This window comes from Prionailurus bengalensis, chromosome C1 (assembly GCF_016509475.1).
Source record: "Prionailurus bengalensis isolate Pbe53 chromosome C1, Fcat_Pben_1.1_paternal_pri, whole genome shotgun sequence".
NCBI lineage: Eukaryota > Metazoa > Chordata > Mammalia > Carnivora > Felidae > Prionailurus > Prionailurus bengalensis.
This window is the reverse complement of record NC_057345.1, coordinates 13396603-13537684: the sequence shown is the minus strand read 5'-3', so window position 1 is coordinate 13537684 and position 141082 is coordinate 13396603. Positions and strand designations below refer to the sequence as shown.

At 56.0% G+C, this 141082-nt stretch overlaps 1 protein-coding gene across 2 annotated transcripts; it reads right to left on the bottom strand.

Moving 5' to 3' along the window:
• Positions 1-30080: 30080 nt before the first annotated feature.
• On the bottom strand, positions 30081-130443 carry PAX7 (paired box 7). Of its 2 annotated transcripts, none has more exons than XM_043573890.1 (9): positions 130244-130443; positions 127372-127607; positions 126657-126786; positions 125607-125741; positions 78230-78429; positions 71850-72015; positions 70072-70268; positions 41952-42198; positions 30081-34069 (listed from the first exon to the last, which is right to left on the bottom strand). In XM_043573890.1, exons 1-9 carry the CDS (start codon positions 130326-130328, stop codon positions 33954-33956), a joined length of 1512 nt encoding a protein of 503 aa, XP_043429825.1. In that variant the 5' UTR covers positions 130329-130443; the 3' UTR covers positions 30081-33953. The 2 variants fall into 2 exon arrangements, with proteins under 2 accessions (XP_043429825.1, XP_043429826.1); XM_043573891.1 differs by having other exon boundaries at positions 125607-125735.
• Between the last annotated feature and the right edge of the window lie 10639 nt (positions 130444-141082).

Sequence of the window (141082 nt, the reverse complement as noted above, 5' to 3'; positions counted from 1 at the left end):
GCTGAGTGTCAGCGCCTCCGTGCCAGCCCCGCCCCCTGAGGCGCCAGCACCCTTGGCCTAGAACTCACCACCTCTGGCTTTGCAATCTGCACTGCGTGCTTTGGGGGAAGAGGCGTGATCCAGGGAAAGTGCACCCTTGAGGGAACAAAAAGGCCCTGATCCCAGCCCCCGCTCGGCCGCTTATTAGCTCTGCGACCTTCTGCGACTCAGTTTCCTCGTTTGTAAAAAGGGCGTAATAATGCTGTTTTTTCCTGTGCTCAAAACCGTGCCGGACTCCGGAAAGTTCTCAGGAAGCATCAAGCTGGAAGTCTAATAAGGCTGATGGCATTCCCTTCTCCTCACGCCGTTGTCGGTCCTGTAGTCCATTCCCTCTGGGCCCTGCCAATACCGTCCTTGCTGCCTGCCTCGCTGCGTGTGCCCTTTTGTCTCTCTAGCCTGTTTGATGAGAGCCGCCCCGATGTTTCCTCTGATGGCACATCTCTGATCGTGTCAATGCTATCCCCAGGGACCTTCAATAGCTCCCTACTGCCTCCAAGACAAAGACCGAACCACTTGCCCTGGCATTCGAAGCCCTTCACAAACAGTCCTCAACCTCCCTGTGCGGTCTGGTTGGTACGTGGCCCTCCCCGCAAACCCTCTGCTCCCCTGCAGGCCCCCACGCCCACACGAGGGTGGGCCTGCCTGCTGGGTTTGCCCTTGCTTCTCCCCTGCCTGGAGTGCCTTCTCGACCTTTCTCAGCCTCACTTGTCTTCGTGTGAGTTTTGTCTCCTCCAGGAAGCGGGCCCTTTGTCTTCCCTCTCTGAGCCTCTGTTTCCTCATCTGTTTAGTGGACATTCACCGTGCCGGCTTTGTGGAGCCTCCAGGAGAAAAGAATGTTCTCCGAGCACTTACGGGGGTCACCGTGGGATCTCTGCTCTCGGCCCGGCCCTCCCCCAATGCCCCGGCACACAGCAGGGTCTGCCAAACAGCAGCCTGAGCAGCAGTGACGCCCCCGTGCTGAGAACCCCCACCCATGCCCTGCACAACCCCACCGGCCTCGCTGTTGAATTTGGCACTCGGCCCTCACCTGGGCTGCCGTGACCGGCCTGGAATTTCAAGCTGAATTTGATTTGACCTGTTCCGCGGGGCTGGCCCCTAAACCAAACCATATTCCCGCCGAGCCCTCGGTGCCCAGTATCCCCCTGAGACGAGGGGACGGAGCCTGGCCGGGCCACCGCCTGGGGCCACCTTCGCCAACCCTTGGCCAGCGCTGCCTCCTGAACTAATTCCCTAATCCCGCCTCCTGCCTGGCCCCCGGCGGCTCAGGAAGGGTTCTCAGGACTGCTCTGATCCCACCTTCCTGCTGAGCGGGGACCTGCAGCCCCTCGGCCCCTCACCCCCCCACGCCAGGGCCCTGCTGAGGCTCTGAAACTCATTTAGGCCCTGTGCTGGGCTGCCTCGGCACCCCCCGCCCCCAGACCCCCAGCTAGGCCGTGTAACAGGATCCAGATGTTCCCTCCCTTGTCCCCAGGCGCCCTGGGATAATCCGTGACAGTTGGGGGGCCAGAGGGAGCAACAGAGCTGCAGGCACTGTTGGGGTAGAGGACGGGGAAGGGGCACGAGGCCCGGCGTCCAGGGTCAGTGGAGGGACGCCCGAACACGCTCCGGGGCGGGCTTCCCTGTCCGGGCAGCTCCACCCTCCCCCAGAGAGTCTCCCCAGGTGAGGGTGGAAGTTCCCGGGCTTGCTGGCTGTGTGACCTTGGGTGGACTGCGGGCCTCTCTGTGCTCATCTTCCTCCCCCCGTTGAATCAGCTATAACCCCCTGGCATTTGCTCCAAGACCACATAGGTAAAGGGCCGATTTGGCACAGGAGCCCAGCACATAGTAGGAGTTCACCAAAGAGTCTTGGATGAGTCATCCCATCCCCTGGACCGACAAAATGGAGATAGGAGTGCCTGTCTTTCAGGGTTTCAGGGAGAAGGGGCACATAGTAGGAGTTCAGCTCCTGGCAGGTGCTTTTCTCCTGCCTTCCAGCATCTCTGCCTGCACTTATGTGGCCAAAGGAGGGGTGATGAGCCTCCCGGAGCGTGCTTCGGAAGGCCTGGACCGGCTCGGGGAGCCCCTCAGCCCCTGGGGAACTCAGGACAGACACCGGGTGCACATCTAGGCCAGTCCCTTCTGCTGCTGGGCACTAGGTTTCTGTCTGAAACGTAAATCTCTTCCAACCCGAAACACAGTGGATGCTCAATAAATACCTGCTAAATGATACTCGGAGCGCCACCCCCCCTCCCGCCACTGTCTTCTTCCTTCCTTCCTCCCTTCCACGCTCTCTGGCCTCCTCCTTCCCCTTGCTCCTCCCCTGGTGCTCCTCCCCCTGCCCCAGATGGCGGAGGGCCCCTTGGGCTGACTCCTTCTCTCGCAGGCACCCCCTTCAGTGCCGACACTCAGCAGAGGAGGGCTTGAGGACCAGGTGATGGCCGGAGGGAGGCTCCAAAAGAGCCGCCTGGCCTCCTGGGGGCCCTGCAGGTGTCGCTGGGGACACAGTGGAAGATGGTGAGCCTTGGTGTGGTGGGGGTCTCAAAAAGTCACCCAGCCTCTCTGCGTCTTAAATTCCTCCCTGGAAATAGGCTGAGTAGCTACCAAGTGCTGCAAGCTTCACGGGGCATCAGGCTCCGGGTTAAGGTCTTTACTACAGCTTTCCTGCCTTAACCCCATCAGGGAATCTCAAAGCGGTCCCCAGGCGGCAGCTTGTTAGAAATGCAAATTATCCTGCTCCATCCGGGCCCTGCTGAAGCCGAAACTCTGGGGTCTGGGTCCAGGGTCTGTGTGGCCAGCCCTCCTGGTGATGTTGGGAACTCGAGCGTGAGAACCACAGATCCTCATCCTCTTGACCCCAGGCTGCCGGAGACGGGCCCTGAGTGGGTCCCTTCCCCTCCCCCACGGGCCCCAGGGAGCTCCCCTCACCCCCCCCCCCCCCCCGCTTCCCAGTGTCCCTTTCCCTGGTCTAGAAACAGCAGCTTTCTGCCAAACACCTGTGATGACTGCCTGTCCCCTAGCACGTCACCGGGCCACGTGGACCCCAGTCCCTGTGACGTGTCAGGTGCCAGCCCTGCTCCTTTGTAAGTGGAGGAGCGCCTGGCAGCCATCCAGGACACTGTCCCGTGCCACCCTCTACTTAGTGACCGGGCGAAATGAGGTGATTTCAAGCACTGATAGCCTGGGTTCGAGTCCTGAGTCTTCTACTTCCTGGCTGTGTGCCCTCAGATACGTTTCTTAACCTCTCTGTGCCTGTTTCTCATCTTTAGCACAGAGATAATAATTCTGTTCTGCACACAAATACTCCGATCTGTCCTCCAAGTCTTCAGTCTCGGGCTGCTCAAATGCCCGGTTGGACGTCTGCCTCCTCTCCGAGGGTGCCAGTTCCCTGAAAGCAGGGTCTGACTCTTTACCTCCGTATCTTGGGTCTGGCTTTTGGTGGGTGCTTAATAAATGTTCACAGAGTTGAAATGAGGAGTGGATTATAAAAAAACAAAGGAATTAAAGTGACAGGGGCTGACAAAGATCTAGATACAGTGAGTAAAGCTTCGAAATGGCAGGAAAAAATACACACGGTATGGTCCCAGGTACTCACCTCCCGTAAACTGCATCTCTGTGTACATGTTGAACACATGGAAAGGAGTCTGGACGTGTAAATGGCAAAGTGCTAGCAGGCATGGTCTTGGGTGGGGAGACTAATTTCAGTGGTAGCTGAGGACAGCCCTGTCACCTCGTTGAATTCTTACAAAGAGAATGAATTGAAGCATTAGCTGTGTGTTAAAAACAAATAAAATTGTTCTCGTCCTCCTGTTAAAGGTTTGATGTGGAACCCTTTCCTCACTGCTCCAGACTCACATAGAAAGTGTGTGTCCACCACAGGGCCTTTGCACTGACTGTTCTCCATGTCCGAGTGCACAGAATTCCCCAGCTTCTAGGTGGCTGCTTCCTCCGCACCGTTCAGGTTTCTACGTCAAGATAGCCTCCCGGAGGCATCTAACTTCAGCGCCATCACCCCGTGGCAGAGCCTCACTCCTGCTTAGCCCAACTGCCTTATTATTTTCAGTCTTTCTTTGTTCAGTTGCTTGCTCTGTCTCCCCTTCCCAGAGTGAGAGCACTCTGAGGTCAGGAACCGTGGCCATGTGGTTCCCTGCTGCACCCCAGTGCCCAACACAGCTCCGGGATCAGTAAGTGCTCATGTAATATTTGTTGGATGAATAAATTCCTATTTAACTGCCTTTTTTCTTGTTCTTTTTTGGCCCAGTGTTCCTGAGCTTCTCTCTCTCTCTTTCTCTCTTTAGCTTCTCTAGTTTAAATCTTAAAAAAAAAAATTGTTTAATGTTTATTTCTTGAGAGAGAGAGAGCATGAGCAGGGGAGAAACAGAGAGAGAGAGGAAGACACAGAATCGGAAGCAGGCTCCAGGCTCTGAGCCGTCAGCACAGAGCCTGACGCGGGGCTCGAACTCCCAGACCGTGAGATCATGACCTGAGCCCAAGTCGGATGTTCAACCGACCGAGCCCCCCGGGGCTCTCCTGTAGTTTAGATCTTAGCCATCAAATACACCCCTGCCCTTGGAACCCTGTAGCTCTCCCTAACCCAGGCTCCCTTAAAAGAATTGTCTGATGGTGCATAAGAGCTTCTCAGACAACGACAGACAAGAAAGGCAAGTCAAACCCTGTGAAACCCAAAAGCTACTCAGGAGAGGTGGCTCGGAGCTCGGAGCTCCTGGCTGGGGATGGCCGCCTGCCTGCCCATGCTTTCAAGAGCAGTGTGTTCTTTGTTTTCCCTTACATTTCAAAAGATGCAAAGTTTTGTTTATTTAACATCATAATCCATGTGATTCAGAATTCAAAGGACAAAGGCGGCTCTCTCTGCCCCGCTCTCCAGACGTAACCAATGTAACCGGCTTCTCACACAGTCTGCAAAGGTTTTTCATGCCTGTACAAGCAAATGCACGGTGTATATCTTTTCCTCTTTAATACACAAATGTGGTCCACCATGCCCACAGTTCTGCACTTTATTACTATTTGTGTCACCTCCCTGGATATGTTGGAGATCTTTCCATGCTTTCTTTCCGTGCTTTCTTCCGTGGAGTGCCTAGTGAGCTGTCCTTGGTGGTGGTGAAGGTCAGAGAAACCCAGGCTTGGATCCCCGGTTCCGCACTGGCCCCCGAGGGAGCCACTTAACCAGAAGAACCTCAGAGTGCACGCCTCCAAAGGGGGACAGTCCCAGCCCCTGCCTCGTGAGCTGTCGCCAGGGTTAAATAACGTGACGCATATTGGAGTCTCAGCTCTTTACATATGAGGCGCTCGATAAATGGTGGCCGCCATGGCGAGTATTATAAATGATAAAAATAGGCATTATCGCTCAGTCCCTATGGCTCAGCCAGGTAAGGGTTGTGGGAGGCTATGATGCTAAATGTCCTGTTGACACTGGACCCTCTGTTTAAAATTAGCAGTAGTGATGGCTCGTCAATGGTGGGCTTGGCACGTTTGTGCGGAGAGGGGTAGGGGAGGCGGGGGTCGCCGAATGAGCCCATGCACCCTCCCTGCGCACCGTGGGGACAGACGCAGGGAGAGCTTTCCTCTGCTGTGTGAGTCACTAGCTCTTAGTCACTGGACGCACTCAGGCTCGAAGCTTTGGGGATTTTGTTAAATTCCTCGCTTCCCTTTCCTTTCTCTGGCCTGGGGCCATTTCCGCTTTCCTTGGACAGCCGTCATTAATAGCGGTGACGGCCAGCCCAGGCCATTTTCCGACTCGTCTTCCTGCTCACGCTTATTCCTTGTCTGCCTCTACTGCCTGTGTTGGTTGGTTTTATGAATGGCTACTTATCGCAGTAATAGAGGGTCCTCTTGGAGCGTTAAAGGAGAGTCGGGACAACGCCCTTCTCAGTGGTGGGCCCTTGAACGTTCACCCTGCCCCTTCCCGTCTACCTTCTGGGAATGCTAACGCGCTTGAGATGATATCACAAAGTCAGTTTTCCGTCCTAAGTTATTTGGGCCATCACTGGAGTATCAGCCTTCCCCTAGGTAGTGAAAGATGTTGTAAATGTCCATTCAAACGGCTGCAAAGCAGCTTATAGAGTGGAGATAACATATTCTCCTTAACCATCCCTCTGTCGTTGGACTTTGACTTGTTCTCATTTTATCTCACTCTCTGGGCATCCTCGTGGAGAGAGCTCTGCCCCCATCAGAGGCTTTTCCCCTGAGGCTTGGATTCCCCGGACTAGAGAGCCTTGACCAACAACTATGAAGATGTTTAAGGATCTCTATCCCCGCCACCTGCCCCCATCACCTCCACTCAGCTTTGTTTTAATATGTGGCTTAGCAAATCTCCCCCTTCTGACAGCGTTCTGACACAATTTCATTAAATAAAAAAATTTTTTTAACATTTATTCAGTCCTGAGAGAGAGAGACAGAGCATGAGCAGGGGAGGGGCGGAGAGAGAGAGGGAGACACAGAGTCCGAAGCAGGCTCCAAGCTCTGAGCCGTCAGCACAGAGTCTGACGTGGGGCTCGAACTCACAAACCGTGAGATCGTGACCCGAGCCGAAGTCGGCTGCTCAACCAACTGTGCCACCCAAGCGCCCCTGACACAAATTTCACATTCCCCCTCCCCACCCCCCAAAGCATCTCTGAGGTTCCTGAAACCAAGGATATCAGGACCTGAAACGAGCGACTTTCCAAGGCATCCAGGGTGGCCCTGCGAGGCTGTTGAAACGGCACCATGGAGCCCAGAGAACCCTGCCACGTGCCACAGACCTGCTCTCAGCCGTTCCCATCCATCACTCTGTCCTTGTCGCTTTGTAGCTCTGGGACCTTTCAGAATATCTTAGGTGCTCTGAGCATCGGTGAGCTTTAAAAATAGGGCTAACCCTGCACTCATCTGAATGTTGGCTGATGGTTTCCGAAGCCTGGGACAGTAGACTATCCATTCACTCCCTCGTTTACAATAAGCATTTAATTAACGCAGTGTCCGGCTCTGGGTCCGATTCTTCCCTCTCTGTGGTTCCATCCATACTCACTTGTGCAACAGAGCGAAGAGCTGGGGCCAGACAGTCATGGGCTAGAGCCCTGCCTCTCTCAGTCACGAGCAGTGGGAACTGGGCACGTCACTTGGGGATGTCAGCGCATCTATCCGAGCCTCTGTTTTCTCTTCTGTAGTTTAGGAACACGAACAGCAGCCCATAAGGTGCTTTGTGAAGCTTGAACCACATGGTGCACGTAGAATACTTAGTAAGCACTCAGCAAATGTTAGCTGTAATAATAATTCCATTACCTACAATGTCTTTATTTTTTTTTAATTGTTTTTAATCTTTATTTATTTTTAAGAGTGAGAGAGTCACAGTGCAAGCAGGGGAGGGGCAGAGAGAGAGGGAGACACAGAATCGGAAGCAGGCTCCAGGTTCCGAGCTGTCAGCACAGACCCCCCCGACACGGGGCTCCAACCCACGAACCACGAGATCATGACCTGAGCCTGAGTTGGATGCTTAACCGACTGAGCCCCGCAGGCGCCCCACATTACATACGACTTCTAAGGGGATCATTTTGCCCCCACTACCAGGATGACCAAATGCGTTCATTGCATTAAGTTGCAACGGCTGTGAAGGTAGGGGACAGGCTGATCTGCGTGCCTGCAGGAAGTTTCACGGGGCCCACTTGCGCTCCCAGGGGCAAGGAGGCCACCGGGGTCTGAGCACCTTTCTGCCCATGACTCAGAACCAGACACCGGGAACAGGTGAACTGAACACTCGTGGTCCTCGAATGTTGGAGCAAGGCAGTGCCCAAGCGTTAGAATAATGTCATAATCAAGAGTGATGATGTCATACCATTACGATGTTCAAACGATTTGGTGTTGGAATGTGTGGCTATTATAATAATAGAATGTGATGCCAGAAGAACTTTGGCTTTGGGAGGGCAATTAAAGAGGATGTGGTCTTGTGCTGAATCGGCAGGCGTGCAAGGCCACAGGAACAAAAACGTAGTAGAACATTCCTGGGGGTTGGCGATGGTGGTTTTCGATAGAATTCGAAGAGGGAAGATTCAGAGCCGAGCTGGCACCATTTTTATATTATGTGTTTTATAATTGTAAATCTATAAATATGTTACAGATACGTAAATAGGTATATATTATGTAATTATGGTTTTTATAGGGTAGCATGCACTTGGGAGCAGAATGTAAATTTAGGACGCATTTTGGAGAGAAGACGACGAAAGTCTGACGGTTTCAACGAATGTTGGTTTGGGGTGGGCCATTTGGGGTCATTTGCCCACCCCGAGAGCCCCTGGGCATCGGCCCTCACAGGCCCCTTTCTTCTTCCTTGGGAGCCTCGTGGAAACATGTGCAGACTGCTGATTTCAGATAAGTCCCTTCATTCTATAGGTGAAGATGCTCAGGCCGGGGACAGCAAGTGATCTAACCAAGCCACATGGGGGGGCGTTACGGAACCATGAGTGGGATCAGACCTCCTGACTATGCCTTCTCCATCCCCTCTCCCACTAGAATTCATCAGTGAGTTCTGTTTGGGAGTAAAGCTAATTGTGTGCACATCATACTCAACCCATTAGCCATTGACACGCCTTTGGTTCCAAGGTTCTAGCTTATTTATGTCTTTTCGCTGAGAAAATAAATAGTTGGGGGCAACCGAGTGGCTCAGTCGGTTGAGCATCTGACTTCAGCTCAGGCCATGATCTCACGGTTCCTGAGTTCAAGCCCCGACTCAGGCTCCCTGCTGTTAGCACGGAGCCCCCTTTGGATCCTCTGTCGCCCCCCTCTCTCTGTTCCTCCCTTGCCCACTCTCTCCCCAAAATAAATAAACATTAAAAAAGAAAAGAAAAGAAATACTTAGGAAAAGGTGGTCCTCTGGTCTGCCTTGGACACTTAGTGCAGTTTTTAAGGGCCAAGAAGCTTGGGTTCAAATCCCAGCTGTGTGATCTTGGGCCAATGGCATAACTTCTCTGTGACTGGGTTCTTCCATTTGTTAAGTGGGGTTGATAGTAACCTCATAATATTGTGGAGATCACATGAGATAAAGACCCTTAGCACAATGCCTGTAACTGAGTAGGTGCTGATCAACATGATGTTTACAAGAGTACTTACTCTGTAGCAATAAACTCTCTTTCCTGCCTCCACTCTCTCCCTGGTTCCTCACACACGAATCTTTCAATACCCTGGGATCTACGCCAGGCACAAAACTTGACTCACCCCCAAGTACCAACAATTTTCTTTTTTCCTTCCTTTTTTTTTTTTAATGTTTATTCATTTATTTTTGAGAAAGACGGTGGGGCGGGGAAAGAAACCCAAGCAGACTCCATACTGTCAGCACAGAGCCTGATGTGGGCTCAAACTCACAAACTTTGAGATCAGGACCTGAGCCAAAATCACGAGCCAGGCACTGGGGCACCTGGGTGGCTCAGTCAGTTAAGCGTCCGACTTTGGCTCAGGGGCTGATCTCACGGTTTGTGGGTTCGAGACCCACATCGGGGTCTGTGCTGATGGCTCAGAGCCTGGAGCCTGCTTTGGATTCTGTGTCTCCTTCTCTCTCTGCCCCTCCGCCAACTTGTGTTCTGTCTCTCAAAAATAAATGTAAAAAAAAATTTTTTTAATAATTAAAAAAAAAAAAAGTCAGACGCTTAACCAACTGAGCCACCCAGGCTCCCCGCAACGATTTCCTAAGTGGTAGACATTTTGGAGCTTGGATTTTCTTGATGAACTAGAAAGATTTTTTTTTTTAATATCTCAAAATCCCTTAGCAAGTTGGAGTCACAGCACAAGAGGGGGAAGTTAATAGCTGCTGAAGGCCTGCCCTGTGCTCTCAAAGTTAATTCTCACGGCTTCCATGCAGAAGCATCCTTATTTCCATCTTACAGATGAGAAATGAAGGCAGAGTCCAATCAGATTGGCCAAGGTCAGAGAGCAAAAAGGGTGGAGACGAGATTCTGCAACACCAAATGGTTGATCTTAAAACCCATTCTCTTTCCACCAATGCATCCTGTTTCGCTTTCTGAGCTGAAGAATGACCCAGTCTTCATCTGGCCCTGGGGTCAGGAAGGGGGTGGGAGGGTAGCGCGTAAGGTAGGAGTGGTTCAAGTCCACAAAGGCCCGTGAAGCACCTTCCGCTGGGTCTGGAATTGCTATGATGATGCCCTGCGTTGGTCTGGAATATCTGGTCACTTCCTCTGTAGGATGTTGAGTTTCTCCCTGGTGAGGGAGGTCCTCCGCACAAGGCAGCAGCAAGATGGGACTGAGCCAAAGCAGGTGGCAATGCTTCGACACAAAAGCCCACAGGCAAAGTATAAAGCAAGGGGCTCTGCACTCTGCTTCTTATCATATATTTTCTCCTTAGGCTTGGGAACATCTCAAAAAGAGAGTTGGGAGGGTGATCCTGCCGAACGGAAGAGGGACCCCTCAGCTAACCCAGGCCAGGCTGAGGGAGAGAAGTGGGACCACACAACAGAGTGGAACCAAGTCCCAAGTTGGCAGTTGGGGACGGCGTGGGGTAGGGGCCGGGAGAGGTGAAACCCGCCCAGGAAGCTCAGAATCAAGACCAAGAACCAAGAGGGAGGTCAAAGCTGCTTTTAGGTGGTCTGGATGTAGATTTAATGGCTCAAGAGGTCCACCCAAAGCTCAGAGCAAAGGGACGGGTCTTTCATGATGGCAGGCTTACAGACACAGGGAAGAGACGGATTAGTCTAGGAATGACCTTCATCAAAAAGTCACCCAGCTCGGGCAGAGGGCAGAGACCCCCACCCCGGGAGCTGAGACCCACTGGCCGCCTCCCCGGTCCACTCCTGCCGAACCTCAAAGTTTCTTATCCAGCCCACGGGGCCGGAGCGGGCCCCAGGCAACGCCTGCTCATCCTTCCATCTCCAGCCATAAAGAGACAACAGAATGGAAAAATAATTAAAAAATAAGAGTGGAGGTGGGGGGGGGGGCGCGTGTTGGTAGGGGGAGAGCTGGGGGCTGGGGAAGCGATTTCCAGAGAAGAGACGGGTGGAGGGTTGGAGTGGCTGCCGTTGAGATAACCAACAGATGTGATTCTTCAGATAAGCGTAGCAATTTAGATAAATCTCGGGCTTTGGAGCTGGTCGCCTGCGTCCCTCTCCTCCGTCTGCCTTTTTTCAATTTTATCTCTGAGCCAAGGGAGGGGGTGGGGGAGGGCAGGGAGCTCCTAGGGGTGAGGAGATGGGAGGAGGGGAGGGCAGGGAGGGGGGCCAACTTCATCTTCGGAGACTTTGGCTTTTCTTTTTAATGTGTTTTTCCCAGAAGGTGGGAAATGCCAACACACACTCGGAGACCTAGAAGGCGGCCTATGTTTTTTAAAAAGCGGCGGACAAAAATCAAAATATTTGAAAATGTATTTCATGGTAATTATGTCATATTTCATGGGCTGGTGCCACTGCTGAAAGAGAGGCTGAATGCCTTAATTTGTATAGAAATTGTAATCATTTGTTCATTTCAAGGTGAAAATTGCATTTTTTAATTTAAATTGTATCCTGCATGATAGTCTATTATCTAGTAAAATTGTCTCCATGTCTGAATGCCTTATATGCAGCTGCAATGCTTGTTACAAATCCACTTATATTCATAAAAGCAGGTGGACATCTCAGGAAATGGAAGCCGTTGTGTGTGCGTGCGTGTGCGTGCGTGTGGATGCGGGGACCCCTCTTACTCCCGCCTGCCGCCCCCCGCCTCTGACTCTCATGTCAGCGTTCCAGACGTACTTAACAAATGATAATTAGTTGGAGGAAATGAGGAAGCTGTACAGTGTGGAAGAGGAAGCCCCGGACTGGGTCCTGGGTCCTGGGTCCGGGGTCCGGGGTCCGGGGTCCGGGGTCCTGCGTCCTGGGTCCTGGGCCTGGGGTCCTGGGTCCGGGGTCCTAGGTCCGGGGTCCAGGGTCTTGGGTCCTGGGTCCTGGGCCTGGGGTCCTGGGCCTGGGGTCCTGGGTCCGGGGTCCTGCGTCCTGGGTCCTGGGCCTGGGGTCCTGGGTCCGGGGTCCTGGGTCCGGGGTCCAGGGTCTTGGGTCCTGGGTCCTGGGCCTGGGGTCCTGGGCCTGGGTCCGGGGTCCGGGGTCTTGGGTCCTGGGTCCTGGGCCTGGGGTCCTGGGTCCGGGGTCCTGGGTCCTGGGTCCAGGGTCCTGGGTCCTGGGTCCTGGGCCTGGGGTCCTGGGCCTGGGGTCCTGGGTCCGGGGTCCGGGGTCCGGGGTCCAGGGTCCTGGGTCCTGGGTCCTGGGCCCAGGGTCCTGGGTCAAGGGTCCTGGGTCCTGGGTCCTGGGCCTGGGGTCCTGGGTCCTGGGTCCTGGGTCTGGGGTCCTGGGTCCGGGGTCCGGGGTTCTGGGTCCTGGGTCCGGGGTCCAAGGTCCTGGGTCCTGGGTCCTGGGTCCTGGGCCTGGGGTCCTGGGTCCGGGGTCCTTGGTCCTGGGTCCTGGGTCCGGGGTCTGGGTCCCCGGCAGGACGTCCCTCCCCCTTGCTGGGTGTCCTTCCGCGGACAGCTCGCCGCCTCCATCCCTACTGCTCGACTCTGAATCCTGGTTCTGCCCCTGCCTAGCTGTGGGACCTTACACAGATCTCTAAACTGCTCTGGGACTTGATTTCTTCATCTTTAAAATGGGGTAACGACCCAATCCACTTCTGGTTATCGTCAGCAAGCCACGGCCGGCGGGCCAAATCCACCTGCCACTGTCTAAACAGTCTGCCGGCTGAGAGTGGCTTTTACGTTTTTTAATGGTTGAAAAATATAAATCAAAAGAAATTGTATGAGGGGCACCTGGGCGGCTCCGTCGGTTAAGCGGCCGACTTCGGCTCAGGTCGTGACCTCGCGGTTTGTGGGTCCGAGCCCCGCGTCGGGCTCTGTGCTGACAGCTCGGAGCCTGGATCCTGTTTCGGATTCTGTGACTCCCTCTCTCTGACCCTCCCCCGTTCATGCTCTGTCTCTCTCTGTCTCTCAAAAAATGAATACACGTTAAAGAAAAAAGAAATTATATGAAATCACATGAAATTCAAATTTCAGTGTTGATAAATAAAGTTTTAGTGGAACAGACAAGCTCGTGTCTGTATACGTGTCTGCTCTCACACCACATCAGAGCTGAGTAGTTGTGACAGAGACCCTATGGCCCGCAAAGCAAAAAATATGTCTTTATAGACAAAGTTTGCCCATTCTCGAAATAACATAAGCGCTTAGCCCAGTGTCTGGCATATGCCATAGACCTTCATCCTCTTTAGCAGTCACTGCAGGCGGGGGCACTTCAGGACGTTGGAGCATCCAGGAGGAAAGCATCCAAGGAGGGTTTCTGCGGCAACAGCTTATACCTGTTATGTGCTGGTCACAGATACAGAGTTTCTCCTTGCGGCAAAAACTAGAAATGGTGACCTTGCTTTCGCAGAGGAATTTCATCCAGAGTTTTCTCAACACTTCGATGACTTCTTAAAATTTTTATTTTTTTAATGTTTATTTATTTTTGAGAGAGAGAGACAGAGCGTGAGCAGGGGAGGGGCAGAGAGAAGGGGAGACACAGAATCCGAAGCAGGCTCCAGGCTCTGAGCTGTCAGCACAGAGCCCGACGTGGGGCTTGAACTCACAGACTGCGAGATCGTGACCTGAGCCGAGTCACTTAACCGACTGAGCCACCCAGGTGCCCCTCTATGGCTTTTCTTAAACCCTGGGGTGTCAGAAGGGGCTCTGGACCAACAGTTAGATACTCTAGCCATCCACCTACTCTCGGGCTTAGTTTCTTCCCTGTAAAATGGGTCCCTTGCAGCGAAAGGGCCAGCTCCAAGTGACTCACGCCAGAGGTAAAGGTCTAGAATGTTCTTGGCTTATGGCAGCTGCCTGGATGATTCGTTTCTTCCTCTCCTTTCACTGGGGTAGGTTCCACAGTCCCTGCAGGACCCTGTTCAGGAGCCCTGACTACACATCTTTTAGTCTGTCCGTCCATCCATCCATCCATCCATCTCTCTCGCTCTCAAAGGAAAAAGGAAATCTGCATTTAAACACAAGCTGGGTGTCATTTGGTGAGTGACTTCATCTCTGAGCCTCATTTCCCCAGTCAGAAAGTAGTTGCCCTCTCCGTCACAGGGTTATGGGGGAGTGTTCAGAGAGGGTGTCAGTCAAAATGCCTCGGAAGCTGTAGAGAGCCATGCAGTTGTTATTTAAGGATTTACCTTCCCCAGGAATCAGGTCGGGGACGACTTGCCCAAGGCCACACTGGAGAAGAAGGAACCCAGTTGAGTTGAAGGCCAGTGCTTGGTGTTACAGATCGTTTATGTCCCGCCCAGCCCCCCCAGTTCTTATGTTGAAGCCCTAACCCCACTGTGATAGTATTTGGAGATGGAGACTTTGGGAGGTAATCGGGGTTAGATGGGGTTGTTAAGGGTGGGTCCCTCGTGATGGGATTAGTGCCCTTATAAGAAGTGAAAAGACAGCCGAGTCCTCTGGCTCTCTCCATGCACACACTCCAGGGAAAGGCCACGTGAGCACAGAGCAGGAAATAGCCATCATCTGCAAGCCAGGCCAAGGTGTTTGCACTAGAACCCCAGCGTGCTGGCATCCCGATCTCGGCCTTCCAGCTTCCAGGACTGGGAGACAGAATCATTTATGCTTTAAGGTAAAATCTGTTACAGAGCCCAAGCCGACTAAGATGCCCAGGTTCTTAGCCACCAGTCTATTCCTTCCCTGGATGTATTTTACGAAGGGAAGAGAATGCCAGCCTCGTGGTAACCCGGAGGAATCTGGGGTAGGAGAGAGTCAGGAATGAGGCTCAGTTTCCCCACTGGTTGTCAATACCAGTTGTGCGACAGAATCAACCAGGGAGCTAAAATAATAGACAATAAACATGCCTGATGCCCTTCTCAGAGATTCTCCTCTACGGGTCTGGGAGGGGCCTGGACCTCAGTGTGTTTAGTCCCATGAGCCTGAGACCATCCCAGCCCTACCTGTGAGCCCAAGGGTAGCGGACAGAAAGGGTTCACATGGCGTGTCCACCCCTGCCTCAACCCCAGCCAGAATTCCTGCAGGGCTCCCAATGTTCTACATCAGCTCCGGAGAGAGTCTGAGAACATGGGGCTCATTCAGCCAGAATGGATCCTGGGGCTGGGGAGCTGGAACCCCCGGGGCCCCGAGTTTACAGGTCTTCCCTAGGAGCATTTGCACTGTTCCAGAACAGTCTGCAGGTGGGGAGTTTCCTGGCAACCTTCCAGGCACGGTTCAGCCTTCATAGTGACATTTACCACTTCCTGCGGACCTACTATGTTCTAGACGCTTGCCTCCGTCCCCTCACTGTCCCACCAGCACCACCCCCCCAGTCGCTCCCTCTTCCTGGCTTCCAGTGCTTGCCCAAGGCCACACTGGAGAAGAAGGAACCCAGTTGAGCTGAAGGCCAGTGCTTGTTCCTTCCTGACTTCTGGTGCCATGCTCCCTGCTTTCCTCTCGTCCCCTCCACTCCTTTGCATGTTCCTTCACTGGGTTCCCTTTAAACTCTGAAGCCTGGAGTGCCCGCGTGGCCCAGTCCTGGCTTGCTTTTTTTCTTCCGTCTCTACCTCACTCGCTCCCTAAGTGGTCCTCTCCTCCACGCTCCTCGGTCTCCAGGCGGTGCAGTCTCCACACGGGGCTCCGAGGCAGTTCTCAGCTCCCACATGGCTGAACACACCTGCAGAACCCCTGCCCTGCCCTTGACTGGCTCCCCCCCAGCCTCCCCATCTCCTACCCCAAATGAATGACTGATTGGCTGCCTGAATGAGAAAACGGATGAATGAATATCCTGAGAAGAACCTGGGCCGAGCACTGAGAGGCATGAACACAAGCCACGGGTTCCTTCTGGAACTTTGGACAGTTCCCCCTGTCCTCTCTGGGCCTCACTCTCAATATTTGTTGCAATAAATTCTCCTGCGAAGTGGGGTCTGTTACACCCATTTCATAGATGGAAAAGAGGGGTCTTGGAGGGGTTCAGTCCCACGCCACGGTCACCCGCTGGTAACTGACAGGGGTAGGATTGGAACATGGGTCCCTGTGGTTCCAAAGCCCACATGCCTCCCGCTGTGCTTCTGCTCTGATTGCGTCCATCCCCCTCCGCAGACTCCTCCCCTTGTCTCCAGGTTGGGGCCAGAGCCACGTCCTGCTGTTGCTGGCCCTGCATTCTGCCTGGGCAGGGGAGCCCCTCACTCGGCACAACCGTGCATCCCCCAGGACCTGGCCACTCCCAGGCCTGCTGCACAGGTGTGGAGAGGACACTTCATAAACCATGTCCAGCTGTCTTCCGGAAAGACCAGCTCAACTGCAACTCTGGTGAAGGTGAAGAAAGTTCTGCTAACTTGGCGAGTCTGGACGCAGTGGAGGCTGGCCGAGGCCTCTGTGCAACGGAGCTGAGCCCTCCTGATTATTTTCCAACCCAGAGTCTCTCGACCTCGGCACTGTTGACATTTCAGGTCAGATACCTCTTCGTCAAGGGCGGCCCTGTGCACTGTAGGAGTTTAGCAGCATCCCTGGCCCCTACTCACTAGGTGCCCGGAGCCAGCCACTCATCCATTTGTGACAACCACAGCGATCGCCAGCCTGCCACACCTCCTGGGGCACCAAACCACCCCTGGAAGGGAAACACTGCTCTAATCTTAGACGTAGCCTGACCCCTCTCTGTGCCGGCTTACAGGATAGTACCTGTTATCCTGGCTGGTACTTTGCCACGCGGCAGGCGTCTCACGCTCAGTGACTCATATCGAGCCCCTGCTCAGTGCCAGGCGTGAAATACCAACACAGACGAACTCACTTACCCCTCACAGCAGCCCTCTGGGGTAACTGTTATTATGATCCCATTTTACAGATGAAGAGCTGTAGGCACAGAGACACTGGCCGAGTCACCGACCGAGCTCTGATCCTGTAGACGGCGGGGGCCCACATCCACATTCTCGCTCCATCCTGGCGCCCTGGCGACTCACGGTGTTTCTGTCGCTCAAATTCCAGAGGAGAAAACCTCAGGTCGTGTGGCTGCGCCCCACAAGCTCACCTGGCGCCCCGCAGCCATGGCATTTGGCTGAGTCGGAGCTTGGCCCCCAGCCTTATGGTAAAGCCCACTGTCTTCCCACGGCTCCTGGCTGCCTTCTAGACTCCTAAACATGCTTCCAGCATGACAGGCACTTGGAGATCGTTCATTTATTCAACAGATACTTATTTTTTCCTTTTTTAAAAAAGCTTATTTATTTATTTCGGGAGAGGGAGAAAGAGAGCATGAGCATGACGGAGGGAGGGGCAGAGAGAGTGGGAGAGAGAGAATCCCAAGAAGGCTCTCTGCCGTCCACACAGAGCCCAACACAGGGCTTGAACCCACGAACCGTGAGATCGTGACCTGAGCTGAAATCAAGAGTCGGACACTCACTGGGCTGAGCCAGCCAGACGCCCCTCAACATGTATTGACATTGACTCCACACCAGGCCTAAGAATGTGGGTTCTTCCTTATCCTTTAGAGACACGTGCTGAAATTGCTAAGGATGAAATGATGTGGATCTGGAATTTTCTCCAAAGTAGCCCAGGATGTGCTGGGGAGGTTGCCGAGGGTATGGATGGAATGAGCTGGGCGGGGAGCTGATGATTACTGCAGTGGGGGATGGCCGTGTCTTGTGATCTGCTCTCATGGACTTTTCCATCATATAATGCCTTTAGCAGTGTGGACGCTGATTCCCTCTTTGGGTTCAAATCCCAGTCTCACTACCTATGGGATAATCTTGGGTAATTCTTTTTGCCTCTCTAGACCTCGGTTTCCTCACCTGTGAAGTGAGGGGACAATAATTTGGGGCTTGCAGGGCCTTGGTGAGGATTTTAAATGAGGTAACACAGGGGTGCCCGGGTAGCTTAGTTGGTTAAGCATCTGACTCTTGATTTCGGCTCAGGTCATGATCTCACGGTTCATGGGATCGAGCCCTGAGTTGGGCTCCATGCTGACAGCATGGAACCTGCTTAGGGTTCTCTCTCTCCCTCTCTCTCTTCCCCTCCCCAGATCACGCTCTAAATAAATAAACATTAAAAAAAAACCCAAACCCACTAGGTAACACAGAGCCTGCCTGCCAGCTTCTGCCCTGAGCAGACACCTGGTCAATAGCAGGGATCCCTGGGAGCCCCCCACTCACTGTCTTCAAGGGGACAGTGGAGAGCCAGTCCCATCACAGAGCTCATCCTAGTGGTGTCCTTGTCCCTCCGCCAGCCTGGGTCACCAGGGAAGCCCCAAGCTCTGTGATGGCCCTGCAAGGACCGTACCCCCAGAGTTACCCAGAGAGTGAGGCAAAGACAAAGCTCCTAATCCCCTTGAAGAACCCTGACTCTGTGTAAGTCAGTCTCCTTTGGTCCCAGCACGAGGAAGCCTCATCTGGAATTCTTGGTGGCCCAGGTGTCACCCTCGCATCCATCCAGGCCTCTGCCCTTGCTTCCTCTGTCCTCCCTGGGGGCTGGCCTCCTTCCCTTGACAGCTCCCTGGGCTGCCTGGATTATCCCTGTGTTCCCAGACTCTCTGGAGTTGGCGCGGAGCACCGGGATTCCTCCAGGAATTCTGGCTGGGGCTGGGGCACGGGCAGGCACACCACGTGAATTGCTCCCCTTGGGGCCCGTCTGCCTCCTGTGGCCGGGCCATGCTTGTGGTGCTGCTGCCTGGGAAACGAGGCCCTCACCCAGCAAGTATTCCATGAATTGCCTTACGTTTCCCAGAAGGCCTTGCACTAGTAAGTTGGAGCCCTGTGGCCAATTCCGTGCGAGAAAATGACAGTGCAACCTCTGTTTTTTTAAGTGACTTTTTAAAAAAGTGTTTATTTATTTATTTTGAGAGATGTGGGGAGAGGCAGAGAGGAGCGAGAGAATCCAGAGCAGGCTCTTGCTGTCAGCGTGGAGTCGATGTGGGGCTCGAACCCACCAACTGTGAGATCGTGACCTGAGCCGAAATCAAGAGTCGGACGCTTAACCGACTGAACCACTCAGGCGCCCCTATTTTTTAATTAAAAAAAACCTTTTTATTTATTTAAAAAAGCTTATTTATTTATTTGTGAGAGATAGAGAGAGAGAGAGCAAGGGAGGGGACAAGAGAGAGGAGAGAGAGAATCCCAAGCAGGCTCCTCACTGTCAGCGCAGAGCCTGATGTGGGGCTCGATCTCACGAAATCCGAGATTATGACCTGAGCCGAAAACAAGAGTGGGATGCTTAACCAATGGAGTCACCCAGGTGCCCCGGAAATGACCGTGTGACTTCTGAGCCCAGGCAGCTAAGACCAGTGTGCCCCAGTCACCCTTCTCTTCCCCAGCCATGCATTCCAAATCGTGTAGGAGCACAAAGGAGAAACCAAACCTTTACTGTGCCAGCCCACCGAGATTCGGGGTTTGTCTCTGCAGTGGAGCCAAACCTCACCTAACACAACAGAGCCTTTAACAGGGTCAGTGTCAGGGGCACCTGGGTGGTTCAGTCTGTTGAGCGTCCAACTTCAGCTCAGGTCACGATCTCACAGTTCGTGGTTTGAAGCCCAACATCCGGTTCTGTGCTGACAGCTCAGAGGCTGGAGCCTGATTCCGATTCTGTGTCTTCCTCTCTCTCTCTGCCCTTCCCCCTGCTTGCAACCTGCCTCTCTCTCTCTCTCTCTCTCTTTCAAAAATAAATAAACATTAAAAAAACTTAAAGGGGTCAGCCCCACATCCAGAGGGTGTGGAGACTAAAAGTGAGCCACGTGGACAACCGGACATGTCTCCCCAATAAAATCTGTGCACACCGAGGTTCAGATGAGCTTTTCTGGCTAGCGATATTCTGTGTGCATTTGCACACCTCGTTGCCAACAGGAGTTATCGCTGGCTTTGACTCCACAGGGCCAGGAGCTCTGTGTTTGGAGCCTCCCAGGATTCTGCCATACATGTTTTCCCAGGGTGGATTTCCTTCTGCATCCCTGTGCTGCCCTAAACCATTGCCCTGGGTATGACAGCTTTCAGTGAGCTCTGTGAGTCCTTCTAGCAAGGTAGCAAACCTGAGGGTGGTTTTGGGGACCGCCAAACCCTGAAAGAAAGGAGTGTCAGAAGTGAGGGTGGTCTTGGGGACCGCCCCTCCCCCCTCCGACGTCACACTGCCTTTGCCTTCTTCTGTCGTCAAAGAACTCTACCCGAATGTGGCACCAGGTGAATGGACCTGTGTACCCCGGAGATGTGATTCATGGGCCAGTCTGTATTCTGGGGACACAATCACAGGTGAGGAAAGTGGTGATGGGGGTCATCCCTCGGGAGCACAGTGTCATCCAACAGGGCCTGATGCCCTCACCGATGTCCCGCCCGTTATGGGAGTGGAGACAGAGGCGACATCTGATGGAATGGTACATACCGCACAGAGGTGATGCTCAAATATAGTCGCATGGAGGAAGTTCAGCTCCACCTGAACACGAGAAGGAGCAGAAGCAAATCTACAGCACCAAGATTTTTATGGAAATTCGTCACGCGCACAAAGGTATTTTTCAGGAATCTGAGGATGTACATTCAACATGGAGGATGCTAATAGATAAAGATGATACACAAAGTAAGACAATGACAATTGCATCTTATTAGAGGTTACAGAGCTGCGGGAGGGCATCAGAGATTATAACGTTACTCGCAGAACTGGGCCCCCCTTGTCTTGTCTCTTGGGAGGCCTTTGCCTCGTGCTGTCCCCTTTTCTGGCCTTCACTTGGAGCCACTTTACCTGCCAGCATTGATTTTGATGAACTTCCTTTTGTTTCTTGTGCCTCATGTCTCCCACCTGCCTTCAGTACCCCACAAGCCCAGGCGGATGGGCAGATAGATCTTGACGCCTCCTTCCCGAGAGCCCAGGAGTCTCAGCCCTCATTGCAGCTTAGAATCACTTGGGATGCTTAAAAGATCACCCACACCCCCTGCGCCATGATGCTGGTTCAGTCGGCTTGGGTGGGGTCTGGTGTTGGCCCTTTAAGTGGCCCCGGATTGCGCCCATGGATGGGAACCATTGGGGCGGATGTCCCTCGTGCAAGCTTCCCCTCTGTCCGAGCCTGCTCACGTGCCACTGACATCATCCGCCTGACTCTCCCAGACTCAGCTCTTTCTAAAATACCTCGAACAGGACTTGGCACAGCCTGGCCTCTCAGGAGAATGTTTCTTTGAGATGAAGTGGTTTCAAACTGTTCAAACAGATGAGTCACACACGTCTTATTCCGTTCAGCCTGGTGCTGCAATCATAGGATGTTTTTCAGCTGCTTCCCAGTTCAGCCCCTAATTCCTACCTGGATCCTAGAACTCTCACTTACAGAGGAAATCATGGTCTTCTTTTTTTTATTTTTGAAGTTTTAAACAGCTGGGATCACCCCTTCCCAGTGGGCTCAGCTGCTTTATCTGGAGCCCATGGGTTTGAGGCAGGAAGCCCAGCAAGTAAGGACAGGCTCTGGGGTCATTTGGGCCTGGGCTTGGTGCTGATCTACTACTCCCCTGGCGTGAGATCCAGAGCAGGATACCAACTGCTCGTCATAAAATGGGCTGACTTGAGAGTGGAGAGAGATTTTATATGCATAATGCTTAGTGCATTGCCTAGCACCCATAAGATGTATCATTAATAGAAAACTATTCTTAGCATTTGCTTTGGGTGATGTTAGACACCTCTAAGCATTAAGGCCACCTGCAGAACCAGGGGCCCAAGAAGTCACAGAAGCTTGGGGCCAGTAGGCAGAGAGTTTATGGGTAACTCCAAGAGCCAGTGGTCATATGGAGCCCATTTACCTGCCGGTGGGACAGATCCAAAACCTTGTCCTTCTGGCCACAGGATCAGGGGAAAAGGTTCCTGTGAGCCAGAGAGTGTCGGAAATCTCTGGGGTTTTAAAAATTGCTTTTTTAACCTCTGCCCTGCCCCCTGAGACCAACCACTATGGTGGAGCTACACTGAGATGATGGCACTGGTGGTCACCGGGCATCTAGGAACCAGAGAAAAAACCTGTCCATATGGATAGAAGAAGGGGCCCCATGCTTTGAAGAGTGTGGAAGAAGTTCCACAGTTGTTTTTTTAAAATATTTATTTCCTATGTCTTCTCCCTGAAGGCAGGTCCAGTCACATGCAGCTGTGACAGTCTGGGAACCTAAACACTAATAGAACCTTGTCTTTCTGGCCAGAAGGACCAGAAGCAGGGGCCCCTGGGAGGCAGGGGATATAGGGGAAATCTCCAAGAGGAAAGAGAGGGAGAAGAGGAATCCCTAATTCTTTCTTTGAATGGACACAAGTACTTATCTTCAGCCTGCGAGGCACAGAACACACATTAAAACACAGAATAAGACGTAGCAAAGGTTTTGAGGGCTGAAAGATACTCGAAACCACTGTCCGAGTCCCAGACCAACACTTAAGTGGCAGATGAGTGCCACAGACCCAAACACCAGAGCAAAGTCTTTGAAAACTGGACTGAAGTTGAAATTCTTGTTCCTGAAGGCAAGTCAGACCTCGAGATCTGAACTCAAATGGGTTGATTGTCTGCTAAATTTAAACAACAGCAAAATAAACAAAACCCCCATTCTCCAAAGGATTTTAACAGGATCCAGAGTCTAACAACATGATGTTTTAAAAGCCCCAAATTATTTGGTGTATCGAGAACCAGCAAACTCAAACAATTCTCAAGGGAAAAAGCAATCAATAGATGCTAACCCTGAAATGACCCCTGTATTGGAATTACTAAAGATTTTAATGTGGCTTTTAGAACTACACTCCATGAGGTAGGTTGAACAGTCTTGAAATAAATGGAATTATAGACATTCACGACAGTGAAATAGAAACTACAAAAAAGAACTAAATAAACATTTTATAAGTGAAGCATACAATATCAGAAAAATTATAAAAATCATGGGTGTGTTTAATAGCAAGATGGGGATAACAGAGAAAATAGTCACTGAATTTGAGAACAGAGCAATAAAAATTATTCAATTTGAAGAACAGAGAAAAAAAGATTGAAAAAACATGAACAGAGCTTCAGACACTGTGGGACAATAATAAAAGAGCTAACATTTCTATCATTGAAATCCCTGAATAAGGGGAGTAAGAGATAGATACAGGAAAAAAAAATTAAATAAAAAATTATGGCTGAAGATGTCCCAAATGTAAGTGAAAAAAACCATAAATGAACAGATTCAAGAGGTCAGTGAGTCCCAAAGAGGATAAGCTCAAAGAAAACTATGCCTAAACGTAATCTAATCAAACTTCTGCAAATAAAAGATAAAGAAAAGGCTTTAAAGCAGTCAGATAGAAACTACATGTACACAAAAGAGAGCAACAGTTCAAGTAACTGTGGACGTTTCATCAGCAACCTTTGGGGCCAGAAGACACTGGAACGTCTCTTGTGGAAGAAAATAAACCATAGACTCAGAATTCCATACCTAGCAAAAAAAAAAAAATCCTTTGGAAGGCTAAGAGAATTCTCAACCAGCAGACATCTCTAAAAGAAAGGGCAAAAGAAGTTCTGGCTGAAGGTATCAGCTCTGAACTGATACCAGAGGCAACCTTGGAACTTCAGGAATAGAGAAAAGGCAACAGAAGTGAGAGATATCTGGGAAAATATAATAGACGATTTTTCTCCCCTTAAGTTCTTTAAAATATATGATTGTTCAAAGGAAAAAATATAATATTATTTGGGAGTGTTCAATGTATGTACATGTATACATATGTCAGCTATAATATCAAGGGTTTTAAGCCTTCTATATTTTATTTGAAACTGTAAAATATTAACTTAAGTAGAATGGTAGGTATATAATAATCTCTAGACCAATCACAGAAAAACAATATAAAAATATATGCCAAAAGGCCACAGATAAACTAAAATGAAATAGATTAAAACAATCCAAAAGAAGGCAACAAGAAAGAAAAGAGAAATTTAAAAAGGAGGTTACAAGGAAATAATGATAGAGTAGACCTAAATCCAATTACATCAATCATTATATTAAATGTAAAAGGTCTAAACATAGATCTTAAGGACAGAGATTGTCAGACTCTCACAATGCCATCTATAAGAAACATGATTCGGCATCTATATAATCATACTCTGAAAATTCTCCAGGATGGTTATTGCCCAGTTATTTTCCATTTAATATTTATCAAAAGTTCTGTTGGGAAAAAAGTCATGTGAAGTGTGATTTTTTTTGATAGGCTTACTCTTCCTCTTTAGATATTCCAAAAATGATCCTTGGATCAAGTGCAGTCATCAGGGAACCCAGTATCTAGATCATATCCTGTTCTTATCTCTCCCCACCTCCCACCAGGGTTATTTTTACTGAATTAATAACAACCTGTATTGAAGAACTTTATAAGAATTATCCCTTGCAGCACACCTTTATATATTTCAGGAGTTTATTCTTGAGTTTGTATATATTACATCATATTCAGGAAGACACCAGGGAGAACCATCCTTTAGCAAGTTTCTTATTTTCTCATTGACATAAGTACTCAGTAACTCATTGGTTTTCTTATTTTCCATTGGCTGCTAGGAAACTCCAGGCATCTCTCTATAATGTTAATAAGGATTCTTACAACAAAAGACCTGGGGCACCTAGGTGGCTATGTCAGTTAAGTGTCCAACTCTTGATTTAGGCTTTGGTCATGATCTCATGATTCATGGGATTGAGCCCTGCATAGGGCTTTGTGCTGATAGCATGGAGCCTGCTTGAGATTCTCTCTCTCCCTCTCTCTCTTCACCTCCCTCTCTTTCTCTCAAAACAAATAAACTTAAAAAAAAAAAATAAAAAAATAGCTCCCACTCCCCCAAATTATTCCCTGCTTAAAAAAATCCAATAGTCACATAAGTTTGTGAAACAGGGCTAAAGAAAGTGACATTGGTTTCTTTATTATGTGATCTCATGCAATCTTCACAATTGCCTTGGAGGTTGGTACTATCATTATGCCAGTTTTATAGATGATGAGAAAACTGGGTCCTCAGAGACTACTTGCCCAAGGTTAGCTAGTAGTGGTGTTAGGATTGTAACATAGGCTGTTTGACTTCAATATGCTCTCTTAAAACCATAGACAAGTCATGTGTATAAATTACCTGGCACCAAGGACATGTGCATCCATATGACATGGGCAGCTAATGGGCTGGCCTTAATGGCTAGCTTCACAAGAAGATGGAGTTCTGTAGGGTCAGGTAGGTGTGATCCAGCTCAAAGAATCAAGGAATCCAGCTACCCATACCACAATGCTTACCTAAGCCCATCTGCCTGGGAGTGGTCCTGTTCATGTCAATTTTACTGAAAGCTCCTCCTGTAACCCACAAACCTCACAGTGGTACCTGCTCTTCACCCTGACTTCTGGTTCCCACTTTCCTCTCTTAGAAGCCTACTCTCTATGGATCAATTTGACAGGGCTAGGGAAGGGGGTTTCATGGACTTCAAATATACCATGGAGGTAAATGCTTATTGGTCAGCTGTGGACTGATGGGCATGGAGGGAGGTAGAACCAGATGGAGGTTTGTTTGTTTGTTTTTTGCTAAATTTCCTGAGTAATGTATCCTAATTCTTAAACTCCCCTGTAACAGACATCCAAAATGTTTCCATGCTTCAAGGTGGGTGGAATGGACTTCCTTATACCTTGATCTTGGGCTTGACCATGAGACTTGCCTTGGCCAATCTGATGTTAGTGGATCTGACAAGAGAAGAAACTTGAAATGGGGCTTGAAATGGAAAATGCCCTTTGAACACTGGTGATCTGGTGATCTGTACTCATGGTCCTGTAGCTGCCTTCTTCATAGACTCCCCCCCCCCCCCCCGCCGGAATAAATATCATCAGACCTAGAGACTGAAGTCTTCTTGCCCATCTGTATTAGTTTTCTATTGCTGCATAACCATTTACTACAAACTTGGTGGCTTAACACAACCCCCCTCCCTTTATTATCTCACAGTTTCTGGAGGTCAAGAGTCTGGACACAGCATAACTGAGCCTTCTGCTCAGGATTTCATCAGGCTGAAATCAAGGTGTCAGCAAGGGCTGTGATCTCATCAGAAGGCTCAACTGTGGAAGAATCTATTCCCAAACCCATTTAGAGTGTTGGTAGAATTCAGTTCCTTGGGTAGGACTGAAGTCTCCACTTTTTTGCTGGCTGTTGCATAGATTACTCTCAGCTCCTGAAGGGTGCCCTAATCTCCTAGCAATAGCCTTCTCATGACATAGCAGCTGACTTCTTAAAAACCACAGGAGAACCTCACTCCAGTCTGCTGTGATGGAGCCTTGTGTAATGTAATGTAATCACAAGAGTGACTGTATTCCCACCTTTGCCAGACAGTGTAACCATGTTGAGGTTGTGACCATCCCACCATATTCACAGACCCCTCCCACACTCAAGAACATGTATACCAGGTGGCCTGGTATACCAGGTATACATCTTGGTGGCCATCCTACAGGTGGTCTGCCTACCATACTTTAACCCAAGCCTAGATTAGCCAAACCAGAGAAACCATGGGTGACCTACAAACCTGGTTAAGTGAGAATTCATATTTGTTGTAAGCCAGAGCTTTGATGTGGCTTATTATGCAGCATTACTCTGGCAACAACTGACTGATACACTTCAAAACGCATTGTCCTCCTAGTTCACGCAATGTCCTATCTGCACTTAGGGAGCAGCCTGCTATGATGGACAGGACACTGGGACGAGTCATGGGTTTGAATCTCTACTCCTCCACCTTGTGGTTAGAGGCCTGGAACCAGCTGCCTCACTTCTCTGGGTCCATTTCCTCATGTGTATACTAGGGCCCGCAATGCTTACCATATGCAAATGTTGGGAGTGTTAACTAAAACAATGGATGAGAATCACCCGGCACACAGTAGGAAGCATACATGTTAGGGTCTATTCTCTCTAAAGCTCATATTTCTATCCAACATGTCCTTGTCTTCCAAGAATGAATGTGGTACGAATTCTGGGAGGGGTCACTGCAGTGCTGATATCTGTGGATTATCTGATGGTATCTCCTCATCAGATGATGGCAGTGACCTACAGGGCTCTCTGCCCCTGAACCAGACTGTGGAAGACAGCCATCGGCATCCACCCTCAGACAAGGCCCCTCCTCCACGTCTCCGACACTCCAATATTGGAATGTGACACGGAAGTCTTCTTTTTAAAAAAAATTTTTTTAACGTTTATTTATCTTTGAGACAGAGACAGACAGAGCATGAACGGGGGAGGGGCAGAGAGAGAAGGAGACACAGAATCGGAAGCAGGCTCCAGGCTCTGGGCCATCAGCCCAGAGCCCGACGCGGGGCTCGAACTCACGGACCGCGAGATCGTGACCTGAGCTGAAGGCGGCCGCTTAACCGACTGAGCCACCCAGGCGCCCAAGGAAGTCTTCTTTTGAAGAGCTCAGTCCCTATCAGTAACTAGCCGTGTGAGAGCGGGCAAGTGACTCTAACTTTCTGACTCTTGGCTTCCTTTCTTATATATTAATGGTGAAATTCCCACCTCACAATGTTGTTATGTGCATAAGACAAAAAGTGCACGCATGGGCACATTGCAGGAGCCTCGTAGTGTTGCCTTTCCCTCAGAGAAGAGGCCATCTTTGTGGTTCTTTTAGTGTCACTCTCTGCCCAGCCCCACCTCCAGGGCCCACCACGGCAGGAAGCATAGAGCAGGTCCTTAAAGAGATGCTTGCTTTCACATCAGTTTTTCTCACTTGGTCCTCATGAAATTCCCTTGCATAGGTGGGTGTGGCAGCCCCAAGTGCTGTTCCCGATAGCCCAGCCTCCCATCTCCCAGGCACAAGATGGATTATGTTTCCTTTGAAGGTCAGTGTGGCCATATGAATTGCTTTGGCCAATGGAACCTGAGCAGAAATGTCCCACACCAGCCACTTCAGGTGGATGCTTTAAGAACCAGTGTACAATTTACATCTCTCTTTCCTTCTGGTACCAGTGGCCAGCAGTGCTCGAGATGATGCCCATTCTCTATCAAGATGACCGTGATGGGCCACAGTCACAAATATGAGCAAGAAAAAAATTAAACCTTTCGTGTTTTAAGCCAGGAGATTTGAAGTTGTTGGTTATTGTTTTCCAGCCTGATATAATGGGACAGACTTTATTCTCATTTGAAGGATTGGGGGAAGTGGCTTTTCTACAGTCACACAGAGGGTACCTGGGACCAAATACAAGGCTTGACATGAGGGAGAATTTTCTTTCCAGGGGAGAGAGCAGAGGTGCCTGGAGCCCTGAATGTACTCTCCCTGGTGCCTCTGAGAAGTGAGTCCCTGATCCTTGCAACAGGTATTTATATCATTAGAGCCAGGAGAATGAATTCTCTGCTCAGAGCAAGTCAGTGGCAATCTGGGGAAGGGAAGAAGTGGGGTTCTAGAAACTGTGCTCTCAGGAGGAACAGGTATTCATAGACTCCACAACAGATGAAATTATACAGAAGCCTCATCTCTCTGTCCTGTGTGTCCCTCCCCATCTCAGGGCTCCTGTGTCTTCTCTCTTTCCTTCACTAGTAAATTTTACTCCAGGAAAGATTGTGAAACTTATTCATATAAGATGTGCATGGGCAATGAGACCAGAAACAGAGGCTACTATGTTACAAAGCATTACGGTGGCAAAAGCTGACTGATACACTCTTCCATCCAATAGCCATTCTTCCTTTTTCCTTTAGACAGAAACCTGGTTTTATTCTGGGCAGTAGTGTGCCTGGGCAGAAGATTAAATTTCTCAGCTTTCCTTGGTCTGTAAACAAAGATTGTTGGAAGGGACTCTTAGGAAAGCTCCCTTAGAGGAGGTCAGAGAGCTCTCTGAGGGCCCCCAAGGGCAGATCTGTGTCTGGGAGCAGCTTGGCATCACTCAGCACCCAGCACTGAGTGTTGCTTTCCCAGCACTGGTAGCAGACAGCTCTGAGCCATCGGGGTACTCTCTGGGCCACCTTCCAGAACAGCTATTGGCTCCGTTTATTGTTAGGGTAACCTAGAAGATTCTTAGGGATTATCTAGGCTGCTTTTTAAAGAATATATAGAAATAGGGTCTGAGAAGGGAAGAAAATTATCTCAGGACCCACATAGAGTCACATGCAAAGCTAAGAGCAGAACTTGACCAGTTCTTGATTCTCCCCCATATCTTCCTGACTTACTGAACACTAAACGGGAGAGGGAAGATCTAATCTCCTGTAGTCCTAACCTGGAACACTTGGCTGGGTTAGATGGGCTCAGGTCCATAAAACACCTTACTGATCCTCCATATACAATATCTCTCAGCAACCCCTTCATCTCGCCCCCCTCCTGTTCAGATCATCCCAGTAAACCCATACACTGGAATGACACAGGTAACCCAATTTAGAGCCAGGGGAACATATGTGGAGTAGAAGCTGCTGTTCCTTGCCCAGATCCCTTTCACTGAGCCAGTGCACCTGTACCCTAACGGACGTGTTGTCGTTGCTATGGGTGCACCTTTCTCTGGAGAACTGCCCCCAGCCCACAGGATGCACTTGGGCCAGAGTTGCTTGGGTACATTAGCCTTTACCCACATATCCACATACCCACATTCCCTAGGAACAGCCAGCAGGCAATGAATGACTGACAGTTTAGCACAAGAGGCCAGTCCTCTAGTCTCAAGGTGAGACTAGCTCTGTGCTATTCATGCTCGAGAGTCCCCGGCACTATCAGGTTGAAACTAGACTCCAGTTAAAAGCTCCTTCTGCTTAGGTCCCTCCCTGTCCTGTGTTGCTTCCTTCACTCGTTTATGCATTTCTCTTGAGGGCCCCCCCTCCATAAATCCACCTGCCCATGAATCCCCATATCAGGTTCTGCTCCTTAAGGAAACATGGAAGCTTCTGAGCTCTCTCCTACCTTCCAAATTCTATGTCCTAGGAAAGGGACACTGAGGGCTCTAAGCGTAGCAGCAGGAAGTCTGTCCTGGTGAACAGAACTGAAATTTCATCGGAGAGATGCTTAAACAACAGCATTCCATTGGTCAAATACTGATTAAGCATCCGGTACCTGTCTAACAGCTGCTTGGCACTGAGGGGCCCGGCGGTCCTATTCTGACCCTCTAAATTAGGTCAAAGAGCTTCTCAGCCACCCCTCGGTCCCTTTTAGGGCAGCTGCCTAATGATAGTCAATTAAGGACACAGAACCTTGGAAATGCTTTAATTTCTTTTAATGTATAACAGTTACGCCTGAGTTACAGAGGAAGCGCTCACAAGCAGGTAGTTAAAGCAAATGCCAGTTTCTCTTTCTAATCTACTACTCCATATAGCTGAATAAATTATGGTGCGATTACATTTAAACACACACCCTTGCACCCACAAGCCCACTCACACGCCCCACTCACACTCTCAAGCACACACACTCACTTCCACATGGAGGAATATGGCTGTGAGTCAAACACGAAAGCAACCGAGTTGCAATTACTAGGAAGAAGGAATGATCTAGAGTGCTATGTGGACACGTCCCAGGTGGGGGATTGGCCGTGTTAGAGCTGACAGAAAGAGTCCCCAGTACACAGCTGCCTCTGAGCATTTCAAGATGGCGGCCGGAGTACCCCCATTTTGGTCTCGGTGCGGTGCCTTTGCAGGAGAGAGCGGACAACCCCAAAAAGCATGTAGTAGTGAAGGGAACATCGGGAGCTGGGCGAGAACATCAACCTGAGAGAGGCCCCAGAGAATGTCTTTTTCGGGCAATCATGGAATTTCACCAAGTTCCAGGATCCAAATCTCAGCATGCTTCAAAAGCTCCATCTGAAACAACGTTGGATCTCCGTGGAGTCTGGGCCAAGTCTCGGACCTGCTCTGCTCTCAAGCCACAGTCAGACTGGAAATCTGATCTTCTCATTTGTCTTCTGGGCAAACCCCCCTCGTCATCCTTCTTTCCTTTCCTTCTGTCTCACTCCTCTATCTCTCTTCTTCATGTTCTTCTGGCAAAAGAACGGCAAAGGTAAATCAAGTAAAAAATAAGAGTGTGAAGCATAGCTTGGTTCTTACACGTCACTTCTTTCTTTTTTCATAGCAAGAGAGAAACAGCAAATGAAAAAAACAAAGCAATAAAAATTGAAAGAACCCAACAGAGACTGGAATGTATAATTTGAAACACACAATATGCAGATATATCCCTACAGATGGTCTCTGGCCACTAGCACGACACACACTGTGGGGGTTTTCTTTCCTTTTTTAGTATATATATATATATATTTATTTATATAAAAGTCGACTTCCTATAAACGAACAGCACATCACCACATTTCCAACTAATGTACAATGAGTTCAGAAGAGGGACCTCCCCCCCACCCCCCCGTAGGTAGGACCAACAGCTACTTGTGGTAAGTTGGAGGAAACATCTCTTATTTTGCTATGGATTCTATTTACAGGAATGGATGGGGATTGCTTCTGGGCTGACCTGGCCACGGGGATTCAGGCCTTCTTTCCTAGGCTGTGGTCAACCCTCAAGAGTTTGAAGCCTTGTACCTCTTGTCCCACATCATCTGTCCGGTGAGGTTGTGAGCTGCCAGCCCAAGATGGAGTTTTATGGACTGAGTTGGCTAGACACATTAATACACAGGATTTTAGGGAAATTTTGCCAGGTGGGGGTGGGGCTCCAGGGAGAATAAGTCCCATTTTCTACCAAGATGGTGGCTTGGGAGAACTCCAGAGAAATTGGACATAAAGAGAAATCACTTGGTTTATTCCCATTTCATCACGGGGGCCGGGCGGGGGGGGGGGGGGGGAGATTTGAGATTGGTCCTAGCATGGGAATGTCACCTCCTGGGAGTGAGGCTGGGTGGTTTTGATGTCACCTGCCTGAGAGCTCTGCTCCTGGCTATGTAAGGGGATTCAAGATGATTTCTGAGCCAGGCCTCCAGGGGGGAGGACTGACCATTCAAGGAATGTGGATGAAGACTGTGGTTGATCTTAAGAGCTGCTTCCTGGCTGTGATGGTTACAAACACGGGGACTGGGTCACCAAGGGACAACACAGTCTTCCTTTCTGTCCAGAGTTTGAAGAACCAAAAGTCTCCCGCAGTAGATGCCCCAGTTGAAAACTGGGCTGACCTCCACGGGCCACACATGTCCAGGTATCTGCTGCTACCAAAGAGTCTGTTTGTCTCCGTGTATCCATAGGTTCCTCTAAACCAGAGATACGAGCCACCCTGGCCGTGGTCCAGGACAGGCTTGATGTTACCAAGTCTGAAGACGAGAAAACAGGTGAGCATTTGTCACAGAAGCGGCATCCACGCAGGAAAGTGTCCTAGCATCTTGCCAGCCCAGTTCCCCAGGAGGGAGGTACTCGGGTTGACTGAATCCCAAAGCAGCAGCCCTTCCCTCCGGGAACGTCTTGTTGGCTGAGAGCAAGTGGCATGGGTTGAGCAAAGAGGTGGCCTCATGTGCCCAGCTGTCACAAGTGCCTCTAACCTAGCAGCACTTGATAAAGGTGATCCAAGTATAGATGATAACAATGGTGACGGTGGAGACGAATATAATTTTGATAAATAGGTGAAGGTAGTAAAAAGTTCCAAGGGAGGCAAAGTGAGGGGCTCGAACCATTCCCCAAAGATTTCAACTTTTAAAGAGAAGGGATATGAAGAAGCCACCGGCGTGGCCAAGGAAGGCGCCTTTCCCCTAGTCTCTGGAACCTTGGGCATCCCCCACCTGTCTAGGAGCGGTGGCCTGAACGCTGGCCACATCTGCCCCCACTTAGCTGTGCTGGATGAGTAGACAGGGCCCTCTCAACCTAGAGTGGATCAACACTGAAAGGTGCCACTGTCAGTGGGACAATGACATGCCCCCTCCACTGCCCCCCCCCGCCCCCCGCCCCCAAATGTCAAGGGGAGTCTGTGGTTTTGCCTGTGGACAAGCAGTCCCTGCTGGTCCCATAACCCTCCTCCAGAGCTCCAAGGGAAGCCCTCTGCTCCCCAGCAGCTTAAGGGGCAGATGAAGGTGCCCTTACCAGAGGGCCAGGCATGGAGGGGACAGGCTCAGGTCTCCAAGGGAGGCTTTGTGAGAAATTGCAGCTCCGGGGGTTGTGGGCTTGAAGGCACAGCACTAAAGCCTCTGGCAACAAAGGGCTGCTGCCCACAAGCACAGGAACCCCAGCTAAGCAACGCCCTTCTGAGACTGCCCTCTGCCCTCTGCCTCTCGATACATGACTTGCTCCCTTCCCCCTCCTGCCTGATTCAGAGAATGGGAAACTGAAGAGCCCATGGGCTCCCTAGGCCCCGCATGGGTGAGCAAGGCTGGAACCCGGACTTCAGTCTAGGAGCCTGCTGCCTCGGGGTGCCTGGGTTGGGTCTTTGGCTGCTGGCCGCCCACTGCTGATGAGCCCCTCTCCCCGGGTAAGCCTCTGCCTGGTCCTTCTGGAGCCCCCACCTTGGCTAGATTCCCACCCCCTACACCCAGCAGAGGTGTGTGGGGAGGATCCTGGAGTCCTCAGAATTCCTGGGTGATTCCCCTGGGAAGACGCCAGGACTAGGGTCCCCTCTCTGCTGGCGTCCCAGCATCCAGAGGAGGAATGGGCTGTGGTTCGGGCCCTGGGCCAGAGATCCACCTGGGAGGAGAGGGCTGGCTCCCAGCACTTCCAGCTGGGAGGGACCCTGTGAGCTCCACCCCCACCTCTGGCCGGGGTACTCACTGGAGTCGGGTCCAAAGGGCTCCAGTACCTCATCCCAGATACCATCCTCCTTTGGGTGCCCAGGTTGCTCTATTCGGGGTGAGCTTCCACCTCTGTGCCTGAGATAGCACAGAGGCCACGACAGGATTTGACTGGGGGAATGGCTGCAGGCTGACAGAAACCCTCCTGGAGAGAGAGTGGAGGGGCAGACTCCAAGGGGGTTGCTCTGGGTTCCTAAACACAGGTGAACGGTAGACTGGCTGCACATCTCCAGAGGGCTGGCTATGAGAAGGGAATGGGCTCCTTTCCTGGCCTCCTGAGACCCCAGGGTAATGAAAGGGCTGAGGCTGGGAGGCTCAGGGATCAGTAAGGATTGGGCTGGGACTTGGTCTGGGGCAAGTCGCCCCAGGGTCCCTAGTAGGCCTGGCCAGTTTCCACAGGCAGGAGTCCCAGCACAGCAGAATGTTCCCCAAGCTTCATGCGACGCTGTGTGGAGAGGCTCACGTTTTTGGCCAGGTAATCAACAGCAGCTGGAAAAAAAAAGAGAAGCTCCTAGAAATTAAGGTCCTTTTGCCTATTCTTCCATCTGCCCCATATCCATCATCCATCCATCCATCCACACTTCTGTCCATCTATCCACCTGTTCTTCCATCCATTCATCCATCCATCCATCCATCCAACCATCCATCCATCCATCCATCCATCCACACTTCTGTCCATCTATCCATCTGTTCTTCCATCCATCCATCCATCCATCCATCCATCCATCCTTCCATCCATCCACCCATCCACCCTTCTGTCCATCTGTCCACCTGTTCTTCCATCCATCCTTCCATCCATCCATCCATCCATCCATCCATCCATCCATCCACCTTTCTGTCCATCTATCCACCTGTTCTTCCATCCATCCATCATCCATCCATCCATCCAACCATCCATCCATCTGTCCACCCTTCTCTCCATCTATACACCTGTTCATCCAACCATCCATCCATCCATCCATCCATCCTTCTGTCCATCTATCCACCTGTTCTTCCATCCATCCATCCATCCATCCATCCAACCATCCATCTATCCATCCATCCTTCTATCCATCCATCCATCCATCCATCCATCCATCCATCCATCCATCTCTTCATGAAGCTCATTCTCTTACCTCCTCTGTAACCATTAAGCAAATATTTACTTAACACTTTTATTTGCCCAGCTCTCTCATAGGTTCTGTAGGAAAGTACAAAAGACTCCACATCGTTGAGAGAAGAATTAGTTCCCTTTCCAATACACCTGTACATATGCCTGCTATGGGGGATGTCCGGTGAATCCCATGGAGCCTGGGTAGTAATGAGGAAAAGATCCTTCTTTTTTCTCTGGAGCCTGAGCCCAGCTCATGGGTGAGACACAGCAACATCCCTTACATCCCTTACTCAAAGTTGAGCCAAGAGATCCATGCAGAACAAGGAGCCAAGACCTTGATATGCTGGGAGCTGAGACCTTTAGCCTTGAAGTTCTAGCCATCCAGAGGGATGAGAGTCAGAGGGGGTGTGCTTGTGTGTGTGAACAGCGGAAACAACAATCTCTGCATAGTAACAGGCACTAACATGAATGTTCACCCATGAACAATGCTCACGCATGTACATGTGGACAGATGTGGATGAGCTGTATGTACCTGTGTGAGTAGAGCAGGGGGAATGCCCACGCATGCCCAGGTAACCGTGTCCAGGTGAGTTGCACCTAAGCCAGGTACGCATGTCGGTGTACGTGTGTGCGCACGCGTGACTGCTAGGTCTGTGTGTGCACGCGTTCTGTCTCGACTCTGCTGTGTCCGCCTGAGGCTACAGCAGAGATCAGCTCTGACCAAATGATGTGACTGGCATGGGACCAAGGCCTCTTGAGGCACAGAGATGCTACCTCCCAACCTGGAATCCATGGCCAAGGCCAAGGCGAGAGGAAATATAGCGACTACTGCCCTGGACTCACGAGGCCTGACCCGATACTCTCCTTGTCACCTGCCCGCTGAGGGGCCCTATAGCGCTCCACATGCCTCCCCAAAGTCGAGGGTGCCTGCCTACGGCAGGTGGGTAGAGCCAGGTGTGGGCACAGCCAGAGACAAGGCCCAGGGAGGTGAGTTAGGAAGTATCAATAATTGAGACCATATTCTTTAGGGGTTCAAATCGTGCACCTGCCAACTTTTAGTGTGTGATCTGGGGCATACCAACCATCTCACCTATACAAGCCTCAGTTTCCTTGTCTGTAAACATGGGGATAACGACAGCGCCTAGGTGGAAGAATTGTGGGGAGAAAGTGAGAAAATGCATATAAAGAGGTTAGCACTGTGCCTGGTACATGGTGAGCTCAGAGGCCTTGGGCTCTCACAGGACTGGGATTTAGGGAGCAGGTGTGACCTTTGATAGAGGCAAGAAGGAAAGGAACAGTGAATGGGGCAATCTGGAGTCCCAACTGTCTCCGGTGCATGTGGCTTTGGGCAAATCGTGGGGAGAGCAGATCCCAGCCTCCTCGAGGGCTGTTATGAAGATCAAATGAGATGATGTGCTTTGAGATGCTGGGCACAGAAGGCTCAGGGACTGTACTGATTCCTAAAGGATATGCAAATGTCCTGGGGTTTCTGGAGTGTCTGGGCTCTGTGTTCCTTAGCTTCCAGGCTCTAGGGCCTGAACTGAGGCCCTGGGTGCTGTCCCTGACGTCACTCAGCCTCCAGGCTCCCAGCTGCTAACACAGAAGGGGTGGTGGCCTGTCTTACCCCTCACTCCACGGTGGGGGCGAGGGGCAGGTGGAAGAAACTTCAATCTCTGGATCTCTGGCCTCAGGGGCAGCCTGCAACTCAGGCATCTCGTCTCTGCTCCTTGGAGCAGGTCTTATCTGGGCCCCAGGGCCTGACCTTGAGGAAGCTAGTCTGTAGAGCCACAGCAGGAAGAGGAGGAGGAGCTACAGGAAGAGAGGGAGGAGCTATCCACAGACCGCTCTCATTCTCCGCCCACCGTGCTCTATGCCCCTCACGCATGCGCGATCTCGCTTAATGCTCACCACTGCCAGGCTGCTAGTTCCGCTGTCCCATTTTACAGGTGGTGGAGCCAAGGCCCTGCCCTAAGAGACTGTGTAACTGGGAAGGTCACGTGGCCCTCAGGCTGTGGACCCAGGCGGTCTGTTGCCAGCTCCGAACCGCCCCCACGCGCTTCGCCCGCAGCGTCCTGGGTGTGTGCGCTTTAGAGGGTACGGAGCACTCGACACCCCAAATCCTGCGTGGGCCCCCGTTTCGACTCCAGGAAGTGTGGGTGGCTTCCCAGGGCACGCGGCCGAGTCAGGCGACCTCTCCTGACTCACCGAACGCCTCTGCCTGTTCCCCCTTATTCCACCTGACGTCACACTCTGTGCCAGCCTGTGCGGCTGTCCCCGGGGGGTGGGGTGGGAAGGCCCGGCTCTGGAGAACAGTCAGAACAACAATGCTCGATCCCTCACATACGGAACGCTTACCACGGGGCGAAGCGGACACGGTGTCCTTTAATTTCTCACCAACCCCATGGTTTAGGCACAGCTGTTCCCACTTTACAAAGGTGGAGACTGAGGCACAGAAAGATTGCTGACTCACGGTCAGGCACTGCATGTGAGACGGAGGAACCCGAATTTGTCCTGCTTGTGCCTCTGGTCACTCTGTGTCCTCCCTTTTCGCCTCTCCTGGCTGCCAGCCAGGGTTCAGCCCACAGGACTTTCCCCAGGCCCCGCCAAGGTGGGCGATTTGACCCCAAGAAGGCCAACTTTACTAATGACCAGCCAACTTCAAGGGCACCCTCCGTGCACAGAGCCCGCCTCTCCCTGGGGTCGAGCCTGGGGCCGGCGAGGGCAGGGCTGTGACATTTCTCATTACAGCCTCTGTCAGCGGCCCTCCCTGTCCCTCTGTCTCTCCGCGTCCCCTCTCCTCTGCCTTGTGCCCGCGCCTGGGCTCTGAACGTCTCAAATTAGATTAATCGGGAGTTGGCAGGAGATGCCAACCAGTAAACAAATCTCAGCCGTCAGCGCCTCGTCAGCCCGCGGCCCCAGAGGAGGACCCTTCTAGACACAAATTCTTATTAGACTTGTCAGATCTATTAAAATTCTTTTCACACTTCTGCGTTCTATCAGCCCCATCATTAGTACGGCCCTGGCCTCTGGGAACACCAGGGCCATATTAATCTGCCGTGTGCCCTGTCCCTGCCCCCTGCCCCCACCCCCTCCAGGGACAGGAGAGACAGACAGATGGACAGATAATGGCTGGGAACGAGAAAAAGTGTCGAGGTGTCCCTGGGAAGACAAGAGGCCCAGAGAGAGGAGTGGACTCTCTGGCTGAAGAGTTTAGCCACGTGCACCCTCCACGCACACCTACACCTGCAAGGGAGGCTCTCTGAGGTCAGGGCCGTAGGTGTGGCGGTGTTCGCATCGATGCCGGATCTCAGGCAAATACCCTCTCTGGGATCCATTTCCTCGCCTGTCTGCACGCCATACAAAGCAGCCGTGAGTGCCAGGCCCCATAGTAGATGCTCACTAAAGGGTTATCTATCCTTCCTTTACACGCGTCTATTTTGCGTAATTATACCTCAAAGCCAGGTACATATAAAGTCATGAGCGTGAATCGACACAAAGGTGGGTCGAGGGCTGTGTCACTACTGATAACACAAGTTGGCGGTTTGGCCAAAAGAGAACCGGGTTGGAAGTTCAGGGGACCTGGAGTTCGCCATTCACCTACTGTGTGACCTTGGGAAAGCCCTTGGCTCTCGCGTCTATAGCCTGAGGACACATAACACCTACTCTGGGTAGGGTTTTGAACACGGCAGGAAATGAATACCAGTGCCTGGTGGGCTAAACTCCTGCGTGGGACAGATGTGAGCAGGTGACAGGTGGACCTGGGCATACACAGGGGCTGTTTGGGACGTGCACACTCTTGCACGTGGACTGGGAGCCCCGCCATAGGCGTATTCAGTCACCCGTAAACACGGGGCAGGTGGTCAGTGGGAACACGACGGGTCCCTGTCCCTGGCTGCCCCAGAATGTCAAAGGTGAGGAAGACAGCACAATGGAAAAACGTTGGGGGTCTAATCCCTGGACTCCCATTTCCCAGATAGCAAAACTGAGGCAGGGTGACTTGGTGGCAGACTTAGTGATGTTGGGGCCAACACTCCCCCAGGCCCCTCCCAACCCAGACCTGGAATCTTGGTGGGGTGGGGTGGGGTCTGCCCTGGGATTCCCTCTGGGTAGGGCTGGAAAATACGGCTCGGGAGGATCCGGGGTTGGCAGGGGAGGGGGGCAGGGGCTGGAGCTAGATGGGGCGAGTGGGGAGGGTGGAGGGGAGGGGAAATCGCCCTGGCCGGCCTCTTCCCTTCTCGCCTCCTGGGCCCTTTCCCTTTTGATCCCCCCTCCCTGGTGGCCCCCATGCTGACTCTGGGGTTAATTTTATTTCCGACTTGGGCAGGCCCCCTGCAGCAGGGCACAGGGCTCTGGGGGTGACTAACGCCTGCCCCAGGCCGGGGCTGCTGCCTCCGCGGAGCGGCTCTAAACTCTTTATCAAGAGCATGTGTGTCCGCTCTGCCTGGGAACGTGGGGCCAGGGCCGGGGCTCGCCTCGGGCCCCTCTGGAAACACTCGCACGCATGTGTGCGCGCCCTGCTCTCCGCCGTCCCTGCACACGGGTTCCACCCCCTCGCACTTCCTCCTCGTGCACGCAAACCCACACGGGCGCAGCTGCACACGCAGGCCACACGTGTACCCGCCCGGATGCACAGGGACACACAGCCACACCTGCGTGCACACCTTAGCGTGCACACACCCGTGTTTACACACTGCACACACAGTGTACATGTCCGTGCTCCAAATATATACACACCCACGGACACACTCAAGCCTCCGTGCACATCTGGGTGCACACGCGTTGCCCGCACGGATAACCACACACCCCTGCACACTCTCGCACACGTCTATTCACGTGCGTACCTGTTTGGTACACATGCCATGAAGTGACACAGCATCACATGTGCAAATACACAGACAGACACATGGACGCTCGGTCACACGGACGCACCTGAATGTGCACTGAAACCCATGTGTGCGTCTTACGGACACACATACCCACATGACCAAATGTGTGCACCTGTGCACTCACACACAAACTCACATGCACACCGTGTGGACGCAATATGCTCATTGAAAGTCAGATATGTGAGGGTCGCCTGGTGGCTCGGTCGGTTAAGCGTCCGACTTCGGCTCAGGTCACGATCTCGTGGTCCATGAGTTCGAGCCCCGCTTCAGGCCCTATGCCGACAGCTCAGAGCCTGGAGCCTGCTTCGGATTCTGTGTCTCCCTCTCTCTCTCCCCCTCCCCTGCTTGCGCTCTGTCTCTCTCTTGCTCTCAAAAATACATAAACATTGGGACGCCTGGGTGGCTCAGTTGGTTAAGCATCCGACTTCAGCTCAGGTCATGATCTCACAGTTCGTGGGTTTGAGCCCCACGTCGGGCTGACAGCTCAGAGCTGACAGCTCAGAGCCTGGAGCCTGCTTCGGATTCTGGGTCTCTCTCTCCGTCCCTCCTCTGCTCACTCTCTCTCTCTCTCTCAAAATAAATAAATAAACATTTTAAAAAATCCATTAATTTGGGGCGCCTGGATGGCTCAGTCGGTTAAGCGGCCGGCTTCGGCTCAGGTCATGGTCTCGTGGTCCGAGAGTTCAAGCTCCGCATCGGGCTCTGTACTGACAGCTCAGAACCTGGAGCCTGTTTCAGATTCTGTGTCTCCCTCTCTCTGACCCTCCCCTGCTCACACTCTGTCTCTCTCTGTCTCAAAAATAAATAAATGTTAAAAAAAATTTTTTTTTAAAGAAAAATAAACGTTAAAAAATTTGTATTTAAAAAGCAGGGGGGCGCCTGGGTGCTCAGTCAGTTAAGCGCCTGCTTCTGCTCAGGTCATGATCTCATGGTTCATGAGTTTGAGCCCTGCATGGGGCTCTGTGCTGACAGCTCAGAGCCTGGAGCCTGTTTCAGATTCTGTGTCTCCCTCTCTCTCTGACCCTCCCCCATTCATGCTCTGTCTCTCTCTGTCTCCAAAATAAATAAACGTTAAAAAAAAATTAAAAATAAATTCAGATATGCGAACAGGCACGTATACATACACTCACACATTCACACACACAAACGCACATCTACACGCAAAAAGAGGCGTGCACGAACACACGTATGCTGAAATACACGATACACACACGCACACATCACACGTATCTATGAGGCGTGTTTTCACGCTCACACGCATACATACATGCACATACACGTATCGAACACACACGTGCATGGGGCAGGGGCCATGAACACAGCCAGGAGGTGGAGACGGGCACAGCTGGCCCTCATTTAGCTGTGGAGGCCAAGGCCGTGTGGGGAGGAAGCAGAGGTCAGTGAGGCCGGGCGGGGGTGCCCTCGGGCTGGGACCTCAGCCTCTCACCACACGCCCTTCTGATTAGTTTAACACCAGCAGGTGAGGCCTTGGCCAGGAGGGGGCAGGAGGGGAGCCCGGTGACCTCGGCCAGGCCTGCCTTCTGCAGCCTTCGGTCCGAGGGTCTGGTGCCCACCGCCTCCGGGCAAGATGCCGGCGGGGTGGGGGGACGGTGGCTGGGGCGGGCATGTGAGACCAGCTCTGAGTGGGGGGCAGTCAGGGCTGAGGACGGGGTGGGGGGTACAGGAGAGAGATCAAAATACAGCTGTCCCCCCTACCCAGGGGGCAGAAAGGGGCAGGGTCTCTAGCATCACACCAGCCTCATGTGGCCATCGAGCCCCTGAAATGTGGCCACAGGCAACTGAGGGACCGAATTTACATCGTAATTTAATTTGATCTGCAATGCGATTTAGCTTCGTGGTTGGGAAACTTTATCTGCTTCTCCATTGTGATTTTATGAAATTTAAAGACAGACCAAACAGTTTTCCAATGAAAACTTGGTGTCTGAATTCACATGGGCTGGATTTCAAAGACGCAGCGTGAAGAAAAAGAACGTGAAACATCCCATTCATAACTTTGTACGGCTTATGTGGCAAAATGATCGTCACTTCAGATGTGCTGGGTCAAACAAAATATGCCGGGAAGAAGACCTGTGCTCGTTTCTTCTGGCGTTTTAATCTGCGGCTACTGGGAAATTTGAAACGCCACGTGTGGCTCATATTAACGTTTCTACGGGGCGACACTGCTCGAAGGCCACGAAAGTCGCATGAGCGCAGGGGCCTGGCTCAGCATCACCTGAGGCCAACGGTCCATCCCGTCCGGACCTCAATTTCCTCGCCTGTGGAATGGGCGCCCCCACCCCAACTCCACCTTGCAGCGCTCTGCAAATAAACAGAACGTCCTCGGAGCGGGGCAGGGAGGGGGAAGAGGAGGTCTAGGGCGCCGGGCACTCACTCTGGCCGTACTGGCCGTACTGGTAGCCAGCCACGGGGTCCACGCTGTAGCCGGTGGTGCTGTAGGTGGGCGGGCAGTAGGACTGGGAGGTGGGCAGGCTGTCTCCCGGCTTGACAGAGTCGGCCCGCTGGCTGCAGCTGGCCGAGATGGAGGTGGCCGAGTCCAGACCGCCATGCAGCGGGGAGATGGAGAAGTCGGCCTGCGGCTGCGGTGGCACGGCGCTGGGGTTGCTCAGAATGCTCATCACCTGCAGGGGAGAGACCATCAGTGCGGCCCGAGCAGCAGGCGTGGCGGGGGGCAGGGGGGGGGCTCGGAGGACGGACCCCGCAGACGCGTGTGTCTGGGGGGGGGGGGCGGGGGTGGGGACGATGCCAGGCGGGCCCCAGACAGGCCTTTGCTCTCTTAAGATCCCCGCAAGGCACCGAGATCTTCAGTTTACTCGGCCTGCTTGCCCTTGTGGGTAAGACGGTTAGTGGTTTCTCCTGGTCAGGTGCTGACCTATGGGATCTCCCCTGGCTGAGAGCTCCAGGCAGCTGGGCAGGGCTTCGTTTGCCTCTGGGATATCCCCATGGCCTGGCTCTAAGGGACACCTTGTGCCTGTCCGATGAATGAATGAATGAATGAATGAATGAATGAATGAACGAACGAACAAACGAACTAACTAGCTATGTCTCTCCCATCCAACGGGGGCGTCCCTCGGACGGGAAACTGCGCGTCCCATCAGATGGGGATGCCCCCATCTTCTGACACAAAGGTTAGAGAAGGACTCTGGGTCTGTCCGGCTTCCCCATGGTAGGCCTGCTATGCTCTTGACTTGGAGACCCTCGGAGATCCTACAACACCAACACCCACGGCCAATGCTTCCAGATAGCGTCACAGGCAACCTTCTTTGACTCTGGTAGCTCTCAGCTGTCTGTGACCATCCCCTCTTCCCTGCTTGGCCCATACAGCAAACGGGAAGTCACCATCGGTGCTGGCAACCCAGACAGGCAGGGGTGAGGCTCATCTCTGTAAACTCAGCTTAAAGAACTTGGTGCTGGCTCCCTGGTGTGTCCACTTACTCATTCAACAAACATGCATGGATGGTGACTGCGGCCCCAGGATTTCAGAGGAGGAAGAGCCACGGTCCCTGTCCTCGGCAGGAGGGTGTCTGGGGCTGGTGGGGGGAGGCAGCTGAGAGCACAGCATCTCTGCTATGACGTGGTGAGGGGCATGACAGAGGCAGCTCTCAGGGGGCTCTGGGAGCCCAGGGGAGGGGACTCAGCCAGTGTGGTAGTCCAGGAAAGCTTCTGGGGGAGGTGACAGTGGCTGTCTGGCTCTCCAGGAGAGAGAGTGGGGAAAGGCAATGCAGACAGCTGGGTGGGGGCACGGGGCCACGGGTGTCCCACTCAGTCCAGGGAGACGATGGCAAGACAGGTCCTTGTGAGCTGACCTGCAGGGCCCAGGCCCCTGGTGGTGACACCCCTTATAGGAATGAGGCCGCCGGGCCAGGAGGGGAGCCTTGCTGGTGGAGGGTGGCAGGGGGCATAAGGTGGGGTCTGTGTGCAGAGGGCTTTGCACCCGCCCAGCACTCCAGAATCAGGACCCCGGCTCCCCTAAGCCTCGTCTTCCCTTTCTCCTTCTTTTCCTTCCTCCTGGCATGAACTCAGGTGACCCTCCCAATCCAGAGCCCTGCAGAGATGTGTGAGGTGAGCTATGAGGCCCCCTCCCCAGACGAAGTAACCGAGGTCTTCAAAAGCCTGTGGCTTCTTCAGACCTCACGGCAACTCTTTGGAGAGCAGCTCGGAGTCCAGAGGCCAGAACCCACCTGCCCGACAGGGTCAGGACTGACCGTCAAGGATGAGTGTGGGCGTCTGACCTCTTCAGAGGTAGGTCCTCACCCCAGGGGCTGGCAGCCTCTGGCGGGGGCGAGTGGGGCTGGGGTCCCAGGGGCTGGGGCATGAGCACAGCCTCTCCGTGACCCTTCCCTCCATGCTCCCAACACAATCCCCTCACCCTGGGCTCACTCTCCTCAGTCTTTTCGCTGCCCACCCCCTGAGCCCGAGTCAAGGGCACTGGGCCTCGGGGGCTGGTCTTGGCCTTCTCCGCAGCCGGCAGGGCTCAGATGGGACTTAATGGTTCATCAGCCCCATCGAACCGGCGAACGCACGGGGACGGGAGCGGGAGAGTCTAGGCGGGTGCCCGTGGAATCTCCCAAACTCACCCTCTTTCAGGGGAGGGTCCACATAGGGTACAGGGGTGATGGCAAGAGGGACCCCGTGAAGGGGGGGGGGGTGTGAGGAGCGCTGACACCATTGGACTGTGTTTGTTGCTTTCTGACTGTGGAGACAGGTTCTCCCGGGCCGAGGAGTTTGTGGATCGCAGGGCATCTGGCACTCGCCAGGGAATTAGGAGACCCGATTCTCTTCCAGGCTGCCTGTCAGGTTCCCACTCGAGACCTTACTTTCCATCTAAGAAAATTAGGAAACTCGCCACCCATCCCATCGCCCCCCCTATAAACATCAGCCTCGCTATCCCTTCCAAGGAGGCCTGGACTCCGAGAATAGACTCAGGGGCTCAGGGAAAACACACAGGCCTGGTTTCCCTTCCTTCGGGAGGATAATTGTAGGGGGTGGGGAGACTCTCGGGAGGGTTTGTCAGCTCTGGTGAGACCCCGGTTTAATCCTCCCTCCCCTCCCGCACACCACCAAGATGCCAAGCTCACAAGAGACAATGGACGGGGGGAGGGGAGGAATGGGGGAGGGGAGGGAAAGGGGGAGGGGTTAGGAAGAGGACGGGCGTGTTTTGGGATGGGCTGGGAGCCACGCACCCAGACAGTACTCGTCCTGCAAGACAGAGACCGGCAGAGAACTACCACGAGTCTGACCACAGCACTCAAGAATTATCAGTGGCTCCCCATTACCTCCCAGATAAACAGGACAAAGTCTTCTTGTGATCAGACCGCTGCCTGCCTGTCCCAGCTTCTCCCCCTCTTCCTGCCTGACACGTCATATCCCCGATACACCAAATAATCCGGTGTCTCCCAAAGACATCCGCCATTCATTCATTTATTCACTCAGCAAACATCATAGAGTGCTACCATGTGCCAGGCCGCAAAGAGGGCTGGGCTGTGAGCTCTTTGAGGACAGGATAGAACCATGGCTCATCTACCTTTGCAGCCCCAGCACCTACATTGTGCCTGCTACATACTAGAAAAACCCTGTTGAATTCATGGATATCACCTAACAAATACTTAGTGAGCACCTAAGTGCTCACCTTAGTGAGCCAGACACTGAGCTGGGCCCCGAGCATCAGCGACTCAATGCCCTCCTGGGGCCACCAGTCTAATGAAGGAGACAAACAATAAATTATATAAATTCCTGATACTGAGAAGTGCTACAGAGGAAAAATAAAGGGCGGATGTGGAATAGGCAGGCAAGACCTCCCCAAAGAGGTGATATCCAGCAAGACCTAAAAGGGCCAGCCATGGGAGGGTATAGCAGAAGAGCCTTCCGGGCAGACCAGTCAGCAAGTGCAAAGGCCCTGAGGTGGGAACACACCCAGCAGGTTTAAGAAAGGGCAAGGAGGTCAATGCTGAGTGAAATCCCGAGAGTCGCAAGCCCTCCTGGGGCCTCTGTCAGAAAGGGCTTGCGTGGTGCCCAGTGGCTTGGGAGGCCTTGGACCCTGGGCCATTAACAGACAGCTCAGAATCAGCTCAGGCCCAGGGAGATTTTCCTGTAATGGGATTTGTTCAATGGGATTTGCCCTGGAACATCAAATCAAATCCACATCTGGGATAGGTGTGAATAGGGAGGTGCTTACTCTCTCCCAGAGTCCCTGGCGGCCTCTCTCCATTTCATCTAACCCCCTGACTCTAGGCATGGCAGTTTCCAAGCTATTATCTCCCCTATTTTGCGGATGGGGAAACTGAGGCACAGAGAGGCGAAATCACAGAGATCACACAGCCAGTAAGTGGCAGCGCTGTGATTTGAACCCGGGTCTCCCTGCCCTCTAGCTGTGTTCCTTCCCGACAGGCTGTGCTGGAGACCGTGGGGGAGGAGAGGCCCTTGGCGACCCTGAGGAGCAGGTCCTGTGGACCCAAGTGGCCCTCCATGCCCCCCAGTTGGCCCGGGGACCCCTGGGAGCAGAAGCAGGAAGCGTTTGCCCAGGGTTAGGGGCCCAGCTGAGAGGTCTGGGGCCTGCAAACTTTTGAACTTGAGGAAGTCCCAGTCTGATGCGGTAATCCACCCCCCTCAAGAATGCTAAGGCCTCTCCCCCGGTGGGTTTTACTTTTTTCCCGGTGACCTTGCTTTCGCTAATGTATTACTTCTTGGTACGTTACCGTTACTAACTCAAAATCAATACCGACCTCCACATCTGTAAGGTTTTATCTGAAGGCAAAGCTCCGGGCTGTCCGTCAGGCTGAGTGACAGCCATCCCTTCCTCTGCCCCCACCCGCCGTGGCCCCCGCCCGCCCCCAGCCCCTTCCTCTCCCTCAGCTCTAAATCAGTCCCAGCCTCCACCAGACTAAATCAATAAGGGGCAGCCTCAGCCCCCTTCCGCCCGCTGGGGAGAGGCTGGCTCGCCGGTTTGGGGGTGGGGGCTGCGGGAGCCCCGCGCCAGCCCTCCTTCCACATCCTCCGCTCGCCACCCCCCACCCCCCTCCCCACCCCCCCGGGATGCGGTGGCGCGCTCCGGTCCTTTAAAAGAAGGGGATGGGAAAAATGTAATTAATTCCCTCCGCTCCTGAGCTGGCCCCAGGGCCTGGGACCGAGGAGGCAGAGCGGTGGGATCTGCACCCTCTGTGATAACCGAGTGCGCTTCGGGAGCGAGGCTGCAATTAGAAAGGGGATCGCCATCACTCGGGCTCCGTGGCAGGGTGCGGGGTGGGCGGAGGGGGCCGCGGAGGGACACACGGGAGGGGGGGGGCGGGGATCAAGCCTGGAGAGGTCAAGGCAGTGGGACCCGGAGATGAGACTGGGGCTGGAAGGAGGCCAAGGACCACCTGGACCCGTGGGCGGGTCAGGGAGCCCCACCCTGGCACTGACAGAGGGGACCCCGAGCCCCCGGAGGGAGAGCCGTTTCACACACACACACACACACACACACACACACACACACACACACACCCCACTCAGCCATCAGGGCTCCCAGGGGCTTCCCTGCAGCACCGGGGACCAGAATATCTGCACTAACATTCATGCTCAGCCCAGGGTGAGCTGTGAACCCTGGACAGTTTCTTTAGCCTTCTATGTCTCAGTTTTCTCATCTGTATAATGGGACCGGCAATAACTGTAGCTACCGATAGGGTCCCTTTAAGAATTAAATGGGTCCGTGCATGCTGAATGCTTAAGACAGTGCCAGGCACACGTCTGTTCTCCACGCACGCTAGCTGCCCCTCCCCTTCCACCTGGATCAGAAGGGACTGAGCTTGAAAGCCACCCTTGAGGGCGGACTCAGGGAGCTCCTCCCTGTGTCTTTTTCACCCCCTCTTCCCCATGGGGCCTGGCACGCAGTGGGCGCTTTCTGAGTGGGGAATCTCTGCTCCCCCCGCCCCCGCCCCACAGAAGCTGGGGCCTGCACCCTGACAAGGGAGCCAGGTGTGAGTCAGCGGGCCAAGGCACACCTTCACGAGGACACCCCACCTGAGTCCAGGGAGGCGAGGCGGCCCCCAAAGCCTCTGTCTGGATCACCCAATAGCTTCTGGGACACTTGCCCCCACGCCCGCTTACACGGAAGCGCAGGTAAATACATACAAACCCGGGAGACTGCCACGTGTTCACAGGTGGGGAAACTGAGGCCCAAAGGGGGCAGTGACTTCCACTCCAGGAGAGTGGCACCACAAACTGATGGGAGTATAGCCCATCCCTGGGCTTACGGCCGCTCCCGCCTGCCCTCAGCCGTGGGTTTGGCTCCAAAAGGACCGGCTGGTGGGGCCCACTGAACGCTTTTATCTCCGACGTCAGCCCTGGTCCCCCGTCTCACTAATTCATTCTCCTGACTTCCAGAAGAGGTGAGGGGGGCACGTTTGGGGGGAGGGCTGCCGATTGCCCACTGTCAGGAGAGAAGGCAAGGGTATGGAACACAATGCTTGAACTTTGTGACATCTGTCTCTGGGGACTGAGGGACTACCGGGGGCAGCCCCGCTCATGACTTGCCCTGGTCCCTAAGGGTCTGGGGCCTGGAGTCCCTCACTGGGTCCAGATGGAGCTCCTGGGGGCATGCCCGGCTGAGGGTCAAGGCTGCTCCACTGGGGTCTGTCTGCTCAGCTCTGTGTCTCCGCCTTGGTCGCCCACTGGAATCAGCGGGGGAGTCTCGTGAAATGCTGGTCCCAGGATCTCACACCCCCGCAGGCTCCCAGGAGTCGGTCTGAGGCTCTGGGCATCAGGAGGGTTTAAAGCCCGCTCCCCCGGTGATTCTAACGTGCAGCCAAGTCGGCAAACCGCGGCGCCCAAGTCGCCACGCGTAATAACGGGCGCCAATCCGCACCCACGCGGATGGACACGTGGGCACGCACGCAAAACACGCTGACGCGCGTGCTGACTGCACGCGGCGTGATGCAGACAGGCCAACGCGAACACGCACAGAATGATACGCACGGGAAAGTGCACATACGCACGCGGCCAGGCCGCGCGCCGTCACACGCTTCGCGGATGCACACGCAGGCAGACACGCTTACACGGTCACGGACACCGCAGTCTCACAACCCCACGGTCGCCGGCTCCCGACGGATACGCAGACACACTTCACGCCAACACCCCCTCCCCACCCCCCGCCCGTCCCACTGCCTGTCCCCCAGCTGCACACTGGGATTACTGCAAGCGAGAAATCACCCACCCAGGCAGCCGAGCACCCCCCGCTCCCCCTCTCTCCTGCTCGCGTCTTGCTAAGAGGATCGGGGCCCCCTCCCCTCTCCCTGCCCCCTGTGGACAGCGGTAATGGGCTTCGGGTGCTGACTTTGAGGTTCCAAACAAGATTTCCTGCACGTCTCCCTGTCCCTGCCCCCCACCCCCCACCCCCTCCTTCGCCATCCATCTCTCCGCTCACGGGCGTCGCCCTCCCTCCGCCATCCGCATCTCAACCAGGAGAGCCGGTGCTCAGCCTGGCCGGCAAGGTCCCCTCCCTCCTCCGCCTCCCCCACCCCCACCCCAGCCCCTCTCAGATCCTTTTCTAAGCCCGGCTACTGCCATTCTCTTGCCCAGCACAGCCCCTGACAGTTTCCACAGCATTTCCCTTCAAGCCTCACACCTCTTCTACGGAGCAGTCACCCCACTTTCCAGATGAGGCACAGGCTTAGGGGCTCACCCAGAGTCACCTGGCGAATGAGTGGCAATCCTCTACCCCCGACTCCTAGTCCGGTGCGCTTGTGCTGCCCCTGACTGTGGTCTTCGTGTACCATATACGGCCCTGGGTCATGCTCAGGTTGATGTGTGCGTGCGTGCGTAATGTGTGGCTGCAGGTGGGAGGACCACACGTGGGAATGCTGCATGTGTGTGCACGTTCGTGAGTCTGCATGCACATGCCAGTGTGGCTTATGTGTGGGTACGTGTCCCGTCTGCCCCTCTAGCTGACCTCCCCAAGGGCACACCCTGGGGCCAGGGGGCCATCTGGTCACTGACTGCTCTCTCTGACCGGAGGGGGATTTGCCATCCCCAGACTCCTTCGGATTTTCTCTCCCTTCCACGTCCAACACAGCAGACCTCAAAAGACTCAGGGGGGCAGGCTCTGTCTGGTTGGGGAGGAAGGCAGGCAGGATAATTTCTGCAGAGAACGGCTTCAGCCTAGATGGGGAAGAAGACTCGGGAAGGCTAAGCCGGGATGAGGCCTTGGGCTCGGGCCTCACGCAGAGGACGCTTTCAGCCTTTCTGTGGCCCTGCCTTCTGCCCTGGGCACAGCCTGACCCTGACCCTGGATTTGGCCAGGAGCTGCTGGGGGCTGACTTGCTGTCCTATTCCCAGTGCCTGGCACATAGTAGGTGTCCAACAAATATTAGTTGAGTGAATGAATGAATGAATGAATGAATGAATGAATTTATCTGTTATTCCCAGCACAGGGCCTGGCATAGGGGAGGGTGAATGAAAAGAATAAACAGAGGGGTCTTGTGGCATACTCACACCAGCCCCTCAACTCAACAGAGCCCCCTCCCCACCCCAGGGGTCCTTGGAGGCCTAGCTAAAGACGGCCCCGGGGGAGTGGGGGAGCTGGACAGAATGACTCCCCACTGGTTGTCTAAGAAGTCAAAGATATTCTCTCTCTCTCACAAACGCACACACCCATTTCCAGTGTTTGCTCCGTGAGATGCCAGGCTCCAAAATCCGGAAACATCTAGAAATATCTGGAAGCACCGGAGGGGGGCTGGCCTTGGCGTCCCCTCCCTGGGTGGTTCCCGGGTTCGATGGTGCCCATGCCAGGACAAGGCCCAGGACTCCCGGCCCCCAGCAGGGGCTGGGGCTAGAGGGGTGCGGTGGGATTCAGGGACCATCTCTGATGGCGCGATAATGGCGGAGGGGGATTAGAGCGAGCGCTCTGAGCGGCGGCCGGGTTGGAGAAGGAAGGGGCCGATCGCCGGGAAAGATATGACTATTTAAAGATAATGATTGCATAAATTTAATTAGCACACTTTCACGCGGCAAATGGCCGTTTTGTAATTAATGTATCTGGCATGAAAGATCCCATCTCCTCCCCCTCCCCTCCCGCTCCCCCTCCTCTGCGGCCCTAATGAAAGACAGAGAGCAAGTGACAGAAACAGTTTGTCAGTGGCTCCAGGTGTCAGGGGCCTAATTGGCTGAGCTGAGGGGAGGGAAGGGGTGGGAGGGCGGAGAGGGGGGCGGAGGGGGGCCTCCTGGACTTTGGGCCCAGGTTGGGAGAACAGGAGGGTGGGGAGGCCTAGGCTCTCAGCCTCCCTGGCGTGGGGGGTGCTCCCCCTCGGTAATTGCCGGAGACGAGGACGCAGAATGGCAGTGACAGGGAGTGAGTGGGGGCAGGGAGGCCTCGTTAGTACCTGGGCAGACAAGCTGGCTCATATCACAATGCGTTAAGGGCTCGCAGCCATGATAGCTCAGGCCCGCTTCCCCTCTCTAAGAAGCAGAGTCCCTCAAGCAGACAGAATGCGTGAATGAATGAATGAATGGGCCTCGGTTTCCTTTCCTAGGAAATGGCCCTCGGTTATGGAGAGTCTCAAAAGGAAAAGTGATCAAAGGTGTCATTATTAAGCACCTACTGTGCATGCCAAGGACCTACTGTGGGCAGGCAGCACTGCCCTTCACGCCTTAGAACGGCGGTCCGAGGGGCGGGTGCTTTAGTCTTCCCAAGATCGGAACGCATGTTACCGTCATCCGTGACGCCTGGCTGCGGCTGCGGCTGCGGCCAGATAGCATCAAAGGCGGGCAGCAATGGTGACAGAGCCGTGGCTGGTGCTTTTGTTGACCTCTTCCGGTAAGGTCAAGGGTGGGCCAGCATCAAACCGTCTTAGATTCGAGGAAATAGGGGTATTGGCTGTTCCACGTTACAGGTCGGGAAACTGAGGCTCGGGGAAGCTAAGTGATTCGCCCCAGTCTACACAGTAAGTGGGGGGCTGGGATCTGAACTCAGAAGGTCTAATCCCAGAGACGATTCTCCCTCCAGCATTTAGCTAAGGGACCCACTGCAGGGCCAGCTCAGCACCTTTCCTGCCCCCAGGATGCCATGCCCTGCCATCCCGGGTAAGACGGTTGACTGACTCCAGAGAGGAAAGCCTCTTTGTTAGGTGGGGACAGCTGTCCTGCAAAGGACAGCGGTGTCCTGCGAAGTCAGAGCGGCCTGGTTTTCCCGTAGGATAATCAGGTAGCAGAAGCGAGAAGGTGGACAACGGCGATGTCCAACCTTTGCGCCCCGGCCGCCTTGGGGCGTGTGCACACCCGCCTCTCCGACGGTGCCCGTCCACCGTCTTCACCGGCTGCCCTCTGCCGGCCCCTGCCCCGGCCCCTGCCCGGTTTTCTCCGAGGGAGGCGGGGCAGGGGGGCCCGGAGCCAGCCTAGGCCCGGTGGAGCAGGGCCCAGCCAGCCCTCTCCTGGACCAAATTCAATTTCAAAGCTTAATGAGTTTGCACGGGAGCCGGGTGAGCTCGCTGACGCTACTCCTTGCCGGCTGGGTGGTTCCCGGCCGGGCCACCGAGCGCTCAGCGGCCCGAGCAGGGAGAGCCCTGGGCTCCATCGAGAGCGGCGGGGGCACCGAGCGAGTGAAAAATGTCAGAGCAAATTGGTCTTGACAGCGTTAATATCTGCACCTCATAGCAATAATTACATGTAAATAAATAGCAAAATCACACTCAGCTGGAGGCAGCTTGGGGAGGACGGACGCTGCTAAGGACCAGCTGGGGACCCAAATGCTTCGCTCCATCCTTTTCTTTCCTTCTGAGAGTCTCTGCTCCCCCCTCGCCCTCCACCAGATTCTTCTTGCTGCACAGGACAGGGACCTCGAGCTTCCGGCCACTCATAGTCAACACGGGAGGGAAGACGAAAACATTTGGGTACCCCTCCCACCCCGCTCTCATCCAGCTGTGAGGCAACAGCTGGAACGAGCATCCGCCCGCCTCTGTCTCCTCCCTCCCTGAGCATAATATTCCACCTGCGGGTCTTACAGAGACCCACACCTCGGCCCTGCCCTCCATCCTGGGCACCCTCCCGGCTGCCTCCTGGCCTTGACCTCCGTCCGCACGGCCACCCCCTGATCCAGGTAGCTGGGCCAGCATCCTCTCAGTCGCCCAGGCCCCGGGCAGCCCGGTCATCTTCACCCCCCCCCCCCCCCCCCGCGATGGGTCCCAACACCCACAGTGCCGTGCAACATCACGTGCTGGCGCAGAGTCGCCGGCCGAACGTGGCGCAACTCCCCGGGGAGCCAACCTGACACGGTGCTCCTCGATTGTGTCCCCGTGAGCGACACATACGGCCGCACCGTGCCCAAGAATACAAAATGTGCGTGCGTGTTTGTGGGGAAAAGTTTGAGAGGCCCAGTGTGCAACCAGAGTCCCCTCTGGCTACATGTTCGGGGGCGCGTGGGTTTGCTTTTGTTTTTTGTCTGCAAGAGCGAGGACCATGTCCTGCCCACGTCTGGATTCACAGGACTTAGGCAAAAGGCCTCTGGGGGTGTTTGAGGGAGGAAGAGAGGAAAAGGCAGCGGAAGGCTAGAAGGAGAGAGGAGGAAGGAAGGGGAAGGTGTAGGGAAGGAGGAGGCAGGGAGAAGGCAGCTGCTGTCCAGGCAGGCGATAGGCTTCAGATGGGCCCAGGTGTCCTGAAGGGGCTGGATTGAATCCAAGGCTCCGTTCATTCCCCTCTCCCCAGAGGGACCCAGGGGCCCTGTCTTCCGGGGACCCAGCCTCCCTCCCACTTCCTGTCTGCACGGTGCAGAGTTCCCACGACTCGGGGCTCTGCTGCCCCAGGAGGAGTGTGGAGGGCCCTCCAGCTACTTCGCTGCCCGGCCTGCCTTGCCTGCACAGGGCAGGGAACGCAGACTCCATTCTTCGCGAAACAAATATCTTCTCCAGAGCAGCCCCCGCGTCCCACACCGTCTTATTTAGTTCACCGACTAATCCACTTATCGAGGATAAAGCGCCCGTGAATCCCCATTTGATAAAGGCAGTCACAAAATTAGCAAAAATGTGCCCACGGCTCCCGCGTACCAAACAAACAAGAGGCTGGGGACGGCTGCGGAGAGATGTTGTCTCTCTCTAGTCCCCGGGGCCCCCGAGAGATTCGGGAAGAGATTCGGGAGCTCTCTCGCTGGCGCTGAGGGCTGGGAAGGCGATGCCGGGGGTTATTCGGGGAAGGGGGTTGGGCCAGGTGGGGAAAGGAGCCGGAAAGGAGTCCCTGCCTCATCCCACACGGCACGCACCCCTACGCCAGCCCGGGTCCCTGGCTCCCGTCACGACCCAGCTCCACGACCCTGTGCCTGCGACACCTCCACACGTTCATCCACCACATTCATCATCCTTCAGCGCTGGCTCCGTGCCAGGCAGCGTTCCAAGCAAACTCGCTTGCTGCTCGTGACAACCCTGTGAACTAGCCACCACTGTCATCCACGGGTTATAGGAACAGAGAGGTCGAGTCACTTGCTGAAGATCACACAGCTGGTAGTCACTGCCCCCAACTGGAGGGTTATTATCGACAACTCTCCCGTTCAACCCTGGCCGATTCGAACTCCACCTGCGTCTGCAACCACGGTCCCCAACCCTGACAGCAGTCCCCCAGCCCCCTGCTCTACCCGCCACTGCTCGCGGCCCCTCCTCTGCCACCGCACAGAGCCTTCAGGCTGCCGAAGCCTGTCCGCCCCCTCCACAATCTCACGACTGTCAAGTTCACACCTTCCGGTGCTCCTGTCAGAGCCAAAGTTATTCTCCTGTGCCCCACCTCCACCATTAGGGGCTGTGGTATCAGGGCTGGGGGGCGTCCTCCTCGCAGAGCCCAGAGGTCTCCCTATTTTACCCCAGAGGGCTCCGGGCACCTGGCTGACACCTTGTCCTGATCATGGCGGCAGGGCTGTTAATGCCACCACACGGATGGGAAAACACAGACTGGAATAAAAACTCAGCCAGAAGTCAACCGGCTCATCCGGAGGGTGGTTCTGAGGAAGAGGGAGGGACCAGGAGGGGATTCTGGAAGGCTCGGTCCCTGGGCTGCCCACGCGGCCACCAGCTTGGCTTGGGAAGGAGGGGCTGGTCTCAGGCCTCGGGGGTGGGGACATTAATCACGGGGAGCACCTGTCAGGGTGGCCTCTGGAACTAAAGGGAAACACTTGTCAGAAGGGCAGCACTTCTCACCCCGGGCTCCCGGGTCTCTGAGACTAACCACTGCCCCTCCAGGAGGCCATGGCTGGGAGCAGGGCATCTGGGGTTCAGGCCCGGGCAGCCCCCTTGGCTGGGGTGAAGGCCCTCCCCAGACACCTGGACCGTAGGTGGGAGGAAGGAGCAGGGAGCAGCAGAGGGAAGGAACCAAGGGCAGGAGCCGGGGCAGGGGTGGGACTGGGATTCACGGCCGGCCGCAGAGCCCCTGCCCTCTCCAGCTTCGGGGCCGCCCTCCTGTCTCAGCCCCCTGTCCCGCCTCATTTCTAGAAGTTCGTGTCCCTGAGTCCCCAGCACGCCTTGATCCCTGCTGGCCTCCTGTGTTTGCCCTTTGTCTTCCCCTTCCTGTCCCCATCCCTGCCTGTGCACCCCCGTCTCTGTCTCTTGTTCTTTCCTTCTCTCTCTTCCTGTTTCTATCCCTCCGAGTGCTTCGCCCCCCCCCAGACTCTCCTTATCTCCCCCTGTCTCTCTCCCTCTCTCCCCCTGCCCCTGCTGCTTCCTCTCCCTGACCTTCTCTCCGCCAGCATCTTAACACCCTGTTTCTCTCTACGGTCTGTCCGTCTGTCCGGGCACTTCCCCGCCTTTCTGCCCATCACCCCTGCATACCTCCAGCAGGAGGCGCCTCTGGAATCACTCTGGACCTTCTCGCACCAGAGCTGAGCCCGCCAGGCCGGGTGCCAGGCTCACTCCCTGGTCCAGCTGGGGGTCACCATAGCATGGGACCGCAGGACCAGGGTAACCCTCAGCCTACCTCCCCTGCTCCCCCTCTGGGCCTTCCCCCTCCAAGGCCCCTTCCGTTCTCCGCCCTCTGCCTTCAAGGGTGGTCCAGCGAGTCACTGCAGGGAGCTTCTGGGGCATCTGAAAACTGGGCGGTCAGAAAGAACCCCTCACCCAGTGCTTCTCAGACTCTCCCGAACACGCGAATCCCCTGGGAACTTCAAGTGCAGACCAGACCCGGAGCCGCCAGGGTCCAGGCCAGCCTCTGTCTGATCTGGCAGCCCAGCACGGAGGAGAGGTGAATCTCTGCCAGCGGGCAGACCTGGGTTTTGGATTCCGACGCTGTCCCTTGCCGCTGACCTTGAGCTTTGCCTCGCTGAGTCTGCAAAATGGACGATTCTAGGCCCTCAGGACGTGGCGACGATCAGATCACGAACGGGGCAGAAGTGCCTCATGGACCCCCACGTTCTAAACAAGTCAAGGAGGTCACTGCCATTATTATGGACAGTATCGGTGCTCAAGGAACAACTCTGCTCCTTTTCCTTTACTCCCCAGCTGGGACAGCTGCTTCCTCCTCAGGGGGGCAACATGGAATCAGCTGGGGTTGAGGTCAGCACCCAGGGGGGGCTCGGGGAAGAACATGGGGAGCTGGGGGGTGGGGGGGCGCATTCTCTGTGGTGGGGGAAGGAAGGCAGGCCCCGTGGGAGGCTCAGGAACTTCTACCCTGGGCATCACCTCCCAGTTTCAGGCTGGGTGTGCCCTTTGTGTAAGACACCTGACAGGGCCCTCACAGGACCTTAATCCTGCGACTTCCGAAGGTCAGACCCACTGTCTGGAGCGAAGGTTGAGGGTCCGGTCGGTCGCTTGCTTGCTGAGCCCTCATGCTCTCTGCAGGCGGGGAGAGGGGAGGCAAGAGACCAGCAGGGTGCCAGGGACAGGGGCAGGGGTGGGGCTTCCTCATACATTCCATCCGGGGCCCCCTCTTCTGCTGGATGCTTGCCAAGATTCCCCGGGGCTTTGCTGGCAAAGCGGGGACTGCCCACACCACTGCGGGCAGAGGCGGAGATGAAGGTAAAGGCCGCTGCCATACCCACTCGTGCCCTCGGCAAAGCCCTGCTAATCCCGGAGTCCTTCTCGGCGGTGGAAAGCATGCAGGGCCATTGTGGGTGTCTTTCTTAGCAAAAGGAGGCAATGGGTTAAATGAACTATTCCTAGGATGAACTACTGCTGGCTTGGACGTTGCTGGAAAAGGGATCTCAGTTCAATTCAAACAGACCCTCCTCTGAGGCCTCCCCTGAGGTCACTTCCTAAAGAAAGCGGAGGTCAAGGTGCTCATGCGAGGCTGACAAGGTGAAAGCTTGCTAATCCAGCGCTTTGATAATCCCAGGTCGCCTCACACGGGCGTCTTCCTTAAAACATGGATTCTCCTGGTCCCGGTGCAGACCTAGAGCACCGGCCAGTCAGGGTGGAGCCTGGGATTTAGATCTTTAACAGGCATTCCAGATCCTTCTGATGCACAGGTTTGGGAGCCACAGTCTCTCCTGAAGCCTCCACACTGCAAAGAACCCACTCTCCAACAGTCCTGACAAAACCAGATTCTGCTTGCACCGCCCCCCCCCCCCAGAAACAGGATGCTCCGTGCTTTACAAGGCCACCCCTTCCCTGTACAGCCGGCCTGGACGTGGACAGCCCTTCCCCTTCACGTCCTGAGCTGAATTCTGCCGCCTCCCCGTGACTGCCACACCCTGCCTCCAATGGGACCACCTTGGCGGTCTCTGTGCCCCCGACAGACAGCTCTGAGGTTTCTGGGGGGGATTGCGAAGGTCTCCTTTTGACCTTACTTTACAATATCTGACCTCCCGAACCCCCAAATCACAGTATTGCTTGCCAAGGGAGATGGTTACCACGTACAGCGGGACTTCCCAGTGGTCCGTCCAGCCCAGCCTGGCCAGCCCCGGGGAAGGTGTTTCCTTCCTCATTGGAGGATTCTGGGGGGGTCACGGGTACCCCCCTGCCCCCATCCCTCCCCTCGTCTGGGATATCGCCTCTTCTCTGGAGGCTTTTGGCTCCTGGTTTGCTTGCTTGTCTCTAACGGAACTAACTGGAAGGAAGGTCCTCGAAGGCAGGTGCACGGGGCTGGGCAGAGAATGAATGTTCACCGTGTCCAACTGTGCCCACGGCAGTTTACTGGCTCCCTACTGTGTGCTAGGCTTTGCGGCGGAGTCATGGGCCACTAGGGTAACCTAGCCCTTGCTTTAGGGGGAGACAGCGGTATCCAGAAAGTTAGAATTCAGAGCCCCAACTGCTACCCTGGGAGGCAGTGTGCCCACCCAGACTGGACAGTTGGTCTGGGAAGGCTTCTCGGAGGAAGCGGCCTCTGAGCTGACACCAGAGAGATGAATGGGGCTTGGCTAAGTGAAGAGAGGGAGGACGCCAATGTTTCAGGCTCAGGGATGGGCATGTGCGTTGGTGGAGGGGGAGGGAATGAAGGGGAGTGGGGGTGGAGCCCTGACACTGCCCCGGAAGTGAGTTCCTGCCGGCTTCCCAGATGGCTCGCCCTGGTCCCATCCGCCCCGCCACCAGGCCACCACCTTGCTGCATCGGCGGGCCGGCTGGGCCCGGCAGGGCGGGCAGGGCGGGCAGCGTGTTCCGGGGGCCGCCGGGCTCGCGCTGCTCCCCGATCCCGGGCCCGGGCAGCAGGAATTAAGCAGGCCGCCGAGCCCGAGCGCGTCCTTATCTCGGGGAGACAGTTGTTGGGAATCACTTTGACTGAGTGGTTTTGTCTCCCCGCATTTTCCACTGTCAGGCGGCCTCGGGCCATGGATCAAAGGCGCGCGGAGGAGCGCAGGGAGGGGCGGGAGTGGGGATCCGGTCCCCTCCCCCCCACGCCACCCCCGCCCCCGCCCCGCCCCAGCTCTCCCCCCCCCCCCAGAACCGCGCCCAGCCCCCGCCCTGAGAGTGGGCAGATTGCGAGGGGAGGGGGGAGGGCGGAGGGGGGCGGGGGGCTGGAGAAATCGGGAAATGAGAGAAGGAGTGGAGAAGAATATGAGAGATTAGGGGAAAGAGAGTGGGGAGGAGGGCTGGGTTTGCGGAGAGAAGGAGGGAGGGCAGAAAGGGGTCTGAGAGCAGGCTGGGTGCAAATGGGGTGAGGGACAAGGGGCGGGGAGAACTGGGGCACTTGGAGGGGAGGGCGTGGGTTAAGGAGAGAAGCGGGAAGCAGAGGAGGGTGCGGGGAAGAAATCACAGCTGGGACCCAGAGAAAGTTCTGGGCTGAGGGACAGGACATGGAGGCAAGACAGGCTGGAGGAGAAGGAAGGTGGGGGGCATGCCTGGCTGGGCTGGGCGGTGCCAGAGAGTCTGTCCTCCCTCTGAAGAAAGTGCTGGCCTTCATCACTCTGGAGGAAACAGGTGCCGGGTGGAAGTGACTGCCCAAGGCCACACGGGAGTGGGGGAGGCCCTAAGGCCTGACCTTCCAGAACAACGGCCCTGGAGACACTGGCTGAGATCTCAGATGCTCCCTGAAGCCCCAGGGGAGGAAGGTCCTCTGCCTGTTTCCTCCACATCAGCTGTTATCCTGCAGTGGCACTCCCTGGGGTGGCTCAGAACACCTGTCCCCACTCCCAAAGGTGTTGGAGAAATGTTCACAGCTGGGGAGAGGGCCAGGAGAGAGGAGGGGCTGGAGAGAGGACAGCCCTGGGGCTGAGGCTGGGGCAGGGCAGACACCTAGACCAGGAGGCGGGAAGGAGCAGGGGACCTCAGGGACCCTGGGGAAAATTAATTCTGCAACAGGAGGTCTGGGGCCTGGCCCTGCCCCCAACTCACGTGTGGCCTTGGAGCCCCTGTCTGCAAACAGCTCCCCTGAAGTGTGCCGGAGGCCAACATGCCTCGCGTATCTCAACATGCTTGTTCCTCGGCTTACTCTAGGAGACGGAACCTATTGCTAGCCCCACTTTACGGAGGGGTAAACTGAGGCAGAGAAGAACCTCTCTGGAATCGCACAGGCAGGACGTGACAGTACTGGTGATTGGAACCAGGCGCAGGGACCCCAGAGCCCACGTCTTGGTACCCCTTGCTCTGTTGCCCCTGAGGGCACTGGGAGTAGCCGAGATCAGAGTCACGTGTGGGGCCCCCCACATCCTACCAGCAAGCGGGCCACAGACCATTCTCGCGACAGATGCTGGGTGAGAGCATGGGCTCTGGGAGCAGGCAGGCTGTTCAAGTCCAGGGCCGGCCACTTGTTAGCGATTTATCTCAGGCCAATTATGTACACTGCTGGGTTCCTCTGTCCCCCCATTTGCGAGACAGATATAATTGAGGTCCTCCCCTTCCAAAGGGGATCGTGTGAAGATTAAATGAGATCATCCATGTGATGGGCTTAGCACAGCGTCTGGCCTGTGATAAGTGCTCAAAAAAAAGAGAACGTTATTCTTGGGTAATATCTGCCTAGTAATACAAGTACTTTTAACACACTGATACGATGTGATAAACGCACAGGGAAAGCACAACTAACCCAGCACGAGGGGGTGAGCGAAGGCTTCCCGGAAGGCGGCCAAGTCCTAAGGAGTAAGCAGGAGTGGTTTTGAGATGGGGACAGGGTGGCGGACACGGAGTCCCAGCCGAGAGAGCGGCAGGCACAACACCTTGGAGGCAGGGAAGAGCGTGACTCTTTGGGGTCCCTCAAAGTCACCCTCCCTCTCCTACCCGGGGTGCCACCGGCCTCCCAGGTCCTGTGGCTGGCCATCCCGGCGGCCTCCCTCCCGCTGGGGACCCCAGGGACCAGCCTGTGCCGCTCCGAGTCTGCCCGCCGTATTAATTGCTAATCTCCCTCATTTTCTTCCCCTCTATCTGCCGGGACTGTCTCATTCCAAGCCCCCGTACTAATCAGAAAGAAGGACAAATCCGCTATTTGCATTCTTTCCCACCAAACCAGGCAGCTCTGGAAGGCTAAACCCCTGGCCTGCTGGGAAGCCCAGAAGGCCCAGGCTGGGGCCCACGAGCCTGAGGAGGGGGGGGGGGCAGGCTGGAGAGGAGGGCCAGTCCCTGCCCACAGATCTAGAGGCTGTGACTCATGTGCTTGTACAAAGAACCCACAGAAATCTCAGACTCTGAGCAGGAAGGTGCCTTACGAACAGACTGATTCATCTCTTTCATTGCACAGACAGGGAAACTGAGGCCCAGGGGGAGGCATGTACCAAGGTGACACAGAGGGTGAGACGCGGGGCGGAGAGGGAGCTCAGATGTCCTGCCTTTCCAATCGGTGACCAGGCATGGCCTGGGCTAAGCCAGACCTCCAGTCCCAAAAAGGAAATGGCCAGAGACAGGACATCACTCATTCCATTTCTAATCAGGGCAAGGAGAAACAGAGACCGGAAGACTGTCACTTATTAAGCGCTTGCTATATGCCCAGCCTGGTACCACGTGTTTCACATGAACAAAGTCTCATTATTTGTCATAATTCTGCACGACGAGTAGTATCGGCCCCGTCTTCCAGCTGAGGAAACTGAGGCTCAGAGAGCTCATGTGACTGGCCTGTGACCACACAGCAAGTAAGGAGAGAACCCAGTATCCGAACTCCCGTCCGTATGATCATTCCACGTGTCCCTGATGTATCTGCGTTAGACACCGTTTTAGTATTCGCTTGATGATTGGCTGCTGTCCTGTCTGCACCAACCTCCTAGCCCTTCCCTGATCGTCCCCTGAGCAAACCCCACCTCCCCGCTGAGACTCCTCCAGGGAGCCTTCCGTGACCATCCCCTTCCTTCCCCAGACCCCTCTGCACTTCCTATCCTCGCCGACCGGAAATCCCACTAAATTGTCCACGACAGTTTTGGTGGGGAGGCGGCCCCTGAAATATGCGAGGTTAGAGACGGACAGTCAGGTACATGTCTTTTTCGAGTCTCCCTAGACGCTGTGTGAATAAGGGGAGTTAGGTAAATGGAGGGCATTGTAGGTAATGACATTCAAATACAGACTGAACGATCGGCTGCCTCCAACACCTGTTGGGAACAGAGCGTAGCTGCAGACGCAGGGGGCTCACCACCCGTGGCTGATGGCCTACTGCATGCCAGACGCCGGGTTCCGTGTGGTACCCACATGAGTCATCAGGCACTGGGTACTGCCTGTGGTCCCACTGAGGAGCGCGGGGGTGCATGGAGCATCCGGGCCCCCCTCCCCACCTTACCCTGCCCCGTGGGAAGCTCCCGCCCACACCTCTCCAAGGTGTGCCGTCCAGATCCCTGCACACGATTTGGTGGTGGGCAAAAAAAAGTCCCAGAGCGGCCCACCTCTTGTCCAGACTCAGGGATGTGGACTTAAGATGCTATCTTCCCAGAATCCTACCTAGTCCTCTAAGAAAGGAGAACGGGTCAGGGTCACCCTCCTACTTCTCTCTCTCGAAGATTAAAAAAAGAGCCTAAAGTCACCCAGAAGCAATAAACCGCACCCCCTCCCCCCCTCCCCCCCCCGCCCCAGTTCCTGTACACAGGCATGACCTGCCTCTCTCAACAGCAGTCTGGAAAGTTCCTGATCCCAGCCTTGCCTTCCCACACGCCCGGCCCAGCCCGGGCCCCTCCACCCAGGAAAAGGGGGTGAGAAAGGCAGAGAAATAAACAAGGGTCTGTGTTCACCGGAGGCGGGGCTCTGTCCAGGCCTCTCCCTGTGGGCTGGAGCTGAGCCCTTGACTGACGGGAGCAGGTGGTTTTGTTTGGAGCTTCCAGGGGGGAAATAGCTCAGCTTTTCGCACTGAGGTAGGTTCACTGTGGACAAAGGCAAAGCTGGATGTGAGGCCGATCTTGGCAGCGTGCGTCCCTCCGGGGGATGGCGGGGCTCGCAGATGCCCGGGGCCCCGTGGCCGATTCTCTGAGCCTGGTAGCTCGTCCCTGCCCCAGGGCTGGGCTGGCCAGGAGTCAGGGGGAGAGGGCACTTGGGGCGTGGGGTTGCCTGATGGACTGAGAAGACAGTACCCGCGGCCCCCCGCCTGGTACGCCAGACGGAGGCGGGCAGACGTGGCTTGTGGCAGAGGGTCTCTGGGAGCTGGGCTGTGCTGGGTATGGAGGAAGCCAGCCGGGGAGGCCAGATGCTGCCACATGGCCTTTGGCTTCGGGGCCGAGAAAATCTGGCCACAGACTGTGGCCCTTCCCACCAGCTGACCCCTGACCCCCCCCCCCCCCATCATCGTTGGTCACGGAGAGAAATGGGTACGTGGGTGGGTGGGGTGACTCAGCTCTTCCCTAACCCTGGGGAAAACCACTCAGGATCAGAGCCGTGTCCTTCCAACCTGAGCCAGTCACTTGTTCTGTCCTTGCTCATCCTTTCCCAAGGCCCGAGCGGAGCGGGGAGAGCATCCTGTGTGTTCAGCAGAAAAGGGTGCTTCCCGCACCCAGCATTCTTTTCCCCCCAGGACTGGGCTCAGGGGAACACACACACCATGTGGTCCTGGACTGGAGCCCAACTCAGGCATTTTCCAACCAGTGGAAGGGAGGGTAGGCGAGAGGGGAGGGGGGGGAAGGGGGTAAGGCTGAGCAGGAGGCCAGGGCGCGGATGCAGGGCAGAGGGAGGCGGAGAAGTAAAGAATGGATTAGAATTTATTAAGCACCTATTATGTGCCAGGCACTTGCCTCGAATTCTCGCTTTATCCTCACAGCGCCCCCGGAGAAGCAGAGATTATCGCTTCCCGTTTTCAGATGAGAAAAAAACGAAGCCCAGAGAGGTTAAGCAAGCTGCCCCAGGGCCACACAGCAGCTCGGTAAATGGCAGAACCAGAACTCCAGCCCAGAGCTGTTTCTCTAGCCCCTGAGCTTCCTCCTACTCGGGGGTGGGGTGGGGTGCGGGGGCTTGTGGCAGAGACCCCTGGGAGAGCGAAAGCCTGGAGGAGATCCTGAGAAGGCAAAGGGAAGGAAGCCGGAGGCAGAAGAGGCGCCCAGAAAGGAGAAGAAGGAAGGGCTGGGCGGGGCACAGAGGCGCGCGCTCACTCGGCTGGGGGCTGGGGTTAAAGCCCCCGTGTTCCTACAACCCACTAAGCCGGAGAAATGAATTCTGATCCCTCCAAAACCCAACCTTGGAAAATGTGCGAGAGAAGGGTCTCCTTTCAGGGGAGCAAGAAATCCTCCGCACTCCTCCCGATGCCCCGGTAATGCCAGGATGTCCCCAATCTGCTTTGAGGAATGGAGAGATTAAGAATAATAAAAAAATTGCAATAAAATACGTGTGAAGGAGGGGGTAATTGTGGACAAACGCAGCATTCAAATTCATTTTTCAGGTCTTTTACACACCATTTCAATCTTATTTTCTGCTTGTTAATGAGATCTTGTTGCCTGGGCTAGGCAAAACCTTCCAATATCAGGACGTAATTGCACATAATTTTCTCTCCTACCAGTGATTTGCATCAGTTTTTAAAAAATTCTGGGCTATTTAACACCCCACCATCCCCCTCCCCGTCTTCCTGCCTACAAATCTCCCACTCCCTCCTCCTTCCTCGTCCCTGGTCCAGCAAGACTCATTTTAAATGCTTATTATAAACGCAGTGTCGCCAATAAAGAGAAAAAAAAAACACAAGGAGGAAGTGAGAGGAGAAAGCAGCACACGGAGTTTCCAGGGCTCATCGCACGAGGGGCACCGTGAGGCATGGCTCGTGGGTCAGGCAGATCGGTGTCAGTGTCCCATCTCGGCCGCTCGGCTGCTCTGTGGCCTTCAGCAAGTCACTTAACCTCTCTGAGCCTTTCTGCGGCACTTGAATGACTTCACAGAGCCCACGCGCTTCGCTTCCGTGGGATCTGGCCCTCGGCAGGGATTCAGCGGATGGAGTGCCTTTCCTTGCTGGGTTGGGTCCCCTGAGGCCCTCAAGTGATGCCAGGAGCGAAGTCTGCTGTGGCAAATCACTCAGGAGACCCCTTTTCATCAAGAAATTAAATAAAAGCCTTGAGATTTATTCCTGCCGGTTTTAGGAAGAAGGGGACGCTTCGCATTGGATGATTTGGACCCTGAGCCTGACTATGCCCCGTGGCTGCAGACTTCAGCTTCACCAGATGGACCGCAGGACGGACCTTGGGGGGTGGGGCTGGGGTGGGAGCGGGGGGCAGCCAGAGACCACAGAATAGCACAGAGGGCTCTGGAGGCAGACCGTTCCAATCCCAGCTCTGTCACTTTCCAGAACCTATCGCAGAGCCTGGCACGTGGCAGGCACACGGATGGATGGAGAGGTAGTTGACCCTGGACAAGTCAGTTTCCTCATCTGTGAAGTGAAGGTCACAAGATAATGGCCAGGGTTCGGTGAGTGAAAGCAGCCGAAGCATTTGGCCCCGTCCGTGCCGGCCCTCCGGAAGCATCCACCCCACCTTGGCCGTCACAGGTAATTCTTAACGGGCCAAAGAGGGAAAGGAGAAGAGAACATCAAGGAGCCCAAAAGGACAAAAAGGCTTGTTTCACTGTGACTGCGGCCGTGTGATGAACCGCACACTCAGAGAGTATTTTTCGTTAGTTCAGTTGGGGGAAATCGTAAATATGTAAATCCCTTTTACAGGTTCCTTCCGGTGAAGCTCCAGCGAGGAGCAAAGGACACAATGAATGTGGGACATTATGAAGGAGAAAATGAGCCACTGTGGCAAAAAAGAAACACCCCCTTCCTGTGAAGCAGTGGCAGGAGCCGTCTGCTGGGGGTCTGGGGCTCTGGGGGCCGGCCCTGCTGCTAAGCTAACTACGGTTTGGGGCAATTTTCTCCCCTGTCTGGGCTTTCCAGAAGTTTCCACTTCCAGCTCTGCTAGAATCTGCACTGAAGAAGTTTGGAGGAGAAGGAAGCTCAGGCCCAGGGCGCCCCACCCCCACCCCAGGGACACGCCCACAAGGGCCCTAAAGAAGCTGCCAGCACCAGACGCCCTGCCCGGAGCCTTTGGCCAGACGGGACCGTGTTCCTGATTCTTCGCTCAGGACTTCAGACTGCTCAGCGGGCATGAGTGACTTTCTGAGCCTGTCTCCCCTCACACCGGGAGGCCCCCGGGACAGCGCTGGCTTCTGCCATCACACCAGGGCATCTAAGGACGGGGGTTTTCCTCTTGTGTCTGACTGTGGGCTCCTCAGGATGGGCGAAGTCCTTCCTCCGCCAGACCAGGAGCCTCTCAAGGCAGTGGCTGCGTCTCCCCCATCAGACCGGGGAATTCTTAAGGGCAGGCATCCTAAGGGACCTACATATAGGTGTCCCCTTTATCTCCCCACCCACTACCCCTGCCTCCCAGCGTGCCCTGTGTGCGATTCCTAGCCACGGCGGGCATCAGATTACTCACTTTAATTCATAACCACGAAAGGTTCCTCTTGTCCTAAGCTGTCCTGAGTTGTTTTCTAAGAGCTGTGTCCAAGGACCTCAGCCTGGGCTAAAGGGGCGAGAGCGGGCTGGGCGGGAGGGTCTGCAACAAGTCCCCAACAAGCCATCAGGGACGAGATCGCACGGGCAGTACACTGACCCTTGAAGAGCACAGGTTTGAACGGCGTGGGTCCAGTTATGCATGGAGGTTTTCAATAAATATAGCACAGCACTGCAAATGTATTTTCTCTTCCGTAGGCTTTTCTTCATAACGTTTCCTTTCCTCTAGCTTGCTTTATTGTAAGGACGCAGCGTCAAAGAAACAGAACGTATAGAATAAGCAGTTAATGGACTGCGTATGTTCTCAGTAAGGCTTTGGATCAACAGGAAGTAGGCTGTTAGTAACATTTTAGGGGGAGTCAAAACTTATATGTGAGTTTTCAATCGTGGGGTGGGGGGGCTCGGCACCCCTAATCCTCACGTGGTCGAAGGGTCAAACTGTATTTGTTTTCCTGGTACCTCTTCAGGGGGACCCCGTGCACAAAGCCGGGGGTATCTTACCGAGTGCTGAGCCCCTGATCTTGTAAAGCTGAGCTTTGCACATGGCTGAGGGGCTGGGCTCATTATTGTCTGAACCTCTCAGGAGGCCTCTGCCCATGTGACTCAACTCTGCCCACTGGCCCCTAACCTGAGGTCCTGGCCTCAGTTTTCTCATCCGTGACATGGGCTGAATGAGCTTTCCCCTCTGCGGAGCTAAAGGGGACAGGATTTTTTTTTTTTACTGCCAGCCAATCTCCAAAAAAAAAAAAAAAGAGAGAGGGAGAGAGAGAGGGCATCTCTGAGGCAGAGGGCAGTGTTAGTTATGTTCTCAGGCTCTAGAGATCAGGGCTGAAGCCTGGCTTTGCTACCCAGTATTTACCACGTAAGAAACTCCCAGGACAGAGCCTGAGTCACAGGGGCTGGCAAGTTAAGCTGTCCTTGTCAACAGCGTATCAGATACACCGCATGGCCTGCCGTTCTATGATGTATTGTCTGCCTGTCCTGTGACACTGTCACCTCCGCAAGGGCAGGGGTCTTCCTCCTTGACGCTCACTGATTCATCCGCAGTGCCTAGAATGGTGCCTGGCACGTAGTAGGCCCGCTGTAAGTATCTGTTAGCCTGAGAGCCAGGGTTCAGCATAGATGGATTTCCCAGGGGATTTCGCCCAGGCAGTCCCTCCGTGGAGTCTCTGAGCCTTGACAAGCCCCCCTTCCCGGGATGGCTCGGAGACCAGGACCCGGGTCAGGCCCCGGGGGGGGGGGGGCACTTCTCCAGCCAGCAGCAAACTGACCAGTGCAATGAGCAGGTGCTCCGCAGAGCCCCAACTTCACCCCCACCCCCACAACATAATAATCGCCTTGGGCTTTTGTGAGAACAAAGGCCAAGGCTACTGGGGGGGGGGGGGGCGTGGTAAGGACCTGCAGTCTCGGGTGAGGGGTGATGTCCCCAGCCCAGACAGACCCCATCCCATCCCTCTCACCCAGGGGAGCTCCGGAGAACCTCCCTGCCGGTGGGGAGGCAGGGCGTGGGAAGCGGGTCTGTCCTGGTGGGGAGTGTACCCCTCCCACCCCTCCCAAGACCACGGAGGTGTGTGGCTGGCCTGCCCAGAGGGCAGAGGGAGCGTACGGGGAGTCACAAATACCAGAAGCTTTGGTACAGACCCAGACACCCCCCCTCGCTGTCCCCCTTCCGCAGGACGTGTTCGAAGCTTAACCCCGGCAGTTCACACGGACAGAAGCGCACCCGGACTGCCCTCCCGCCCACCCTGCGCACGGCCCCCTCTCCCCTGCCAGCAGCTGTTCACCTCCTGGTCCCCTCTGCCCCTGTCAGACCCTCCATCTGTCTTCACACCTTTGGTGGGAACCTCTGGGCAAGTCTCCGGAGTCAGCCCAATCCATCACGTCCTGACAGCCTCTCCGCCTGAGGAGTGGAGGAAAGCCTCCCGAGGGTCTCTGGGAGGAGAGGGGAGCGTCCAGCTCGGGCAGGGAGAAGGGTGGGCTACTGGCTGCTTACAGTAATGGCTGGGTTTTTTTTCTCGTCTTCGCTCCCTCCCCGAGGCTGGTCTCTGGGCCTAAACAGTGCATGAAACATCCTTGCTCTGTATCCCTCTCATCGCTGAATCGTGCTCCAGAAGCCAAGCGCCCCCTATTTGCTCGTCTCTCCTCTGCCCTGTGACAAAACTGCCACTTTGGGGAGAAACTTCAGCCCCGTGGGCCGCAAGGAGCAGTGGTCAGCCCCGGACTCTAGGCCCTGGCCCGGCCAACGCCTCCCGGGCCCTGTTGAGATGAATCGAGAAGACTGGCCTGCATAATCTCAACATCCCTCTTCAGATTTCCAAGTGAGGCTCCTCCAGCCTGTTTCATACCTCGAGGCCAGGCCTGGACCACATCCTCAGACGTGGACACCTCGGGTCTCTGCAGCCACGGCCGCCCAGCCAGCTCTGGGATCCTGTCTGCCTCTTGACTCTGGAAGGTCAGCTCAGCCACTTTGTCCTCCACACTAATGGCATGGAAGTCATGGCCTTGAGCGCCAAAGAGGCCAACGAGGTTCCACCGGGAAAGCATTCTGGTCTGCAGGCTGCATCACCCCGGTCCCTAATGTGGGCCCCAAGAGGACCTCGGGCATCACTGTTAGGAGCTCTGGGTTCAGCGGCTTGCTCAACTCTGCCCCGGCCTGGGGAAGAGGCCCCAGACAGAGGCTTAGCACCATCCCCATTTCACAGATGGGAAAATCGAGGCACAGAGAGGGGAAGGGACCTTACCCATAAGTAAATGAGGAGACTAAAATGCAGTTAGCTCTCCACCACACTCACTAACGGAGGCACACAGCGACGGACCCAAAACCATGCAGAAAATTAAAACCTCGGGAAGGTTTTAGACCAGGGGTTGGCAATTTTTTTTTTTTTCCCTATAAGGGCCACGTAGCAAATATTTTTCACTTTGTGGGCCACATGATCTGTTTTGAAAGTTCTCAGCTCTGGCCTTACAGCCCCAAAGCAGCCAGAAATCTGTAAAGGAGCGGGCGTGGCTATGTTCCAATAAAGCTTTATTGACAACAGCAGGAAGCTAGATGGATGTGGCCTGGGGGCTGTAGTGGACCTTCCCTTTGGCCCCCCTTTTTCTTCAAGTAACAGGGTTCTCATACTGATTATATTGTTCTGGCAATTGTGGGGGGCGGGGGGTTGACACGAGGACGAATGTTTATTCGGCCCCTATGTTGTGCCAGGCTCTGTGCTAAGGTTTCGGCCAGTTAGCAAGCTCAGCACAAACAACACCCTTCTTAGGAGGTTAGCAACACCCGGTTTAATCACTTTTTAGTTCAACGTGGGCTAAAGTGAGGCTCAGAGATGCTAACTTCCCCGACGCCCTGAACCGCGGAGCTGGGGTTTAACCCTCTTCCAGCCTTCACCCTTCCTACCGAACCAGAGCCGTTCAGGAAAGCTTGCACCACACTCAGAAGGTGGGAGGCAGGGCAAAACCAGCCTTGGATTTCCGCCTTTCCTCCGTGGATATTTGAGAACCCGCTGTGGCTACAGAAGGGAACCCATCAGCTCCTCAAAGCCACCAGGACGGCCAGCATCCCCGCGTCCTGCTCCCCAAACCACCAGCCACCACCAACAGCCTCAGCGATGCCTTCTGCACTGGATCGCAGGGTGGCCCCAACGACTTCCAACAGTCCGGGCAATGAGTGACGCAGCCAGCAACCAATCACACACGAGGGAACGAGCTCCAAGACCCAATGGGAGCAGGGCCCCCAGTCTAGAACCCCAGCGGCGTTTCTCTCTACCAACAGGAGGCGGTCCTGCCTCTCATTCGGTGGTCACGCCTGGGGAAAGGCAAGAGATGGGTGGAGCACAGGATGGAATCCGGGAAGGACTCCTGGTTCGAGAACCAAGCCCCAAAACCACAGTCAGCATCCCACAGGAAACGGTACAAGGCTTCTGCCAACACGCTGCCTGAAAATGCCTGACTTTCGTGAACCGAACAGCCATGAGGTGGGCGGGGGGCCGGACTCACAAGCTCTGGGGGGGGCTGTCGGGCCAGGAACAGCTTTTTGTTTCTGGTGGCCAGGAGCAGGGAAACCCATTCTCCGTACCTGCCCGCAGGGTCACCCGGGCCTGCGGCTCGGAGATAAAAGCCCAGGCAAAGGATCCCGGGTTCCTGACCAGCAAGGGTGGCAGGGGCGTCCCTGCTTCCCACTTTAACACTCTCTCTCTCTCCCTCTGGAGGTGCCCCGGAGCCCGCGGCTTCCCAGGGACCAGACTGGTGAGGCCACCTACCTGGGGAGACAGGCCGTTGCTGACGGGGTTCATGTGGTTGGAGGACGCCGCCGGGTTCATGAAGCTGTCCGAGTAGCTGCAGAAACTGTGGCGGGCTCCGTAGGCAGAACCGGTGTCGGCGGCCGCGGCGGCCAGCCCCCCCTGGTGCATGGTGGACGGCGGGAGGGGCTGGGGCCGGTGCACGGTGCTGCCCCCGTCTGCGGAGAGACCCAGGAGAGGGCCTGAGCCAGTGGCCCCGGCCCAGATGGCGGGCGTCCCAGGGCAGGGAAAGAACCGTCCGCGTGGAAGGCGAGCCACGAGCCTCTTCCTCCTCGTCGCCATCCAGCGGACGGAGGGGACCTCCCCTCGCTACTCAGGATGGGACCAGCTGGCTTCTGGACAGGACGCCGGGGACTAGCCAAGGCTCGACTGACAGCTAACCGACGTTCCAGACAACCTCCAGGCATCTGCACCGGCCACACTGCACAGTGTTTGGCACACAGTCGGTGCTCAGTCAAAGTCTTCTGGACTGAAAGTCAGACCTCACTGGGGACTCTCTTAATCTACCCAGGCCTGTCCCGACAGCATTTTGGGGGCACCGACCACCGGCCAGGTGCTTCTGCAAATACTGTCTAAGGGTGGGAAGCGGGCACAGGATTCCCATTTTACAGATGAGGAAACCGAGGCTCGGAGGGGCCGGGCACTCGTGCAAGGTGAAAAGGCCACTGAGTGATGGGGCCAGGGTCCGAGCTGCCATTTCTCTTCCTGGCTGCTGGGCTGCTGTTCTGCTCTGTCAGGGCCCCTCCACGCGGCCTTCCGGGGGATGAGAACATCATCGTCAATTTCTCATCAAGAATTACAGGGAGGGGAGAAAAAAAATCATAGGGAGGATCCCCTGCCTCTCTCCTCAGTTTCTAGAACTCCAGCCTGTCGGCCCTTTAAGAGGGAGCCCCAGGGGGGGCATGAGTCAGATGTCAGGTAGTGGGGCTCCCAACATGCGCCCCGGGGCGGGCGGGGGTGGGGAGAGAGAGGAGGGGGAGGACAGGATGGAGGGAGGGGTCCAGGGAGGGGTAGTAGCCTTGTCTGTCACTTCTGCGTTTTTTAAATTTTTTTTTTTCAACGTTTATTTATTTTTGGGACAGAGAGAGACAGAGCATGAATAGGGGAGGGGCAGAGAGAGAGGGAGACACAGAATCGGAAACAGGCTCCAGGCTCTGAGCCATCAGCCCAGAGCCTAACGCAGGGCTCGAACTCCCGGACCGCGAGATCGTGACCTGGCTGAAGTCGGACGCCTAACCGACTGCGCCACCCAGGCGCCCCATTTCTGCGTTTTAATAAGACCGCAGCGGATGCGTGTGACTTCACAGTTTGAGAAGCTCCGTTCTAAACGTGTGCGGGAAGGCTACCTGTTAACCCTCACCTGGAGTTCAAAGGCAGGAACTCACTGTTCCCGTGGTAATCGTCTGTCCACGTGCAAACAGACAAATGGCCATTAAAAAGAAAATGGCCCTTGGGGGCGGCTGGGTGGCTCGGTCGGCTGAGCATCCGACTTCGGCTCAGGTCACGATCTCACGGTCCGTGAGTTCGAGCCCCGCGTCGGGCTCTGTGCTGACAGCTCGGGGAGCCCGCTTCAGATCCTGCGTCCTCCTCCCTCCCTGTCCCTCCCCTGCTAGTGCTTGTTCTCCACGATAAATAAACGTTAAAGAAATAAATAGCCCTTATCGTTCCTTCTAAGTTAAGGAAGGGAGGAATGGGGGGCAGGGCGCGGCTGAGGTGCCAGGACAATCTCGTGCGCTCACCTTGGGAGATGGTAGTGGTGGGGTAGGTGGAGTCCGGCAGCTGGTAGGGGGGCAGCGTGGGCATGCCGGTGGGCGGGAAGCCCCCTGGCAGAAGGTGGTTGAACGCTGCCAGCTGGTTGGCTCCTGCCTGCTTCCGCCAACGGGCGCGGCGATTACTGAACCAGACCTGGGCGGGTGGAGAGCAGAGAGCGGGGATCCCTCAGCCTGGCTCCTGGCGGAGAGCTGAGGCACGGCTACCACTGGTCCCCGAGCCGTCACCCTGTGTCCAGCCCGCGTCCAATCCCCGCCTTCCCGCGGCCGGGGACGGAGTGCAGCGCACTTGCGTGGGTGTGAGCCCATCGTGGCCTCACCACCACCCAGCGAAGGGATTATTATGGGATTATTATTGTTCTCCCCATTTTATGGATGAGCAAACTGAGGGGCAGAGGTAGTGAGTGACCTGTCCACGTAACGGGGCGGGTCGGGGACACAGCCACGTCTGGGCGACTCCGTGCAACGTTCTCTCCACCGCAGCCGCTCGGGGGGCGACCGTCCTTGTCTTAACACATGCTCCCTCCCACCCTCTGCGCCAGGCACTTCCCCCCCCCCCCCCCCCCGTGCTGGTGCTTCACGTCGGCCCAGTAGACCCAGGAGACGTGTACTCCTATTCCCATTTCACAGAAGGGGAAACTGAGGCTCACAGAGGTCAAAGAACTTGCCCGAGGCCACACAGCTATAGCTGAAAGGAATCTGAGGTTCAAACTTCAATCAGTCTGACTTTCTAGAAGTCACTTGTCTGGATTTTGCAACGAGCTCTGGTCCAGAAAAGGAGGAAAAGGCTTACGGGAAAGCATATGGGCTTTGCATATGCCGTTCCCTCTAAGCCAGACACTCTTCCCGCAGCCAACTCCTGCATCTACATGGAATATTTGTTGAATGAATGAATGAAGGAATGAACGGATGAACGAGAGAACAAGGAAATACAGAGCCTGCTCTGGTGTATCTTTGCCAGGGCCGATGCGACAAAGCTCAGATGGGAGCCCCTCCTGGTGGGGTCCCCTCCAGCCTTCAGCAGCACAGGATCACTTAAGACCCTCCCCCCACCCGTCCAGCCTCGGCTGAGTGGAGGGGTGCTTCTGTGCCCCTGGTGTCTTTTGTCTTCCAGATCCTTCTGGAGGAGAGAAGCCGCGTTTAGCTTTCTGAGCTGGAGGAACAGCGCAGCCGGCTCTGACTCGTTTAGGGTGCACAGAGCAAGGAGTCGAGGCAGTCCGGTCAGGAGCGACAACCGGCTCTGGAATGAAACTGCGGCCCCCGCTTCTCCCCACTCCCCAGGGCACAGAGGGCTTCCCCAGGGGCGTCCTGACCGAGGGGCTTCTGAACTGGCGCAGAATGGGCGGTGTTTCCTCGCTCCCCCGCTTCTGGGAGAGGGTGTGGGGCACATTTTGGTTCCCACTCAACGTTTCCTCCTTCTACAGGGGAGGGACATCCCAGATGGCAGTGACACAGACATTCAGGAACCCTGAGCCCCTCCACTCCTCCTCCGGGCCTTCTGGGCGTGTGGAGGACAAGGTCCGGGCTTGGTGCTAACTTATCCTCGGTGCCTCACTGACACCCGTGCTGAGCCTCCTCTTGAACACACAGAAAAGCGCATCCACAGCTGATGTTTTCCAGCAAGTCCCCCATCAATGTTGTTTCGTCTTCCCTGATGTGTGTTTCCAGCTGCCTGCCTTATGTGACAGTGAGAGACACTTTTATTTTCAAATATATTGATTTGGGGGCGCCGGGGTGGCTCAGTCAGTTAAGCGTCCGACTTCCGCTCAGGTCATGATCTCGCGGTTCGTGGGTTCGAGCCCTGCGTCGGGCTCTATGCTGACGGCTCAGAGCCTGGAGCCTGCTTTGGATTCTGTGTCTCTCTCTTCCGCTCACACTGTCTGTCCCTCTCTCTCAAAAATAAATAATCATTTGAAAAAATAACATACATTGATTTTATTTTAAAAGCACATAGTGGGGTGCCTGGGTGGCTCAGTCAGTTAAGCGTCCGACTTCCGCTCAGGTCATGATCTTGCGGTTCGTGGGTTCGAGCCCCGCATCGGGCTCTGGGCTGACGGCTCAGGGCCTGGAGCCTGCTTCCGATTCTGTGTCTCCCTCCCCTCAGCTCCTCTCCTGCTCACATTCTGTCTCTCTCTCAAAAATAAATAAAGATGAAAAAAAATAAAATAAATAAAATAAAAACAAATAGCGATATGGATGATACATATATGTACCAAAAACCTTGAAGTCAGATGGAGAATGACGCAGGCGTGGGACACGCCATTCCCGACTGGCACACCATAGCTGCCTGTGGGTCATCCTTCCCTCGGATAAAGAATACCAAAGAGAGCTGGAAAAGTTCTTCCCCTTCTGTCCTTCCCTATCCTTTCCTTCTCTTTCCCTCCTTCCTTACTTCCCTCCTTCTCATCACGAACCTTTACTGGGACTGTGCTCTATGCCAAGCGAGATGTGAAGGATAGAGAGATGGACCGGACCGTCCTAGCCCTCAAGCTGCCCTGTGCCCCGGGCACACAACAGACAAGGCAGAGAACCACTGCCTCCCGGGACGTCAAGTGACTGACTTAACACAGGCCAAGCGCTTAGAACAACATCTACAACTATCATTTTGGTGGCCGAGCTCTTAGCTGGCATCCAGTGTAAGCTGCCCATTCACAGAGGGGGGCCTGGAGGCTCCAGGAGGGACAGGAGTAAGCCCCATCACCCCCTCCGCCCTCCCCCCCCACACACACACAGACACACCCCTGCACCAGAACCCCTGATCAGGGCTGAGTTCTTTGAAAGCAGACGCTGAGTTTTATTATCCACTTTTGATCCTTCCCACAACACCCAGCACTGGGAACACGATGCCATAGGAAGCAGCTGTTTACGGGGCTGAACATTCCATCTGGTCCTTCTGTCCACGGAGCACAGAAGAAAAGAACATGACGGGCAGAGTTGGGTTCAAGTCCCGGCACTGCTGATTAACTGTCTTTAGGGAATTTCTTCCCTCAGGTTTTCTCAGCTGAAAATGGAGAGACTGACCATACCTGCCTCCTAACGTCACGGGGAGGATGACAGTGACCATGTACGTGGAACACTGAGCATCGTGCCCCGCAAATGAGAAGTGTCCGATAAGCGTTATCTACTGTGAGGGAAAGGTCCAGTCCAAGTTGTTAATTAATGATGAGTCCCTCCAGTGTTTCTCAAATGGGATTCCTCTCAGGGAGGCTTCTGCTTCTGGGGGAAACACACAGGCTCAGAGACCTTGGTACTTGGGACACAGCGGATCTGTCCACCTCCGAGAAAGACGGATACAAGGTCGGGCTTGGCCCCTCGCTATTCAGGAGTGAAGGCTCCTCCAGAGAAAGGTTACTGGTCCCCAGGCACGCGTCCTCCTGCCTGATGCCCCCTTTCCCACCCTTCCTGGTGGCTTTCCGCCAGCTGAGACACGGTGTCTCCCCCGGACACTAGGGAAGCCAAGTATCACCCTGCAGGCTTCAGAAGCAGGGCTGGAGCAGAGCCAGAGGGAGGCAACGCGTTTGAGTTACTGGAACCCCGCCTGACACGTTTACCTGTGTCCTTGTTCATGCAAGCGTCAGCTCCGTGACAGCGGTTTCTGTCTGCTGACTCCCCGGGGCCCACAACAGCGTCGGCACAGAGTAGGTGCTCAATAAATGAGTGCCAGCTGAACGAACTGGGGGTTTCCAGGGTGGCCAGGATTGGAAAGAGCAGGTGGAGTTTTACTAAGAATGTACCCTACTTCTGGAGCTCCTGTGTGCCAGGCACCTCCAAATGCGGAGCGTGTGGTTTTTTACAGGTAAGCTTTTATGCTTAGAACAAGGTAGACTCTTCCTGTCACCTCCACTTTGCAGATAAGGAAACTGAGGCTGCAGGTGTAAGTGCTGGGGCTGAGATTCACACCTCAGCGTCTGGCTCTGAGCCCACTCGGGACCCCTTCACCATCTCCCCGGGCCACTGACACGAGACGTCTCAGGACTGCGGAATCCCAGAATCACAGACTTTTAGAATCCGACACCCGAGACCTCAGATCCATAGAGTCTCAGCGGTGCTCGGGAGGCTTGGAGGTCTCTGCCCTACCGTCCACAGCAGGAACCCTAGCAGAAACTAGGGTTTCTGGTTGATGGCACACTGTATTTTGCCTTACACACTTCCAGGAACGGGGATCTCATCACCTCACAAGGCAGCTCTGGTTGTCAATAAACAAAATTCCTAGGGGCGCCTGGGTGGCTCAGTCGGTCAAGGGTCCGACTTCGGCTCAAGTCACGACCTCACGGTTCATGAGTTCAAGCCCCGTGTGCTGACAGCTCGGAGCCTGGAGCCTGCTTCAGAATCTGTGTCTCCCTCTGTCTCTGCTCCTCCCGTTTGCACCCTGTCTCTCTCGCTCTCTCTCAAAAATTAACAAAACATCAAAAGAAAATGAAAAAAAAAATAAGTGAGGATCCTAGAACTGTAAGGAGCCGCAGTGACCATTTCGTTCCATTCCTTTATTTATAGATGAGAAACTGAGTCTCAAGAAAGGAAACAGAGCTATTGAAGGTGATACAGAGACCAAGGGAAACCTAGGCCTGCGGTTCCCAGTCCCTGCAGACCTTTATGTAGGCCTGGGGACGTTCCCCGACTGGCCCCGGTCCCACCCTCCGGGGCCTCTTAGAGCAGCCCCGTCCTCCAAATCGCTTCTCCGGGCCAAATGTTCTATCATCCTGGTCTTGATGTCTTTGGTCAGCTTTGGTCATTTGTTAAAAACCCAACGTATAATCCATCCCTCCTCTGCTGGGATCACGCTAAGTTCTCAGGCCAAGGTTGGGCACACTCACTGCCCTGGAGAAGCCCACAGGATGTTACGGGAGTCAGCATGTGCAGGAGGCTGCCTGGGCCCCCACACTGTGGGTCTGCCCGGCCTCTGGCTGCTCCCCCTGTTCCCAGCCCCCCTCCTTCCTTGGACCTTGAGTGACACCTGTTTCTGGGTCCCCTGGGCCAATAAAAGCACTGCCCTGACAGCCAGGAAATTTTACAAGGAGCGGTCAGGCTTCAAGGTGATGGGAAGCAGCCGCGGCCGCCAGACGTGGGAATGAGAAAGCACCCAGGAATGTGCCCAGGAGAACAGCTGCAGGACAATCAGAGCGGGGGGAGGGAGGCCCGGAGCCCAGGCCAGGCTCAGATATCACCCTGGAGAGGAGGGGAGAGAATGAGACAAGCTGGCTGCTGCCGCCTGCCCCCTTCCCCTCGGGGTCTCCCTCAAAGGCAGCCAAGGACCCCCCGCTCCAACAGTGGGGGTGGGGAGGGCGGAGGGAGGGACACCGGTTCCCAGAGCGTTTAAGTGCCACTTGCTCCTAGATCTTGCCCCACGGCTTTCAGGTCCCCGCCTCTGAGGCAGCTTCTTCCTTCCGCATGGAAAGACCTTGGCTTTGGTACCTGCCAGGCCCGAGTTCCGGCCCAGCTCAGCCCCAGCCGAGCTCTGTCGCTTCTCTAGGCCTGCTGCTTCTGCACCTGCGGCCTGCCTGGAGGTGACCTGCCTGACAAGGTGGCCTGACGTTCCGCCGGGTCATGCGTGAGGAGGGCTGGGGCAAGGTGGGCGCCTAGCAAAGCCGGGTTCCCCGCTGGAAGTGCCCAGTGAGCAGTCTGGGGTGGCCCCTCCCGCAGACCCGCCTCCCCCGTTTATGGGGAAGGCAGGCCGGGAACGCATTCCCCCAGGAGCTAGCCATCATGACCCTCTCTCACTTCCTCCCTGACCCGGGGAGAGGAGGCCATTCCCTCCCCCGCTGGGGCCAAGTGGCAGGTGAGGGCCTGTGAGCCCAGGCAGGTGCTGCTTTCACCGCCCTCCCTTCCCCCAGCCCCGCCGATGAGGACCCACCCCCTTGAGGGTGTGGATGGGGGCGTCCGAGGTCTGCCCATCCTTCCTCTGATGCTTCCAACCCACCAGGAACAAGCCTGCCCGGTGTGCTCACATGCTTCCTGTGACGGGAAACTCGTTACCTGTCCTAAGAAGCCGGGCCCTTCAGAAAATTTCCTCCTAATCACTTCCTCCCCTCATCGGAGATTTGGAGACTTTTGTGCTTCCTGAGCCCTGTCCTCTGGCTCATCTCGGAAGGGATGACTGCTCTCCAGCAGGACCTCACTGCAGCTCCTGGCTGCCCAGGGCTGCCCACCGCTGGCCCAGCCGGTCAACCGACGCTTGCTGCCCGCTTAGTCTGCATCAAGTGCCAGGGGCATTCCTCGTCTACAAGGTCCCCGGACCCCCTGCTGCAGAACCCCCTGGGGGCCCCCTAAACCCTGGGACCCCGGCCACACCTCCAACCCTCTCCGTTCCCGCCTCTTCGATTTGCCCGCCAACACCCGAGGCGCCGCCTCACCTGGACACGCGCCTCCGTCAGCTTGGTCCTCTGCGCCAGCTCCTCGCGGGTGTAGATGTCCGGGTAGTGGGTCCTCTCGAAGGCCTTCTCCAGCTCTTCTAGCTGCTCGGCCGTGAATGTGGTCCGACTTCGACGCTGCTTGCGCTTCAGAGGGAGGTCGGGTTCCGACTCCACGTCGGAGCCCTCGTCCAGCCGGTTCCCTGCAGGCAGGCGAGAGGGAGGGAGAGGGTGAGGGCCTAGTGAGACGGAGTAGAGCCACATGCCTGCCTTCCGACCCCTGCCGCGTGGACAGCCGGACCCCTCCTGAGTACAAGGGCAAGTATGTTCCCCGCAGCGCTGCTCATCACGGTGAAGGGGGGGAAGCAACCTCCGTGCCCAACCCGAGGGGATTGGTTAAATACTTCCTGGCACAACGAAATTTTTTTTTTTTTTTAAATCCCCTATCGTTGGGTATTTAGGTTAGTTCCACTGACAGAGAAGGATGTCTATGACCAAAGACTCAGGGTATGCTGAAATTCCTAGAACGATACTCTCCAAAATGGGAGAAGTTGGCTGCGCGTTAGTGATACCTCCATACACCTGACTCTAAGAAAAAGGCGAGGCACCAACCGGCACGCAAAGACGGATCCCGCTTCCGGAAAAAGCACGCATGACACATTCCGGAACACCGTGCTCAAAAGATTAACAAACGTTAACCCTCAGGGTGACAGAGCTTTTGTTTGTTTGTTTGTTTTCTTTACACTTGTTTATAGTTAGTATTTTTAAAATGATGACCATTTAGGGGCGCCCGGGTGGCTCCGTCGGTGGAGCGTCCGACTTCGGCTCAGGTCATGATCTCACAGCTCGTGAGTTCGAGCCCCTCGTCGGGCTCTGGGCTGACGGCTCGGAGTCTGGAGCCTGCTTCGGATTCTGTGGCTCCCTCTCTCTGCCCCTAACCCATTCGCATGCTGCCTCTGTCTCTCTCAAAAATAAATAAAATATAAATAAATAAGTAAATAAATAAATAAACAAAATAAAATAAAATAATGACCATTTAAGCAGCAATGCTATTGTTTTCAAGGAAAATACTGCAAAATGAAAGGAGGAGGGCCAGGAGAAAGGGAGGGAGGGAGACAGAGCAAATGCACATGCGCAGGGCTGGCAGTCAGGCAGCTTAGATTCCCTACCTGGTTCTGCCCCTAGACGCCCAGAACCGTGACCCTAAGAAGGCTACCTTCCCTCCTTGGGCCTCAGTTTCCCCCATTTATTACATGAAGCGTTTGGACTAGGTGACTTCTGTACCCAGGCCCTTCCTGGGTTGCTTCAGGATCTCTGAGTAACCCTCCAGGCTGGAAGAGACCTTACCTGGTGACCTTGGTCGTGACCATGGCCCCTACCTGAGAGTCCCCACTGATTTCCACCCAGGAGCCTGGGGATGGAGAAAAGCCTTTGCTTCCTGTGCAGACAGAGCCCAGGAGTCTGCGGCCAGCTTACTTCTCATCCCTGGACGGGGCTATCAGGCCAGCAATCTGCCTACCCCAGGCCCAGGCTAGAGAGGTTGCAGGAAGGGCTTGGTCGAGCTCCTTGGCCTCAGAGCTGAAGACACCCCGGGGACTGAATTGGCTTCCCGACTCCTGTGCCTCTTACCCATCTTGGTCCAGCAGAGGGAATGCCAGCAAGGAGTGGCCTGGCCGGGGCTCTGGAGCTGCACCCTCCGTGGACCCTGGGGGACTATGGGGAGCACAGAGGAGGGCCAGGAGAAGAGGAGACCAAGGAAGGGAGAGGGAAAGAGGAAGCAGGCGGTCAGTGGTGACCTTCCTCCCGCTCCTGCTTTCTCTCTCTTTCTTCTTTTGTCTTCAGTTCTCCCTCCCCCTCGCCTAGCATCCCATTTTGGGAATTTCTGGAAGCACTTCATGTTTCGTCATCCACTCGGTCACCGGAGCGATAGTGCTGTGCCTGGGCTGGGGACACTGTGCTCACGGCGTTCAGCCGGAGTCAAGCAGGAAGAGCCTCAGAGATCATGTGAGTCCACTGCAGATGGGGGAAACTGAGTCACCGAGAAGCAGCGTGACCTGCCCAGAGTCTCTCAGGAAAGGGGCACACCGGCCTCCCGCTCTCCTGTTGCCCGCCCCCACGCCGTCCTTGCTCAACTGCTTTAAATGTCTGTTATCCGAATAGGGGTAGGCCTCGCCCACAAGGGACACCCTCCTTCTTCCCCCAAACACCGCATATGGCCTCTGAGATGTTAGGTGAGGGGACAGGCATCCCAGGCCGCGGGAAGAGCATGTACAAAAGCCTGGCACGGCAAAGTGCACGATGGGCAACGTTGTCATGGGGCTCCATCCACAGCTGGGACGTCATCCGGTCTTGAGCAATGCTCCTCTGCCCCAGGTCCCCTCCCCTCCATCCTGCTCTCTTGGCCATTGGGCAGTCGTCTGTGCTTTTGATTGGTCACTGCCAGGTTGCCTTTGATCGTGACGCCACAGGACAAGGGAACCAGTGGCAGGGAAGCCCTCCCGTCATTACTCATCCCTAAAGGCAGAGACCTGGGGTCAGATCTAACCCCCTCCTCTCTCCTTTCCCAGCTGCCCAGCTTCCCGTCACTGAGAGGAGGCTGGGGGGGCACGGTAGGCATCCTGGGGCACCTTCCTCAGCACAGCTGGGGCTCAGAGCCAAATACACCCAGTCCCAGGGATTCAATCCCAAAATGCACTGCATAACCCAGAGGGGCACGGGGAAGGGGGCCACGTGGGCAGAGTGGATGTGAAGCACGTTCATTAGACACAGGCTGGATTTGGGGTGGGGGTGGGGGGGCAGCCTCCTGGCCAGCAGCAGCTCCCGCCCTCTCCCCCCACACAGCTGTGAGATGGAAAGGTCCCGAAGGGGGTGGGACAGAGCCAGTACAGGTGTGGGGAGAGCCCCAAGACAGAGGGATATGGCGACGGGCCTTCTCTCTGGGTTCCTGGTTTCTGCTCAGGGACGTGGGGAGTCCAATCCCGAGCAGGGAAGAAACAGCCCAACCTCCCAATCTTCTGGGGGAAAAACAGCCTCTGTCTTAGGAAGCTCCCAATCTGATGGAGGAGGTACCATCCCTATTCTGGGAATTTCCCAGTCTACTGAAGGAAACCCTGCTTCCGTAGGAACTGGGGCCAGGACAGGCACAGAACACAAGACAGCGACAGGACTTGAAAGAGCCTCAGAGCCCGCTGAGAACAGAATGAATGAGGGACAGGAAGGGTGACAGGAGCCATCTGGTTTGTCAAAGCTTAAGGGTGGGCAGGACTGAGGTCCGCTCAGGACAGAGGCCAGCCTAGGCGAGGTGGATGGACGTGGGTAGAGAGTCACCGGGGAGCATCTTCCACGGCTTCTCCTTCAGCCTCTGCCTCTCCTTCCAAGCTTGCCAGCTCCCACGGCGGATGACTCCGGAAGCCTCAGCAAGGCCAGTGAGGCGCCCCCCCCCCCCACCAAGCCCCCCACTGTCAGCCCTGCCCACGTGCTCAGGCCCACCCTGTCACTCCACGAGGTTCCCTGGCCAGCTCTTGGCACCCTTAAATGGCCAAGCCGGGGCCGTCTCAGACATCCATGCCTTTGACTTTGACCGTGAGCTTCCTCCACCTGGAACACCACACCCCCTTCCACTGGGCTCGCTCCTGCTTACCCAGCACAACGCAATTCATGGGTAGCCTCCCCCCGCTCCCTGAGCATGTCCAGGCCAGTCTGCACGCCCACCCTCGGGCTCTCAAAGCTCATCGGGGGACACCCAACCTGCCTGTCTATGGGTCTCTCGGTCCGACTGGACTGGGAGATCCCTGCATGGAGCAGAGCCTACGCCTGGGACACAGCAGGTGCTCAATAAGGGCGTCTTAGACGAACAGGGCCTGGCAGTACACTGGCCCCCGACACATGGCAGCGGTCACCACCCTCCGTGTGTGTGCCACACCCTACGGTTTCCAAGCTCTGTCACTGTCCCCACTCCAGACTCTCCCAATAACCGTGGAGGGCCCAGCAGGCAGTATCAGCCCCATTTTCAGATGGTCAGTGGAGCCCAGGGGCAGGGAGGCTGCGAAGAAAACCCAGGACTCGGGACTCACAGCCTAGCGAGAGCCAGCTTTGCAACAGAGAACTCCCAGGCGATGGAGAATTCCATTTCTGAGCGCGAAAGCCAACGCGGCTTGCTCTCTACCCTCACCCCCAAACATTCCCTGCTGTCCCTTCTGCCAGAGGAAAAGACGGGAAATGAGATGGTCACGATTGCTACACCTACCGACTTTCTCAGGAGGCAGGAGGGGAGCTGACCGTCTGCAGGTCCCTGTCATCTAGATTCGAGGAAGCCAGCAGTGGCCTTGAGGTCGGGGGTCCTTCTCTCAGCTCCCCCCGGCCCCCTCCCCCGACCCAGAGACGCCCCCCCCCCCACTGCCTCCAAACTCAGCCTTTATTACAGTTTTAACATAGGCCCGGCTCGAGCTGCGGCAGAGAAACGAATCACATAATAGTTGATATGCGTTTTAATCAAGTAATTCGGGCAGAGCCGAGAGCTGGCGAGTGTGGGCCCGGCGTCCCTGAATACCAAACAGGCCTGGGCGCAGGTCTCGGAAAATGGAAAAGTCATTTACAGCTCAGCTGGGGGCCCGGCGAGCCAGGGCCATGGTGGGAGCCCTCCCGGCCCCTCCGCAGAACTGCTCAGCTGTAACCAGCGTGCCGTGCGGTGCGTGAGGCTGGGAACGTCTGCGGGAGCCCGGCCGCACACAAGGGCCGGGCAACCCGGCTGGGCCGAGGGGCAGGGCTCGCTCGGACCCCGCGTGAAAGCTCCCCGGAAGTGAGCCCCTCCTGTCCACCACGAGTGCCCCAGCTTGTCTCAGGTGCCCATCCAGCACTGCCACCCAGGTGTCCGGATCGAAGGCCTGGCCCTCTTCCTCCACACCCTCTTCCTCTGTCGGCAACGCCTCCCATGCAACCAGCCCAGCACCAGGGCCAGGGCCATCAGAATCCCTGTTGGCTCCGAACCCACCCTGCCCTGCCCCTGTATGCCCTCTTCCTCATTCCCTGGACTCCAGCAACCATCTTCTGCTCCAGCAACCACGGGCCTTTGCATAGGCTGTGACCGCTGCTTGCAGCACCCTCCCATGCCCCCCGCCCCCCTGCAGTGAGCAGGTGTCCAGGCCAATGTAGAGCGGGCTATTTAAGAGCACAGGCTCCTGATGCAGTCTGCCCGGATTCTGTGGATTCCGCACATGTAAAACACGGATGATGTCAGGGACGCCCTCCCCCCTTCCTTGCTTTGTATTTTTCCACCACACCTATCACAATCAGATAGGCTGACTCTTCTATTTTATGGCCCTCCCCACATTGTCCTGGCCGTAATTAGAGCTCCTTGAGGCTGGGTGGTTTCATCTTTCTTGTTCACTGATAAATACCCAGGGCTTGGCACAAAGTGGCCACCCAAGTATCTGTTGCACGAACAAACGAACGAACGAGTAAGTAAATGAGCACACGAAGGCACAGGAAACCGTGTCAGGGACAGCAGTGCTCAGCCAATGCTAGCTGTCACTGCTCCTCGGCCTTTCTGATCAGCTTGGAAAGCCTTCCGAGCTCGCTCTCCGCCATCTGGCTCTGACACAGCCATCTCTGTGCCCTCATTGCTGGGGCTCAGCGAAACCGTCCACGCTTCAGCCCTGCTTTCTGGGAGGCCCCCTCGGGGGGGGGGGGCTGGGAGGCACTGGAGAGGTGGGGGGGTTTCCGTCTGACTCCACGTCCTCCGCTATTTCTCACCAACGAGTCAACGGGCCCAACTTCACTCTCCCAACTCTCCCTGTATTAGTGAGAGTTTAGGTTCACAACCTAAACCTGACAAAACGTTTCTTTCTCCAGGAGCAGCGTCCCTATCCGACCCCATCAGGCTGCTTTTTTTTTTTTTTTTTAAACTTGAAACTGCAGGTATATAATTTGCATTACAAAATGTGGGGCCCCTGTGGGGTGTTCTCTGATCACCGCTTCTCTGCTAACGGCCTGGGACTGTTCTCAGGCACTAGAGGGCACTCTTTATACATCCCTGCTAAGAGGGGGCCCATCAAGGAAAAAGGAAATAGTACTGTCTGAAACGGTACTGTGTAGTTAAACCGCCAGAATTCAGAGCCACATTTTCTCACGATGCAACCACAACTCTTTCTGCATGGAACCGTGAACCAAGCACAAGTCACATGCGAGAGAGAAGGGAGGGTTTCTGGAGGGCTGCAACTCTCTGGGTGCAGAGAATTCAAAAGTAAGGTGTCCCTGTTAAGGCAGGAGGTTGAAACTAACGACATCACAAGGGTCCTTCCAACTCGGTCTCTTTAACCCGTTGGCGTCATATGCAGCAAATGGGGAGTTCTGGAAGCGGACAGCAGCTGTGGGGTAGGGGAGGGGAGAAGGCAGGACATTTTTTTTTTTTTCCAACGTTTATTTATTTTGGGACAGAGAGAGACAGAGCATGAACGGGGGAGGGGCAGAGAGAGAGGGAGACACAGAATTGGAAACAGGCTCCAGGCTCCGAGCCATCAGCCCAGAGCCTGACGCAGGGCTCGAACTCGCGGACCGCGAGATCGTGACCTGGCTGAAGTCAGACGCTTAACCGACTGAGCCACCCAGGCGCCCCAGAAGGCAGGACATTTTAAAGCACTTAGGAGGGTCTCAGCTCACCATCCCCTTTAACTCTCTTCCTGGGATTTGAAGACAATCTTGAAAATAATCACAGTTTTCCTGTATCTCTTTGTTGGGCTATTTCTGTCGTTTACTCACCAGCCTCCTGTAAGGCCAGGAAAAGCAATGCTTGGTGCTGAGCAGAGAACAGAGCTCACTAGATCGGAACCTTAAAGGAAGCCTAACAACTGGGTCCCATCTTTTTTTTTTAATGTTTATTCATTTTTGAGAGAGAGAGACACAGAGAGAGAGCATGAGTGGGAGAGGGATAGAGAGAGGGAGACACAGAATCCGAAGCAGGCTCCAGGCTCCAAGCTGTCAGCACAGAGCCCGACGTGGGGCTCGAACTCACAAACCGCGAGTTCATGACCTGGGCCAAAGTCGGACGTTCAACCGACTGAGCCACCCAGGTGCCCCAACTGGGTCCCACCTTACAGAGTGTGGCCAGGCAGCCACGGGCAGACACTGGCGGGCAGCAGGGACAGAAGCTGGGAGGCCGGAGGGGCCTGAGCTTGCGCTCGGGATCTGCCTCCAACAAGCTACAGGTGCTGGGCGCGTTGTTGAACATCGGAGCCTCACTTTTGTCATTGCTAAAATGCGACAGTGGTGGGATGCAGGGGCACCCGTCTGAGCAGCTGTACCTCCAGGCCCGGTCTCTCCTCTCATTCGGAGAGCCTGGGGCCCCGGGGGCGGGGGGTGAGGTGGGGGTGGGCCTGGCCCTCCAGACTCACGCCTTGACCTGCGGTGTGACCCTGAGCGTGTCACGTGTCCCCTTGGAATCTCCATCTCCCCGTCCAGCCTCAGGAATAAGAACTCCGTGCGCCTCTGCTCCTCAGGGTGCTGGTGTGGCTGCCCGCGTGGGAGCCTCAAAACATACCACGCAGTGCCTTTGTCCCAACGATCAACACAGGAAGGCCACGCCCCCTCCTCTGGGCCAGTTTCCTCGTCTGTAAAGCGAGGAAAGTAGGAACAGAGGCGTCGGGCGTGAAGGTTACATGACTTGCCCCAAGACAAGGGTTTAAAACGGTGCCAAGTATACAGTAAGCGCTCAATGAACGCGAGCTGTGATTGTCGCTATCGCGGCTGTCATCACGGGTGTCTGCAAACGACGAGAACTTCATCTACCTCCGTACCCTCCAGAGGCAAGCACGTTTGCGTGGCACGAAACACAAAGGCAAGGAAGGAATGCGTGTATGAACCAACGACTGCGTGAACGGCGGTCCCTCCCTTGTTCCCTTCCTTGTTCTCCTATGGCGAGCGCTCCGCACAAACCCCAGCACGCCCACAGACCGCCCGCACCCTCTTTCCCCAGGGGAGGCCGTCCCAGATGCCGGCGGTGCCCGCAGAGGAGAGGGGTGCAGCGGGCTCGGATACAAGGGCTGGCAGGCACGAAGGGCCAGCGAAGGAGACAGGCCCTCAGGAAGCTGGGCCCGGGGAGGCCCGGCTCGAGGGCTCAAGGTCAGCGAAGAGGAAACAGCAGCTGGGGCCGCGGCGAGGAAAAGGCAGGCAGGCCACCCGTCGGCGCCCCACAAAGCCGCTGTGAAAGGGCCATATGCCTGAGAAGTCAAGCCTGCCCCACCAGCCTTCTCTCCCCGCCACCCCCTCACCCCTCCTCACTGCTGGAACTCTGGGAGGCACAGAGGGGTTGCAGACAGTTGCAAAGTCATCAAAGGAGGCAGAGATGGTAAATGGCTCAGGACCCCCGGCCCCTGCCCCCCTTCATCCATCGAACCACCCCCCCGCCCGCCTCCAGACTCAGCCGTGAGGAAGGGTTTCAACCTGGGGCTCGCTGGACCCTAAGACGGGGCTCTGCCGTCACACAAAGTCTCCTGCCACAGGACTGGGGACGAAGGATGCAGGAGAATTAAGCTACACGTGGCTGATGTGTTTCGGGCACACTATGTGCCTTTAGCGCCGTGAATCACAGAGTAAGGGCTGTTATCAGCTCCGTTTTATAGGCGAGGAAAATGAGGCTCAAACAGGGTAGACCAGCCCATGGCACAGCGACAGAGAAACCCAGGCAGCTGGCCCCGGAGGCCCATCGGAGCCTGGCATCCGAGGTCCTTGCCCTGACCTGGGCACGCCTTGCCCTGTGGGCTCCTTCCAGACCTTCGTACCTCGCTGCCGCCCGGGGTCACTGGAAATGCTCTAAATCACTTCCTAGTCCCCCCATCCTGCAAAGCCGCACCCGACGTCCCCCTAGACCACGAAGCTCTCCGTGACCGCTACACCCAGTCAGCTCTCGCTGAATGCCCGTGCTATCTGCTGCCCACACCACCCTCCCGGCACCTGGCATCGACTCCTGCCAGAGACCAACCATTAACTTGTAATGCACATGTTCTGTTTACCAAATACACCATATCAAAGGGCTTGTAAGAGGGTTATCTGAACTTCTTGAGTGTGACAGTTGGGCCTCCCCCCATCAAAGTGGGGACACCCTCAGAGAGACTGTGCCTTCGCTAGGAGTATCTTGAGGGTAGAAACTCTGTTTCTCTGTTATAACTGGGTGTTACCCTGTCCTGTGGTTCCTATCATTCTAGAATGTTCTTTTTTTTTTTAAGTGTATTTATCTATTTTGAGAGGGGGGAGGGGCAGGGAGACAGAGGGAGACAGAGAATCCCAAGCTGATAGCAGAGACCCTGACGTGGGGCTCAATCCCATGAACCCGTGAGATCATGACCTGAGCTGAAATCAAGAGTCGGATGCTTAACCGACTGAGCCACCCAGGCGCCCCATCATTCTAGAGTGTTCTTTTTTAATTTTCTAGAACGTTCTTAATGACAGTCTTTGGTAGGAACTGCAGCCACCCGTTTAACAAAGAAACCATGCGCCTTGTCATCCCAGGCACAATCGGAAGCTGTGATTCAAGCTTCCCCAGAGTCACAGATTCTCTCTCAGGACCCTGTGCTGAGTCATTTCTACCCACCCAACTCCCGACTCTTCCCTCCTCCACCTTTCTTTAAATAGGCCTCCCAGAAAATTCTATAAAACCCAATGTTCTGTTGCACGTCAAGGAGCACAGAGGAGCGTGGGCCCAACAGGTATTTATCAGTCCCCTCCTGGGTGCCCCACAGACCCACGCTGATAAAAGCGACAACAGTGAATGTTCACCACAACGGAAACCAGCAGACACGTCGGACTCTCTTAAAGGTGGGCAGTGGCGTGGGCTGAGCCTAGAACACAAATATGAACACAAATATGGGGTCACTGGAAATGCAAGCCAGGACTGCGGGGTCACTGGGGCGAGTCACTCTAAGGGAGGCCAGCCTCGCTCCTTAGAAAGGAAAAGCTTCACCTGGGAGGCTCACCTAATAGAACAGACTTCCCCTCTGTGGCCCAACAGGAAAGCCATCAGCCTGAGTTACTTCTCCACCAGAAATGCCAGGTTCGGATGCAAAATGTTCACGCAGAAGTGCCCTCCACCCTGGCCACAGGCACCCAGTGCCCCGGCCAGATGAGGCAACGATCACCTGGCCCAGAGACGGCTCCCCAGGAAGGCCATGGGCTGGCTGGAGAGACTGGGGGCTCTGGATTGCAGCCCTGAAGTTTGTTCCTGGCTTTGCCTTCAACTTCCTGTGTGGCCTCTGGCAAGTCTAAACCCCTCTCTGAGCACCATTTGCCCTATCCCTAAAAACCAGAGGTCCTCCTGGATCTTTAAGAACAGCCTTGAGAAGGGGACGTGGGGTCTATCTGATTTATTCACCACTTTCTACTCCCAGAGCTTAATACAGTTGCTGGTGCACAGTAGGGCTTTCAATAAACGCCTATCTGGATAAATAATGATCAATCAATGGCGGTAGGGGCGAGGTCCAGAGGGACTGGGATTCTAAGTTGGGGGTGCCGTGTGGGGTACAGGACACCCTGAGATCCTCTGATTCTTGTGGGGGCAGGGAAGGACAGATTTCATGACCCTTATATTCTGTTTCTCAATAGTCCTCAGGCCCTTCTTCTTCTCTTAGGGGAAGGGGTTAGGGAAGGTTTATCCCTCCCCTCCCCTCCCCTCCCCTCCCCTCCCCTCCCCTCCCCTCCCCAGGCCAGTCCTGGGCCCCTTGTGTCTCAGGCTGGGCTGGTCGCTGGGCAGCCAGAGGCCTTTCATGGCGCATTCTCGCATTCTTGGCTGCCCCTCCCCACCCTCTCTCCCCAGCAACCCCACCCTGTCATGCTCCCATCAATCTGCGGCAGCCCAGCCTCTCCAGCTGGCCTGGCTGGGCTGTTCCCAGGCGGAGCAGGTCCACAGTGGAAGGTGGTGGAAAAATGTGGACAAATTTCTGATTTGCAACACTCTGGGAAAGAGTTTATTGCCATTGTTTGAGGACGAATGTATAAATAAAGCAAGGCGAAGATTGCAGGGGGAGGCTGATGAAAGGCAGAAAACGAGAAATTTTATGGCCATAAGGAGCGTACTCTAATGGTGATTTTTGAGGCACTGGACCATGGTAGTTACTTAGCCAAATGATCGCTGTGAGGCTGGGCAAGGCGGCTTATTTCTTAATTACTGTTACGTATTATGTCAGGCAGATACCCCAACCCTGGAAAACTTGGTCCCGGAGCGGACACCAGCTCAGAGTCAGGTCCCAGTGCTGGACTGATGGCAGGCTGATGGGAGGCACCCACCGAGAGCAGGGGGCTCCCTGGGCCTGCTGCCCTCTCTCCCTGCCCAGGTTCCCGCCTCCAGATGTTAATCGGTCCACTTCAACCTAGGTGTTGGGCACGTGCAGGTTGCAGCTGATAATGGCACAGAGTCTGGCTTCCAAAGATAGTTGCAAAAAGCAGCCAGGGGCTCATCTGGGACTCCTCGCTGTGAGTCTCTGCGCAAGATAACTCGGGACGGGACAGAAGGTGGAAGGAGACAGGCCGGGTGGGCGGTCAGAAGGGGGCTGGTGACGGGAGGAGGGCGGCTGTGACACATGCCCTCTGTTTCTTCACCTGTAAACAAAGGGGCGGAACCAAATCACCCCCTTTTGGGTCGTGATGCCAAGATGCTGTGATTCTCTTGATCTCAGAGTTGCTGAGGCTGAATTTTCAAAGGTGACCAGCACCTGCCCCACGGAACGCTTTTCTCTTACTGGTTCACCCCTGTCGAGTAACGCACACAAGGATCAAGGGGTTACGGTTTACCGAGGGGGTCCTGTGTGCCAGGAGCTCAGTGTGTGTTACGTTCTCATGGAATTCTCTTGGCCATCTCAGGGGCCAATGCTCCTGGGTAAACGCTTCCGGAAGGGGTGGAGACTTTCTCAGATGCGAAGTGCTAAAGCCTCCTTTCGACCCAGGCGGGTGCCCAGAGTCACCAAATACATTTTCAAGGAAATCAAGCCGCCTCCCTAGCATCTTCTAAACCAACCATTCCCAAGCTCGGGGCATCAGGACCCCCTGGAGGGCTCGCTGGAACCCAGACTCTGCCCTGGGTCTCCCTCGGCGGGAGTTTCTGATTCAGCAGATGAAGCCGGAAGATAGATTTCCACCGACTTTTTCTGTGGCGCTGATGCTGCTGGTGGGGGCCATGCTCTGAGAAGCACTGTTCTCCAGAAATTCAGAGAAAAATAGCAAACAAACCCAAACCACGCTGCTCTGGGCAAAGGGAGAACCGTGCGACGTCTTACCTATCTATTATCGGAATGGAAATGGAGGCACCGAAACAGCCTGCCTCTCGGCACCCCCCGCCCCCGGCCCCCAAAGCCCGCATGTTCTTCACGCATGGCGTTGGTGGGGAGGAGACACTCGGCCCAAGGTGAGCCCAGCCCAGGGGGCACACTTGGCAGGTGCACTTTCTTCTCTGTGGTCCCTGCTTCTGCCACTTGCCATGGCGTCTGGGTTATCAGATTCTTGACAGGCCACAGCCCGGGGTGCCCGAAGCCCTAACCAGGGCCGAGCCTGTCCCAGCCCACCTCAGCCTCCGGATGCACCTGTTTCCACCCCTTCTCTCCGCCCTGGTTCCATACTTAGGTCCTCTTTTCCCTTCCCCCACTGCGTCCACCAAGCAGATTCCGTCACTTGTATTAACAAGGGGAAAGAGTTGCCACAGCATCAGGGGACCGAGCTTTACAAGGCTCACCTCAGGGACTACACCTGACCCCTGCTTCCTCTGTGACCCACCTTCCAGCCTTCTAGTTTGAACGGTTGGCAGGGGCAATATTTCTGCTCCGGAAGGATGACGCTTTTTCTCTTTTAATCTGTTTTGTTCATTGCTTTATTCCCAGCGCCCAGGAGAGGGCGTGGCCCACGGAGAGGGCTCAACACACGTTTGTCGAATGGATGAACGAATGAGTGAGAGGGGGAATGAATGCATGGCCTCCTCCTACATGCCCAGATCCACGCAATAACTTGCAATGTTCCCATAGACGCCTGTGACTGTTTGCTCTTCAAGCTAACGTGATTACCGGTGAGTATGTTAGGGTCACCCTGCACAACCGTCTCATTAGAGATGTATTTATGCAACACCAGACACCTGGCCCCACGCTGAGAGCCCCAGCTAGCCAGCTGAACCGTTCCAAGAGGTCTGGGGGATTGACGCTCTGTAAACCAACACACGGGTACCCCGCTGGATCCCCGCCCCCCCCCCCCCCCCGTCTACATCCAGATGTTTGGTCCACTCAGAGGTGGCCCAGATGCAAACGTGGCACCTTAACGAAGGCTGCAAAACAGCCCCCACTGCCGTGGGAATGATCCCCCAGCCACTCTGGACTGTAAGCATCTCGCTGCAGAGTCAGACGGCTCTGGAAGCAGGCGAGCCAGTTTTTAGAGGAGTTAAAATCCAATTTGATCCCGCTGCCTACGCCTTTTCTAGTTTGATGTGTTTTTGATAAAAAAAATTTTTTTTTCTTTTGATCAATAAAAATAAAATCTGTTACTCGCACCCTGGGGCAAATTATCGCCTCGGGCCCCGTCTGCTGAATCTTGATAGAATAAATGATGGTTATTTTTTTTCCAAAATGGGGCCGGCCATAGGTTAGTTACGTTAACCTGCAACGATCTGGTTAATCTGCAAACGATCCGGTTCTCAGCGGGGGCAAGAGGGGTGAGGGATGGGGCTCCCCAGTTCTGAAGAATGAGAGGTCCACCCCATAGGACTAAAACAGGGATAAAGGGCGTCCATGATGCTCTCACCCGGTGCCAGGTACTGTGCTTGGCACACATAAGTGGCATCACCCCACAACACTCAGCCCCGGGCACTGATTATCAGAGCAGTTCCACGGAGAAGCCTCAGAGAAGGGCAATGATTTACCCAAGGCCACACGGCTGTATGCGGCCACGTCAGGACTGGAATTCAGGTCCATCAGGAGGCTGAGGTCATGTGCAGACCCCCTGCCTTTCATTTCTCTGAGTGAGGGCAGTGAAGAGGCCTTGGGAACCGGAGAACATCCCCACTCCAACGCTTCTCTCCGACCGTCCCTTGCGTGCCTCCCTTCTCGCCCCGATCGGGGCAGCTGGAAAGACCGGCACCCTCCGGCCCGGGGCTGCATGTGCTGGGAGACGACGCAGCATTTGAGATACGGACGTGGTCATCACGGGAGGGTGCGGGGTCCGGCGCTTTCGCGAATGCACGCGGAAGGACACACGTCTACGGTCAGCCGTGGTCCTGTTGTGTTCACGCGCGTGTGCACACGTGCTTCCGATTGCAGGCACTTCTGCCTTCTGTTATAGATTTCGGAACAACGGCGACGACGACAAAATAGGATCGCTCATTGGAAGAATCCTCTGGATCCCGCAAGAGGCCGGGTGGGGTGGGGTGGGATGCGGTGGGGGGGGGGGGGGTGGCTGGATGGCCTCACAGGCTGCACCAGATGTGCGATGCGAGGCTAGGGGACCCGGTGACTAGATTCGGAGGGTCGGGGCTGAAAGAGGGGGAGATTCTGAGCCAGGGGAATGCTGAAGGGGGCCTGGGGATGAGGGAGGGGTTCATGTTGGAAGCGTGGAGGGTGGTAACCATTGTGGCGGCCGCAGGACAGGAACAAGCAAACGCCGAGCGCCCAGTGTGTGTCGGGACCTATTTATACACTCCCTCGTCCCCCCCCCCCCCCCGCCCCCCGACGACGGCAGCGTGAAGGAGTCACATTCTTCCCGTTCTAAAATTCAGAAGCAGAGCCTCCCATTAGGCCACCAACTCGAAGGCACGCAGCAGAGCGGAGACGCAGGATTCGAACCCAAGCCAGCGGAACCTCCCGCGAGGCGGGGAGGGGAAACGCCTCCCCAAAGCCCAGGGTTTGCCCTCCCAGCCCCCTCCCGCGCAGCCACGGGGGCCCCCCGGCCCAACCTCCAGCTTCTAGCGCTCTCAGGCTCGGCTGCCTGCCCGCTAATTAGATTCCCCTGGAAATAAGAGTGCATTGTACAGTTCCGCTAAAGGCAAACTGATTTCACAATTTCTTTTCTTTCCTTCTCTTAATAACTCGCAATGTCTCAAGGAGGTTTTACTTACAGCCTGCACACTGGAAAATTATTCTGTCTCTCATGCACTCATCTTTCTCTTAAGGAAAATTGAAAACTGGATTTCTCCGGCATCACCGCCACCCCCCCCCCACCCGTGCCCCCCCTCCCGCCCCGCCCCTCCCCTCCTGTCTTGCGCCCAGACTGTTCTAGTCCTTGGCCCCTCTCTACCTCGAAAGCAAGGCCCCCTGCCTTCCTGCCCCACAGCCTGGAAAGGCTGGCAGGCCCAACTGATCTTGGGAACAGCAAAGACTTCCAAAAGTTGAGAGAGGGGCCGGGGGGAGGGGGGAGGGAGGCGGGGAGGGAGGCCTGCGGTGGGGGGGGGGGGGGTGCAGAGGGGTCCGCTCCACTGCGGGCTGCATTTGCCTTCAGAGAACTGAACTGACTCCAGCACTTTTGGGGGAGGAGCTGGGTGATGAGGGGCCTTCATTGGTCCCATCGGGTTCCCGTTAAGTGTCAGGGAGTAAATTATAAACAAATGGGTCCCATTTCCATTTCTGAGGGCATCTCCAGCCCTGCCTTCGCCCTCCACATTTAAGGGTACATCCCCTTAAGTGGTGCCTGATGGGGCAAGGAGCCAGGTGGAGGGTGGCACGCAGGCGGGGCTTGTCCCCACACCCCGCAGCCCCTGCCGGCCGCCTGGCACCCACTCCCCGGGCCCTGGGGCCAGACCAGCGAGTGACGTGAGACGGACAGACGGATGGACAGAGGGACGGACATGCCGGGGCGGGGACTGTGGATCTGGGCCGTAAGTCAGTTAGGGTTCACGAAACGGGTTTGAGAGCCCCCGAGGGGAAGCAAGAGGGTGATGAGGGTGCTTGCTGGAGAACGAGGCCGGGGCCAGGGCGGCCACAGCCACGGGCTGGAGCCTGGGAGGGACGCCAGACGTGTCCCACCCTGCCGCCACCCACCCTGCCGCCACTTCTGCCCGCCTCCCGGCTTCTGCTGCCTCTGGTCCCAGGATGACAGCTGAAAGTAGGAGAAAGATCCAGCCACACCCGTGCAAACGACAGGGCAACAGTAACGGGGATCATCTGCCAGGCACTTAGGAGCCCCGGGGCACTTAGGAGCTCACTGAATCCTGGCAACAGTGCCCCCACAAGGGCTCTGGAGTGCAGACCTCATCACCAGGGCTCACCATAGCTCACAGGAAGCACGTCCTGTGTGCTCTTGTTCCATTTACAGATCAGGAATCCGAGGCTCAGAGAGGGAGAGGGCGAGGTTGATCTCAGGTCGGGTGCGGAGGCACCCGCCTCTCTGTTCAGGATGGCTTCTCCGGACGGACTTGGTCTCTAGTGTTCGAGACCTCCTTTCTATGTCAGCAGAGTCCAGAGGTTCAAACTAGAAGCAACCTGAAAGGTACTTCGGCCCCAACTCATTGTCCTACAGATGAGAAAACTGAGCCCAGAGAGGGCAGGCGACTTGCCAGAGGTCACACAGCAGGTCAGTGAAAGAGCTCATACTGCTGTCAGGTGTCAGGCCACCCCTCTCGTCCCAGAGACCCACAGACACTCTCAGGGTATGTCAGCAAAGGGTGGAGGGGTGGCCAGCAGCAGGCTGCCCCATCTAGGGGTGCCGATAACTCCATTTTGCCAAGTCCTGGGACCACTGACTCAGGACAGGCTCTGGAGCTCTAAATAGGTTCTGGATTCCTCCTGGCCTCCCCTGCCAGGCCGGAAGCAATGCCATGAACTGCCAGCCCCAGTCTGGGGTGGCTCCAGACCTGAGAGGAGAACCAAGGAGAAGGCAGAGTGAGGAGGCCAAGTGCTAGGAACTGAGTCACGTCCAGCCAGGCTGGGGATCCAGAAACATCATTCCTTTGCTCCCGAAGGGGAACTCTCGGCTGCCAGCGGCACAGTGGGGCTTTGAGGCCAAGCACTGGGTGGGGGGAGTCTGAATCCTGGGTGACCTCAAGGTGGACACTTAGCCTCTCTGAGCCCTAAGCATCTAGGAGGCGGGAGGGTGCTAGGGTAAAGCAAGTATCTGAAGAAGGGAAGGCAAAAGAGAGGCCCCTATCCTGTGGCCCCTGATCCCTCCCAAGGGCCCCAAAGAAAACCGGCACGGTTACTTGCTATATCCTCGTGGGCCCTGACCTGTTGCAGGAAGAAACCTGAAGACGGGCCTGGCCTGGGAAGGGACTTGGCTAAGGCTGAGTCACTGTTTGCCGAAGGTTACCCAAGATGTGTCCACACAAGAACCAGCCAGGGTCCTCCTCCAGGGCCTCCAGACACACCAGCCTGCCCAAAACCAGGGCAGAAGCAACCCTCCTTCTGGAGAAAGACTTGCCAAGCCAGGAATCAACAGGGAGGAAAGCTGATGTAAATGAATGCAAAATACCTGGATGGCAACCATTATTTACTCTAACAAGCATTTAATGAGCACCTACTAGGTACCAGGTGCTTTCTCACACACGGTGGCCCTTCTATCCGCCTCACTGCTCTCTGAGAGGGTTCTGTGGTTCTTGGTGTTTGTAGGTGAGGACATGGAAGCTGGGAGGGTGTGGCTCAGGGATCCCCGTGGCTGCAACACCCACAGCTCTGACTCTGGGCGAGGGGTTCTCAACCAGGGCTGTTCATTGGAATCACGGAATAATGGTCTGGGGTGCAGCTTGGGCACTGGAATATTTTTTAAAAACTTTTTTTTAATGTTTATTCATTTTTGAGAGACAGAGCACGAGCAGAGGAGGGGCAGAGAGAGAGGGAGACAGAGAATCCAAAGCAGGCTCCGAGCTGTCGACACAGAGCCCGACGCGGGGCTCGATCCCACGAACCGAGAGATCACGACCTGAGCCGAAATCAAGACAGACGTTCAACCGACTGAGCCACCCAGGCACCCCGGCTTCTACCATATTCTTAGAGCAAATTCCACCCCTGCCCCCCCGCCACTGCCAAACTCCCCCCTCACTCCCTGACTCATGACTCGCGGAGACTATAGGTACGTATTTCCTTAAATCTACCCTCAGACCCCTCCGACTGCACATCCTCCAGAATACATCTGCTGGGGTTCGTCTGCCTTGTGCGGCCTCGTCGTGGGAGGACGTGGCTTCTTGGGACAAGGTCTCCCTTTCCGGGGCTGTTGCAAAGCCAGGGCTGTGTGCGGACTGAAGCATCCCTGCTCCCCCTGCGGCTCTCTGAAGGATGTAGGCGAAGCCCAGCCACAGGACAAACTCCCCCCCACCCCCCGACGCTTTCCCTCTCTGTAGGATTTCACACTTGACCATGAACCTCAGAATGTTATTAATCTCCCCATATACAGATGGGGAAGAGGCATACGGCGGTAAAGCGGCTGGCCCGACGGCACGCACACCTAGCCGTGGGAGGGTCAGGCCTCGAACACCGGTGCCTTCTCGAACCTGGCCAGGGGCAAGCCGCTGAGGTCACACCATCTTCCCAATCGGCAGCAGGAGGGAAGGAAGTCAGATTAAAGGAAGGACTGCTCGCCCTCAGGTGTCTGAGCCCTAGAGCCAGCTGCTTGGGAGAAGCCACAGGATGTCTCAGGGGCCTCTCCCGATGACCCCAGAGGACCCCTGCCCCCTTAAGCGGGCTGCTAGAGTCAAGCTCCCAGATGCCCCCACCACCAAGCAGTCTGAATCTTTCCCCAGGTGAGTGGGAGGGGAAATTCAATCCTGTTTCCTTTTCTTCAAACGTGCCAAAAGCTTGTTTGCTCTGAGAGGCCCGTGAGGCCTTGGCTTCCCTGGTTTCAAATAATTGACTTTCAAAGCCTGTCTTCAGGTGGAACGCAGCCACACAGCACCTGGGCGAAGGGCTGAACCCCCGAGGACCTGGCCAGGGAGTGAATGGGGAGGTGTCTGGGCTCCAGGAGTGGCCAGGCGCCTTCAGTCACCTCTGCTCCCACCGGCCCCTTCCCCCACCCCACAGCCTGTCCCACAGTCACCGGCTGGCGCTGGGGGCTCTTACTGGGCGGCTATTAGAGAGAATGCGGTACGGGCAGGTACACGTTCACCTGGGCCACTTCTGGGGCTTGGGGCACAGAGCAAGCCCCCCCCCTTCTTCTGCCCCCCAGCAGCTTCTTCCCTGGAGAGCCCATGAGGTCCCCACAGGCCAGAGCACTCAGGGTCTCCCCTAGATCCCAACTGGGCCACTGTGCACAGAAGGGGGGTGGGGAGAGGCTTGAGGTTTGGGGTGCAGAGCTGGGTGCTTCCCCCCCCCGCCAAACACACACCGAATTACTTTGAAATAGGATGAGTTGACTTGGCATCGTCTCGTTCCTCGGCCGGAGACAATGAAGGACGCACGGTACAGGGTGTTGTCAAGGCCACCGGGGTCGAGAGCCGGGTCAGTCTCAACCCCTCTCGGTCTGCGCTGATCGCAAACACGATAAGCCGCCACGTTTATCGAGCACCCATGGTAACGAGGCTGTCATTCTATCGTCTCCCAGCCACTCTGTATGGAGCCCCATTTGCACCTGAGGAAGCCGAGGCCCAGAGAGGGGAGGTGGTTTTCCCGGGGACACACAGCAGAGTCAGGATGGGGGTCCGGGTCTAGCTGACTGGGGCACCTGGGAGCTTAGCTGCCTTCCTGCCCTGCTGTGTTTAGACACTAGAACCAGAGGGTGGTGTCTCTGGCCAGGCCTCATCAAATGCTCCCTGGGAAAGGGACTGCATTATCCTGCTTCTCCACAGGAGCAGGGGTTCACCGGACATGTGTCTACGGGGACAGCATGTGTCGGGGGAACAGATCCCAGAATAGGGAGCCCTTGGCTCCCCCCTCCTCGGGGCCTCGCCTTCCTCATCTATACAATGGGGGCATCGAAATAGACAGTCCAGAGCTCTCCCCTCCTCCAGGTCTGACACTCTGTGTGCCCCTGAGCTACTGGTGTCACCCTTTGGGCCTCAGTTTCCCCATGACTCAAACGGGGGTGACAAGGCTACTTTGCAGAGACACTGTGGGGATCACAGTCTTGGGAGGGCTTCGTAAGCTGTAGGGTGCTGGCCAAGCGGGACGGCTGTGATAACTTTGTAAACGGACTTCCAGCCCGGCTGCCTCAACCTCACCCCCGGGGCAGCCCCTCTCCCCTGCCCACAGCCACCCCCCTCACCCCATCCCAGGCTTCGTCTTCCACCAGGTCACCAGCTCCCCATTTGTTATGCCTCCTGGCCTCCTCCGGGTTCAGAAGATTCTCAACAGTTGGGAAGGAAAAACCCAGATGTGGCTATAGGCAGCGTGGGGGCCAGAAGAGAGGTCACCACTGCCTCAGAGGAGTAAGATCATCTTTCCAGCAGGATGGAATCTGTCTAGGCCCTGCCACTAATTAGCTGTGTGACCTTGGGCAAGTCACTTAACCTTTCTGGGGCCCCTGCCCCTCCCTCTGTGAAAGCGAGAGGGTCAGACTAGATGCTTCCAGAGCTGACATTGGAGGAGGCTCTGATGGAGGAGGAGCTTTTTTTCTGCTCCAAATCCCAGCCCTCGTACAGCGACTGGGGGGAGCTGTGAGTTTCAAGACCCCCCAGATCAGGAGAGAGAATTATACCCCATGTTCTTGCTGCCCGTGGGTGAGGCGCAGGCTTTCCAAGTCTCCCTGTCTCTCTGTTCTCTCTCGGGAGTCGGGGTGGGGGGAGGGACCCGTCCTGGATGGGCTGGTAACCGCTGGCCTGCGCTTCAAGTTGACGTGAAAGCCACCTGCTTAATGGCTCCTGGCCTGTCGGGAGAATGTCAGTGCTGCTAGTTTCTCACCTCAAGGCCAGGCTGCCGATCTTACCTGAAGTCCGTCCTCCGTGGTTGTATCTTAGAATAGAGCCAACTCCTCCACACTCCCCCAGAATATTCCAGAGTGAGAATCAGAAAACTCAGATTCAACTTCCAGCTCAGCTATGTTCTAGCAGGAGGCCTGAGGCGACCATTCCAATCCCCTGAGCCTCAGTCTTATCCTCTATAAAACAGGGACAACGGGGCGCCTGGGTGACTTATGGGTTAAGCACCCGACTCTTGGTGTCGGCTCAGGTCACGATCTCATGGTTCGTGAGATTGAGTCCCGCGTCGGGCTCTGTGCTGACAGCTCGGGGCCAGCTTTGAATTGTCTCTCTTCCTCCCTTTCTCTCTGCCCCTCCCCTGCTCGCACTGTCTCTATCTGTCCCAAAATAAATAAATAAACATTTTTTAAAAATAGCATTAAAAAAAACAAACAGGACAGCAATGGCTCCTTGAATTAACAGGTGAACCTGACAGGCACAAGTCAGGCACACCTGTCCTCACGTGTCAGACTGACAGCGACTAAAACACTCATAAAACCCATGGCCGGTGAGGCATCAGGAAGAGGCCGCCTCTTGCCCCAGCCTCCGGAAAACAACGTCCCTGACGTGTCATCAACTATGTGGGTCCAGAAGAGTGTGTGTTGCAAAGCCCGTTTTGCCAAAATAAACAATGCGTGTGTGCGCGCACGCATTTCCCCGCGGAGAAATACCTAGACGATCAGATTCCTAAATGATTCACAATATTTTAACACTGGGGGCCAGGTGGGGGGTGGTGGGGGGGCTTGACAAACTTTTTGCTCTCTATACCCTTCCAGCATTTGACTTTTTTTCCCCACGATAAGCACGTCCTTCTTGCATAATAAAGAACGAATGTTAGAAACCAGCTTTCTTTTTTTCGAATTCCGAGCAGAAGCCTGACCCGAAGCTGCGGTCTCTCTCACAGGGCAAGAGCCTAAGCGATCCCGTGAATGAATGAATGAATGAACGAACGAACGAACGAACGAACTAAAGAAGGAACAAAGGAGCAAATGCCACGGCTTCCCAGAGGTTACCCGGTGTTCCCACACCACTGGACGTCACTTAGCACATCCCTCGAGGTTGTGAGGCAGAGGTCATCATCCTCGGGCCCCTCTGGAAGACAAGATCACCGACGCTCAGAGAGAGGAGGCGAGCCGTGACTTGGCCGGGGCCCGGTCACAGGCTTCGTGCCTTGGGAAGCCAGAGTCCCTTCCCCCCCGCCCCAATTCACAGTCCTCCCCCCCACCCCCGGCCCCTGAACGCCGGCCCTGTCCCTGGCAAAGCGCCAACCCCTGTTGTCCAGCCCCGGAGCAGACCTGTGAGGACCAGTCTGTGCTCAACCAGGGACCAAAAAATAAATAACACCGCTGCTCTCTGGGCTCCAGGAGGCTGGCTTCCACCCCCTCCTTGGAAACGTTCTTTGATTTCAAAACAGGCTGGAGTGTAAAACCAATAAAGCTTCCTGGGCCCATAAACAAACAGGCAGCCGCTTAACCTCCCTCCTCCCGGTGCCCTCCGCCCACCCCGGCCCACCCCCTGCCACTCGAAGGCAAGGACAGAGGGCAGGGCTGAGCACCATTGTCCCGGGGTAATTAATTGCGGTAATAAGGAGCTGTACTAAGCTTCAAAGGCCAGGCCCGGCAGCAGGAGCTGGAGCCCTGGTTCCCGTGTTGCAGCCAGAAGCCAACCTGGGCTCCAGGCCCACGTCTGGCACCCGCACCCATGCTCTGAGGACCTACTGTGTGCGGACCCAGCATCAGGCGCTTGGTTTTTTCCAGCACTGAGCTAAGTGTCATTCGCCCTGTTTTCCGGACGAGAAGAGCGAGGCTCAGAGGGGTCGTCTCTTGCCTGAATTACAGAGCAAGGGCAGGAGCTGAGTGGACACGGAGCCCAGGCCCACGTGGGAGAGCCGGGACCGACCATGACCCTTCCCCAGCCCCTGCCTTCCCATCAGGAAGATTAGGGGAGAACGACAGGCTCGCCAGGAGATGTGCGCACATCACGCCAGGTTTGGGGTGGGCAAGAGCGGTAGGTGGGAGCAGAGGTCAGAAAGTTTCTGGAAAGATGCACAGGAAACGTGAGCTTGAAGAAATAAAGACAGATGCATTTTCATCTCATGAACCCCAAAGCCCGAATCTCCCACGGCCTCTGGGCCCCACCCTAAGCTCCCCTCACAATGAATATGGGGGCGCTATATATTTTCCTGTCTGCTTCCCCCACCAAACGGGGGGCCCCCAAGGGCAAGGACGTTCCCAGGCCGCTGCCCACCTCGGCCAGCGCCTGGCATGTAGTTAGTGCTCAAAAAAGACGGACTGATCTCAACCTACCGAAATCGTCAAGTGCCCCCCTAGGGTGTGGCCCCCGCTGATCACATTTTTCCTGTCATCTTTCCCCCCCTGGCACTGCTGAGCCCCTGGCACGCTCCAGGCTTTAGGGGAGTGGCAGCCACCCACATCAGTTCACCAAATCCTTGCAAAAACCCTATGGGGACAGTCTCTCTGGCTCCATTTTACAGGTGAGAAAACAGGGTCAGAGAGAGGAAATCCACCCCTATCTGGGGGGTAGGCTGCCCCTTCTCCCCCAACCCCTTCCACCTCCCTGATCGTCCTCCCGCCCGCACCCACCCCCTCCTCGGCCATGTGCTCACAGGCCAGGCCAGGCCCCATCTCTGGCTCCCTTCTGGTTTTTCACTCAGGATTCCTGAGCCCAAGGAGCCCCACTTGTTTATAGCCCTGCCTGCCTGGTTGCCTTGGTCCCAGCTCAGGTCAGCTCTCTGGGGCTAGTAGGGGCTTTTGAACGTGCTAAATACAGGTTACAGGGGTCAGGGGTCATAGCCCTTCCTTGGGGGAAGTTCGACTTGAATCATCCATGAAACAGCAACTCTTATCTGGGGGGAGGGAGGAGAGGCAGATTTCTTAAATTATGGTGATTCTTAAGCAGCCTCCCCACCCCAATGCCTCACTCACCCACCCCCCCCCCCGCCCCGCTTTGGTCTCTCTGGATAGATTCCGCATCTGGATTTCCCGTTTCCTTCCCTCTAATTCTGTCCACAAGCCAGAAAAAAAAAGGGGTCTGGGGGATGAGCAGAGTAGGAGCGAAGGGAGGGGTGTAGTATCTGCTAGAGGCCCACTTGGTCCCGAGCAGAGCCAGATCTGGATGGCATCACTTTCCTGTCCCAGGCCAGGGAACAACTGTGCCTAAACTGCCTGGCCAGCAAGTGGCAGATGCAAACCTGGAGCTCGGTTAGCCAAGCTCCCTCTGCCCTTCCCCTGCCAGGCTCCCCTGGGCTCCAGCCCAGGCTCCGCTTCCAGCCACACAGGACCCCCCACCCCCACCCCGCAGCCGCCCCGGCTGCCCAGTACAAGGCTTCCCTCCTTGAGAGAAACCCTCCAAGCACCCGGTACCCCCCCCCCCCCACTGCTTCTCAAAGTCCCTCTGCCAGCCCTTCTCCCTGCCCACCCAGCCTTTTAATAAAGCTGGGACGAGGCTGGGATGTCCCCAACTCGGAGGTGACAGACCTGAGCCTCGAGGTCAAAGGGCCTGACTTCGCACACCAGAGAAGAGAATGACCAACCACCCAGTTTGCCCAGGACCGAGGGGATCCCAGGACACGGCACTCTCAGTGCTAAAACCGGGACAGTCCCAGGTAGGCGGGGACACTGGGCCATCCCGCTGGAGCGGCCAAGGCCAGGCTCCTACCTCTGGGGCAGAAGAGATTCTCCTTCTAACTGCCACTTGCCTGAGCCCCCTCCCCTTTCTCTCCATCCCTTTCTCCAGGGAGAAGCCACCGGGGAGGATGGCTGCAAACACCCTCTGGGCATTGCTGTGAGGCAAGCTGTTCAGAAGGTGAAGGTAAATGAAGGCAAGTGGGGCATCCAGTTCTCCAACCAAGGTCATTAGGGACACTCCCTTTTCAGGCCTCCTCCAGGTGTGGGGGTGGGGGTGGGGGCGAGGGAGGGGGGGAAGGGGAAGGGGAGGCGAGGGAGGGGCTAGGCCTCACGCCTCACAGAGGCCTGGTTGTCCCTCTCCCCTCCGCTGCTCATGTGTCTCAGGAAAGTTCTGGATTTATGGAGTGCTCATGGAGCACCTACTCTGCTTACGGTATCGTGCCGGGCAGAACGCCGTGCACGCACACGCACACACACGCGCACCTACTCTACGCACACATTCACACATGCATGCACGCAGGTGCACACACTCACGGGCACACACTCACAGGCACACACATACATTGCTCATCTACTCTACACACACTTTCACACGTGCTTGCAAACACAGGTGCACACACTCACGGGCGTGCACACATACACGCACGCACACTAGACACCTATACACACACTCACATGTGCTTGCACACACGTGCACATGCACGCACTACACACCTACTCTATACGCGTATTCACAAATGCTTGCACACACGTGCATGCACACTCACGTGCACGCACACATACGTGCACACACATCACAACCTACTCTATACGTGCATTCACAAATGCTTGCACACATATGTACGCGCTCGCATGCAGGCACACATACATGCACACACATACTATGCATCTCCACTACACACACATTTACACACGCTTGCACACATTTGCACACACACTCTCCATCTCAGTTAGAAGGTAGGCACGGGGGCTTACTGGAGCCACAGCGCGTGCCTTCTCCTTCAGCTGTGATCGACAAGAAAGGACCATCCCAGGGACACTTCAGATCTCTCTTGACCTCGCGCGCTCAGCATGCTGGGGGCCAGGCCCCTCCCAGACAACCTCCCTCTCGGAATGGAACGCGTGGATCCTCCCTGAGCCCACAGAGCCACAGCCAGCCGGTCCGGAAGCCTCCATACAACCAGGGCTGACATATATGTCCTGCCTCAACCTGTTCTGAACGAAGCCGCTGACGCACAGGGGGAGGCCTCAAGAGTGAGTTGAGTCCATCGTCACTCCCCAACTCAGGCACGCTCGCCCCACCTTGCTGTCCCATCATAACTTGCTGGGAAATAACACCCACCTTGCTGGAAAAGCCCACATGGGCGATGACACACATATGGTCCTCCTCCAGCCCCGGGACACAGTGAGTGCTCAGTAATCGTGCTTCTTACTAAGAGGACAGACGGGAAGGGCCAGAGGCTCGAGAACCCCATTCTCTGCTCTTCTCCAGAAACACCCACCCCGGGGTCCCTCAAAGACACAGCAGGCTGCGCTCACAACATATGGCTGCAGGGCCGCTGGGTGAGGGGGCGGGGCGGGAAGGGGGGGAGGGAGGGGCAGGTGGGGGCAGGGAAGAGGAGGAGGAAGGGTGTATTTAGGAAAAAAGAAAAACCCACACAAAACCGACAGAATTCCAGCCGATTATTCCTCCCGCTGCTGCAGATGTACATTAATGCAGGAGGAGTGGGGGACGGAGCTCCCGGCTGGGGAAAGAGAAACAGCTCGAAGTTCCTTTTAACAAGCCCTTGTCTGGCTTGATCTTGTCACTCTAAAGAGGGCCATTGAGAGGTATTCATGCGTCGGCCCTGGGGGGACAAAAGGGCCCAGTATATATACTGACTGTTCAGTTGCCGGCAGGCCTTGGGGCTTTTGTCTAACCTTCCCTTAATAAACTTTTGGGAAGAGTTCATCAATCCGCTTCAATAGCTGATGTTCTCATTTTCAGAGAGAGAAGGAAAATAGCAGAAGGCCGGCGTGGGTTTTTTTTTTTTTTCTTTTTTTCTTTTTCTTTTTCTTTTCTCTTTTTTTAAGGAGGCATTCTCAATAAGAAGGTGAATGGGAGAGAGAAAGGGAGAAAGCCTGTGGACACCCCACTTTAAAGGCAAAAAGAACACATCACAAGTACAGCCACAAATCCTAAATGGGGGCCCAGACAAAACCGCTATTCATCGGGGCCCTGGAGCAGGCCTCCGGCCGCCGAGCAACAATCTCTGGGCCCTCTGGAGCCCCGTCCCCTCGGCAGAGGTGGGGAAGACTCAGTCCCAGCTGTAGGGAGCGGGAGAGAGAAGGAATTTCTTAGAAGGAAAGTGTGTATTAGAACCAGCAGCAGGCAGGAGCCTGCCCTCCAGCTTCTGTTTTAGATCTGGGGTCACCTGGTTGCCTTCCCATCAGGTGTTTTTGTTTGTTTGTTTTAACTGGTAGTGTTTTTCTTTATTGAGGGCAAGGTGGGTGTGGTTTTTGCTTCTGCTTCTAAGGCCACAGGGACCTCTACCCTCAGGTGGGGTGGGCTTACATCCCTGGCCTCTCCTGGAAGCCTGTATCTCCTCCCGCCCCCCCCCCCCGGCCCCACACAAACCCTGGCTTTGCTTTGGGTGATAGGAAAGTGCTCCCATGGTCCTCACCAAAGGAGGGAGCTCTGGAATGCCCCCCACATTCTTCACTGCATGGTAGGGAGCGGGGCATGTGGGGTGAACGGGGAGTCCCTACCCCAGGGAAGGAAGGGCGTCCCTCACATCCCTACAATGCCGGGCACCGCGCTAGCTCTGACTCTGGATGTCACTTCTCACCATAAGCGCATGTTCTAACACACCTTTTCCTCAGCGATCCCTTACATTTGAAGGGATTCTTAATAATAATAGCTAAAAAGACTCCTGCGACTACTACCAATAATAACAGCCACCAGCGGGAGTGCTCCTAGCAGGTGCCAGACATTGCTACGAGCCCCGTGAGGTGGGGGCCTAATTAAAACGCCCATTTTCGGGGCGCCTGGGTGGCGCAGTCGGTTAAGCGTCCGACTTCAGCCAGGTCACGATCTCGCGGTCCGTGAGTTCGAGCCCCGCGTCGGGCTCTGGGCTGATGGCTCAGAGCCTGGAGCCTGTTTCCAATTCTGTGTCTCCCTCTCTCTCTACCCCTCCCCCGTTCATGCTCTGGCTCTCTCTGTCCCCAAAATAAATAAACGTTGAAAAAAAAAATTTAAAAAAAAAAAAAAAAAAAAAAAAAAAAAAAACGCCCATTTTCCAGAAGGGGGAGACTGAGGCACAGAGGATAAGGGACTGGCCCACGTCGGACAGGTAGGAGGGGCCAAGGCAGATCCCAACTGACTCCAGGCTGAGTCTGGAACCGTGCCTTGACCCCCACACCGTTCCGCCCTGGATGAAAGGAACCCGCGGGAGGAAGGAAGTGGATGAACAAATGAATGACTTCTGCCCCTGCCAAGCCTCAGAGGTGGGTCTCCCAGGGCCCAGTTCGGCTTTGCAGTGCGTGCTCTCAGGCGCGCGCGCGCACACACACACACACACACACACCCTCTGCAAGTCTCCCCAGCGGCTCTAGTTCAATGTTTTACAGGCTTAATGAGTGTTGACAAGTTTAATGAGTTTGTTTTAAAGAGGGGAGGGGGAACCTGGTCAATTTGAGATTTCCGAGTCAAATGAATTAGTGGAGACCGCCAGACTTCAGCTGACAGGTCTGGAAACCCTCCCGCCGATAGCAGCCTTGGGCCACGGACCCTGGCTCCCCTCGCTGGGAGCCGGGCCCCACGCCAGATACTGGGGGCTCCGGGGGCCTCTGAGCGGCCCTCGGGTGCCCAGGTCCCAGCCGAAGCCCAGCTCCTCATCCTGCAGCCCCCTCCCCTGCCAGCCCACCCCTGATGGCCACCCCCCCCACTTCTGCTGGACTCTCCTCCCCCACTGGGTCCCCAATGAGAAATTTGATTCAAACCCAGTTTGGCACTTGTTTGCATATTGATTGCGTGGTAATTAAGTGGCTTCATCTGCGGAGGGGATGCGCCACCTGCATTTCTAAGCTTCCCAGGCTTGGGCTGGGACCGGCCGCAGCCCTTGCCTCTAACCGTGGAAACCGGAATCCAGGGAGACCAGCTTCTGGCCGCAGGAAGGGAGTACGTCGTCTTTGTTTAACACAGTATTTGGTTTTTGCGGAGAGATGAACTACGGGGGAGTTTGCACACACCCGAACAGCTCCCGACGAAATAGCGGAGTGAAAATTAAATCATAGAAGTTATGCCAAAGCTAAAGGGATACCTATGCGCTTCTGGCCTAGGAGCTGATGTCGCTTTGGCATGGTAGGCACCTGCAAAGCTAGATTAGTTCTCACCTTGACTGGCCCCTCCTGAGCCACCCGGGGGCTGACATGAGTCCTGGACCCAAAGCAGGAGGGGCCCGGTTCAAACTCCTTCTGCCTCTTTCTCCAGTCCCGACCTTGGGAACCCTGAGCCTCAGTTCCCTCATCTGTAAAATGGGATTAGCAAGATCTGTGACTGTGGGGCTTACGGGGGACGTGCTCCTCCCACGGTAAGTCCTCCACAATCCCAAGGTGGCTCTCCAGAGCTGCCTCCCAGCTGAAAGTGAGTACGATCTCTTCATCTCTAATGATCACAGCCTTGCAAATGAGCCCCCCCCCCCCGATGTTGGCTGGTGTTTTCCCCCCTCCGCTAGCCCGGAGAAGCCAGTGACGTTCTCAGGCGCCTTGCCACTCACCAGGAGGAAGCGGGTGAGTGGAGACTCGGGAAGGAAAAAGACACCGCGTCCCCATGCGTTGGTTTTACGTATTTGGTTGTGTCGTGTCATCCGTTCAGGAGAACAGAGTCGGAGGCGACGCATCTCAGGCTGGGTCACGGCGTCCGAGTAGGATTCCAGCTGCACCCCCTCCAGCTCTCTCGCTCTCTCTCACGCACACACACGTGATTGTTTATTGGCTATTTCCCCCTGGGATCGGGCACCCCTCTCCTTCTTTAAGTTTCCCCTAACCTCTGGTCCAAGGTGGTGGACCTGTAAGAAGTGATCTTTCCAGGAAGAATTTCTTTACAGACTCTGTTTTCCCTTTGCAGCTGGGCGCACGGGGCTGGGGTGGGGCGAGGGGTCACTCCAAGTCAAGTGGGCAGACCCTGTGAGCCGCCCCTCTGGACAGGGCTGTCGTGCCTCTCAGGCTATTTCTTCACTTCCTAGCTCTCGCCATTGTTCAAGGCTGCAGCCAGCTGCAGTGTTAATCTTTGACGTATTTGCAATCCCAGGAAAGAAAGGCCCGCATGCGACAGGGCTGGGCTGGGGGCCCGGGGAACAGGCAAAGGCCGAGAGACACCAGAAGGAGGAGGGGGACGTGCGTGTGACTACCCATGCGTCCGCCCGGCTCACCCTGGCATTTAAACCTTTTTTGTCTGCCACTTAAACCTTTCCTGGGGAGCAGCGGAAAAAGGCTGGACTGAGAAGGCAGTCCTGGTGTCCCTTCCTGGCTCAGACACTTACTGGCTGGCGACTTCTGCCTTCCCCAAGCCTCAGTTTCCCATCTGCAAGATGGGGACAGATGCATTGAAAACACACTGACCTGCACCTGTTCCTGGTGGAACCGACACAGCCCCACGAGAACACCGATTCCTTAGTCTCCAGTGACAGCCCCGGGGACATTCCACCGCACAGCACTGACAGAGGCACACCCGTATCGACGCAAACCACACACCCCTGAACACGTTCACCCCCAGCCATCACACTTCAAGTCACAAGGACCTACCCACACACGCCATCAAATGAAGACAAAGCCCCCCCCCCCAACCCCATCTATCCAAGACCCACTCTCTTCCTTCCCGACTCCTAAAATAGTGCCCACCAGCAGCCATGCATACACAGTAAACAACAAAATACACACACAGGCAAGAACACTCCCTCAACAGAGTCCCAGCGTTTACCTTCCAACACACTCACCCCCAAGGCCAACTGGGATTTCTCAGTTCAGAATCCCAAACACAAGTCAGTATGTGGGCAGGGCCCTCGCGAGCAAAAACGCGTCAGCAAGCCCTCCTGCTGAATCTTCTGTTAATGACAAGCCCTCTGCTCCAGAGATAGGGAAGCCACTTCCCAGGGACACAGCATGCTGTGAATTAGTGGAGGGCAGCCCAAGGTCAGATGCCTGCCAAGAGGCTGGGATGTGACAGCAGGAAGCGTTTGTGGCACCCGAATTCAGGGCCTGGTTCTGCCACTTGCCGACCCTAGGGAACTGGGCAAACCTCTCTGAATTCTTACTTTCATCGGCAAAATTGGGATACTAGGTGCCTGTGGGGCAGGGCTGGGGTTGAGGCGGGCAGTGACAGGAGGGGAACAGAGCGCCTGGCCGGGCTCCTGACCTATAGTAGCAGGAGGTGAGCAGGTTGAAAGCACAGGCTACCAGTGAGATGCACCTGCCCATCTGGGCTCACGGAGCCTAGGCACCTCCTTCTGTCTATAAATGGGCATCTTAATAAATAAGCCCTTCCTTAAGGTACTCTTGGCAGGATATCACGAATGCACAAAGGTGCTTAACCCAGGGCGTGGCACACAGTCAGCGGCCGGCCGACCGGCTATTCTCCTAAGTAGTAGATGTTCAATAAACGGCTGTTGCTTTCCAGCCTGCCAGGTCTCCCATCAAATATCACCTCCCTGGGGCGGGGCTCCGTGATCACCCATCACCTCCCCAGGCAACCACTTCCTATTGCTCTGCTTTATATTCTCCGAGTCCTTGTCCACCTTCCCAAAGTCTTCCCCGATTCGTGGACCTGTTCATTGCCTCCCTGCCCCCAGGGCGAAAGCTCCACGACCTCGTGCATCTCGAGGCTGTACTTCCAGCCCCTAGAACAGCACCTGGTGCCTGGCACGTAGTGGGCACATTGCTGCTGTGGGAATAAATGGTGTTGTATCTCCACCTTCCTGGGGCACTAGGTGGGGGGGGAGGATGGTGGAGGGGGCCTCCCGTCTCCTCCCACTCCCTGCCCTCCCTGTGCGCGCGCGCGCGCGCGCGCACACACACACACACACACACACACACATGCTCTGTCTGTCGCCTCCCTTGGGAATGTGATTCCCAGCTGCTGGCCCAGCCTTTCGACTGCGGGCGGGATTCCCTTGCTGCCTCCTGCCAAGGGGCCCGGTGAGCCTTGATGGGTTTACCTGGGTGTTAATCCCCCCCAACAATCCCCTCTGGCCTGACCAGACAGCCAGCCTCTATTCTTGTCCTGGGTCTAATTAAGTGCCTGAAATGCCACTTCCCCTTTCAGAGATGAGGCAGGTAAAGCCTAGCCTGCCTGGAGCTCTGCTTTGAAGCAGAGGAGGCCGGAAGCCAGGGCAGGTGCACAAGAGGAAGGAGGAGGCGAGAGGCACTGAGGGGGCCAAGGGGAGCGGTGTGGGGGGGGGACTTCTGCTGCCCCTCCTTAAAGAGGACAGACACCTGCAAATCTCCTACCTCAAGACGCTTAACCTTTTGGGGACCCCGAGCCCTAGAAACCCAGGAAAACGAAGGATCCCTCACTGGGGAAACGTACACGTACCCACAACCAGGATTCAATTCTAGGGTCTCACGCTCACCTCCAAAGCCTCTAACAGTCCCCAGCTTAAGTTGCTACGATGCCATTTTAACTATATATATCTAGGTCTAGATGGATGGACGGAGGCATAGACACAGATACAGATGTAGAGACATAAATCCCGACAGCTATACCCCCAAACTCAACGAGACCATCTCCGGAGGAGGAAAAGGATTCTCCGTCTTAATTGTATCTGCTTTTTCTATCATTTGAACTTGGGCAAGTACATGCTACTTTTGTAATAAATCTTTATGAAAAAACACGCACATGTATTTTAGAGCCTTCCCCTCCCCATAAAACAACCTGCATTTGACTTGGGAAATTCTTATCTGAGAAATCTCCACGGGTCATCTGTCCTGCACGAATCGCTTTCAGGTTTTCCACCGCCTTGTGAACACACACTCCCTATGTGCCGGCCACGTTTTCTGTGTTTCGACCTGCGCTCCTGTTGTGGTTTCTAGCCCCACCGGACGGGCGAGAAGACCAAGGCTCAGAGATGTGAGCAGCTCATCCAGGGGACCCGCGGGGTAGGGGGGGCTGAGATGAAGGGGGGGGTGTCTGGGAGGCCACGCTCATGCTCGAGGTGTGGGCAGGAGGGCGGCACAGCAGGACAGGCAGGGGGCTCGTCCTGACAGTCCCCTTCTTCCTAGCCTGGTGCCCTTACTGATCAAGACCCTCAGCAGGGGCAGGTGATAGTAATAAAAAGTGAGGGACCCAGCGGCTTTGGATGAATGTTCCATTCATGGTGCCTGGTTTGAAAGTCTGGAGATCGGGGTCCCTGTTCTGACTCTGTTCCTGATTTGCTGTGCAACAAGGCACAAGTGTCTTCCCCTCCCTGGGCCTCAGTTTCTCCATCTATAAAACACAGTGCGGCAGCAGACCAGTGACTCTCAACTGGGGTGGCCAGCAGACCGACCAGAGCCCCTTACCCAAAAAGCCACGCCCCTCGGATGTCCCAAACCAAGGAAGTGCCCCTGTGTGCACACTTTGCAAAAGCCCCCGGGGGGCTCTGCCACACAGCCCTCCGCCTTCCTGCCTCATCGGATCTTTCCGTCTCCCACACTCTGCACTGAATCCTCCCTCCAGGGCCACGCCAGGACAGCACTGCAGTCTGGCCCCGCCACGGGTACCCCTCCCCAGTGAAGCACAGAGAGGGTAACCGCCCCCCCTGGTCACACAGCAAGCTGGGCAAGCCCTCAAAAGGTAGACCCCAGTGTCTGGAGACCGGCCATGCCTGTTCTCCCAAAGAGACCTCCCGGCCAGGAGAGAAAGTTCCCTAATCAAGGGAATAGAAGAGGAGTGAAATCATTTGTCACCAGATAAGCAATATCAGCTTATCTCTGAAGACCAATAACCACAGCCCCGGGCTCTGATTCCAGGCGTAAACACAGCTTCTCTCGCCCTCCCCCTCCTCCAGAGTAGCCTCCATTGGAGGTAGGCCCCCCGCTCCCGCCCTGGGACAAAGCCTTGCCTCATCAGAGTTTCCTCCTTCAATGAGGAACACATTGGTTTTTTACTTCCTCCCCTCCAGTGCCTATGTGCTCAGAGTATCAGAGCTCAAAGGGTCCCCGCCGGCCGTATCACCCCTGAAGCTCTTGCTAGGAACCCCAAGTCTCCACGGAACTCACTTTGAAAAACACTAGGCTGATCCTGCCTTGCCATTGTTCAGACAAAGGGGGAAGGACCAGAGAAATTAAGTGGCTCCTTCAGGGTTATGTGGCAGTTAGTGCCAAAGCCCGGGCCTGTCCGTGGGGGCCATTCACATGGGATCTGAGTTCCAATCCTACCCGCCATATTGCAGTTACTTTCTGTCTTTCTCCAAGTCATTTATTTGTCCTTGCTACTCAAGGGACTCTTCCCAAGGAAGATGGCCAAGTCTGTGACATCTGTCAAGTCTCAAGATCCCAGTAGGTGCTCATGGGTGCTGGGACTGTGGGTGGTATTGGGGGGTACTGGCTGGAGCCATAGTCTCCCCTGGGCCAGCCTCCCCTGGGCCGGGCTCCTGAAGAATGGAAGGGAGGGGCTGGGGGCTTGCAGTTATCCCAATGGGACAAGAGTAGCCAGACTTGGGGCGCCTGGGTGGCGCAGTCGGTTAAGCGTCCGACTTCGGCCAGGTCACGATCTCGCGGTCCGTGAGTTCGAGCTCCGCGTCGGGCTCTGGGCTGATGGCCCGGAGCCTGGAGCCTGTTTCCGATTCTGTGTCTCCCTCTCTCTCTGCCCCTCCCCCGTTCATGCTCTGTCTCTCTCTGTCCCAAAAATAAATAAAAAAGGTTGAAAAAAAAAAAAAAAAAAAGAGTAGCCAGACTTGTGCCCTTCAGCGTCTGGGGGTAACGGTCTCAAGGTCCTATAGACCGTACTAGGAGAACGGTCTTCCTTTCCCTCCTTCCTTGAGCTAATCTCTCGGAGCCTCAGTGTCCCCCTCTGTGAAATAGAGCTTAAAAAAAAAAAAACAGTATCACACATTAAACACAAAGGGTAGGGGCGCCTGGGTGGCTCAGTCGGTTAAGCGTCCGACTTCGGCTCAGGTCATGATCTCGCGGTTCGTGAGTTCGAGCCCCGCGTCGGGCTCTGTGCTGACAGCTCAGAGCCCAGAGCCTGCTTCAGATTCTGTGTCTCCCTCTTTCTCTGACCCTCCCCCGTTCGTGCTCTGTCTCTCCCTGTCTCAAAAATAAAAAAAAAAAAATAATAAAAGTAAATAAAAAATAAACACAAAGGGTGACGAACTGCAGGGATGGAAAAGGGCCAGATTCCCCAGGCCCTCACCCCTGGCCTTCCTGGAAGCAAGACTTCAACCCGCTTCTTTGGCTGTTCTGCGGGTGAAGCTGCCAGAAAACAAGCGTTCCCTTCCCCTCCTCTGGCCTCAACTCATGCCACGCTCTCTGGACCTCAGCTTTTCCATCTAGAAAATGACCAGATGAGCTCTAAGGCCTGTTCAACTCCGGCTCACCCTTTGGGATCCCAGCCCTGTCCCTGTCATTGTCCTGGGAGCCAGCCACAGGCTCAGCACTCCCTGCTGAAGTCCCTTCCTTGGCTCCCCACTGCTCTTGGAACAAGTCCCAGCTTCTTAGCTCAGCCTGGAGAAGCCCCACCACCTGGGCTGGGCTGGGGGTGGGGGGCGGGTATAACCCCCACCCCCCCAGCCCAGCCCACAGTCGTGATGAATGGATGAAGAGTCTAGATGCCTTCAGGTCACTTCCAAGTCACTGTACAGACCTCCCCTATTTCAAGAGAACTGGGGGGGGGGGGGGCAGCTATTCTCGGGGAGAAGGTGTGATTGGGGGACTGTGTCATATACCCTCACCTGCTTCCTCTACGCCGGGAGGATGTTTCTACTATCTCCTTCAGTCACCAAATAGGGCTCACCTTGACTCTCCCAACCCTGCCCACCAAAGCTGGGAGGTCCCCGTTTGTTTGTTTCTGCCTTCTTCACCCCCCCCACCCCCCGCCTTCTGTTGAATGAGCTGCCTCCAAGCCCCACTTATTTCTTCTAGATCAGGGAGGATGCCACTCATTGGCACATGGCTCAGCACCTGCCCCGACCCCAGCCCGGTCAACCGCGGTGATCACTTACAGATTTACAGTCCCTATTCTTTCTCAAGTCATAGGGGAGTGGCCTTGGAGGACAGGAGGAGGTGGAAGGGACTGGAGAGTTCTGTTTATCTCGTCTCCTAATCTGCCCTGCAGTTTCTATAATTACATCACCACCTCTTCTGCAGTTGACATCCATGGGACAGTTTTGCAGATGGGGACTCTGAGGTTCCAGGGGCACCTCAGTCAAAGTTACCCAGATCTTTCGGTCAGGGGACGGGGCTTTTCTTTGTCCTTCATCCCCCTCCTCGCTGAGGCCCCAGCTCAGGCACCTTTCCTAGAGCATCTCAGGAGTGGCCTCTGCCCACCAGATGTCCCTGATCACAGAACCACAGGTGGCCACAGCAGGGGACGACTTTTGGAGACCTCTGGACCCAGCTCCCCAGGTTCATGGAGGAAGGGAAGGGCTGCGAGCCAGAGCCTGGAGCCCAAGCCACCGCAGCCCGTAGCGACAGACACACCAGCCTCGCCGGGGGAACTTTCTCCTCTCCGCCAGCATCCCCTCCCAAGAAAGCCACCGACCGCCTGGCAGACGGGCCTTAACTCCTTTGCCCCGCACCCCGCTCCGTGGGTCGCCCGGCCCGGGGCAGCTGACCCAGCAGAAGCCCAGGGACCAAGCCCTCCACCGCCAGCTTCCCTCGCCCGAAGCTTCGTTTTTGTTGTGGGGTTTTGTGCGACCTGTTTTGTTCAGTCTCCCCGCCCCTTCCCCCGCGCGGGGCCGATCCCCTCGCTCCCCTCCCCCCTCCCCCTCCCCCCCAGGGCTCCCAGCGTGCCCGCTCTTGACTTCATCCACTAAGTCAATAGCCCGGGCGCGGGCAGCCCGCTCCCCCAGCTCCCCCCGCCCCGCGCCGCCCCCGGTTTTCTTCTCGGGATAATGGGGGCTCTTTGTGGCCTAATCAGCCTCCTGAGGGGCCGGGAGGCCCGGAGCGCTTCCCCCGCGGCCGTCGGTGAAAATGAAAGCGGGATTAGGCCGGGGCCTCGGCCCACACCATAGTAAAGCGCCACCAGGCATTCGCCCCTTCAAAGCCCCTTTCGGGGGTTTGGTTACTTTATTTCTAAAGTTGTTTGTATTTCTAAAGTGGCCATTGAGGCGCGAGCGGGGACTGCGCCGAGTGGGGGGGGGGCGGGCGGTCAGCCCGGGGAAGGAGAAACCCCTGGAGCCTGCCCCTCCCCCTCCTCGGACCCGCTGACCAGTTTCTGAGGCGCTTTCCCGGCCCTTATTTCCTCCTGCCCCAGGAGGTGGAGAAGGGCTGACAAGCCCACTAATCAGATGGGGAAACTGAGGCTGGCCACTGCAAGTCACTGAGGCAGGGCTCCGCAACAGAAGAGCTACCAGCATTCAAACCTACCACCAGCCAGGAGGGGAGAAGGGTGTGTGTGTGTGTGTGTGTGTGTGTGTGTTGGGCAGGGAGACGCAAGGGGACAATTAGGGGGGTAATCGCCCCTGCAGCGCTCAGCCCTGAGGGCACCAGCTACACCTCCGTGGTGTCAGCTGCACCAGCTACGGAAGGGAAAGTCCCAATCCAGAAACCATCCGACCCTCAAGGGAGGAAAGGAGGTTCCAGAGCCTCTTTGCTTAGGGTTCACTCCCAGCACCTCCAGTAAACCCTAAAAATGCCAGCACAGTAATTCAGAACCTTCCCCATCACCCAAGATGGGAGGGGCGGCATTTGTAGGCGGCTGGAGGGACCATAACAGAAGGAGAGAATGGAGGGGGCAAAAAGCAGTAGAAGAAAGCAGACGGGCATCTCCTAGCTTTTTCTCGAGGGGGCACACACACACACACACACACACACACTGGAATTTCTTTTTTTTCTATCGGACTTCTCATTCTCCCGAGAGTAAATCTAAGACCCAGAAGACCAGGTGTGGAGAAAAACTTGCAAAGAGGAGGCACGGGGGTGGGGGTGGGGAGGGGATTAGTACAAAATCAGTCCCGAAAGTCCTGGGTTCCTCCTTCTGCCACTGGACCGGCAGTTGGGGTTGGTTCTGTGGTTACAAGAGACTGCAGGAGACAGGAGGTCTTCTGCAGGCTTCCGCTGGGAATGACAGAGTTCCAGACGGTTCCTTAGAACTCCCCCTGACCCCTACCAACCCCAAAGTTGATGCTCTGGAGATGAACTCTGAACCTGATTTTTGTGCAGCCCAGATAAATCTGATGCAGACCGTAGGACAAGTTTCCAGAGAACTGGAGCGTGCTTGATTCCAGACGCACAATCTCTGCGCAAAAGTATATACAACACAGGACGTGCCACGAAACTTCCCCAAATGTTACCTTCTCTCCACTTTCCCCAGGCACCTACAGACCCACAACTGTAATTTGAACCCACGTCCAAGAGTGGACCCTCTCCACCTGTTACCTGTTACCCCACAAAGGCTGGGGACCGGGGGAGGATCCTGCAGAAAGGCAGCTGCCCATTCCACTAGGGCCCCGCTGGGTCTGGGTCCCGTGAAAAGACCCCAGAAAAGTTCAGGCTGGAGTTTTCCAAGCTGTTTCTCCGGAGGACGCCCCACGCCTTTTTCTGTCCTGTCCTACAGGCTGTTTGATCTTTTTTTTTTTTTCAGTGGCAAAGAGCACAGGGAAGGCGCTTGGGAGCTCAGGCCCCAGGCTGCCCCTCCCTCCTCCTCTTAGCTGGAACCCTGGGCACTTCCCGTGCCCTGTCTTCCAGGCCTGTGACCCCCCAAGTCAGGTTGGGGGCTGCCTGCCAAATCCAGCCCGGGCCCCAAACACATCCTGTTGTTGCGTGCAGTCATGCGCATACAGACATACAGACAACCCTCACAAACACCAAAACACACAGGCAGCCTGGCAAGGGGGCGAGGCGCACTCAGAGATCCAGGTAAACATGCACACAAACACATGCGCTGGGGCACATCTCTCCACCGTAGGCGTGTTTATTTTCTGTCTCAACCACCTGGCTCAAAAGTCTCTGAAGGCAGAGACCTTCTTGGTGTCTTAGGTGCTCCTGGGCACTTATCACAATGCCTGGCACAATGCATAGTAGGTGCTCAACAAAATTTTACAGGTTGAAGAAATTCACCCTCTGAAACAATTTTCTTTTCTTTTCTTTCTTCATTTCTTTTCTTCCTTCCTCCCTTTCTCTCTTCTCCTCTTTCTTTTCTTTTCCTTTCCTCTTTCCCTTCCCTTCCCCCCTTCCTTCCTTTCTCTCTCTCTCTCCCTCCCTCCCTCTCTCTTTCTTTGACAAAAAAGGGGAACACCACATTTGTGCTTATTTCAACCTCAGAAAGGACCCTTCCAACAACCAAATGGGGGTGACTGGGTGGATACTGCTGCATGCTTTGGAAAGGGGTGGAAGCAGCAAGGGCCAGATAGAGGGCAGGCTTCCAGCCTCAACACCCCTCCTCCAATTCCAGATCCTCATCCCGGGCTCTCTCATCCAGGAGTGTCTGGAGAGACACTCCCTCGAGAATATTGGAGTCACCAGGAAACTTGCCCGTGTGAAGTTCCCAATGGGGCATGGCCTCCAGAGGCCCAGAGACCCCTTTATACGCTCCCCGAAATTCTGTCTGTACGAACTTGTGTGGTTGGCCAGTTTGTTGGGTGTTATCCAATTCCCAAAGGGGTCTCAGGTCCCCCCAAGGAGGACAAGAATCTTTGACTTAGTCCAGGGCTCTGGCTTTCATAGGAGGAGACCGAGAGCCAGAGAGACTGAGCAAGTTGTCCAAGATTACACTCTAGTGAGTTGGGGACAGGACCGACACTGGCACCCTTCCTTCCCAGGCCCACCACGATGCCCTCTGCCCCTCCTGATTCCTCCTGCCTGGCGCAGCTGGGATCGTTTGGGGACAGGGCAAGCCGCAGGAGGGGGGAATCTGAATCTGACCCTCCGGCCGCTGGTACCCTGTGGGTGTGAACTGGGCCCAGAGCAGCATGAAGCCTTCAGCTCTCCAGCCTTGCAACGTCCCCCTTACTCACCCTCTCACCCTCCAGTCTGCGGCGTGGGAAGCCAGGGAGTGGGGATGCCGGCCTGCGCCATTTCTTCCCCAAAGCCGAGAACTTAGAAGGGGCGGCTGCGAACATCCCGAAGGCAGGGAGCCTCACTCTCGTGGCAGTGAAACCCCTACAGGCCCGTTTAAGGAGCAGCGCTCCGAATGAGGGCCCCACCCCCACCCCCCGCCCTTGCTCCCGGTCCCGGCTGGACCAGGCTCTCGGGCCGGCCCCTGCTCAGCGCCCCGGGTCGGAGCGCGGCGCCCAGGCCCCCGCCTCGGGCTCGGCCTCCCTCCCGCTCCGCCGGCCCCGACTCGCTCGCCTCTAATTAAGCGGCGGGATCGCAGCGAGCCGCCGGGCCGCGCTGTAATATGATGAACTGCCTTTGTGCCAGTGTCACCGAAAGCGCTTCTGATAAGGGGAAGCCGCGGAGGATCAAAAGGACGACAGCGGCTCGCCCGCCTCCCGCCGCCGCCCGGCTCCGCGCGCTCGCCCTCTCCGCCCGCGCTCTCCCGCGGGCTGCCTCGGGGGCCTACGGCTTCTCCCGACCCGCCCGTCCCCGGCCAGCCTTTCGGGGCCTCGGCGTCCCTTTGTCTTCCTTCCTGCCGCTCCGCGCCTGCCGCGGCCCCTCCGCATTTCTCGGCGCCCTCCAACGCTCCGGGCAGGTTCTCTACCCCCCGCGCTCGGTCCTTCTCGCTCCAGTTTTCCAGCGCGCAGCGTTCTCTCTCTCTTCCCCTCCCCCTGTTGCTGTTCTCCTCCGTCTGCCTCTCTCTCGTACCCCCTCTGTGCCTCTGTGTCTCCCCGGTCTCTGCTCACCCCTCCCTTGGGCTCGACCTGGGCGCAGGCCCAGCGCACAGCCAGGGCCCGGGCGACCAAATCTTGGGCCATTTAGCTGAGCCGCAGTCCCGGAGAAACCGCGCGGACCCTTCCGCAGCAAGCTTGCGGGGCTCTGCGGCTCCTGGAGGTGCCCAACTGAGGGCCAGGCTGGAGCGCCCAGGCGCCTTGGGATGCCCTAGGGGCCTCATGGAAGCACGGCTTGGGGCGCACACAACCCCCCCCCCATCCCTCCCCAGGCTGCAGCGCCGCGAAGCCTTGCCTCTCCCCGGGGGCTGAAGTTCCAAGTGCAGCCGACCCCCCTCTGGCATATCATATCCCCTTTCCTACACCCCTTCCTTTGGCCCCCACCTCCCCTCTGCCCTCGACCCTTTCTCTTCCTCCTCCGGGCCCCTCCCCTTCGCAGGCTCCCGGTCCCCCCCGAGCTGCCTGCGGACCCCTTCCCCGCCTGGCCTCTGCCTACCCAGCTTCACCGTTCCCTTCCCGCCACCCCCACCCCACTTTGTTTGAAGTTTTGGAGAGATCTATCTACTAATGGCAACGTTTCCCCCTTAGGTCACCGTTCTGCCTTGATTCGATTTGGGAAGGCAAGTTCCCTCCCTCCCCCTGCCCGACCCCAGCCGGGGCCAATCGCTCCAGAGCGGGTCAGAAAGCGCTGACCCCATTTCCACCTTTTCCTCTTTCAGCCAGAGTTGGGGGGAGGGAGGGGAAGAGGGAAGGCCTAGGACAGTAAAAACTGAGGGGGGCATCCCCACCTTCCAATCTCCTCTGATCCCCATCCCCAACCGGGTTTCCTAATTACCTCATTAGTCTGGGATGGGAGAAGGAGACGAGCTATTTTTCCTGGAATTCCTGGAATGTGCCCCCCCCCCCCTTAGTCATGGCCTTCAAGGCCCCAAAGCCCCTGGAGAATCTCCCCTTTGGGGTTTCTCTTCTGTGCTCTTCACAGTTGGAAGGCTTCTCCTCACCAGGCACTTCTGTGCCCCTTCTGTGGTGTGAACTCTGGCTTTAGGTGATTGTACATTTCATGTTTCTTTAGGTGCCCATTAGGAACGAGGCCTCATCAACGTTGCTGATGATGACAAACAGAAAGTCCCAAGAGGCAACCTGGAAGGAGATCTCCTTTGCTCAACTCTCTATGTATAAAATATATATATATGCTTTTATATCGTATTATTTACATAAGATGTAATGTGTGACAACTATCATTTTCAGAAAGGCATTCTTTAAAAAAAAAAAAAAAAAGCCCAAATAATCACCTTACTGCTTTAAGGCTACTGTTATATGTGCTTTTAAATCCTTCCATGTAAATTCCAGTGAAAAATTTGGAAAGCTGTGAAAGGGGAGGGGGCGGCGGGGGTGGGGGGAGGTTAATCCGGGTTTAACGCTGCGATGCCGTCTTAGGACCAGGGTTATAGCCTGATTGCGTTATCTCTTCCCAACATTTGAGACGCCCATATTTCACCCAGCCAAATAGCTCCAAGAGCCGCGCAGATGGCTGCCGTGGTCGCGCCTCAGGAAAATGTGTTATTAATATCTAAATAACTTCCCAATACTGTCTGGTAAATCTCCCCTCCACCATTCCAAATGATGAATTCGTTTGAAGTCTTCCCCCAGCCAGCCTCGTCTTTTCAATGTCTCTCTCTCTCTCTCTCTCCTCTCTTCTTCTTAGCCAGGCTTATTTCAAACTGGTAAATATCTAATTCCTTTCACGGCTGCGCCGCGCACACGAGTCTTTTAGGTACAAACGCCTCGAAACGGCCGGTGTGTGTGGCGGTGCGTGCCCGGAGGTGAACATAAAACCCGCACGCCTCCGCGGCGGGGGACCCCCACCCCGTGTAGAAATGCGTCCGGGAGGCTGGAGCCGCGCGGGAACCTCAATCTGGGAGCCGAGCCCTTCCCCTGCGCGCCCTGGGGACCCTGGCCCGGTTCCCCGTGGAGTCCCAAAGGCCTTCCCCTGCGCGCCCTGGGGACCCTGGCCCGGTTCCCCGTGGAGTCCCAAAGGCCTTCCCCTGCGCGCCCTGGGGACCCTGGCCCGGTTCCCCGTGGAGTCCCAAAGGCCTCTCGCCTCCCCGTCTCCCCAACACGCCCCACCCCCGCGGCTCCGGGCCCCCCCCCCGCCCCACCCCCTCACCCCCAGCCCTCCGAAGGCTTCCCTCGCTCTCTGGGGCGGATAATTACCCTCCGCTCCCCTGTTCTTGTCTCAAGTTTGTTTGCTAAATGTCTTCTATTAGATTATGCTCGTTCATTCCCCCTCCAACCTTATCTCCTTCTGTCTCGACTCTCCTTGCCCGTCACACTCGATTTAGGCACGAGTTTATCTGGCAAACAGTTTGCCGACTTTGTTTATTTACCGCGGGTTCCGGGGCTGCGAGCGCGCGCGCGAGCGCCAGTGTTTGCCTTTGTAACATTGTTGTTCTCCGTGAGTCTCCGCTCCCTCCTTCCCCTCTCGCGGCTTCGGTTGGGGGGGGATGCAGGGAAGAAAGGGGGAGTCTTGTCAGCCCAGTGTGGGCTCGCCCCTCGCCGGGAGCCCCCCTCCTGCGGGATATTCCCCCACCCCCGCCCCGCACGCCCCCTCTCCGCTCACCCCATCCCCCCACCACCCGGGCGCGGCGGAGGCCTCGCCCCCCTCCCTCCCTCCCTCTGGTCTCACCACTGAGCTCAGCCTAAAGCCGGGGAATTGCCTGACACCCTCCCATCTTCCTCCGAGCCCCCATTATGCGAAGCTGATCCCCACTCTGAACAGCCTCAAATCCCGCCTGGACTCTGTTTGATTAGATTGCCAACCCGGGGTAATCCTTTGATTTGGTAGAGTGTCAATTACCTTTCTCTAAACACACATTTACAGAGGAGGGAACTTGTTGGTTTAAATCAATGCAGATTGTTTCTTGATAAATGGACTATCTCCGTCCCCTCCCCGGCTCCCGCTCCCAAGGCCCCGCTCCCTCCGCGCCGCCTCCCTTGGCCTCGGCCGCTCTCGCCTATCCGGTAAACAATGCCCCTTCCAGGTGTGAAGCCGGGGGAAGGGAAAAAAGGGAAAAAAACAAAAAACGGTGTGGGCTGAGGGGGGCCGAGCCCCCCCTTCCCCTATTCATGCGCTCCCCCGGAGCCTAATTAAATTTAGCAGGTCCTTGTACACACAATCAAAACAGCTTCCTCCAGTGTAGCGAACGACCGAAAACCGCATTAGCAGCTATCCGCGCTGCCAAATTAAATTGTTTCCCACCTCCTTGTACAAGTGTCTAAAACCGACACTTCGGGGCTCTCCTCTCCCTTCCGATCCTCCTCCGTCACTTGCCACTCCACACCTGTGCGTTCGCGGCTTTAAAAACGCATTAAGGAAAGAGGGAAAGAAACACAGATCTGCCTTACACAGCAGCCCCCTCGGCCCCCACCTCGGACGGTCTTCCCGACCCGGGCAAGTCAGCAAAGTCTCCGCCCGGCTGTGACCACGGCACTCTCCCCCACAGAGGGAAATGCACCCTCTTCTTTTCAGCTTGCGAGTCCCCCCTCTCCCTCCTTATTTCGTATTAATCGTGACCTCTCTGGGCGCCGTACCCCAGAGGCCCAGATGGAGCCCCACGTCTGATCTAGTCAGTTTCAGCCTACGTTTGTGCAACGTCAGAGGCATGAGGTTTGGGGGTGCTGATTACCACTGATATGGCTCCCCCCCATTTCTTTACACTGGCCCCCTTAGTTCCCCCAGAGAGATGGCTCGACTTTTTGCAAACCCCTATCAAATTTCCCAGCAGAGTCTCTCTGGGCTCAGGCTAGGCAAATCTTTTTCTTCTCCGTCCCTCCTCCAGTCCTTTCCGGCTTGGGTCTCCGGCCTGTCTCTCCCCTGGTCCTCGGAGCAGGGCTGAGGGGAAGAGGGTCCAAGTGGATGAGGGCAAGAACTGTCCATGTCCCTCTCCAGGTGAGCAGAGCGTGGCCGGAGCCCCTCTCCGCAGCGGTCTGAAATTCTCAGCACCAACAATCCTAATAACTCGGTCTTAACAAGGATAAGAGCAAAAAAAAAAAAAAAAAAAAAAAAAAAATACGAACAGCCTCATGAATATCAGCCCAAGGGGAGCAGGAGTGAGCTGTTCAGAGATGAAAGTGCACAGAAATAAAAGCTCAATTTAATCTGCTTTAAAACCCTTCAACTTAACGTTTGTGCTTCAAACTCTGAGAGTGAGGACTGATTGCGGATAAATAGTTTCTTACCATGCCTGGAAGCTATTACACCCCTCTCCAACACAGTTTCCTATTCAGGAGTCCCAGTTTTCATTACCAGCTCTAATAAGTCTTAACATTATTAAATGCCAAGCGGACGATAGGGAAAAACGGACTCAGGGAGGGATCTCTCTTTAGCGCTTAAAGAGGAGAGCTCTTAAACCCCTTCTTCCAAGGCTCCCCGCCACGAGAGGGGCAACCCCCCGAGAAAGCGTTCGTCAAGAGCAAGAAGCCAAAACAAAGTTCGTGGGCGCGCACCCCTCCCTTGGCTCTGCGCTTTGAGGGGTCTCTGCCTCTCCCCACCTGGCCGGCTTGGGTGGAGGTTAAGGGGTCTTTTCACCTCTAACTTGGCCGTGAAGCTGATGGCCGGGGCCTAGGAGGGAGAGGAGAGTTTCCCACTGCGGGGTGGGGGTGGGGGTGGTCGCCTGGGATGCCTGCCCAGGTACTCAGGGGGCCGATGTGACTTGTCACCAGATGGACAGGCAACCCTCACTCATCCCCACGGTCGCTCTGCCCATTCACACCCACGTACGACCACCCTGCACAGCCACACGGAAGCACGGTTGCACAGAATACAGCCCCACGGCACCACGATCCAGAGGGCCACGGGCAAAGAGCCACACGGAGAGTCACATGCGCCGACACAGCCACCCAGCCCACACTCCCGGCGCCCGACATGCCCACTGTCACTCAGAAAACTGCTGGGCTTCCTGGATACCAGACCCACGGGTGCCATTTCATCTCTGCAACTCCTCTCCAGACTCAGCTCCTGTGCTCTCTGCCTCCTCCCCGCAAACCCCTGGAGAACTGGAGCTTCCTGGTTGTGCTGCAGGGAAATCCTCTCTGCAGCGAAGTTGCCTGTTAGCTGGTTTCGTAAGCCCTGACCAACACCAGAAGCGCAGGACCTCCCTGGAGGCGGAGGGCTCCCCAAAGCCCACCCTTTCTATCCCCTTCCCTTCCTTCTTTCTCAGGACAGACCGAACTGGACAAACCCCCAGCCACACACACGCACACCTAAAGTCTCTCCAAATAAAACCAAACCTCCTTCCGCCTCTCCCCTGGCACCTCCCAGAAACGGCGTCCGCCGTGTGGTAAGGCACCAGAAAAGAGCCCTTCAAGTTCAATGTGCCCCACCCCACAAAAAAAGGAAGTGCCCCTAAGCCCCTTTCTGCTACAAACTGAAGTAAGGAGTGGGTCCCCCCACAGGGGGTCGCAGGGCTCAGGGCCGCCTGGGCCAGGCCAGAGGCGCTCCTTGGCGGCACAGGACCCCTTCCCACTGCAGACCTGAGGCTGTGCGACAGGCCCGGCGCAGCGGGGTGTCAGGCGCGGCTCCCTCCCTTTCTTCCCTCGCCCTTTTGTCCCTGGCGGGACTGGGCTCCACTTGGGGCCCTGAATGTCAATGGCCCGCCCCTTCCCCAGCTCTAGGCTGCACTCAAAGGGGCTGCCCCTGCCCCTCCTCCCACCTTCCCCCTCCACCAGGCCAGTGGGGGCTGGGCCTCCCTGGGTGTTGTCTTTGGAAGCGGGCTTTGTCTCTGAAGTTCATCTTCAAGGTTGGGAGAGCCTGCTGAAAACTGGGGAGAGACCCGGGCTGGGAGTTCGCAGGACGCAAGGAGGGAGGTACCTCGAGAAACCTCTGCAAAGAAATTCCAGCCAAATGTGCTCTTTCCAAGTTCCCAGGTTCGGGGCGCTTCCCCACTTTCCACAAAGCTACTGTGTTGCTGGTTCACAGGAGCACAGTCTTTGCTGTCCGCCTGCCTGCAGCCCCCCACCCCTGCCCCGGCCCCGCATGCCTGCTGGGGGGCTTGCTTCTTCTCCCCAGCCAGCCCCCGTCAATAAACAAACGCACGCCCCCCTTTCCCGGGGCGTGCAGGCGCTTCAAAGATAAATGCCTTCCCTAGCAGATCCCGGGGAAAAAGCCGGGCGCCAGACTCCCGGCAGCGGCCCAGCCGCGCTGCAAAGTGGGGAGAGTGCGAGGAGCGTCCGAATCTTTCTCCTCGCCCGAGACCTCCCCACCCCGGGCCTCTGGGAACTTGGCTTCCACTCCTGGCCCCACGGGGGCAAGCCTCTGCCTCGTGCGCCCGTCTGCACCCCCTCGGCGCTGCCTCGGCCCGCGCGCCCTGACAACGCGAGGCTGAGGGTTCGGCGGCGGCCCACGCGGCCCTCGCTAATTTTTATTGATTGCAGCGGTCAGTCAACTGTCAGGCAGGGTTTCAAGGGACCGTTTAGAGAGCGTGTGCGGGTCTGGTTAACAAATTCATTTAGGGAGCCGCGGGCCGGCTCCTCCTTCCTCACCCCCCCCCCCCCCGCCCTTGCCCAAGTTTCCTATAAATAATAGATCCACGCCGGGACCAGCCGCCAAAACGCCAGCGCCGGAGGACACACGCGCCGGAGGGCTCGGCGAGGCCCTGCGCGCGGGGCTCGCGCACTTGGCGGCGCGCAGTGCACCAACCTGCCGCCGGCTCCCCGGGGAGGCGGGGTCCGTCTGCGCCCCGGCTCCGCGCCCTGCCCTGGCCCCGGGCGCGCCGAGGGGGCGCTCTCGGCAACCCTCGAGGGGGCTCCCGGCTGCCCCCCCCCCGCCCCCACCCCCGGAGGCTGCGAGTCCTCCCGCTGAAGTTCGGTCGCCAGCCTTGGGCGGCGGAAGCGCAGCACCGGCCCGCACGCTGGCGGGTGGGGACGCGCGGCCCCGCCGTGGCGTCCCCGGGGAGGCTCCCTACCTTTGTCTCCCAGGATGCCGTCGATGCTGTGCTTGGCTTTCTTCTCGCCGTCCTCCTCCTTCTTGTCCGCTTCATCCTCCTCCTCTTTCTTCCCGAACTTGATTCTGAGCACGCGGCTAATCGAACTCACTAAACCTCAGAAATTCAAAGGCAAAAGAGCGAGTATAAGTCGTTGGGGCAGCAGAGCCCGGCGCGACCTGGGCCCCTGGGAGAAAGCCGCGCAGCCCCCACCCCCCGCCCCCAACACGCTTCAATGAGATTCACACCCGCCGCCCCCCTCCCCGGTTAAGCGTCTCTACCTAAGGACAGTCACTCGCTAGGGAAGCTGACCCACCTGGGGCATCTCACGGCGGCTTTCCTATACGCATCCTTGCACACACTTGTGCCTCACACCCGCGCATCCCCTAGATACACTCACACCCACACCCACTCCCCCAGGGCCTTCCCGGAGGCCCTCCAGCCCCTGTGCTGCGGTCTCCACACTCAGGTGTGCGGCCCAGCCCTGCGTGCCTGGCCGCCCCTGCACACGGACATCCCAGGCCGCTTTCTGTCTCACAAGGCAGGATGCTGGAAGGCCCCCACATTTGGGGCCCATTGCTGGCTGGGGGCACTAACGAAACAGAAATTGTGACCTGGGGAAAGTGGTCCGGGGAGCCCACCCGAGATCAACCCTCCCAGGATGGACCCATCTCTCTAGGCCACTTCCCGCAGAAAGTGCCCAGGGAGCTCCCGTTACCACCCAGCCTTATAGGATTAACTTTTCGCCCCTTCCGTCCCTCCTTCCGTTCTGTCCATCCATCCCTCCTTCTCTGCTTCCTCCTCCTCTTCTCTCTTTCTGAACTTTCTTCTCCTTCCTTCTTCCCTCGCTTCATCTTCCTTTCGGTTTTGAGTCCCTCCTGTGCCCCAACTCTCTCCACGCTCCTGCCCCCTTGCTCCCCCCAACTTTCCTTCAAGCTCTGCGTCATGCACCACCTCCTGTCCTCTTTCTTCCACCCCCAGCCCCGAACCCCGAGCCTGAACCAGCCTCCGCCGGCTCAGCTGCCTTCTCACCTGAGGGCACCGTGCTGCGGTCACAGTGCCCATCCTTTAGCAGCCGGTCTCGGATCTCCCAGCTGAACATGCCTGGGTTTTCCCTCTTGTACTCCTCGATCTTTTTCTCCACATCCGGAGTCGCCACCTGCTTCAGAGGTGGAGGTGGCAGAGCGGGAGTGGAAAGATGGGGTGGGGGGAGGGAGATACTTTTAATATCAACCTCCCAAGAGCCCCAGGCCAGGCTGGTGGCTCTGGTTCCCATCCCCCCCCACCACCACCGCCCCCTTCTGAGATTGGCGTTATCCCTTCTCAAAACCTGAGCCTGGTTCCCAGGAAGGCAGCTGACTGAGGGCCCAGGGAAGTCATAGGTAATAAAATAAAAAGCTAATTAGGACTCCTAGGATCTCCCTTTCACTATTTCAGGCAAGACAGAGGGGAGATTTTTCCCTGGTCTGGGATGATGATAGGGGATGGGGCAGACATAGGGACGGCCCAGGGATGACTCATGGGCCTCCAAGTCTTGGGCAACCTGGAACCTCAGTTATCTCCATCCACTAGAAACTCCAGTAAGGAGGGAGCTATCCGGGGGTGAGGACACTCTCCCCCTGTACTTCCACAGGAAGCGTACGGACTCCCCAGTGATACTGGATGATGGAGGGCATTGAGAGGGGCTACGGCCAGGATCCCCCAACCGTGGGAAGGCTGACTGTCGGCTCGCAGCAAAGACACTCACTCTGGGCTTGCTGCCTCCGATGGCCCCAGGCCGGATGGACCCGGTCTCCTGGTAGCGGCAGAGAATCTTGGAGACACAGCCATGGGAGACACGCAGCTGGCGGGAGATGACACAGGGCCGGATGCCATGGTGGGCCATCTCCACTATCTTGTGGCGGATGTGGTTAGGCAGGGGTCGCCCGTTGATGAAGACCCCGCCAAGCTGATTGACCCGGCCTTGGCCAAGTGGTGTGGACACTGGAGAAGGGAGGGCAGATGGGGAAGGAGAGAGGCACAGGGTAAGGATGGGGAGGAGACACTGAGCACACCTCCCTGGCTCGTCTCATTTGAGCCCCAAGACCCCTGACAGAGGATCCCTGAACCCCCCCCCCCCCCCCACACACACACACATTTGGAGCCCAGGCAGTACAGAGGTCAGGCGAAAACCGTCATAAAGCTGAGAGAAGGTCCTGGAAGGATGGAGGGGGGAGTCACGGCTGGCTGCTACAGTCCCCCAGACGCCGCGTGCCCCTGCTCCTGTCACACCATGGGGAATGAGGACGACGGATCTGATACTTCTGAGGATGGGAGGGAGGGGACAGAGCCAAGAGGCTGATGGAGTCTTGGAGTCTCTGGGACCAATGTCCCCCGGGATGCAGTTTGGGCCACAGGTCTGCCTGCCTCTTAGAGAGGCCACTAGCGGATGAGATGTGGCCCCTCTGGTCCGCTCCGTGCCCTAGGTGGTCAAGACTGATCCATTTTGGAGGGAGCCAGAAGGCGCTGGTTAATTACCAGTGTTTATTGCTCTGGCCTGGGCTGTCAGAGCCATCCAACTTCTAACTGAACAGTCGAGGGACTGGTGACATGATGCCGTTGGTCCCTGCCTCTGGGGTCACCTGGCTGTCCCTTGAGGGACTCTCCTTGCTTCCAACCCCTCTCAAAGCTCTGATTTCGTTTTGGGGAGATCTGGGGAGATGCTCCAAGCTTCCAAATCAAATACTAGTTGGCTTCAGAAATCCATGAACTGTCCCTGCGGGCTCTGAGAGGCTGGTACACAGATGGGCCAGAGTCCCCCCGCTGGGGTGTGGGTGACTTTGGGAACCTGGGAGACAGACATCCCCGGCAGTCAGTCCCTGCTGTATGCTGGGGAGGGGAGAGCTCCTCAGAAGCCTTAATGCAAAGTGTACACAATTTCCTCCCAGAAGGTTGGGGGACACCCGGTGCACTAATCCGGCCTCGATCCCCCCAATTTGGAGACTCGGCGGCTGCGGAGATCTGGCAGATTAGAACGATTTCACAGCCGCCCGAGTGGAGGGAGCTGCCGGTATAATTGGAAGGGAGGAGGCGAGAAGAGGCTCGGCTGTTCCTACCGCCTCCTTCCTCGCGCTCCCGGTCCCCCCCCCCCACCTCTCTTTGCAAAAGTAGGAGTCTGAAGCCACCCTCGGATTTAATCAGAAATCGTGCGTCGCCAAGTCAGAGTCACTCGGTCTCCGTGGCGGGATATGCCATTAGCACTGGAGAGCTCTCGAGCGCCCAACTTTATATTCAAGAGCCTCTTTAGCGACCGGCGCTCGGCTCTCCTCAGTATTCTCCGTCATGTTGGGCAAATATTGTTCTAATCCGCTGCGCGTCCTCGGCCGCCTGTTTCACTTGCATTCGCTACAGGAGAGTGTTACGGCAAATCCCCGGGCTTGTGCGCTCTCCCGCCTGCGTGGCTGCTCGCGCGCACTTGATCACGGAGCCACTCTCTTCGCCTCTGTCTAATGCAGGGACCCGCGCCCGGCCCGCTGCCGGAGGGACCCCTCCCTCCCCAGATCGCAGGCTGCCTGCCCGTCCATCCCCTCCCCGCCTCCTTTCCCCTTCCTCGCGCACAAGGGGGCTCATACAATTACCAGAAGAGTAAGTAAAAAATGAAAGTGGAGTCCCGTGTGACACCGTGGCTACCTGCCCCCAGAAGCCCAGCGATCCCTCGGTTGACAGGTTGAAGGCCTTCCACCGTTTAGAAAGAAAGCAACACAACACAAAACCAAGCCAAAAAAAAAAAGAAAAAAGAAAAAAAAAACCCGCAGGAAAGGGTCTCGGCAGCCCGCTCGCACCCTTTTCTGGAGCCGGGAACCGTCCACGGTCCGCCCTTCCCTGCTCGCCCCGGCGCTGGATATTTCTTTAGGGAGGACGCATTACAGAATCGCGCACTTTCCCCGTCCCGGGGTCCCCTCCCAGGAGAGTTCCTGAGTTCCGAAGCCCAAGTGAAAAGTTGTGGGGGTGGGGCCGGGGGAAATCGTTGCTATCGATTATTTCGCATTAGTTTGTTTCCAGACCCCAAGAGCAGGGAGTTTCTGACTGTTGCTTTGGAAGAAGCGGAGAACCTTCCTGGTTTGGACACACACACTATCCACATGCTGTCGGCATTTCGAAATAAAAGGGGTTTTGGAAGACCATCCCAGCAGTGGGGAAAACAAACAAACAAAAAGAACAATTCGGAACGAGGAGCAGGACGCGCTGGCAGGGGCGAACGCAGGAGAGCTGCGAGAAACTACAGGGGGTGGGGTGGGGGGAGGAGGGAAGTATCTGAAAATAGTGGAACGAGCTGAAATTCACGAAGAGCTGGCGTTTCCTAGGGGCCGAAATCTGCCCCGGGTTCCGCCCGGCGGAGGAAGGCCAGGGCCCGCGCGACCTGTGAGGCCGGGCCGCCGGCCACCGAAAGCCACGCAGAAACGGACAAGTGTCGGCCCCGGAAACTTCCGGGGTCCAGCGCCGGGACTCCGTCCCAGAGGAGACGGGGAGCGCGCCCCCCCTCCTCCCGCCCCGCTGCCGCTGGCGCCGCCGCCACCCCTGGAGATGGCTGCGTCTCCGCGGACCCCGGGCTCCCGGCGGAGGCGCGGAGGCGCTCTTACCTTCCAGAGGAAAGCCGGTGCGCGGGTAGTTCTGCCCGGGCGCCGGCCGCATCATCCTGGGGACGGTGCCGGGAAGGGCCGCCATTCTTGCGCACGCCGGGGACGAGTCCAGAGTCGGCAGAAATCGCTGCCCGTCCGCTCCCTTCACCCCCGCTGCGCTCTCTTTCTTCCCTTCTTCTGCCACTTCGCTTTTTTTAACCTCTTCCCCCTCCTCCCCTCTCCGCACGCGCTCCCTGCCCCCACCCCCACCCCCGGCTGCAGCCGTTCGCGTCCAGAAGCTGGGGAGGGGGGCGAGGTGGGGGGCGGAGGTTGGTGGAGGGGGGCGGTCGGGAGGGGGGGGGGAAGGTGGCGACAGGGAAGTTCAAACAAACAAACACGCCAACCCCAAGTCCGCCTGTGCCCGCTCCGCTCGGCCAGAAGTTGTGCGGGCGGATGCGCCGGGCGGAACCGGGAGGCGAGGCCGGCGGCGGAGCGGGGCTGGGGCAGGGAGGGGGGAGCCGCGGTCGGAGGCAGGGCCCGGCCTCGGACGGGCGGCCGTGCGCGCTCGCGCGCTCCGGGCCAAAGTTTCTGAGCCGAGAGGCTGCCGAGTGGGATCTCGCCCGTATTTATTTATATATTTACTCCCGCGCTCGCCCGCTCCCTCCCTGCGCTCCCCTCCACGCCTCGCTGCAGACCACACTCACGTCCCCCGCGCGCACCGGCTTTCGCCCCCCGCCCCCCCCAAGGCTCGGGGAGGGGCCGAGGTGGCTCTGTCGGAGTTTCGGGGCTGGAGGGGAGGCGACTGGGGGCGACGGGGTTGGGAAGGCAAGAGGGGAAGCGAGGGGGCGAGCGATCCGCCGGGTAAGTTGTGCAAAAGTGCTCAGCTGGAGCACGAGGGGGGTGGCGGCGGCGGGGGGTGGGTGGGGGGGGAGGCAGCGAACGAGATCTGATAGGTTCGGACTTTTCTTTTATTCATGAGATGGAAAAGGGGGCCAGGGCGGAAGGGAGGCGAGGACCAATAACGAAAAGAAATCGCCAACGAATATTTTTTCTCTCTCTCTCTCTTTTCTAATCCCCGGCTCGACCTGGTTTTTGGGGGAGAATTTGAACCGCCCGTTAACACAGAGGGAGCGAGGCCCCGGGGCTGGGGGAAGGGGGCAGAAGGGAAGGGGAGGGGGCCAACTTTGTGCAAGTGTCTTCTTTTGACGAATGGGCCACAGCGGCCGGGCGAGCGCCCAGCCCCCTGGTCGCCCACGGCCCCTCTCGGCGTCCCGGCTGCTTGGGAATGTCTGCTGCGGGGTTGGCGGCTCCGCTGAATTCTCGCCTCTTCTCTGGCCTCCCAGGGCCAGAGTGGGCTGATTGCGGATCTCCTCCATGTCTCTCACACGTTCTGAAATCTCCGCCAGTGGGGCCACTCGGGCGAGCGGCCTAGGGTGACTTCAGGAGAAGGGTTGATGACTTTCTCTGTGAAATAACGTCCGCGCCCCAGTGGCGGGTCCTCGCCCAGCCTTCCGCGGCTCCCAGCCGCCCAGAGTGCTTAGGAAACTGGGCGTGCCAAATATTAGGGACTGCGTCTTCTCCCCTCGTCTCCCCCTTCCCTTCACCCAGCTGCAGCCGGGTTTAAACTTGCCTTCCTCTCCAGGCACCCTGGCCACGACCCAGAACCTCTTTTCCGAGGGCAGTCTGGTGCCGGGAGGCTGACAGCGAGCGTGGTGCCCCGGATCTGGGCGGGGGGGGGGGGGAGAGTCTTGGTGCCATGGGGGAGCCCGTCAATTCTGAGCTCCCCCCTCAGAATTTACAGGGGGAAGTGCCCCAATTAAAGGGTCAGCAGTGGGGGTGGTGATTCCCCCCCCATCCCCGGCCGGAGTGGCCAGACGCCCCTGCCCCGGGACACGAGTCCTGGGGGCGAACCGCCCTCCCAGCGGGGCAGGACGCCAGGACAGCAGGCCTTTTGTCTCCCTCGGGAAAGAGTGTCTCCGGCCCAGCGCTGGAGGCAAAATACAATAAAATAAACCCAGCCCTCCAACTCGGCCCCCGCCCCGCAGCCCGCCCCCTGCCCGCCCTCTCCAGGTCCTGGGGTCAGCCTCCTCTTGGCCTGGGGGGCTCTCCTCGGGCTGGCCCTAGTGTGCCCCCTTCCCCTCCCCTTTTCCTCACCTGTGACCTTTGCCCCTCTCAGCATGTGACAGACTCCCTCCTCTCCTGTCTGTCCCAGCACTTGGGGGGGGGGGTGGGGAGGGCTCATCAGGCTCTTGGTGGGGAGGCACTCTGGGAATGGGGGCCTACAGAAAACCTGTTAAACCCACACCTTCCAGCGGCTCCAGAATTGAGGAGGGGGAGGCCAGGTAGCTTTAGAATTGGAAAGGGGGAATCCAGGTTGCACTTGCCCAGGCCCGGGTACCAGGCTGGCCTGAGTTTTAGGGGCCCGACAAGGTTTTCTGGGCTCTTTTCTTCGTTAGAGGTGCTACCCTGCTATATCCATTGCCCCTGAGGAGAGGGACTGAGAGATGAAGTTTGAGGCCACCGTGTACGTGTCTGGGGAAGTCCAATTACACTTGGGGTCCCTTTACATCTTGTCTTGCTGGAGCGTCTGGCCCGGGACCTGCAGAAGTGGCTGTGTATTTTATGTATGCACGTATGCATGTGTGTGTGGATATACACATACAGATATGCACACAATATACACTCATTCGTAGAGATACTTATAATATAGTGTACATTCATTCATTCATTCATTCATCAGTAACTTCCATACTGGCGAGGAAGCGTTTAAGGCACCGGTTCTCTACGTCTGTGGGTGGACCGAGGGGTATGTTTGTGTGTGAATTTAAGCCCCTGTGTGTGTCTCTAGGTGGAGGTCGGCTTGTGTGTAAGGCTCCTCGTAGGCTTGCGGGCCAGTCTGAGTACGCGAGTGCTTCTAAGTGAAGGTCTCTGTCTGTGTTTAGGTTTTAGAGTCGCTTCCATGCTGTGTCAGCTGTCAAGAAGGTGTGAATGTGTGTTTGGGTCAGTTCCCTGGGCGAGGAGAGGCCTCTGGGGCGCGCTGGCGTGGAGGCTGGAAGAGTCGGTCCCTCCTTGCTGACTTCACCGCCGGGCCACGCGCGAGCGCGCGCGCGTGCATCTCCTGGGGTCAGGGCCCACCAGCTGCGGCTGGGGACATCGAACTCGGGGTGCTCCATGGGGGGGGGGCCACCTAACCTTTGGCACGGTCCCCGCCGTGCCATGCAGAGGGCTGAGCTGTGGGCCCAGTCGCGAGGGAGGCCCCGAGCAGGCTCCCCGAAACCCCGCGCTAGCGGCGCGAACCCTGAGTATTCGCAGCTTGGGGATTCCGTGGGCTCCCGCGGGGCAGGCGGAGGGGGAGGAAGGGGGGTGTCTGTCAGAATGAGCGTGGCCGTTCTCGCCTGTTGGAGACCAATTTCACAAATGATTTTTGCAACAATTAAGAAGTGTGGCGGGGCGAAATGGCAATTTCACATCCAGCAGGGGAAAGGGGGGTTCACCTGGGAACTGGGGCTGGCGGCTGCAGCTGGAGGTGGCGGGGGGGGGTCTTTCCCTCTCCTCTCAGTTCCCCTGGCTCACCCCCTTGCCCAAATTCACTCCCCACACAGACATTAATCAACTGCAAAGACCGCCAGCCATTCTGCCGCTTCCAGCGCTGGGGGGGGCTCAGGTCTCCATTGTGTGTGTCAGGCTGGACTCTTGGCCTGGAAAGTTCCCGTTCAAGCCCTCACCCTAATCTGTCTCTCTCCCTGCTCCTTTCTCCCTCCCTCTTCTTCTCTCTTGGTCTTGATCTGCCTGTCTCTCTCTGTCTCTCCCTGTCTCTTACACACGCACACACACACACACACAGACTTTTCTGTCTCGTGCGCCCCCTCTATCTCTCTTTTGTCACCACCCCCTTTCCTCCTTGCCTTTCTGACTTCTCCCCAGTGGGTTTCCTCTCTCAATCTGTTCATCCCGTCCCTGCCTCCCCCATCTCCATGGTGTGCTCAAGTATGTAGGGGCCTCCACTGTGCACCAGGCTATAACTCAGACCTGAATCCCTGGGGAGCCCTTTGGTCCACGTGGGGTTGGGCAAAGACCTTCCAGAAGGGTCCCTCCTCTGCTTTGCATCTACCTCAGGCTGTCTCAAAAGGGGCATCTCCAGGCTCAGCCCAACATGATTCTGGCACCCCCTCCCTCTAGAAATTCCTTGGGTCCTGGTGCTCTATGGCTTGGGTAAGTAACTGGCCCCTACCTCCATCTTTTCCCTGTCTGGTCTGAGTTCCTATCTGACCCCCCCCCCCGCCCCCGCTTTGCCCCCAGCACCTCCTTTCTAAGAGCGACGACAAGGCACATGGAATTCCTCCTCCCAATTTCCCCAGATGAACCCTCCAAGTGGGAAAGAGGCCTAAGGATCCGGAGCAAGACCTCAATGTGTCATCGGCCTGGGGAAGCTGGCCTTTCTCTGGCTGCTTCAGCCCCAGACTGTGAATTGATGGGTCCGACGCATGAGAGACTTAGGGCCACAACTGAGGCTTCCTTTTCGCTGCCGGCAGTGGCCAGGGATCCCTCCCCCCCCCCCCAGCCCAAGGGAGAGGACACTCTTTTTATTTCAGATCCCTGTGTGATGAGCACTTTCTGAAAGCGATTACCCAAGGAATCTTCCTTTAAAGGGTGATAAATCCACCTTGAAAACCAGGGGTCCTGATTTCGGCGGGGCCTTTTGCATTTTCAGAGGCTCTGGCCAAAGACGTCAACAAATGGAATTATTCTGTCTTCAAATGTTTGATAATGAGAGAGGAGGGGGGTGGGCGTGGGGGTGGGGAGAGAAATAGAATATCCATGAACAAAGGACCCTCTGGAGGCTCGCTCCGGTTCCGGATGCCAGAATTCCTCAGTGCAGCTTGTGAAGGGGCACCCTTGAAAAAGAACACCTCTTCCCCCACTCCCCCAACCTTCTGCTACTGTTTTTCTCTCGTGAGTAGTAGCACTCTTAGAAGAGCGACCTTGAGATATCTGCTCCGACCGGGATAGGAAGGAGAGGGAAACTAAGAGGTTTTCCTGCTTGGTGTTTTCTCTTTTCCGAGCAAAAGAAAATAGTGTGGTTGGATTCCACTTCCCGAGGTAAATAACAGCAGTAATGGTAACAGACTTCTCCCAGGCAGACGGCTACATAGGATCTCAGTGATCCTTTTTCCTGGCCTTCCTCCACCCTCTCCCCTCCCCTCTCCGCCTCCTCTCTTTGCCTCCTTTTCCACTTCCTTCTCTTTCCTCCTCTGGGCCTCTGCCTCTTGCTAACTGCTTTCCACTGGCTTCCAGAAAGGCAACCAAGGCCATCTTTGCAGCGTGTTCCCCGACATCCCTAGAAGCCTCCCCTCTGCCCAGCAACCCCTCTCTCCTTTTCACTCCTGGTGTGGGGCAAAGGGGCCTCCGTGGGACGGAGAGGAGGTTTCTTTTTGGGGTGGCCTCCCCGGGGACGGCGTGAGACGGAGGGGACCGTGCGCGTGAGTGCGCGTGCGGCCGTAGGGGAGGCCGAGAGCCCCTGTGTACCTGTGCAAGAGGCGAGGAGAGCGGGTGAGTGTGCGTGTCCACAGGTGTGCACGCGGGAGTGCACCGCGCACCTGCAGACAGGCGGGGCTGGAGGTGTGTGAGCAGCCGGGATTTCTGTTCCCTGCAACCGCTGGGCAGCCCGAGGACGGAGGTCTCCTCCCAAGCTCCCGGCTGCCCGAACAAAAGACCAAGTGCCCGATGGCTCTGGGCTGCCTGCGCTGGCCCCTTTAGATCACTACTCCAAGTTCAATTTGCAGGAGTCCAGCGTTAATGGGTTGTAGACTGCGCCCTTGCACAATTACCTTATCACAACCGAGCATCTATGGAACCGGCAAAGCATTTTCATTGAACAAATCAAAGGGGGGAGGGGTGCTGGCGCCCGGCTCCAGCTTGCCTGGAGCTCCCGGCTGGCCACGAGTTCCAGGGGAAGCCCACAAGCCCAGACTAACTTTCCCTGCAGGCCCCCGGGCTTGTGGGGGCGGGGTGGGATGAGACTGAGGAGGAAAAGATCAAACACTGCCTGGTTCCCACCTCAGATGGCTCTTTGCTCCGGGGAGGCCGAGGCCGATGGGATGCTGCTCCTTTGGTCCCCAGGGCTCCTCCTGCCTTGCGTCCTTGGGAAGGGCCCTCCTCCATCATGGCCCACTCAGGGAGGGGTCTGTCCTTTCCTGGGTGCAGGATCATTTATTCTGTGCCTTCACTGTGGTAGCCTACGTTCCTTAGGAGATGCTCAGAGGACTCGTTGGGTGAATGAATGAATGAATGAATGAGTGATTCTAGTACAAGCAGGATGTGTGCACTTGGGGAAAGGTGGGGAGACCTGGGCTTGAATCTTGTGGGGATGGCGATCCACAGTGGTATTTATTGGACCTTCGTGTGCCGTCTGCGTGCCGGGATTTCCTGGATCGCTCGGGGCATCGGGAGGGTGACCAGCCATAAGCACATGGTAAGAGATGCTTGGATGGAACTCGGGCACGGTCAGTCTGCACCGTCTTAGGGAGCAGTGATGAGAACTGGGTGAGCCTCTCAGGCTGCAGTCGGCACTCAGTACACACTGGCTTCCTCCCTTCCCGCTTCCTCTGTACTCAGTCGCTAGGACCTTTTTGTATCCATCTCTGCAGTTCTAGAGTGAGCTCAGTGTGGAAAGGAGCACAGAGGGTGCTTGATAAAGAGCTGAGTTGAACGATCATATTACTTTTTGCTCTTGGGCACCGATATTAATAACCAGGGTTTTTGAATGCCTCGCCTGTGCCGGGTATTGATTGAACAGCGAGCCTGTTTAATCTCCAGGCCCCCGTAGGTGGCGGATATCAGCCTCTCTGTTTTACAGAGGTGGGGGTGGGGGTGGGGGTGGTGGAAACTGAGACTTGGGGATGTCCAAGGTCAAACTGAGAGTGGTCCAAGGTCAAAGAGTTTCGGGTGGCAAGGAAGGGATTTTTAACTCAGGCTTCCTTGACTCCAAAGTCCGGTCTCTCTCTTGCTCCCATTTAGTCTCTTGCTGCCTCAGTTTCCCCTTTTGCAAACCAGATGATCCCCAGCACTGAGCGCAAAGACTGGAGCACGGCAGGTGCTCAGAGGTGCTGTGGAATGAACGAATGAAGCTGACACATTCTGGTGACCCTAGGGTCCTGCCTCGGGAGTCCGTGGAGGTGGGGATGGGAGGCTGGAGGACCAGAAAATTGTAGCTCTACAAGGGAGACGTTGAGATGACCTTGCCCAGGGACTTTTCTGCTTCAGGAGCCCACCTCCCTCCTGCAAGCTCTGGGGAGGCCAGAGGGGCTTTTACCCCTGGCTAGAAAGTGCCTATAGCTCGAGGGAGGAGGTGGCCAGTCTGGGGGTGCCCCAGGTCCTCATTGAAATGTGTAGGTAGAAGCGAAGTCACTGCACATTTGTCTAGGTGAATTAAAAGCACAATCCCCATCTCCCAGAGGGAGAAGTTGGTTCATATTTATACATTTAGTCTTACAGGTGTAAAATAGGTTTCCTTTATGCTTGTATAATAATTTTTCATTTGAATTTCAAGGCTTTATTCCCTTCTTTGGATTCAAGTCCTCCACCTGAACCCGATTCTCTCCATAACCATTAATTCCTTCATCATAAAAATGAATTCCATCTAATTCTCTATAGTGGCAGTTAGAGCAGATCAAAAAGTGCCTTTGCAAAGGGGCTCCCCCCCCCCCGCCCCTGCGTCTACCATTGTAGTTTTTACCTCCCCTCTTCTCCCCACCCCCTACCAAAGCTGAGTTTCAGAAACCAGGGCTGGAAGCAGAAAAACTTATTTCTCTCGCTCAGGAGGGTGCGTATGTGTGTGTGTGTGCGTGCACGTACATGCGTGTGTGCATATGCATGGGGGTGCTGTAGAAAATGCTCCTGGGTTTCGGGAAGACGGCGACCATAGCAATGGCCATAACAATGGCAAGTCTGTACTTATGATGAGCCAGACGCTCGCTAGGCACTTTGCATATGGTATGTTATTGAATTCTCGTACACATCCTGAGACGGATACCAGTAACTTCATAATATAGATGAGGAGACAAAAGTCCATAGATGTGAAATAAATTGCCCAGGGCCACACAGCAAGGAGCTGGCAGGGCTTAAATTAAAAAAAAAAAAACAAACTTATTAAATATTTCACATTATATTATAATAGAATGGGTTCTTCCAGAGTCCTAATCCCTGGAGCCTGTAAATGTTACCTTACGATGTAAAGGGGACCCAGTTAAGGCCTCTGAGATGGAGAGATTATCTTGGATTATTCTGGGTGGCCCGACATGCCAGGACACGTGTCCTTATAAGAGAGAAGAAAAGGGAGATTGGACACAGAGGAGGAGAAGGTGCTGCGGCCGAGGAGGCAGAGATGGGAGGGATGTGGCCGTGAACCACGGAACGCTGGCATCCACCAGAGGCTGGAAGAAGGAACGGCTCGTCCACAGAGCCTCCTGCAAGGGCGCGCCCTGTGACACCTTGATTCTGGCCAAGGGTTACAGTGATTTGGGACTCCAGAACCGGGAGAGATTACGTGTCTGCTGTTTTATTTTATTTTTATTTATTTTTTTTGAGACAAAGAGAGACAGAGCATGAACGGAGGAGGGGCAGAGAGAGAGGCAGACACAGAATCGGAAGCAGGCTCCAGGCTCTGAGCCATCAGCCCAGAGCCCGACGCGGGGCTCGAACTCACGGACCGCGAGATCGTGACCTGGCTGAAGTCGGACGCTTAACCGACTGCGCCACCCAGGCGCCCCGTGTCTGCTGTTTTGAGTCACCAAGTTTGAGGTCGTTTGTTATGGCCGCCCCGGGAAATGAACACACGTGCTTTTAGGAGTTGATTCCATCTTTACCTTAAAACCTATTGCCTTAACAGTTTATGTATTGACATGCCGTGAGCACCGTTCTGAAAAGTCACACGATGTTTCTGAGATTTATCCGTGTCGATATCAGTAGTGTTGGGTTAGAGGCGGGGGAAAAAAAAAAAGAATTAATTTGCGGGGAAGCTCCAGCTGGATCTCGCCTGGCCTCCTTTAGCCTCGTAGAATGTTCTGCCCGGTAGAGAGGCTGGGGTGCCTCTGGCTGCCGTGTCCTAAACGGGCAGGGCCGCTAGCCTTCTCTGCATCCCCAGGTATGGGGACTCCGCGTACACAGCATTCCATGTGTCAGGGCTCATTAGAGCAGGAGGGAGGCGTGGGGCCCGGGGTTCCGGTGAACTCAGGATTCCGTGTTGTTGAACGAATGGAAGAGTGGGAAAGGGGCTGGTGATCTCCTGTAAGCTTATCTGGCTTTGCATGATTGCTACAAGTGGATACAAGTTGGCACAAAGGGTAAGCTTTGCCGAACGAACGCTTTTACGGTTCACAAGGTTGTCCACGTTAAAAATTTGATTCTCGACTCCATATTGTGTGGCACAGGGGCGGGTCGTGAGCATCCCCAGGTGAAGGAAAATGGGACCGGGGTCTTCCTGGTGTCAAAGTCAGCCGAGGGGGGTGGGGCACAGCTGGGGTTAAAACCCAGGTGGGTCCCGTGAGTGGGGCTCCGAGATAGGGCGCAACCTTTAAAACCTGGTGAGATCCCTTTTGATCTTGGTCTGCATCCTCATGAGCTGGGTTTTCTGGGGGCAAGTGACTTAACCTCTCTGAACTTCCATTTCCTCATGTAGCAAACGGGCACAGTGACGCCCAGCTGGTGGAGGATCGCCGGAGAGGTCGCGTGTGTGCACAGCAGCTGGCACTTCTCAGGGCTCAGGAAGGGGCCGGTTTTGTGGCTCATCCTCAGTTGCGTATTTTTCCTCTTGCAGTTCTGGGCTATAACTTACATTCTCCCAAAAATTTTCAGGGAAATTCAGGGAAGCAAGCAGCCGAACCAGTTGGCTGGCACCAACTGTTATCACCCCCTGGGGGCTTGATTTATCCCTTTTCGGGGGTCATTGGGGCGTGATGACCTGTGACCTGGGCTGCCAGCGGGGGTAGGAGCCCAGCCGATTTGGGGTCGTCTAGGACTTCTGGAAAGACCTGATAGACCACTTTCCGATTGGGTTTTTCATTAGGTAGGGGGCAGTAAATCAAAGGGACTGCCCCAGGCTACAAACTTAAAAGGGCCCCAGGCTGATGGAACCGGGCTAGGAAGATACTGAGGGGGGGAGAGCAATGGTACCTCTGGCTGGTTAACAAGTGGCTCTTGGGTGGAGGGGGGGAAACGAAGTAATACACAAGGAAAGAAACCCACCTAGAATAAAACTGAGAAGCGAATGACAAACCGGAGAAAGTACTTTGGATACCTCTGCTGCAAAGGGTAAATGTCTTTGCTATATAAAGAGCTCTTGGAAGTCAATAAGGATGATGCACCATCTTTAGGCGAAAAGACACGGACAGGCAATTTATTAAAGACCTATGTCGTTAATACATGAGGACTGGGAGCGTGTGAAAAACTGTCCATCTCACCAGATGCCCAAGCAAAGCATATTAAGACGGGATGCTACGCTTACTCATGAAAGGGGCAGTTGTGAGGGGGAAAAGTGATACTATCCAAGGTTGCTGAGGGTTCTGGGAGCTGGCACTCAACTACACTGTTTGTGGTGGAGGAAACTGGCACCAGCTCTCTGAAGGGCGACTTGGAAAGCATGCTTTAAAAGTTCCAGAAATGTTTAGAACTATCCTTGGGCTACCGCTTGGAGCTTCTGGGAACCTGTCACGCACATGCACAAAGACATAAGTATGTTCATCACACTATTTTCTTTTTATAATAGGGAAAACGGGGGGGGGGCAATTTCAAACAATATAATACTGACAAATAGTTTATGAAACATCCATATAATGGAATACTCTGGAACGATCACAAGGACAC

What these genes read in the sequence shown, in the direction of transcription:
- PAX7 (XM_043573890.1), bottom strand. Translation starts at nt 130,328, where the DNA reads ATGGCGGCCCTTCCCGGCACCGTCCCCAGGATGATGCGGCCGGCGCCC. An exon ending in TCGGAGGCAGCAAGCCCAGA is followed by an intron (nt 126,787 to 127,371) that starts GTGAGTGTCTTT and finishes CCACCTCTGAAG; the next exon opens with CAGGTGGCGACTCCGGATGT. An exon ending in CACCACTACCATCTCCCAAG is followed by an intron (nt 70,269 to 71,849) that starts GTGAGCGCACGA and finishes GTCTCTCCGCAG; the next exon opens with ACGGGGGCAGCACCGTGCAC.